Source organism: Callospermophilus lateralis, unplaced genomic scaffold (genome assembly GCF_048772815.1).
Source record: "Callospermophilus lateralis isolate mCalLat2 unplaced genomic scaffold, mCalLat2.hap1 Scaffold_93, whole genome shotgun sequence".
Taxonomy (NCBI): Eukaryota; Metazoa; Chordata; class Mammalia; order Rodentia; family Sciuridae; genus Callospermophilus; species Callospermophilus lateralis.
In genome coordinates this window covers 441,928-580,546 of record NW_027517451.1, presented here as the reverse complement: position 1 = coordinate 580,546, position 138,619 = coordinate 441,928, and the positions used below count along the sequence as shown (strand labels likewise).

Genomic DNA, 138,619 nt, shown 5'->3' with positions numbered 1-138,619 from the left:
CCCTCCCCATAAAATCTTGTTATGTGAGTAGAAAATCTTTTCATATTCTATTTGAATGGGGATGTGTGGCATCATCAGTCTCAATATGCAAACCACATTTTGGGTGAGAGTCTGTACTGTTTCATCAGATATCCAAAACATCACAATTGTGTTAAATTAAACCTTCCCAAAGACTTGTAAAAAAGGCTAATCTAACTAATGATAATATTTTTAAAACTTTAGACTTTGTTAAGGAAAAAATACCCACAAATCTTCAACTGATTGGAATATTAAAATTCTAGTTAAAAAGCTGAAATTTGGGGCTGGGGCTATAGCTCAGTGGCAGAGTAGTTATCTAACCTGAAAGGCACTCGGTTTGATCCTTAGCAACACATAAAAATAAGCAAACAAAGGCGTTCTGTCCATATACAATTATAATTTTTTTTTTAAGCTGAAGTTTTTCTTTTCATATTAGGTATTTGTTTTATAACCCCATGATTTAATTAATTGGTGGTTTTGATATAATAAAGAAATTGACAATATATGAGAAAGGAGAAAAAAAGTTGAAATCGGTTTATTTGTTGTTTATTAAGAAATTCAAAACTGGTTTTAGCCTTGAGTGACTCAGTGAGTCTATGGTTTATTTTTACTTCAGAGTAATATCTAGCACAGTAGTGTAGTTAAATAATGCATCAATAATTGGCAGAAAATAAATATTTTTGGTTTTTGTTCTGCAGTACTAGGCCCTGCACATGCTAGGCAAGTTTTCTACCTCTGAGCTACAAACCAGCCTCTAAAATCAGTACTTTAAAATATCTATAGTGCATATGGCAACTTGGGAGAATATAAAATGTCTGGAAAACATAGTCCTACATTCAGGTAACAACTAGTTGAAATTGTTGTTTTTTAATACTTTTTAGATATAAGTGGACACAATATTTTTATTTCATTTTTTATGTTGTGCTGAGGATCAAACCCAGTTCCTCACACATGCTAGGTGAGTGTTCTGAGCCACAACCCAAGCACTAGGTGGCAGCGTTATGGAATTTTTATCCTCCAGTTTGTGTTTAATATGACAGAAAAAAAAAGTGTCACTGACACTTTGTAATGAAATGCTTATTCTTTTCCTCTCTTTGTCTTTTATAGAAACAGATACTTACTTGATTGTCTTTGAGTCGGGATTCCCTCTTGTGGACTTTACAAGATGATATGTCCTCTTGTCACTCATGTAACTCTCATACTTTCTCCTTGGTCAGGGGTTTCTGATGTATCCATAGCTATCATGTCCACATAATTTTGGAGTGTATAGCCCATTTGTGTCTCTGTGTCCTCTTCTGACAAAAGCGAGCAGTGTGAAATATGGTGTGAAGATTATCTGGTGAGTAATTGGATGCCCTGGAGCTAAAAGAAATCTCTTGGAACACCCTTCACTTAAGTCTATCATTTTTTTTCTTTGACTATTGAAAATACTGCTATGTGATAATGGACATGCAGTCATTTATTTGACTTCCTCATTCTAACTTCTTGAAATTCTACCCAGAATTAATGTAATCATGTTATGTGTTAGCTCTGTTTTAAATAGTTCAAGGAGTCTACATGATTTTCCCAAATGAGTTTTCTAAATTTACATTTTTACCAACAGTGTACAAGGATTTCTTTTTTTCTATATCCATAATTTCTTGACTCATTTTTATTATTAAATTATTGACAAAACTGTTCTCCTTTTTAGTGTAGGCACTGGGGATTGAACTCAGATGCACTAAACCACTGAGCCACATTCCCAGCCCTAATTTGTATTTTATTTAGAGACAGGGTCTCACTGAGTTGCTTAGTGCCTCACTTTTCTTGAGGCTGGCTTTGAATTGCGGGTCCTCCTGCCTCAACTTCCCAAACTGTTTGGATTACAGGCATGTGCAACCATGCCTGGTGGCAAAAGCTACTCTAATAGTGGTGTTCAGTATACAAGTGTCCACTGTTTGACTAGTGCATAAAATTAATGTTAGAAGATTGTAGAGTCCAATCTGTCAAGTGGCCACAGAGAGAGTGTGTAGAAAATCTTTTCTGGGAATTAACAGAAAAGATTTCTGCTTTCTAACCTCTTCTCTGAACTACTGGTTGGGATTTTAGCAGCCCATAGACATGCTTACAAACCAATAGAAGACCTCGGGTTTTGATCTAGTAGATATTTGCATATGATCAGTAAGCTTTACTCCCAGAACTTTGAGGGCTTGAAATGTCTTTCTATTTGTGGTCCCCCTGCCTAAGACTTATACTTTTTTTTTCAGAGTGTTTGGTTATATATGAGGAAAATAGTTTTTTGTCCATTGAGTGGAACATGTTAAAAGATTAGATGGTCAGTGAAGAAAACGTTTTTCTCCTGGGAAAAATTGGCAGTCATGGAATTTTTAGAAAGGCAAGCTGGAGATTGGAGTTCTTTGTGTGTTGAACACACACAAATGCATAAACCAAATCTTTTGTGATTAACTTCTCTCTCCTGATCTCAGGGTTTAAGCACATGGATGCCCTTGCATGGACATCGATAACTATCACTTTTTCTGGGTTCTTAGCACTTATTAATGTCAAGATCCTTCTTCAGCACAAGCAAAATTAAGCTGTAAGCACAAAAATTATTTAGAGGTATTGTGTTATATATATGGTCCCAATCTTTCTCTTTTCAGGGAGATACTGGCTGTTGGTAATTCTGTTCCAATTACATAGTACAATGCCTAAGGCTGAACTGAGGCCCAAGTTTACCCTAGCTTTTTAAAATCATCAAGTGGCAGGTATTTTCCCAGCTATTCAATTTATATAAATCTTTCAACTCATTTTTTTACTTTGCCTAAGAGGAACTTGAAACAATATTTGCATTCAATGTATCCATGGATGGCGAGAGAGTCAGTAGCTCCTATTCTTTTATATTCCCAAGATTGCCCTCACTTAAAATATGCCTTTTATTATTGGGCTGCAATTTGAACCCAGTGCCTTGCATATTGTATACAAAAACTATACCAGTAAATTCTGCCCTGTAGTTGATTTTCCTTTAGGTTTGGCCATGTCATCCTTTCACATGTGGTGAGTTTCTTAAGGTGTTTAGATTTATGTTGGCCTTTCAATTTTTATTAAATAAACATTGAGTTTTACAGACATATACATTCATTTATGGATATTGTTTTGTATTATGATTCTTTGGTTTTTATTATTGAAAAATAAGTTCTTTTAATTCAGAATTTGAGTGCTAATTTTATGTATAACATATAACATTCCAGATAAATTTTAGAATTTTGCTCTGGTCACTTCGTCCATAAAAGTAAAATATGTTAACATTTTAATGAGGTGATGTTTGAGATTTAGGGGGAATTTTACATCTTGGTAATGATGAGTTTTATCATGTACACAATAGTGAGTATAATCAAGTCTTTTATATGTATATATTTATTTTCTCAAACTCTACATATTTTTAAATATGTATGCAAGCAAAATATTACATATATGTTACATCTACATAAAACTATTTGATGATTTACATATTTGTCAAACTGGATATATTATGATAAAATGGGTTCTGGAAATCATTTTCCTCACTTTATTCTTATATCTTTCTCAATGTACATTGCCTTTTCTTCATGTTTTGGGTTTTATCTGTTTGGACCAATACTGTCATATCTTTATATGTTATCATGGTTCAGATGTGCAGTAATTTTTATAAGCATATGCTTCTGTTGGGGAATAAACATGTATTTTCAATAGCCAGTTTCTTTGAAGAAATAACAATTTTTACTTCCTCTTTAGTTAATGAAAATTTGTTTCATGTGTTTACTGATACTATTTAATTTTGTCTCACAGTTATTATTTTATTTGTCTTTTCCTAATTTCTAATGCTATTGAGATATCTTATGATTATTTAACACTTATGTTTCCTTTTGAAAGATGTATATTGAAATATGTTTCTTTTCTTTTTTGGTTCTGGGAATTGAATCCTGAGGCACTTAACCCCTGAAAAATATCCTAGATCTCTTTAAATATTTTCATTTTACTCACAATCTCATTTAATTGCTTAGGTCCTCACTACATTTCTGAGACTGTATTTGAACTCACAATTCTTCTTCCTGAGTATCCCAAGCTGCTAATATTATAGGAATATTCTACTATGTATATATAGCTTTTATGTTCTCTTCCTTGGGGTCTCAGTTTTTGACATTCTTTAAATTATTATTTACTTTTTTGTTACCCAGTTTTAAAATCAGGAATGCGTAACTACTGTGTAACATCCCCTCCTCTTTTTATTTTATTTATTTTTAAATTTTAAGGCAATGTCTCTAATTTGCTTATGGCCTGAATGAATTGCTAAGGCTACCTTTAAACTTGGGATTCTCTTGCCCTAGCTTCCTTTTCTATTTTTCACATGTGAGGCATACATTTTGTCATATGTGAGGCAATTAGTTTTTCCAAATTTGTTACTTCAGTTGGTACCGTTTAATGGTATCATAACTATAAATTACATTTTAATATTTCCCTGTTTTGTTATGGAAACATTATATAACTTGAAAACAAACAACCATATTCATGTATTTATTATTGTTATTATTATGATTATTATTGTTTTATTTTGGATGATTAAAGAAAGGTTTGCCATACTACTCAGGTACAATTGCGTCCTTTCTAAAGTTTATTTTAAGTATCTCACTATAATGCTTAAGCATTTAACAAATATTTTTAGTTGTAGAAAGACACAATAACTTTATTTTATTTATTTATTTTTATGTGGTGCTGAGGATCAAACCCAGTGCCTTACACATGCTAGACAAGTGCTCTACCAACTGAGTTACAGCCCCAGCCCTGAAGATGAACTTTATCTTGCAATTCTTCTTACTTTTCTTACCAAGTAGCTGGTATTACAGTCACCCACCACTATATAAATTGTATAAATCCCTTTCTTGTAAAAGTTTTTGCATATCTTATATTTTTCTTTTATACTAAAAGTATTTTTTTTTTACCAATGAATGATTTATTATGTCTTACCAGGAAATAATACAATGACTTTTTTGTTATGCAGATATTCCATTGTTTTAGCAGCTTTCTTTGAAAAGGATATCATTTCTTCTCCTTTATGGCAGTAAAGTATCTGTCTTTCATCATTGTATAAGTGGTGAGAGCCTTTTTAAGTTTTCTGTCTTTAATTTCAAAGGGCTAATTATTTGTCTCATTATAAGGTCTACAGTGATTGTTATAATGTTAAATCCTAGAGTCATATGTGGCTCTATGGATTTAACATTATAAATCATATTGTTTTTATTAATGATGGACTTCATGTACAGTATAATGGCTAAATTATAATGTAGGTATGTAATGCTCTATACCATCTAGGACTGTGTTAGTACCCATCATATTAACAAAATAACAGAATCATCTTATGGTGCATTTTCCAGAATGTATCCACATCATTAAATGAAGCATCATTATACATACCATACATGTTAAATTATATAATATATAAATAATATAAAATTTTTACATGTAAAATTTACCATAGCCCTTTTAATTTTGTGTTCTCATTGCAACATTTGGTATTATTGATACTTTCTCTGCTATGTTCACTGTTAATATGTTTAAGTATTACTCCTTTGTCAGTATTTTTCTTGAGCCTCTTCCTATAAAAATTACCTTTCCCAAAATACTGATACTGATAAGTAGCTAACAAATTCTTAGTTTTATTTTGAATTTTACTCTTAATAGTGTGAATTCTTTTTTTACCTCAACTTAAACAAATTTTTCAGGTTTATTGATATAGTTACTATTTATCTATCTATCTATCTATATCTATATCTATATCTATCTATATCTATCTATATCTATCTATATATATATATAATGGTGCTGGTGATTGAACCCAGGGACTTGCTTGTGAGGAAAGTACTCTACCAACTGAGCTATATCCTTTGCTCTAATTACAATAAATATTTAAGGTGTATACTTTTATATATAAACTCTTTCTATATATATATATATATATATATATATATATACACACACACACACATATCCATAAGAACAGCTCAATAATCAATTAATTCATCCATTACCCCAAAGTATTTTCTAGTACCATTTTAGTCTCTCCCTTAAGTTCTTCCCCACCACCTTTCATGAAATTAAGTTGATATTATGTAACAATGCAAATAATTGAACAGCATCAAAACTATACAGATCAGTGAATTATTACAAAGAGAATAAACTATGTAACTACTATTTATATTCAGAAATAGAATATTAATGATGGTACATAGAACAGCTTCATGTCTTTTTGCTTTCACTATACCCTCCAGTCACCCTAGTGGTATCTTCCACTTTTTCTTCCAACTAATTGCTTAAAAATATTATTATTTTTTAAAAGAAAACAAAACACAGAATTGGTAACATCTACTCATTTAATTATTTTAAAAGTGTAGATTATGTAGCTAATTGTGTAGGAAACCAAACCTTATGCCAATCATGCTTGATTCTTTGTTGGTGGAGCAAATTGGAGAGTTATCAAGGAGTCAGAATATAGAGGGGTTGGGACATTAAGAATTCAATTATAAAAATTTATCAGAGTATAAGTATTGGTTGGATTGGTTGAAGAAAAAAAAGAGATTGGGTATGAGTTACCAGAGACAATCTGAGGAATCTCAAATGGCACAGATACAGAAGTGGAGCAAAAGCATATTGAAGTTGAATGAGCAGTGCCTGAAGAAGAAGAAATTACAAGTCTTGAGAGAAAAAAGTGTCACATCTCCAGTAGAACTCTAAGATCAAGAAGCCAGGTGTGTGGCATACTTGTTTGATTTCACCATTACACCATTAAGTTTTGGCTTTTAGGAATTTCCATATATGAGGCCACTGGCATACATATTATACTGCCACAATAGATTCTCTCTTCTCCCACTTGTGATCAGCCTTTTTCTTATCTAATACACCCTTAGCCATTTTTTTCTTTCTCCTGAGATCCATTCTCTTGTTCCTTCACCAATTTTTCTTCTTCTTTGTCAAGTTTACCTTTACTTCCATTGTCTTCTCTTTTAGATACTTGATTCTCACCTATGCCACATTCCACATTCCCTATGCTTTTCTCTGACATTTTTGTGGTACTGGGCATAGTTTCATGGGAAACTTGGTTACCAGGGCCCTAACTTAGAGGGACTAGACAGTGGAAGGTAATAGCAGATTCAGTCTCTTTTGGTGGTGAAAGCAAAAGTGGCAGCCACCTGTTGGAACATTAAGAATATTTTGGTGTCAAAGAGTAGAACTGATGACAAATTAAGGTATGCCTATGTAGATAGTACCAAACCAATTTTCCACAAGTCTCTAAAAGTTTACATGGCAAAAAATAAAAGAATTTGACAATTACAAACAATTAACATGTTTGTAATTTTATTCTTCCTAAAAAGAGGGGAGGGGAGGGGGGATAGTAGGGGATAGTAATGGTAGCAGAATACAACAGTCATTAACATGCCATTATGTAAAAATGTGAGTGTGTAACCGATGTGATTCTGCAATTTGTATTTGGGGTATAAATGGGAGTTCATAACCCAATTGAGTCAAATGTATGAAAGATGATATATCATGAGCTCTGTAACGTTTTGAACAATCAATAAAAAAATAGAGATAATTCTGCCAAATTTCCTCATCAAATATGTTTTTATTTTCAAAGATTGGAGGATTTCTTTATTGTTTCTGTCTTCTACTTAATTGAGAACAGGGAATTTGCTGATTCCTGTTTCATTTACTTCTTGTGCTGATGTATGTATTTGTGTCTGTTTTGTAGTCTTTTTTTTTGTTGTTGTTTCTGAGTTGTATGTTTGTGAGATTCCCAATAATGTTTTTAATATGGTGAAAGTAAGGTACATGCAGTTTCTTCCTTGTGTCTCTTGCTTTCTTAATATTTTTCTTTTCCCAAATGAGAAACAACAGAGCTTAAAAAGTATATATTTTCAAGGTCACAAAAAAGAAGTGTGTAAATATAGGAAAAATTTTATGAAATGGAAAGGCCAACAAAGCATTTGCAATTGGCCTTCTGATTAATGTATATAATGTGGTGAATTTCTGACTGTTATCTGAAGTGAGTTCTCATTGTGTAGATAAAAATTTGAGGGTCAAGACTTATGTTTAGTATGTCCACATAAAACTGTTTTTCATATTTAATGTGTCTTAGAGTTGTGACCAGGGGTATTAAATTATCTCTGTGGTCCTTATTGTATAGTGTTTAGTGACTTTGAAACCATTCTTGAATTTACTTTTGTGACTTAAAAAAAACTGAGAGCAAAATAACCTGTAAAACATAAAACAATCAGTATAAAGTATAATATATCCTGTTGTTTAAATGGTATTTCAGGCTATAAATAATGACATTGAAAATTTATACTTAGGACTATGTGGTACATAGGAAAGAAAATTTAACAAAAATCTTCATATCCACTAATATTGTAGCAAATATGTCACTGATAAGATTACATAATTTGCTACTATTATCTATTAAATTCTGTATGAGTTATATTATTGTCAAAGTTTTACCACACTGCTAATTTTATAATATATTAGAAATCTTTTTTTGTACTATTGATTAAACCTAGGTACACTTAAACACTGAGCCACATCCTGAGTTCCTCCACCCTTTTAATATTTCTATTAGAAAGTGTTTTACTGAGTAGCTTAGAGCATTGCTAAGTAATAGAGGAAGTATTTGTCCTTGGGATCATCCTGCTTAATCCTCGAAAGTCACTGGAATTATAGGTGTGTACCACCATGGCTGGCAGATATTAGCAATCTTACGAATAATACTTTTGATCTTTGTTTTATAACAATCTATGATTATTTTGTACAAAAAATTATAGAGTATATTTTGGGATGTATAATAGGTAGAAAATCAGTAGTTGCACAAAGGATACAAGAAAAGGATACAGTCTATAATAAGATTTTTATTTTGTATTTAGTAATATCATACAATACTGATTTTAATTGAAATGATAATATAGAAATTGTAATCCTCATAGTAACCAGTAAAAATAAAATGCAGTGTCATTGAAATACAAATAATTATTTGTTTAAAAATATTGATGAACCCACTACTCCTAATGGTCGAAAATAAGAAATAACTCAGATTTTCTTGAATGTTGAAATAAAAAAAAAATATAGTGCACATATAAAATACAAGAGCAGTCATCAATACAAATGAAGACATTACTTAAGCACACATGCTTGTTGACTCTCACAGGTACTGTACAGATCAGAAGTTGTATTTAAATTATATTGCATGATGTCAGGCAAAATAAAATTATGGTTAAATATCCACTATAGTAACATCCTTCTGGGAACACAAAGTTGCATGAATAAGAAAATATTTTTTTGGAATGATGTAAATATTTTCTGCTTAAAAACAGTGAAAGATTTATCATTCTATTTTTCAAAACTGTATAATTAATATCAATGGATTCAAGACCAGTACATATGACTTCACAACAAAAAAAATATAAGGAGGGGGGGGCTGGTCTATTAAGGAAATAAGTACAAGCATAGAAAAACTTAAAATGGCATGTAATAAGCAGGTATTAATTCTGGGTAACAGATATAATATTCACTTTATTTATATACATTTTACATTTATGTAATAAAACATTTTCATCTAGTTATTAAGAACCTCTTTGCTCTTTAGGATCATAGATGAAGAAAATGATTTAGTCTGTCTTGAGCAAGCCTGATTCAAAATGTGTTTACTTTTGTAAAATATCTGAATCTTCATATACATTTTTGTGTGTTTGTATACGTGCATAATACTTCAATGGAAATTTTTTAAAGTTATGTCTGTGAAATTATTCAGTATATCAGAATACTAGCACAGAATACTAACAACTATTTTTTATTTTATTCAAATTTCAAATTGATTCACTTTAGATTTTTATATTTTATTATTCTCGGGCATTTCTCCATGTTCTAACACTTGAAGTTCTCCATGTTCTAACACGTGAAGTCGTATGTATGTGTGTGTGTGTGTGTGTGTGTGTGTGTGTGTGTGTATTTACTTATTTATTTTGTAGTGAAGTTGTATTCAGCAACAATTTGGAAAATATAATATTTTATTCATTTATTTTTCTTCTGAGTACAGGGGATGGAATTAAATATCACTTTACCATTGAGCTTTATACATATATATATATATATACATATATATATATATATATATATATATATATATATATATATATATATAAAATTTTGATATGGCACCTTACTATGTTGCCAATCCTGTCATTGTACTTGCAATCCAGCTTTATAAGATTCCTTCATTGCAAGAAATACTGGCATGAACCACAACAAATTACTTAACACATTTTCTGTAATAATATTTTCCAATTAAATTTTTTTAAATTGATATGGTTCATGAACAAGGCACTTAGAACTGTGTCCTGTATCTTGTGTATTCTAAATAATTTTTAACTGTATTGAGTGGACAAAAGTGACTATCATAGATCAATGTCTGAAAAGGACATCAATAATACAATGCAGGGGCTCTAGTTTGAATTAACTGCCCTATAAAATTTCATGTACTAAAGGCTTGGTCCCCAGGGTGTTGTATTTAGTGGAAGCTTTACAAGGTAAAGCATAGTGGGAATCATTTAGTTCATTGTAGAGTATGTACTTGAAAGGTATTTTTTTTTTTAGTTTTCTGTTTCCATGTGCTCCTGCCATAATGTACTCACTCACCTCAAACATAAAGCTGTAATACCAAATACACTTATCATTTATCAAGAAGAATCTCCAAAACTTTTACTCAAAATAAAGATTTTTCTTTAATGTGATTATCACAGGTATTTTTCATAGTTAGAAAAACCTGACTGACAAATTGGGTGAGTCTGAAAGGCCAAAGTCATGAGCAAATATCTTATGTGTCTTTGCAACTCATTCAACAAAATATGTTAATTTAAAGCACTAGCTTTTAGTTTTGCTACAAATAATAATTCCTTTCAAATTTTTCAAAAACACTGATGACTGAGTTCATATCCAGGGATATGGATTCCATTGTTTTAATGCAATTTGGTTTTTGAAAATTAAAGAGCACTTTAAGTGACAGTACACTTTAGCCAGAACTAAGAACCATTGTTTCACAATTGAAAATGCATTAGCTCTGTGTGGTTTCCATGTATGCTGTGTTGATTTGTCCACTTCAGCCTTTCATGTGGGGGTTTATAAAAAACAAATTTGTCCATGTTAAAAAAATAAAAGAATGATTTTCTTGTATCCTCAAGTGTTTAGTCAAACTGTTGGTGAAAAAAAATATGTTTTCTCAGTAGACCTGTCTTGTTCTCTTGCTTTCATATCAAGAAATTCTTTCATTAGAACAATGTCTAGGTTTAATCTATGTTAAAACTCATAAGTAAACTAGAAGGAATAAAGAAAAAGAATGAACTCAGTTGCAGACATAGTGTGTGTTATTCACATTTTTACTATTATCTCATGATGAGAAATAAAAATGGATAATTTGACTTTCATTTTCAAAACATAGCCCAAATCTGTTTACCCAAATTATTCCCTATTTAGAAAATAAAACAAAAGAAAACAAAAATAAAGAATGAAATATTTGAGTGTTCTCTTGAAAATGTTTGAATACTAAAAATGTAGTAAGGGATATGAAGCTAAAAAAATTTTTGCTTCTCTAGCAGAGAAGTTCCTGAATTCCTAAAAAAGTTGCAGTGTGTGTGTGTGTGTGTGTGTGTGTGTGTGTGTGTGTTGTGTGGTGTTAGAGACTGAACCCAGGGTCTTGTGAATTCAAGGCAAGCACTCTACCAATTGAACTAAATCAACAGCCTTAGAAAAGTTGCATAGTTACTTTGGCCTAGAAAAATCTTTGAGTAAATGAGGCAGGCAATTGTGATTCTGAGTTCAAAACCTTACGAGCCTCTTAGTACCTGTGGTATTGTACAATTTTATTAATTTAGAATAGGAATACAATTGTGTTCTAAAAGAAAAGGAAAATAAAAAGGTATGAAATGCAAAAACATCTCCAGTTTCATATCCTTTCCTGCATCAAGGCCCTTGACAATATTTTTTATAGCTGTCTTTTTCAACAGGCAGAATCTGTTTGTCAAGATGTAAATAAAATTGGTTATTACATTAGAGCCAGTAGAAGACAGACAATATGGAAGTTTACTGGTATGGTGCCTAGACTTAAGTGTCTTAAATTCTTCCTGTTATTATCTTTTTAAACCTCACCATCTCAAGAAGGAGAAGTTCATATTAGGCTTATGAAGGAGAAGAAGCTATATAAATGAGAGTGAAAAGATCACAGAGGACAGCTATTTCTCTTCAAGGCACAGTGTAACAAAGTCAAATAAGAGATCATGTGCTTGAAAAAATCCTGGTGAATTCAGAATAGCTCAGATTAACACAGCCTAATTGGTCTTACTCACAAAATGTTCATTTGAATCATGAATTAGTTTGCAGGTTGTTTGTAATACTTTATAGCTCATCAACAAAATGCATTCAATACAAACAGGAAACCAGAATTTAAAACATGCTGATTTCAAGTAAACTGAATAGAATTAGGCATGCATGAAGCACTCAATTCATTTTTTTAACTTGATATTTTGCTCTCAGCTTATTAAAAGTTACATGAAAGGGAATGCATGGATGGTTTTAATGCCACTGAACACTATACAGTAAAAAGTGCAGAAAGCCATTAATATCCCTGGTGACAACTCTCAGACAAGTTGAAGATGGAAAACAGTCCTATGTTAACATAGTCAAGTTAAGTCTTGGCTCTCAATTTTTTTTATCTACACATATGAAAACTCATTAAAAATTCAAGAAAAAGTCACCACCTTATTCATACTGATCACAAGCCCAAAATATAAGCTCTATTAATTTATACATTTCTTCTCATTTTTCCAACTTTTGAACATTTCATTTTGGATGACCTTGAAAGTGTCCAGTTTGCAAACTATGGTATTTCTCATTTGAAGAAAGAATAAAACAAAGATAGCAAAAGACACAAGGAAGATACAATATTTTTTACTTGGACAGGAATAAAAATGTTATATTTTTATTATTATAACACGAGATTAATTTCAAAGGGTTAGCAAAGCCACACTCTCTCTAGAGGTTCTAGGAAAAAATTCATTCTAGCTCCTGGTGACTTCTAGAATTTTTTGACTTGTTGTCAAAAATGTTTATGGAACATGATAATATCCCAACAGATATCAAGAAAAGCAAATAACACTAGCATAATTGAGAGTCAAGGATCAGAGAAGAAGAAGGTGGAAGAATAGGCAAACTAAAAAGAGCAGAAAAAAAAATAGTACTGAAGAAGGAGAATCGATCTGAGAAGAAACAAGAAACTACTTAAGATGTATAAGATGCAGGGATAAATAGGTTGCTCTCAGTTGAAAAAAAAAGAAAATATTGTGAAAGCATAATACTTATTCCAGTGGGCTCATATTTAGAAATTCCTCTAAACCAGGAGTTAATGGTCCAATCAAACAAGTGTGCCACATACCTGGCTCCCTGCTCTTACAGCTCTACAAGAAATTCCACAATTTTTTTCCTCTCAAGTTTTTTAAATTTTTTTTCCTCCAGCCACTGCTCATCCAACTTATATCTGCTGTTGCTCCTTGCTCCACTTCCTGACCTATTCCCTCTGATCTCCCCGAGCTTGTCTTTAGTAATGCTTACCCATTCTTGTTTTTCTTCAACCCATCCCACCAAATTGTATTCTCTGGTAACCTCTCATAAAATCACTATTAATGCCCCAACCCCTTTTTATTCTGGTTTCTGTATCACCCTTAGATTTTCTGTAGTAACAAAGCATCAAGAATGATTATCAGATTTGGTTTTCTACACAATGAGCTACCTTTTTTGTATAATTCAATAAATATATGGTCACAATTATTATTTTTTGTTTGTTTTTTGTTTCATTTTCAAAAATAATAGTTCTTTAAAAGAACTAGTTGTACAAAACTAATGTGTTGCCTTAGTGAGACCCGATGGTATAGTGAAAGGAAGAGTACCTGTAGGTATTATCTGTAGCATAATTAATGTTCTATTTATTGATATAAATATTAGTTCCATTGTATTTTACCTTTTAATAATTCATTATAGTTTTTATGCTGGTTCATTATTTGAGTTGGTTAATAATATTGAATTCATTAAATAAAAGGTAAGTGGGGAAGAGCAGAAAAGATTTAGAAAAATACCAGAACATACATTGGGATGTTGGTTATATTAATTATGTTGATTATTGAGCTGGTGTTATGGATGTGTTCAAATGTCAAAAGATAATACATAAACCTTAAATATGTTTGGTAATCATATCAATAACACTGAAAAATGTGTAATGTGTCTAGGTTGAGGTTAAAAATAAATCACACATATAAATAATAAATTTAAAAGAAAACAGAATTCATTCACTAAATATCTGTCTCAATATTTTGATAAAGGAAATGATTATAAAAAGGCAAGTAGAGAAAAAATACACAGAAAATGAGCAACATTTAAAATAATAACAATGAACATACCATTGAAAGTATCAGGAATGACAGGTGTTTCATATAGACAATAAATAAATTGAAAGAGTTCTGGTAAATTTTACAAGTAAACATTGCATACTATTTATATTTTGTGATTCAACATGTATGGTTATATATAATGATGCCTAAATTAATGATGGGGATACATTCTAAAAAATGCATCATAAGTATATTCTTTTATTTAGCAAAAGATACAGGTTATTGACACATTACTTGATGGCATAAACCCCTACATACCTAGATTATATTGTAACCATCAGTGCAATGAATTCTAGTACCGATATAAAATATTATGCCATATATAACTATAAGATTTAACATTATAGCAATCTGTATAGACCTCTAATGAGATAAAAAAATTCTCCTTTGGAAATAAAGAGAGAATACTTAAAAAAACACACAGCCATTTGGACAATGAAATATAAAAACTGCATTGAAATATATTACAATGGCTGGGGATGTGGCTCAAGTGGTAGTGCACTTGCCTGGCATGCGTGCGGCCCAGGTTTGATCCTCAGCACCACATACAAAACAAATATGTTCTGTCCGCCAAAAAATAAAAAATAAATATTAAAATTCTCTCTCTCTCTCTCTCTCTCTCTCTCTCTCTCTCTCTCTCCTCTCTCTCTCTCTCTTTTTTTAAAAAAAGAAATTTATTACAAAAATTGATATATTTTCCACAAAATCTATTGGGACAATACTGTATTTTTGTGACAAATATGTCATTATAAATTTTCCTGATATGAGCTACTTAGAATGAAAAAGCAGAATTGCAAGATCAAGGTAAGTAATGGCATATATGCACAAATATCTGTATATACATACATATATATGTTTATATATAAATATATATATTCTTAGTTATACATATCTATATAATTATATAGATATTTATATATATATATGATGCATATAATAAATGTATATATACATACATATATTTAAAGGCATATATATATGCCTTTAAATATATATATATAAGCTGGGATATTGTTTATTTGGTAGAGTGCTTGCCACAAATGCACTAAGCCTTGGATTCAATCCCCAGCACCAAATAATAATAATAATAATAATAATAATAATAATAATAATAAAGAAGTTTGCTGAAGCAAGAGGCTCTCAGTTTTAAACCCAATCTTAGCAACTTTTCCAGGCCATAAGCAGCTTTGTGAGTCATTGTCTCAAAATTTAAAAAGTAAACAGACCAGAGGATGTTGCACAGTTGGAAGCATCCCAGAGTACATAACCTGATGTCACAGAAGTAAATGAAAAATGAAATTTAAAAAAAAAGAGACTCCAAAAAAGAGAAGTCAAGAGTCAGGGGTGCCAGCATATGCCTATACTTTCAATACTCAAGAAGCTGAGAAAGTAGAATCACAAATTCAAAGGAAGCCAAAATAATTTAGCAAGGCCCTAAGCAAGTTACTGAGACCCTGTCTATATATATATATATATCTCAGTGATGGTTAAGTGCCTCTGGTTTCATCTCCAGTACCAAATACCAAAACAATAACAACATCAACACAAAAGACAAACAAACAAAAAGAGAAAAAAGTACTTAAAAAGTCACTTCATAAATGAAACATAAGTGCTCACTAATTATAAAATAGCTCAATAGTGTTAGAAATTAGAGAAATGGAAAAATAAAATCGCACCTGTGAGACAAAATTAAATAGTATCTAGGAAACATATAGAGCAAATAAATTCTTATGAACTGAAGATGGAGTTAAAATTGTTATTTCTTTGAATAAAATAGCTATTAAAAAAACATGATCATGCAGAACTTAGTGACATATGACTGTAATCCCAACAGCTCTGGAGGCTGAGACAGGGGGATCAGGAATTCAAAGCCAGCCTAAACAATTTAGTCAAATACTAAGCAACTCCTGAGACCTTGTCTCTAAATAAAATACAAAATAGGACAGAGAATGTTGCTCAGTGGTTCAGTGTCCCTGAGTTAAATTTTGTATACCAAAAAAAAAAAAAAAATACTCATTCCCCAGCAAAACCATATGCTTATAAAATCATCACACATGTGTACCATGGTAACATGTGAGGATACGGCAGCTTTTGTACAAACAGATAAAACCTAGAGCATGGATATAAAACAAAGTATATTGGGAAAGACATAAGTAGTAAAGACTGGAGAAAATTATTTCCTAAACCCATTTTCATTACACTGTATCTATTTGGAAAAATATTCTGAAACACCAGAGTTTTAGTATAAATCATTTACATGTGATATTTTACATGCATCTATATTTTTAAAATAAATATTTAGAATTTGAGAAAATAAAAATATACAAAAGAACATAAAAGACTCAATTATGCACATCATATGTATACAATAAAACTGATTATTACCAATCTGTAAAATTCCCATGATATCTATTTTTTTTTCAAAATACCAGCATATTTTAGTTATAACTGAAGAGGGGCCAGAGCAAAAATTCTAAAATTTATCTGAAATGTTACATGTATATATTTGAAATTAGCCTCTAAAAATTTGAATTAAAAAAATAAAATTATTGCAAACAGCCACCCCACCCGCCTGGTTCTTAGCCACGCGGCTGCAGCCACCCGGCTTTACAAGCGGCCCCCGGTGGCCCCGCTTGGCGAGAAGGGTCCCCGCCCGGCCGGCAGACAGCTCCCGCCATTCCCCTCTGGCTCTGCTAAGATAACAATGCAAAGATACAGCGCTACGGATTCTGCAGGCTCCCGCCAGCTGTGCAAATACTGTACTCAGAGCTGAATTCTGGACTTGAGATGGGGAAGGAAGCCATCCAATTCGGTTCTCCACATCGGTCAGACCACAGAGGAAGCCAGCGGCCACCATCTTGGAGAGCTGACGTCATTATCTCTGTTTTTTTTTTTTTTTTGACTGATCACAGCTCTTTCAGCTATAGATCAGCGGGGAAAACTTAAGGGCCCCTCCCAGCTCTCCTGTGAGCACAATAGCCAGACCAAGGGCGGCACGGGAGCCGGCGGCAGCCGCGGCTGCGGCGAGGGAGCCGGCGGTAGCCGGGGCAGCAGAACGGGAGCCGGCCGGAACCGGCGGGAGCCGCAGCAACGGTGCGGGAGCCGGTGGGAGCCGCGGCGGCGCTGGCACAGGAGCCGGCAGGAACCGAGCGGCGCGGGACTCCCAGCTACCGCTCCCACCAGTGCTGACAACTGAGGTCTCTTGCACCGACTCGCCTTGGCGTGGGACTCATGGCTACCGCTCCCACCAGTGCTGACAACTGAGGTCTCTTGCATCAGATACGGGGGCGTGGCTACCAGAAGGTAAGCAAATTTGCTGGGGGTTCTCAGCCCCAAGCTCTACAAACTTAGGGCCTGAGGGAGGCAAACAAGGAGAGTGTGCCCAGGCACTAATGAAACAGCTGCTCCACGCATGTGCAAGGTAGGCGGAACTGTGACCACCGACAAAACAGGCCCAGTGGACTGCCAGACACATCGCTCAGATTGGGGGAGGGGCAGAGCCGCCGGGCGCCTGCAAGTTACACAGACCTGCGAATCACCAGCAGATCAGGCCCAGCAACCGCGGAGCGGCAGAGCCACCCCCCGGCCTGCAAGGTAGTCGCACTTGCCACACACCAGCAGGTCAGGCCCAACAAACTGCGGAGGGGCACAGCTGCCCCACGATCCTGCTAGGTAGGCAGTACCCTGACCACCAACAGAACAGGCTCAGAGGACGACCAGACACATCGCCCGCCCCGGTTGGGGGAGGGGCAGAGCCGCCAGGCGCCTGCAAGGTAGGCAAACCTGCGTTTCACCAGCATATCAGGCCCAGCAACCCGCGGAGCAGCAGAGCCACCCCCGGGCCTGCAAGGCAGGCGCACTTGCCACCCACCGGCAGGTTAGGCCCAGCAACTCTCGGAGGGACACAGCTGCTCCACGCACGTGCAAGGTAGGCGGAACCGTGACCACTGACAAAACAGGCCCAGTGGCCCGCCAGATACATCGCCCCGGTTGGGGGAGGGGCAGAGCCGCCACCAGCGCCTTTTAGGTAGACAGACCTGCAACCGACAGACAGAACAGGCCTAGTGGCCAGCGGAGGGACAAAGCCGCTGCTCACGCCTGCAAGATAGGCGGACATGTGACCACCGAAAGAACAGGCCCATCGAAAGTACAGGCACAGCGGCCTCCCGGCGTGATAGACACATTGCCTCAATTGGAGGAGGGGCAGAACCACCGCCAAAGCCTGCGAGGGAGACTTTGCAGCTATACAAGAGCAATATAAATATATAGGGGGAAAAATCAATAACACAACAGTTTCACCAAGCAGAAAGAAACGTGATCAATATGAAAAGACAAGGAAAGAAAGGACCACAAGCAATGCAGGTCAACTCAACTTTAGAAGAGGTAATATCTGCAGCAGATGGAATGTCAGATAAAGAATTCAGGATATACATGCTTCAGATGATCTGGAGTCTCAAGGAAGACATTAGACAGCAAAATCAGACAATGAAAGACCACTTCGACCACTTTGACAATCAATTACATAAACAAATCCAAGAAGCAAAAGATCAATTATACAGGGAGATAGAGGTTATAAAAAACAAACAAACAGAAATCCTGGAAATGCAGGAAACAATAAACCAACTTAAAAACTCAATTGAGAATACTACCAGCAGAGTAGAATACTTAGAAGATAGAACATCAGACAATGAAGACAAAGTATTTCAACTGGAGAAGAACATAGACAGCTCAGCAAAGCTGTTAAGAAACCATGAGCAGAACATTCAAGAAATATGGGATAACATAAAGAGACCAAACTTAAGAGTCATTGGGATACAGGAAGGTACTGAGGTCCAAACCAAAGGAATGAGCAATCTATTCAAAGAAATAATACGAGAAAACTTCCCAGACTTGAAGAATGAGACAGAATCCCAAATCCTAGAAGCCTACAGGACGCCGAATGTGCAAAATCATAAGAGATCCACACCTAGACACATTATAATGAAGATGCCCAACATACAGAATAAGGAGAGAATTTTAAAAGCTACAAGAGAAAGGAAGCAGATTACATTTAGGGGTAAACCAATCAGGATAACAGCTGATCTTTCAACACAGACTCTCAAAGCTAGAAGATCCTGGAATAACATATTTCAAACACTGAAAGAAAATGGGTTCCAACCAAGAATCGTGTATCCCGTGAAATTAAGCTTCAGGATGGAAGACGAAATTAAAACCTTCCATGATAAACAAAAGTTAAAAGAATTTGCAGCTAGAAAACCATCTCTTCAAAACATCCTCGGCAAAATATTACAGGAAGAGGAAATGGAAAATATCAATGAAAACCAACAGCGGGAGGTAGTACAGTAAAGGGGGGGGAATAATCAAAGAGGAAAACAAACCATGTTTAGTAACATAAATAAACAAATATGGCTGGAAGAACAACCCATATCTCAATAATAACCCTAAATGTTAATGGCTTAAACTCACCAATTAAGAGACACAGGCTAGTAGAATGGATCACAAAACAAGACCCAACAATATGCTGCCTTCAGGAGACGCATTTGTTAGGAAAAGACATACATAGACTGAAGGTGAAAGGTTGGGAAAAATCATATCACTCATATGGACTTCGGAAACAAGCAGGAGTGTCCATACTCATATCAAATAAAATAGATTTCAAGCCAAAGTTAATCAAAAGGGATGAAGAGGGACACTACATACTTCTCAAGGGAACCATACACCAACAAGACATAACAATTATAAATATATATGCCCCAAACAATGGTGCAGCTATGTTCATCAAACAAACTCTTCTCAAGTTCAAGAGTCTAATAGACCACCATACAATAATCATGGGAGACTTCAACACACCTCTCTCACCACTGGACAGATCTTCCAAACAAAAGTTGAATAAGGAAACTATAGAGCTCAATAACACAATTAATAACCTAGACTTAATTGACATATATAGAATATACCACCCAACATCAAGCAGTTACACTTTTTTTCTCAGCAGCACATGGATCCTTCTCAAAAATAGATCATATATTATGTCACAGGGCAACTCTTAGACAATACAAAGGAGTAGAGATAATACCATGTATCTTATCTGACCATAATGGAATGCAATTGAAAATTAACGATAAAAGAAGTAAGGAAAAATCATGCATCACTTGGAGAATGAACAATAGGTTACTGAATGATCAATGGGTTATAGAAGACATCAAGGAGAAAATTAAAAAATTCTTAGAGATAAATGAAAACACAGACACAACATATCGGAATCTATGGGACACATTGAAAGCAGTTCTAAGAGGAAAATTTATTGCTTGGAGTTCATTCCTTAGAAAAAGAAAAAAACAACAAATAAATGATCTAATACTTCAACTCAAAATCCTAGAAAAAGAAGAGCAAAACAACAGCAAAAGAAGTAGAAGACAAGAAATAATTAAAATCAGAGCTGAAATTAATGAAATCGAAACGAAAGAAACAATTGAAAAAATTGACAAAACTAAAAGTTGGTTCTTTGAAAAAATAAATAAAATCGACAGACCCTTAGCCACGCTAATGAAGAGAAGAAGAGAGAGAACTCAAATTACCAGCATACGGGATGAAAAAGGCAATATCACAACAGACACTTCAGAAATACAGAAGATTATCAGAAACTATTTTGAATCCTTATACTCCAATAAAATAGAAGATAGTGAAGGCATCGATAAATTTCTTAAGTCATATGATTTGCCCAGATTGAGTCAGGAGGATATTGACAACCTAAACAGACCAATATCAATTGAGGAAATAGAAGATACCATCAAAACATTACCAACTAAGAAAAGCCCAGGACCGGATGGGTATACAGCAGAGTTTTACAAAACCTTTAAAGAGGAACTAATACCAATACTTTTCAAGCTATTTCAGGAAATAGAAAAAGAGGGAGAACTTCCAAATTCATTCTATGAGGCCAACATCACCCTGATTCCTAAACCAGACAAAGACACTTCAAAGAAAGAAAACTACAGACCAATATCTCTAATGAACCTAGATGCAAAAATCCTCAATAAACTTCTGGCGAACCGGATACAAAAACATATCAAAAAAAATTGTGCACCATGATCAGGTAGGATTTATCCCTGGGATGCAAGGCTGGTTCAATATACGGAAATCAATAAATGTTATTCACCACATCAATAGGCTTAAAAATAAGAACCATATGATCATCTCGATAGATGCGGAAAAAGCATTCGACAAAGTACAGCATCCCTTTATGTTCAAAACTCTAGAAAAAATAGGGATAACAGGAACATACCTCAATATTGTAAAAGCAATCTATGCCAAGCCTCAGGCTAGCATCATTCTGAATGGAGAAAAACTGAAGGCATTCCCTCTAAAATCTGGAACAAGACAGGGATGCCCTCTCTCACCACTTCTGTTCAACATAGTTCTCGAATCACTGGCCAGAGCAATTAGACAGACGAAAGAAATTAAAGGCATAAAAATAGGAAAAGAAGAACTCAAATTATCACTATTTGCAGATGACATGATTCTATACCTAGCAGACCCAAAAGGGTCTACAAAGAAACTGTTAGAGCTAATAAATGAATTCAGCAAAGTGGCAGGCTATAAAATCAACACGCATAAATCAAAGGCATTCCTGTATATCAGCGACAAATCCTCTGAAATGGAAATGAGGACAACCACCCCATTCACAATATCCTCAAAAAAAATAAAATACTTGGGAATCAACCTAACAAAAGAGGTGAAAGACTTATACAATGAAAACTACAGAACCCTAAAGAGAGAAATAGAGGAAGATCTTAGAAGATGGAAAAATATACCCTGTTCATGGATAGGTAGAAGTAACATCATCAAAATGGCGATATTACCAAAAGTTCTCTATAGGTTTAATGCAATGCCAATCAAAATCCCAACAGCATTTCTTGTAGAAATAGAGAAAGCAATCATGAAATTCATATGGAAAAATAAAAGACCCAGAATAGCAAAAACAATGCTAAGCAGGAAGTGTGAATCAGGCGGTATAGCTATACCAGACTTCAAACTATACTACAGAGCAATAGTAACAAAAACAGCATGGTACTGGTACCAAAACAGGAGGGTGGACCAATGGTACAGAATAGAGGACACAGAAACCAATCCACAAAACTACAACTATCTTATATTCGATAAAGGGGCTAAAAGCATGCAATGGAAGAAGGATAGCATCTTCAACAAATGGTGTTGGGAAAACTGGAAATCCATTTGCAACAAAATGAAACTGAATCCCTTTCTCTCGCCATGCACAAAAGTTAACTCAAAGTGGATCAAGGAACTTGATATCAAATCAGAGACATGGCGTCTGATAGAAGAAAAAGTTGGCTATGATCTACATACTGTGGGGTCGGGCTCCAAATTCCTCAATAGGACACCCATAGCACAACAGTTAATAACTAGAATCAACAAATGGGACTTACTCAAACTAAAAAGTTTTTTCTCAGCAAAAGAAACAATAAGAGAGGTAAATAGGGAGCCTACGTCCTGGGAACAAATCTTTACTCCTCACACTTCAGACAGAGCCCTAATATCCAGAATATACAAAGAACTAAAAAAATTAGACAATGAGATAATGAATAACCCAATCAACAAATGGGCCAAGGACCTGAACAGAAATTTCTCAGAGGAGGACATACAATCAATCAACAAGTATATGAAAAAATGCTCACCATCTCTAGCAGTCAGAGAAATGCAAATCAAAACCACCCTAAGATACCATCTCACTCCAGTAAGATTGGCAGCCATTAGGAAGTCAGACAGCAACAAGTGCTGGCGAGGATGTGGGGAAAAGGGTACTCTTGTACATTGCTGGTGGGACTGCAAATTGGTGCGGCCAATTTGGAAAGCAGTATGGAGATTTCTTGGAAAGCTTGGAATGGAACCACCATTTGATCCAGCTATTCCCCTACTCGGTCTATTCCCTAAAGACCTAAAAAGAGCACACTATAGGGACACTGCTACATCCATGTTCATAGCAGCACAATTCACAATAGCAAGACTGTGGAACCAACCTAGATGCCCTTCAATAGACGAATGGATAAAAAAAATGTGGCATTTATACACAATGGAGTATTACTCTGCATTAAGAAATGACAAAATCATAGAATTTGGAGGGAAATGGATGGTATTAGAGCAGATTATGCTAAGTGAAGCTAGCCAATCCCTTAAAAAGAAATGCCAAATGTCTTCTTTGATATAAGGAGAGTAACTAAGAACAGAGTAGGGACAAAGAGCATGAGAAGAAGATTAACATTAAACAGGGATGAGAGGTGGGAGGGAAAGGGAGAGAGAAGGGAAATTGCATGTAAATGGAAGGAGACCCTCAGGGGTATACAAAATTACATACAAGAGGAAGTGAGGGGAAAGGAGGAAAAATATAAGGGGGAGAAATGAATTACAGTAGAGGGGGTAGAGAGAGAAGAGGGGAGGGGAGGGGGGAGGGGGGATAGTAGAGGATAGGAAAGGCAGCAGAATACAACAGACACCAGAATGGCAATATGTAAATCAATGGTTGTGCAACTGATGTGATTCTGCAATCTGTATGTGGGGTAAAAATGGGAGCGCATATCCCACTTGAATCAAAGTGTGAAATATGATATATCAAGAACTATGTAATGTTTTGAATAACCTACAATAAAAATTAATTAAAAAAAATAAAATTATTTTGCAATAATAAAAACCAAGAAATTATAACTCAAAGTACATGTATAGGTGCATTAATATTCATGTAAAAATTTTATGCATTTTCATAGCAATTGAAAGGCCTACATAAATAAGCACATCACAAACAACATTTCGTGTGAATGGATGATAGAGCCAAATCTAAAGGAAAATTGACTTGGAGGCACAATTCACTTGCATAATGTGTTTATAAAATCTGCAAGGCACTGGGTCAAATCTCAGCACAACAATAAAAGGCATATCTTACCTGAGGGTGATATTAGGAATATAGGAAAATAGGAGGCTCTTGACTATCCCTCCAATGTATTGAATATATTGATATATTTTTCTTAGAAAAAGTAAAAAATAATGAGTTGAGAGATATGTATAATACTCAGAACTGGGAAAATGCCTGCCAAAAGATGATTAAGAAACCCTAGGGTAGACTTGGGTCTTATTCCAGCATTAGGCAATGTGCCACATAATTGGGAAAAAATGCCCAATCACCAGTGTCTTCCTGAGAAAAGGAAGATTGAAATATATATATCATCCTAACTCTAAAAATATTTATATAGATTATATCTTAGTCTGTGCTGAAGAAAAATCTACACATTCATAAGTAACAAGTACACACAAAAAAGTGATGGTTGTTTATGTTCATGCAAGTTCATCCATGGCTTCAACCCCTCAGATAGGGAGAGATAAGCTAAAGATCAGCTGGCATGAAATATGCCTAAAAAGATTTGCTAGGGTATTCTTCTAACTAATGTTGGTGACAGTTGAGGTACTCCATAGCCTGCATCAGAGTTACAAATGATAAAAATATATAGGACAAATTATACTCTTTATTGGTGTTTAGCACAGTGAGGTTCAATCTCTAGCCTCCCTCATAAAAATTACACAACTGCCAATTTTCCCTGGAACAAAAATTTTTCTCTACTATGTGTCTCATCGCAAATATGTTTCATTCAGTGGAAGAAAATAATTGACTCACATATAGCAAAATATTTAGAAATATAAAGAAAGAAGGCTTAAGAGGAGGAACCCAAGTTCAAAATTCTTCTAGGCCAAGTGTAGTTGCACCCGCCTGTAATCCCAGTAAATCTGAGGCTCAGAAAGGAGGATCATGAGTTAAAAGATATCCTCAGTAAAAGTGAGGTGCTGAGCAATTCACTGACATTCTGTCTATAAATAATATACAAAATTAGGGGATGGGGCAGTATCTCAGCTGTAGAGTGCTCACTTAGCACATGTCAGGCACTTTGTTAGATCCTCAGCACCACATAAAAATAAATACATAAAATAAAGGTACTGTGTCCAACTACAACTAAAAAAATACAAACTTTTGCTGGATATGTGGTTCAGTAGCCATGTGCCCTTGAGTTCAATACCCAATACCAAAAACAAAACAAAACAAAAAACAGAAAATGTTCTAAACCCTCAAGCTCTGGGAATAAAGTTTATTAAGCATTTGCAAATGTCCTCAGGATCACAATTCAGTGGTTTTCCTTTTGTGTGCAAATGTCTCCATGGGCTGCTACACTCATGAGCAGTAGTTCAAAAAAGGGATTAAAAAGCACATGTCTGATAATTCCCAGAAAATAATTAGAGCACACTCTCTGTGGCTACTTGAGTAACTGAACTCTCCAATTTTTCTATCAGGGATTTAGTGCACAAGTCAAAATGTGGACTCTTGTTTAATGAGCAGAGCTTTTAGAATAGTTTAGTCAATAATCTCAAAGATTACAAAGAGTCAAGAATCTATAGATATGGAAAAAAATGTGTTTACACTGTTGGTGAAAATGTATGTTTAGTAAAGTAATTTTTAAAAATAGTACAAAGAAAGAACAATTAAAAAAAGAATGAACATATAATACAGCAAAATTAATTCCGTTTATAAATTTAAGGAATAAGAATCAGTGTCAAAAAACTACTACATGCCCATTTTCTGTGTAACCATATTGTCAATAGTCAAGGAAAAAGAAATAAATTTTTCTATGTCTGTGGAAAACAAAGAGAGAACAGGAACAAGCACTGTTACAAAGAGTCAATGATTTTTCTCATTTTTTTCTCATATAAAATGTTCCAAACAAGAATAAAAAGTCATAAACAGTGCCATCTCGTGCTGGAGAAACAAAGTTACAAAATACTGTGTGTATTTGAAGTATGAGAAATAAATCATTATGTTTTTGAGAAATAAAGTTGGCATTTTGAATGTGGACAAAGATATGAAAATATAGGAACACATTCTAAGACCTCAGGGGAAAAAATTTTTTAAAAAAGAGTATAGCATTCTGAATTTGAGGTCGTGCTTCTCAAGCATCTAGAAAGCTCAGAGGAAAATTCAATTTAGTCTTGTATATACCAGCACTACTTTTATGCAGAAAATCACTCATGGATTTGGGATTCTCCCCTGATGATCATGCCAAACATCATAACACAATCTGGGAAGATGCCAGCCTGACAGCACAAACCTGTCCACATAGGCTTCTGTCCATGACTGGAGACACCATGAATAGATAGGACAGAATGTCAAGCATTCCAGCTAGTAACAAAATTTATACCAATATAAGCCATCACACTCAAGTTTTCAGTCACAATTTTTGTTTTCAAATCTAAAGCATTCATCCAACTAATTTTTTAAGAACCACATCACAGATGATCAACTCTTACATAAGTAATAAAAGAGTCACCCTCCAATGATTTAATTGAGCATTAAAAACATATAATGTAGTCTCCAACCAGAAGCTGGATGTGCAGCTCAGTGGTACAGTGTGTGCCTAGCATGGACCAGGCCCTTGCACCATAAATAAACAAATAAATAAATAAATAAAAGTCCCAATCACTTTGTTGGCTCTCACTCTTTTTCCTATATTTTTACAAATTCCTCATATTTGTATTTATGATTACATTGAAAATATCCTCATAAAATACAATTTTACCAAATGGTAGGTATGAAGAGAAAAAAACAGAATTAAGACTGCAAAAGACCCAAGAAAATTTAATCACCCTTTTCTTGATAAAGTCCAAAGTTCAAAGATTTTGATGGTAACCTTAGAAGACACACATATCTACAAGCTAGAAAAGTAGAAAATGTTACCCTAATCTTGACCGAGTCACATTCACTCAATGCCACAGATGATAGAAAAAGAAGCCAACAAAAGGTGAAAAAAATCTAAAACAGTAAGCTCTGGGAGTAAAACTTGCTGATCATATGCAAATTTCCCCTAGATCACAAACCACTGGTTTGTGATATCAGCCAATCTCAAAAATTTAAAAAAAGAGTTGTCAGAAAAATTGTCTCAGTAGAAAAGCTATTTTCATACAAATTACTGTTCTTAGTTTCCAATAATAAAAATGTATCCCCATTCAATTCATAAAAAATAGTTTTTTACAGCAGAACTTACCAGAATTAACTCTCAGCAAAGAAAGCATCTCAGTATGCAGCATGAAGGGAATAATACCTAAAAGAACAGCACATAGTTCACATCACAGAGGCTCTGGTATTAATAGAAGAATCACAATTCACTTATATATAATCAGAATTTAAAATCAGCCTGATCAAGTTGTTGCTGACACTCAAAATGTCAGTGAATCGTGACTTTCAGTAGCTTCGTTCAATGCTTTAGTAACTATCATTTAATACTGACCACAAAATCATGATGGGAATTTTATCCAAAACAACTTGCTTTACATTGATAAATTGTATTAAATTTAAGTTGCAATGAAATATAAGTTTCTACTTCTCTACTTGTTGGAATAAAATAATTAGAAATTTTACAATTACAATTATGCATAAACTTAAGTACAAGATTTTCAGTGTCAGTTACTGTGTATGGACTCATATACAAGTGATGGATGGATCATGCTACATTTAAAGGCTCTAAGAAAGAATAATTCTTCATATTTTCTCAAATATGATGGCTTCTGATATTCCTTAGCATGTGGCCACAAATGTTTCTATTCTGTGTTGATGGAGCCATCAAAGCAAAAATGACAGAGAAGTCCCTCTCATATAAAAGCTCATGAGCTGTCTTCAAAAGCAACAGGATCTAGGACCAATATAAAAGGATATTAAGGACCCTACAATAAGCTTGTTTTTCCAAACATTATTTGAAATATTGATAAAAATCATTGCACAGAAGAAGTGAGGTCAGTCTTTGCAGAACAGAACAGACAGTAAAACAGCCACAAAAGTGACTTGGGGACACGATATTAAAGGATATAACAGATAGAATCCTGAAAAAAAATTAGAGAGCACCAAATGCACATAATTATAAAATCTTCATAAACCAAGGATGTAGGTTCATCTGAGAGAATCAAATTCAGATAAAGAACACAGGACTGAGGCACATACAGAGGGATTTAGCTGTGTTTTTTTTTTTTACTAAAATTTGTTAATATTTTATACAACTGCAGAGTGCTGAATCACCCCAATTTCTACTTTTTTATCTTCTAAATATTATCACAACCTTTCATCTACAATGCATGTGGCATACTGAATTTATCCTCACACTTCTGCAATTCAAATTTATCTTTTTTCTATATAAATGTATATTTATGGGCACATACTTTTGCCCACATTCCCAAGATTATACTCTGGAAATTTGTCTGATATCACCTCCCTGAAATGCATTTTTGTAATTTAGATCAATAAATTTAAATATTCCAGTCTGTATATTTGGGAAAAATAGGACATTGCAATCACCTATCGATTTTACTAATTATGCACTACTATTAAAGACAAATCTTAATGCCTCCAGAAAATTAATTCTCATTTACCTGCTCATACATGGTGCTTTAGAGAGTCTCAAAACCTACCCTGGTAATTTGACTCAACCTCACCACTGAAGCTTCTAGATTACATTCCAGGTTGGACACTGGTGCTATACTTTCACTGGAAGTGATTCTTTGGTCATGGCTATTGTCCTTTCACTGCCTCCTACATGCTTGGAAATATGCAAATTGAATGGAATGTTTAGAATCATAATTTTCAACACATTTAGCATAGATCTATGCTATAACAGGTTACACCCACGCTCTTTAAGCAAAGAATAAGACACTTCACCAAGCCCTACACACACACATAATAATAATAATAATAATAATAATAATAATAATAATAATAATAAATAATCCCCAGGAAGGAAAAGAGTAATCATTCATTAAATTGACTTTAAAAAATATTTTAGTTAGTCATACATAACTTTAATAAAAAACAGTGATAAAAATGCAATTTCAATTTCTACACTTGTGTCTGATTACTTTAAAGACAACATAAAATGCTGGCTGCAGGGCTGGGTTTGTGGCTCAGTCATAGATGACCTGCCTAGCACATATGAGGCACTAGGTTGTATCCTTAGCACCACATAAATAAATAAATAAATAAATAGTTTTAAAAAACTTGGGTGCAGTGCAGTATGCCTGTAATCCCAGTGGCTTGAGAGTCAGAGGCAGGAGGATCACAAGTTGAAAGCCATGCTTAGCAACTTAGTGAGGTTCAAAGAAATTCATCCAACCCTAGCTCTAAATAAAATTATTCATAAAGGGCTTGAGATGTGGCAAATCATTACTGGGTTTGATGATGTGTGATACCAAAAATTCAATCAATGAATAAATACAAATCAGAGAGAGATAAAGAAAGAGAGAGCATAAAACAACAGAGAAATTAAACAGCATCACTATTAGTGACACTGTCAATGTCAAGGATGTAAACAATTTAAAAGCAGTAGTGGACAAGTGTATGGAAAACTTATCTAGGTTTATTAACTTATGCTTTGGACAGTTACTCTCCTGCTCTTGAACATATAAATGGAAAACAAAAGTCCTATTTTGAGATATGTATGACACTAAACATGCATTTCTATATAGCTTTTTGTTGACAAGGATGTCCACTTTTTGCAGGAATGAGTTAAGCCCAGATGACAGATTCTTGAGCTGTTTGAAATGATGTGTTTTTATCAAATCTTTATAAACCAAGATTAAACACATAAACTAATGTTATAGAAGTTAACATTCAGTATATATAATACACACACACACACACACACACACACACACACACACACACACACACCACAATAACAGTAAAGCAAAAGTGAATAAAAAAATGGAACAAATAAAAAATAATAAAAAAAAAACAGATGAAAGGGTACAAAGATTTTATGTGACTAGAATTTTCAAATGTTGATTGTGACCACACAAATTTGTAAAACTACTTGGAAATGGTTTTATACTACCTAGTGAAAAATACTCTGTGAATTATCAATTCCACACCAAGGTGGGAAGAAAAAAACACATAACCCATTCACCTTACTCTTTCTCTTGGGAACTGTGCCAGAGTTACCTTCTTCTTTCTCCCCTACCTTATTTCTCCCCCCAAAGAAACTACCCCTTACACTCATGCTACCATTGATCCACCATTAGACTTTTTTTTAATTTTTTTTAGAAATTTATTGGTTGCTCAAAACATTACATTGATCTTGACACATCATACATCATACATTTGTTTTAAATAAGGTATGAATTCTTATTATTCCCCCATGTACAGATTGCAGAATCACCTTGATTATACAGTCACGTTTATACATACTGCCAAACAAATGTCTGTTGTATTCTGCTACCCTTCCTATACCCTTCCTATCCCCCCTCCCTTTCCCTCCCCTCCCCTCCCTCTACCCCAACCACCACAAGAGCCTGTCCAGTGACACCTCAGCAGCATCCTCACATAGAAAATGAGAGCAGAAAGCATGCCTGCCATCCAGTAGGACGAGAGTGCCATGGATCTATGAGAGGCTTCAGGCTGAGTGGCCTGCAGCAGGAGGCCAGAGGCATCTTGGTGCTGGTTACTAAGTCCTTTTCCTACTGGTAAATGGGTCCTGGGAGAGTGTGGCCATGGTCTTGGACTGTGGCCCATGCCATCTGAGACCCACAGTCCATCCTGAGCTGTGTGCCTCCTTATTTCCTTGGGCTTCATGCACAGCACTTAATCCCAAGCAGTTCTTAAGTGTCAGGGGACATTGGAAACAGTGAGTGGGAGAAGGTGCTTGGCAGCTTTGAGGATCTCTGAGTCCTGGTCACAGGCTTCCTTAATAGTCCCTACCCATGGCACCCAGGGACCACTGTACTCACCCACTGGGAAATTTAGAGTTCTTTCCACCTGTGCACATTATTAAAAAACCACCAGGATTCAGAAAAAGGGACAGCAGAGTCAGGGAGAGACTTGTGAGGGTCTCCAGTGGACGTCATCTCTCCTGGCCGAGGTTTCTCAGGAAATGCCAAGAACCATTAGACTTTTTAAATCTGAACTCTTGAGCTGGTCATGCTTTCCCTCTTTCCTTCACAGCACGTTTTTTTCCTACCCCTATCTATTCCACCATTACTTTTTCATGAATACTCACTACTACATACTCAGCATCCACCAATCTCACATCCTGACCCATCCCTGTTCTGCCTTGTCCATGGATCATTTTAAGATCCCGTCCACTCAGATATCAATAGTCCAGAGTAAAGTCAGTTTAGGGTGTAATATATGCAGGTTTTTAGAAGTCATTTACATAACAATAAGCCTATAAAAAGTGGGAAGTATTTAAAGCTGAGGTTAAAATAAAATCTACAGAATGCACTGTTAAACTGAAGTGTCTAAAATTCATTAATCTCAATAATTTGGAAAAGAAATTATATAAAAAGGAGAGTAAAAAAAGAACATAATATATAAAAGTGACAAATTTGAAGACACACAAAGTGTATATATCCAGAGTGTCATATATTGCTGCTTTCAAAAGACAAATTAGTTTGAAACAAATGTGGTTGATGTGAGATATAGTAATCATTTATTAATTATATATAATGGTAATATATATGTATATGTAAAAAATGCATTTCATATAATTATACATTGCAAGAAATGAACTCTACAGTGATTTTTTTTAATTTTGCTGAAAACAGTATAAATACCTACATTTAGGTTTTTTTATTACCAAATGTTCAGGATACATTTTATACTTTATAAAGTTTATCACTGACCAACAGACCTTTTTTTTCAGTTTTTAAAAGGAGTAGTATTTAATTTTTAATTATTTTTAAATTATATATGACAGCAGAATGCATTACAATTCTTATTGCACATATAGAGCATAATTTTTCATCTCTCTGGTTTTATAAAAACTATATTCACATCAGTTCACTTCTTTATACATGTACTTTGGATAATAATGTCCATCATATTCCACCATCATTTCTAACCCCATGAAACCTCCCATCTCCTCCCAACTTCCGACAGGTCATTTTCATACACATTGTTGTATGTTATGAAGTTATAGAAAAGAGTATATACCTTATAATAATATGAACAAATAAATTTTTGCAACTAAGACATAGCTTAATAATAATACTAATAATACTACTACTACTAATAATAATAATAAACAACTTGCCATTTAGACAACAATAAAGTATATATCTGGCACTACTGTGTGGAAATAGAAAAATTATAGCTTTTCCAAAAACAAAACAAAAGCAAAAACAAAAACAAAAAAACCCCACAAAGCGGTATTTGTGGGGGAAAATGGTATTCTATGCTTTCTTAATATCAAGTATAAATTACTTTTAGAAGTAATATATATTTCAATATAAAAATAAAATAGAAGAAGGTGCCATGGCACACACCTCTAATCCCATTGGATTGGGGGGCTAAGGCAAGATAATTTTGAGTTTAAAATCAGCCTCAGAAACTTAGCAAGGCCCTAAGCAACTATGTGTGACCTAGTCTCTGTGTGTCCCTGATTTAAATTTCCAGTAAGAAATTACGACAACAACAAAAACAATACATAGTATTGATGAGGACACAAAACAAATTCTCATGAACTAAAGATGGAGTAGAAATTGCTGTTATTTATTTGTGAAAACTGTTTATACATATATCTAAACATATATTTGTATGTTTTCACAGTATGTACATATATATGTGTATGTACATGTAAATGTATACATGTTTAAACGAATAAGTTTTTTTTTCTTATTCATAGTCATAAGCAGAATAAATACCCATCAAAGATCCTTCTAATCTGCAGAACCTGTAAATAGTTATGTGATAATGCAAGCAGACATATTGTTTGAAATAGAATTAAAGTTGTTCTTAAGCATATTTTTATATTTTGAGGTAGAGATGATGTGGTGATTATCTGAGGGGTGACTATCTGATTTAGTAATATGGAAGAGAGTCACAGAAGAGTAAGTTGCAAAGTGACACAATATGTGAGTCTACTGGCCATTGCAGACTTATCTTTTAGTGATTCAAAAGGAACACAAACCTGTCAACACCTCAAATTTACCCCACTAAGACCCATTTTAAATGTCTCACCTTTAAAGCATCCAAATAATAAATATGCATTTTTACCGAATTTGTGTTATTCTATTTAACATCAATAGACAAATAATGCACAAATAAATTTAATCCTGTTGAAATGTATGCAAATATACACTTGGGTAAAATAAAATTTTGAATATGTAGATTATATAAATATAAATAAATACAAAATACTTGATCACCATTCTGCTAAATGAAACAAAAAAGATGTTTAACATCTTCAAAGGGAATAGGAATACTGCACTAAAGTTTAAATAAGTGAGTTAAATTGGGTAAAATCTATAGAGCTCCTAAATATAAGTTTTTTGATATAAGTTTTTGGATATTTTCTATTATTCTTTTTGGGGAGAATTATATAACTTCCAACTGTGATAAGATGATAACTTGATGTTAAGATAATGCTCAAAAAGAATTAGCACTTACAAGCATGATGATTTTTATCATAAATGAGGGAATGAGAAGAAAAGGGGGGGTAAAAAACAAAGAATTCCAGAAAGACTGAAAGAGACAATGGGTTCTGGAACCATCTGTCAGAATACAAATAGTTGCTTCTATGGCAGCAGCAGTTTAAATCAAGGGAATCAGGCATTTGGATGATTCACTGCTGCATCAGCTCCTGTCATTTGCATTTTACTTTTGCTCATTGCCTTTATTAGGTAAAGACACTGAAAATCATGTAATTTATGCAAAGCAATTATCAAGAGAAAAATACAAAAGCTGCACATAATATTTTAGAGACCAGTAAACGACAAAGACAAAAATATACAAATATAACAACATTTTAATTTTGGCATATTTTGGAATTAAAATTTTAGAAATAATAAAAAGTGAATATGAGATTTGCAACATAGAATTGGATTGCTTTAATAACTGACTTCCTTTAAATTAACATAATATGAAATATGCTTTAAAAATGATCAAACTTTATGTCAATTATCAGCTCATTTTCTTCCATATTCATTTTTCCTCATTATACTTTCATAAGTTGATCTTTATGCTATGGGTCACATAAGCCAGTAAATACTTCTTGTTGAGCATCTTTCTGTGCCTATCTGACAAGCTCATCTCTAGAATCATCATGATTTCAAAGATAGGCTTCTTATAGGAAGAGCTTATTTAAAAATTACTGCACTAATGTGAAAGATTAGTAAGTGTTAAGTAATGATAGGTAGAAAAAAGAAAAAGATGACTAGACAATGAGATGTACAGACACTGAATACAAAAGTAAAAATTGAGTGGCCAAGAGACAGCCAAATAGATGAATACAATATTATATGGTATTCTAAAATTAAAAATATAATCAAATGAATTAGGGAAAAATATGCACCCTACATCAGTATACAACTTCTCTATCTATAAAATGATCCACAGTGTTGTTTTTTAATAGTATGTAGTCGTTATGCATTTGAAAATATATTCTAAATTATCTCATTTAATTTACATATCCATTTAAGTGATATTCTCTATCTTTTAACTTATGTTTCAATATTTGTTTCATACTAACTACTCCGGCACATTTTCTTTCTTGGATCCCAAAACCTAGATTTGTTCCAATACTTTTGATGGCAAAGACTGGTCTGAATTGCAAGTATCTTATCAATATGGGATATAGTACCTATGTGTATATATATATATAGTATATATACTATATCCCATATTTATATATAATAAACATATTACTCATAATATAACTTCAAATATAGAGGATGCCACCTCTGTGACCATCAGGCCTGATCCCCAAAAGTCTAGTAAATCATATATTACCAGACTATGCCAGATATGCACAATTTTAGGAAGAGTAACCAAAGACATCTATGTATGCTTCATTTTTTGTCTATATGGTCTTGATATAAACTTACTTATACTAGAGAACAAGCTGTTTTCCAGACTTAAGACACAAAGAAATATGCATTTGTAAAATTAAAAATGAGTGCTATGTTATATAGGATGAGTGTTTTTAATGAAAAATTCTAAAATCTAAAAGGGATTTAGATCATTTTAGACTTCATATTTTTACATTAGGAATTCTCAACTAGTAAAGTCTGAAAGTATTCCAACTTGTGAAATACTTTGATAACATCATGTCCAATAAAGGATACTCTGTGTATCTTTCAGCAAACTGTTTATGCATCCTTAAATATCCATAGCAATCCAGTCTGTGATGTCCTCTTGCAGTAGCTTCCCAGAAGAGATAACAAGGTGAGTTAATTCATTTACTTTTTTAGAAATAAATGAGCACATGTTAATTAATCTCAGCATTTACAATAAGCTATATTAAGATAAAGAAATGGAAAAGCACATGCATAAGTCTATACATATATAACAGAAAAATGACCATAGTGACCAGAACAAGAACATTAAACTCACAGTAACTATTGATGATTTTATAACTCTCATCACAAAAGATAAAGATCTTTAGATTTTAGTAATCAATAATTTGCATTTTGTTTACAATAGACATAAACTTATGGTGACACAGAAAATTTGAAAATAATTCTTTAAAGGGGACAGGCAAAAGTATACACAATAAAGGCAAAAGAATCATATTGACAATATTAATATCAGACAAGGAAAATTCAAGGGAAAATTAAGTGGAGCAAATGCTTGTTTATTACAATGTTAAAAAAAAAAAACGGTTTGTTGAAAAGGCTAAGACGTGCCTTGGGGCATATCTGGAGGTCAAATGCTGCCATCAAAGTGTAATTATCTGTTGTGCACTCGCTAGAGGAAACTTAAGAAGTTATTTTATGACATTCTAAATACTGAGCAAATGTCAAAACCTCTATGTAGAGGCTGTTAGAAATATAGGGAAGAACTAAAATTTTTATTAGAATCTGTTTCATATTTTCTAGTCAGCTATAAATATATTCAGAAAAAAACAAAATAAAATAATTAATGGGTAAAATAGTTACTTCACTGTATAAACAAATGAGTTACACAAATTTGCCAACATTATTTCCTAATAAGATACAATGGGGGCCTTCTCATTCAAAATATTCTGACAATCTTTTACTGGAGATGTTCTGACCCTAAGGCAATCAAAAATAAGCCCCAAAACTAATATTTTTACTTTCCTTCAAAAATTATTTTAACATTTCCATGTAATCATTAATGTATATACATAGAAGCAAATATGTATACACATGCATATGTATATATGCAAAGGCAGGCATATACAAATATTTATGTATATATGTTATACACATACATATATATTATTTTTGAGTTGTAATTTTATTTATTTATTTTTATTGATTTAAAAAATACATGACAGCAGAATGCATTACAATTCTTATTACACATATACAGCACAAATTTTCATATCTGTGGTTGCATATAAAGTATGTTGACACCAATTTGTGTCTTTATACATGTACTTTTGATAATGATGTCTATCACATTCCACCTACCTTACTAATCCCCTGCCACCTCTCTTTCCTTATACCTCTTCTGCCCTAACTAGAATTGATATATATTAACCATATATTGTATGTACACAAAATAAATACAAATGCCAAAATCTTCAAATTTGTAATTACTACATCCATTCATTCTAAGAGGAAAAGCAATTAGCCTCTCAGGAACATAATATAGATGCTTAAAGGATGCAATTGCCCAATTACTATGACATTCTACTGACATTTTAGATTCTTTTATTTTGCATTTTGGGGATGTTAAATACCATTTCTTTTAGAATGACACAATTATCTCCTACAAGCAAATAGTATGCTATCCCAAGACCTAAATGTAAATCCTTAAATTTGTAAAAATAGAGTCAAGCAAACATATAGTCTTTTAAAATATGAAAAATAACTTGTTGGCCTCATGGAAAAAGATAAAACAAAGTAATTTATTCCATTACAGTAACATTATGATTGATGCATCCTGTGTTTTTCTAAGGCTGCAAAATCTCTTGGACTCCAATATAAGCAATATTCTACCTAGTCATTTGTCTTTTCCAGTTACACCCCTGAGTGAAAGTGAAGTTCTTCAGTCTACCTCACAATATTCATTTCCTTTCCACTGAACTGGGGGTTCAGTAATATTCCTGAAATTTTACTTAAGAGTTCATCAAAATAACAAAATTTCATTTCAGCATAATTTTCTGAGTTAAGCCAAAACCATATTATTATTTAATGAGAGTTCACTGTATCATAAATTCACTAAATCCATTTTCTCAATTATTCCTGCCACAGAATTTTTCAAGTGGCTATATGTTCTAGAGTAAAGATTTTTGTAAAAGATCATTAAAATATTAACTAACTGCTTAAGTTGTTTTTATAAGTCCAAAATTTAGGATTAAAAACCAAATTAGTGTTTTCTGTTTGTTTAAATCAAGCTAGAAATGTTCACCTTTCCTCTTCTTCCTACTTTCAGCAAATTTGAAAAAGTTTTTCTTTTGGAGACCTAAAACATATCAGAAGCAGAAGTGTTATGTCTAGACATTAGTGCTATTTCTTTCCTTTAGGATGATTTTGAAAATCCTTCTCTAAATCACACCAATATGGGGTTGATCAGATACCAAAAGAACCCTGAGCCCCAAACCAGTGGATTAGAATTTCCAAATTATGTCCTGAAAAGTAGATATCTCCTATTATCTAGTATTTTATACATTTCATAAGATGCCTTGAAATCGGTCCACTGGAATAGTGATAACTGTGATATAGGGTTATATTCAGTCATTTTAGACATGGGCCAGAACCATTCTCTGATTTAGAGTCCATAAATCAACTTGGATTAACAGTTCCTAATTCTTGCCCTTATTTTTTCCTTACATTCCAGTGTACAGGGATTCTAACACAATGTATTGTGACAGTATCATTGTTATTATGGGTCCACACCAGTGGCATGCATGATAGTCAGTTTACCTGTTTTTGAGGTTCCCTGCCATATGTCAAGTAGTCCTGTGAAAGAGGGCATATCTGTCACTTCTTATGGTTTATAAGATCTTTGCTTCTCACTACCTATAGACCCTTATGATTAATGTCATATTTTTCTCTGAACCATGGGGAAATATCATGATCTGTAGGTTGGACTTTGGCATGCCAGTTGAGGAAAGAGTATTTCCTGCAGAAATAGGAGTGGTGCATAAATGTCAGAGTTGTGGTCAGTATTGAAAAAGATTACATTCTAGACGGCAGCATTTATTGCCTAAAGAATTGAAGAATGTGTTGTCCTCTACTTTTAAAAATTCCAATTATTAATATAGCATTGCATTAAAAATAAACCATTGTTCACACTTTTCTTCATATTGCAGGCAATATTTGCACTTGCACACTTCACAACTACAGCCAAGTAAGGTCATTTGGGAGTGTCATTGCAAGCCAGGAGTTTTGGTGACTTAATGTATCGTGATGCAGCATGATATTAGTAATGACATATAACTACCCAAAATGTACTTACATAAGTAGGAACATTTTTTTTGCTTCAATACAAACTAGTTTCAAAGAAGTGTTTTTGTGATTAATAATAGCGCTGTGATCATTACTCTAATAAGAGAGATGAAATTAGACAGGAATTATAAAATTGACACATGAATTTGTGATTAACAATAGTGCTGACATTATTTCTTATAATGAGAGATGTGGAATTAGCTAGGAATTGTGAATGCAACTACAACACACAGAAGGAATGGGTTTCTGGGCCCAGGATCAGGAAGAATTGGTATTGTGGCACTTTAACTGATCAGACTAAAACAATTATCTCTTCTGGACCTATTATTCTAAATCTTCATTGAGAAATCATATCCCTCACAGAATTTTATAAATTCTCATATTTTTTTTAAAGAGAGAGAGAGAGAGAGAGAGAGAGAGAATTTTTTTAATATTTATTTTTTAGTTTTCGGCAGACACAACATCTTTGTTTGTATGTGGTGCTGAGGATTGAACCCAGGCCACACGCATGCCAGGCTAGCGTGCTACCGCTTGAGCCACATCCCCAGCCCTAAATTCTCATATTTTATTGAAATTGCTTATATCAGCTGAGGAGACATGAAAAATTCTTTGCCAAAGGTGATGCATGCCTTACTGGAAGCTTTTTCCCAGGGTGTTTATTAGTTCTATAGCCTCCTCTGTCTTGTGGCTCACATATTTGCTCCTCCATGAATACTACTCGTAACTGTAGTTATTTACTCTTTTGTACACAAATCAGTGTTACTTAAGTGACAAAATTGTTGCAAAGTTCATTTATGTTATACTTTAGTCTATGGGTTGAAAACCACTCAGACATATTTTTTATCACTAATATTCTGAAGATGATTTAATGTATAAGCTACCCTTTAAGAATCCTTCCCTTTAAGACCCTGTCAAGGTCTCTGTTTTATGCCTGTTACCTTGTACCTTGGCCAGAAAAACAAACAAACTAACTAACTAACTAACCAACTAACTAAGCAGCACATATATTGTTTTGCAATTGCCTGGGATATATTATAAAATGAAAGTTTCAAGTTTTAAAGTCACACTATTCTCCACCTATGTTCTGAATCAATAAAGAGATAAAATAAGACAGATAAAAATAACCATTTCATAGGCCTTACTGGCATAAATCATTGTTCCTAGTTTAAAAGTTACTAACTTTTACCTCAGAATTAGAAAAAAAAAATATTGATCCAGTCTCTGGTAAATAACTGTGGACAATCATCCAAAATGGCAGAATGTCTTGCATGACATTACACAGCATGTCTGTGCCCTGAAGGCAAGCTGTGTTCCAAGCATAAAAAGCATAAGGATGAATTACACATATTTAGCAACATAATACACTTCATCCCTCAGGCACCTCATGCTTTCCCTTGTTGAGGAAGACCAGTGAGTGTAAGGAGGGGTCGGCAGTAAAACTATGTGATATACCTTTGAGGGATTTCACAATTTCCATTCACAGAATAACAAATATTTTATTAGAAAAACTAATAACTAAGGTCATATATACTCAAAAGTGATAAAAGCATACACATCTTTCTTTTTCCACAGCAAAAGGGTAAAGTACTTCAATAATTATTTGAAGTTTCCTTTTAGGGCAAATTCCATCTGGGATAGCTCCATCATATATGTATGTGAAGTTGTAAAATGAGAGAATATATGTTGAAAAACATTCTAAAACTGATGGACAAATAATTTTATTGTGATAAAAGAAGGTCTCAATCAGAAAATTTTGAGGAATAAAAAAATGTGAAATATTACTTTAAATTTCACACTAAAAATAAAGATGTGTTCATAAAGTATGCAGAAACATATGCCAGGAAAGAAAAAAATAAATGTGATTGAGGAAGGGAGAAGAAGAAGAAGAAGAAGAAGAAAAGTTAAATTATAGGTACTGTCATTCAAAAAATACTTGTATTGACTGATTCATCTACCATAAACCTATAAATATTACATCAAATTTAATGTCTGCATCTTGTAGAGCTATGTGAAAAACTAATTAATAGACTATAGGAAGTCTTAAAACAGAAAACTTACAAATATATCACCAGCCAGTTCTAAACAATTAAATCTCCCAGAAACCCTAAAATGCAGGTAAAGTTTTATCAACTATGATCAAATCTGCAAAGAGGAAAAAAAGGACTTAGTCAAAATAATGCATTTTTCTGAATGCCTGTGTACTTTCTATCAAAACTTGCTAGTGAAAACAATCATCAACATTGTAATTGTGACTCAACAAAGAATAATTACCTATAAAATACATTAAATAGTTTTGTTCTCCTGGAAATTCTTTTCTGTTCCAGGCAAGTTATTTTTTCATCATGGATTGAGAATTTTACTGAATATTTTTGCAAGCTTTGCAATCCTAACAGTACTATTGAAATAAATCATTGTGCATTGGAGTATGATCTGTTGATTCCTTTACAATAATTCCAAGTCTAATATTCTTATGGTTGCATTACAGGATATAATTCTACAAGAATACACAGTGCAATGCTGTCATCAAATGAAACACAAAATGATTGATCATGAATCATTGATATTGGTTAAGAAGTTATAACTCATTTTTTACTTTTCTACATAGAATTTAAAAAATACAATATCATACATCAGAGAAAACACAACAGCTGAGAAGTCCTACACTGGAAAATTACATCATCAAATGAAAATATGTGATATCTGTATGATTATAATATTACCATAATGAAGAGGTTGCCCAGTTGCTTATATTTCTCAGTTCTGGTCACTTAATTGATATTTTGAACATATCCTGAGTGCAGAACATTATGTAATTATTTTAATTAAATATAAATTAACACTGGTTGATATTGCCATAGAAAGACATTGCATGTATAAACTCAAACTGCATTTAAAAAATTCTTCTAGCATATTCATCTAAGTGAGATTTCTTTGAGAGAATAAACATTAAATAAAATATTGTGGCTTGTTAAATACAGACAAATTAGACATAAAATACAATTACAGGTGTTCTTCCTTGCAAAATAAATTTAGAAAATTCTCAGGAGACCTAGCCAATCTTTACTTTTTATATTACTAATTGTAAGAAATATTAATAATTTTAGAACACAAGTAAAACCTATTTTAGACATGCAGTTATACTCTTTTATAAAATTCTTTCAGTACATTGAAAAATATACATTGATGATTTCTCCTAGTTCTTGTTATTTTGTTATTCTTAATCTTAAATAACAATTTCTATTTTATTACACAGAACAATTGATATTTGACTTGTAAAAATAACTGTACCACTACTCCTTCTTTGGGGCATGAAGTTAACTATGTAGATCTGTCCTAACATGAAACTCTTTTGACTTATCTCCTTTCACTTTATGTTTTCAAATGTCTACTCTTACTTCTGAGCAAGATGGGTGGAGGAGGAAAGATCATAAGATAACACACCTACTCTCTAAACCATTCTTATTCTTATAAAAAAGACAATTTTTTAGAACTTTTACAAGTCATCTACATTCCCTTCAAGGTTAATAGGGAAGGCAGATCATAAAAAGGCTGGACCACCTACCTCCAACCCTATCGCTATGACTTATATACTCCTATATCCATCCCTTGCTCTTCTGCCATTTTATAGAAACCACTTTACCAAAACTTCCTGCCAAAAATGCTATATGGGTTTTTATCTTGTTTTTGTTTCTCTCATTGACATACAACATAATATTCAAAGTGTTTTCTTTCTAAGTCTTTACCATTCATAGAATCTTTTTATTTCCTTCCATTGGACTAGTTAAAAAGTTAAAGAAGACTTTATTGAAGACTATTTTAGTAGGGAAGACAGTCTGAACTCAATTCTATTGAACCAAAAGAAGGGAGAGTGTTAAGTGTCAAGGTAACCCAGCACCTAAAGTACTAGAAAGCACTCAGGGTAAGGGAGATTAGTCAATGGAATTAGACCATTTTTACTTGCTAGTTGATGTTTTTCTGAGTTAAGACTCCTCTACCATAGTCACTAGAAAACAATATATATATATATATTTTTTACGCTCTGCACAGGTTCACTTTATTGAGTGGAAGGCTTACAGGTCCACTGGCCCCTCCCTCCCCACGGGGACACTTATTCCTTCCAATGCAAGCAGGCATCTATAAGCAATTCTGAGTCACTGTCCCCGACAGGCACAAAGGGTAGGTGCTTCCAAAGGATCCCTTGTCTGTAGCAGCAGATGGTGTCTTATGCAACAGTGGCAGAAAGCAGGAATCGCAGTTTCTCAGACACTGGGGTCTTCCTTGCTCCTGAAGAGGGGCAGTACTCGTTGTAGATGAGCTTGAAGAGGAAGAGGTGGAAGAGGGTGATGAAGGAGGCCACGCTGAACCAGAAGAGGAAGGGCAGCCCTGGGTCCTGCTGGGCCATGTGCTCATTGAGGGCCAGAATGGCCTTGAGGTGCAGCGTGTGCCGCAGGTCCTGCAGGTGTGTGAGGTCAGTGGAGATGAGGAGCAGCGGCCTGATGGGCTATGTTACCATGACTGAGAAGGTGTGGCTCCCGCAGGCCGAGGTCAGCTCCACTGGGTTGTCCAGGCAGCGCGCCTCATAGGCGAAGATCTTGACGGGCTGGCTGCGGGACTTCACAGACATGTGCAGGTAGGGCTTGCCCTCGGCGTCGGTCAGGTCGATGTGATAGTTCTTGTAGCGGATGCCGTGCTGTTGTGCAGCACGTCCGGGTCGCCCTGGAACTGCAGGTGGTTCTCCATGAACTGCAGCCCCCCCAAAGCTGAGCATCATGCCCTGAAGGACGCCCTGAGCGCCCACCTTCATCAGGCCCTTGCAGCCTGCTTCTGGGGGATCAGCCTCCACAGGTCAGAGTGCTGCAGGATCTGCTGCACCAAGGACAGCTGGGCGGGCCACAGGTTCTTGGTGTGCATGGTGGTGTGGTTGCTGAAGCAGTGGTCTTCATAGTTGAGTTTGGCTTCCAGCTGGTCTCGATTCTGTGGCTCAAGGAGGGACTGAGCAGAGGGGCTGGCGAACAGGAGAGCATGTATTAGAGTCTCAGGTGCAGGGTCAAGCCTGATGGCCTGTGGGCGTCTGGTGATCTTCATTTCCACCACTGGGCAAAACAGCTGCACCCAGAGGCGCTGGTAGTCCGGAAGCAGCTCAACGGCGGGCATCTCGAAGAGCTCCAGCATCTCCTTCGGGGCCAAGTCCTGGAGTGCCTTCAGCTCCTTAGCGGCTTTGCTTTTGAGAATTTAGGGGTTGATGGGGCCTGAGACATACACCACCCAGAGGACCATCTCACCCAATTGCGTCTTGGGAGCCACCTGGAGCTGGTTTACTAGCTTTTTGGCAGCCACCACTACCAGGTGCCCCTGCTGAGAGGGCATTGATGTGGATCTGCCCGAGTAGAGGAGGAACTGATGATCTCCGACCTTCTCCAGGATGCTGGTGAAGGCTTTCAGAACCTTCCTGCAGTGAGCCCCATAGTCTGCAGCGCGGCCACGTGCTGCGTTGGGTTGTTGAGCTGAATGCACTGCAGATAGACGTGGAGTCTGCCCCGTGAGACAGAAAGTCCTCCTGCAGCAACACACAGTCACAGCCAGACCCCTCGGCAAGACAGGAGGCTGAGGCCTACATTTGCCTCTAGTGTTTAAGTGACAGTTGTTTGCATTTTAAAAAGCATATTAATACCTGCAAAATTCATGGGTGGCTAGTGCAAGTACCAAACCAAAGAGAATGACACAGCTTACTGTTGTGTCAGATATACCTGTGGTTGAAAAGAGCAGGATGACCCCATTTTTTGTGAAATGCACATATTTTTTCCATTACGTATGCATAGGGAAATAAGTCATCTGCCAGAAGCAATAGTTACTTCCAAATTGTGGAATTACTGTGGTCAAACATCCTTAGTCTTCTGTTATAGCATGGGTCACAGATGCCCTTTTGGTTTTACAGAATTCTTTTCCCTATCTGGCAGTATGCCTCTTGAAAACAAAGCATCTGCTTGTCAAACAAGTTAGATTTTTCAATTGACCTGTGAACATTTGTCTCACCTGCTCTAAAAGGCAAGCAAGCCTACCTTTGGCTACTTTCTCCTAGTTCCCTGTGCCTTTGGGAATAAATCCTGAGCTGTACTTTGTATTGCCCCCATTTCTTCTCACTTGCACTGAGAAGAAAAGGGTATTTTTTTTATTCTACTTAACTGTACATGGCAATGCATTTTGACAAATCATACATAAATGGAGTATACTTTCCCATTCGTCTGGTTGTACATAATGCAGAGTTCTACAGGCCATGTAAACATATATGCACATAGGGTGGTAATAGCCAATTCATTCTATTATTATTACCCCCATACCCCCTACCCGCTTTTAACTTCCCTCTAATTCAAAGTATCTGTTCTTCCCTACCCACCCTCCTCCTCGAATTGGGAATTAGTATCTGCATGTCAGAGAAAACATTGGCCTTTGGTTTGGGGGAATTGGCTTATTTGACTTAGCATAATATTCTCCAGTTCCATCCATTTACTGGCAAGTGCCATGATTTCATTCTTCTACCAATGTGTATATACCAAAATTTCTTTATCCATTCATCTGTTGAAGGGCACCTAGGTGACATGCTGTGACATGCTGATTTTATTTAATATGCTGATTTTAATATGCTGGGTGTAAAATGAGAAGTGGGATAGCTGAGTCAAATAGTGGTTCCATTCCAAGTTTTTCTGAGCAATCTCCATACTGTTTTCCAGAGTGGTTGTTCCAATTTGCAGTCCCGTCAGCAAAGTTTGAGTGTGCCTTTAAAAGGTGCATTTTCGTCTAGGCACAGTAATAGTAACCCCAATGCTGGTAAAACAACTTTTTTTGGAAGTTTAGAAAACCTTCCTTTCCTTAGATGGCTCTCAGAGTAACAGCACCTCCCATTGGTTGTGTGCTTCTATATATCACCCCCTAGATTACACACAGGTCCAAGTCCAGTTCTGTGGCTTGAATAATAAGACTAGTATTCAACTGGGGACAATCTGTTTCTTTTAGAAATTATATTTCTTGTTACAAATTTGAAAAGTGTTTCTGAACCACTGTCATTTTCTGTCCATGTTGATGTTCATGAGGTATATCCTGTATCCAGCGGAGAAAGCAATAGAATTAATTTAATGCTTTGAGCCAAGCTAATATCTGTCAGTACTTCTAAATACTCTTCTTTGCAAACTCCTCCAAGCCTGGTCTTGCATTTCCTTATCTCCAACAGTACCTCATACTGTGTATCAACCAAAGGAGTGCCTAAAATATGTGTGTTGTTCCTCCTGTTCAACCTACAGTCTTCATTTCCTTCATTTCTTTCTTCCTTCCTCTCCCTCCCTTTCTTTCTTTGTTGCCAGTACTGGGGGTTGAATCCAAGGGTATTCTACAACCTACATTCTCAACCCTCGTAATTTTGAGACAGAGTCTTACACTAAGTTGTCCAGGCTGGCCTCAAACATGTATCCTCCTCCCTCTGCCTCCTGAGTCACTGAGATTACAGGTTTGTGCTGCAATGCCCAGCATTTACAGGCTTTTTATTTTGTCACACCATCCTTTTTTTTTTAATCTCCACTCATCCACATTCAGCCATATTTTTTAATATATTTTATCTGATAAGATATCTTAATGTGGTAAACAAAACCGCTAAACATAGTAAAATAAGGATGATACCTGCCAGGCCAGTATCACATAGCTTTTAAGACTATGAGATCACACAGAGGAAATCTCTTGTCCCTGTGAGCACTGGATAAAGGTAATAGGACAGGTCTACAGTCTCTTATCCAAAACTCCTGTGACCAAAAATTTTATAGAGAAGAATTTTTTTAAAATAACGACAGCAAGATGTCTGAAATAGAACCCTATGGTCAAACACGCTTAGGTCCACACTAAAATATATTTATACAAATTTCAGATCAGACTTTGATGTCAAACATAGGCAACAACCCAAGAAGGCAACTTGGTTTTCAGAGCCCTGTGTATTTTCATAATTGCAAACTTTTAGTAGCTGTTTTAGTCAGCTTTCTATTGCTGTGATCAAAATACCTAATAACGATTTACAGGAGGAAAAGCTTATTTGGGGTTCATGCTTTCAGAGGTGCAATTCATGGTCAGCTGACTCCATTGTTCTGGGCCAGAGAGAGGCAGAAGAGCGAAAGTTGCTCAGTTCATGGCCATCAGAAGCAGAGACAGAGCAAGGAGCCAGGGACAAAATATATTCCCCAAGAGCAATCCCCCAATGACCTACTTCCTCTAGCCATGCCCCATCTGCCTACAGCTACCACCCAGTAGTCCATTCAAATTATCAATCCATTTTATTGACTAAATCCACATATTTACAGCTCTCATAATCTCATCATTACACCTCTGAACATTTACTTGCATTGTCACATGAGCTGTCTGTTTTGGAACAGCTCATACCCAAACCATAAAAGTAGCCTCCAGATTTCTGCTAGCATTCAGTTGGCAATTTCTTGGAACTGTCTTTACTTTCTATGTGAGTGACAAAGATGCAAAGAAACTAGCAGGTGTGCTTTGACATGTACAGCAGCTACAACAGAATCTTGCACTCTCTGACCCTTCTGCAGGGCCAACAGGAATCCTGTAAACAGCCTGTGAAGTCAAGATGTGGCCCTCTGGAGCCCCATAGCAGTCCTTTCATTGTATAGAAGAGAAAAATCTAAGGCCTAAAATGGAAAAAAAAAAACAGCCTTGTCCAAGGTTCAATAACCTTAGACTCAGCTTCTTGGACACTCAAATCCCCCTATCGTTTTCCTTCCCAGCACTTAATAGTTTACATGTATTCATGGCTAGGGACATGTGCTCAGCCCTTGCCTAATAAGTACCTATGGCAAGGGAACGGGGTACCATTAGCAGCTCTGTCACTGTGGCTATGCAATTCAGTCTTCATCCTAAAATGGCAGCTCTCTTGAGTCATTTGGCTAGATGAGCTGTGGAAAGTCATTTCCTCAAAAGGAACATGTTCTAGTTAGAGAAGGATAATTACAGAGATAAAAAATGGCAAAGGTCTACATTATTAAGTGGTCGTTGTTACAAGCACTGCGCTGAACACGTGTATCTAAACCAATCTTCACAACAGTGTTTCCAAATGAGGAAAACTGAGCTATGAGGAGAAGTTGAAAAATTCTTTCCAGTGATCTGAATTTTGTTCACCTATTTTCCTAAGTCTTTGTGTTCACATAAGTGTATTGTAGGATAGAAAACCTGCTGCTTGCAATCAAACCACTCTCCTAGCTCTTTCCCCACAAGTCTGAGTCCTAGAGAAAGGAAATTCCCTGATAGTGAAGATGCATTCAACTGTATGACCAAAATGAATTTAACATAATATTCAATGATGACCAAGCTGAAGAACTTTTAAATGTTTAAAATAGATCATTTGATTTATTTTTAAACATTGTAAATGCTCTGATTTTTTTAAAGATAGAATATTATTTATATTTTTTTCAGGCACATTTGTATGTTTTACTTTGTTTCCAGCCATTACAATAAAATCCATTTAATTAAATGAATAAAGTGAAAAAAATGGGTGCAGGTGAAGAGAAACATAAATCAGTATGCTCTGAGAACAGGAGGGATGTGAACCTCGCTCTATTGAGATATAAGAGGAATGGAGTGTAAGACAGGCTGGACTCCAGGCACTGAACTTCAGTTACAGAAACTACTACTCAGGCCAAAATTAAGGATCTGCAGTGCTGTATGTCTTCAAAGGACACCTCAGGGTCCATTGCTATGGAGTTCAACAGTGACTACGATGGAATGAAGACAACAAAGTCCCTCTTGTATTTTCCAGGGACCAGACTATTTCCCTGGATCTTGTATAACTTCAGGGAAGGACTGAATTTGAACCCCCTGTTAGGTGGCCCACATTGGGGACTCAGATTTAATTTGATTTATAAAAAACAAAATTTAATTTGATTTATAACAAAAATTTATGACTTTTTTTTCATAAACATTACATTTCCCTGCTTGTTTTAAGAAGCTTCATCATCACTTAAAAACAACAACAACAACAAAAACAGACTTCATTGTCACCTGTTTCTACCTCAGAAAATAATTTAAATCCTTTTTGTCTTCTGTGCTTTCACGACTACACTTTAGGACCTCTCACTTGGAAAGCAGCCTTTTCTATCTGGGACACTTAGTTCCAGTCCTGCCCTTCCATGCTCCCCAGCCCCACCCAGCAGCACAGGGCATTCCTGGTGATTCTGTTACAATGCAGATCTGATCTGGAACAGTTCCTCAACTTAGTCACACAGGTAGCCAGAGAGCCAAATCTTCCTGGCAGATTTTTTTTTTGTTGTTGTTGTTTTATTTCAATTCCTTTGAACAGATGTGCAACCATAAATCCTACCACTCACTCACTATTGTATTTATTGACTGCACTCATTTGGATCCACACTTCTGCCTGCCCCTGTGAGGCATTTAACCTTGCCAATCTCTGACTTCAGTGTACAACCCAAATACTGTGTCTGGTTTAATCTTTCTAAAATGCAAGTGAGGATCTGTTTCTTTCTTGCTGTGCTCAAAAAAATGTAGCTTTTAATCAAATACTGTTTAGAATTTTCATTAAGCAAATATTTATAGTGTATCAGCATGCTAAGCACTGTTCTAGGTGTTGGGGGTAACTCAAAGAACAACCAGACTCAAATCTCTGCCTTCATAAAGCTTAAATTTGGTTAGAGACAAGTGCTATGGAGATAATGCAAGGGATGGAGGAGAACAGGGATTGTGGCAAAAGAAGGTTGCCATTTCACTTGGGGTGTGTGTGTGTGTGTGTGTGTGTGTGTGTGTGATGAAACCCAGGCCAAGGGCAACTGTTTTTCTGCCAGTGCTGGGGATGGAACTTGGTCTCATGAATGCTAGGCAAGTGTTCTACACTAAGCTAAACTTACCAGGCTGGTCAGGGAAGACCCGCAGCAAGGAGAGCGTGCACCCTAAAGATACCAAGGGAGGATGCATTCCAGACAGGGAAAAGAAGGTAGTGGAGGCCTCAGAAAATTGGGCTGTCTCCTCCAAAACCTTCTCAAGTTTTAGTTTTGCTTCAGAATTTATCCCAAATGCCATTTCCATAGGAAAGAATGAAATTCTCCCATATGTTCTTAGATATATCTCAGATACATGTTCATGATTTTTGCATCATTTGTAAACACCATCCTCAAAAATATTCACTGAAAAAATAAATAAGGATAAGCTAAAATAAGACATTCTTAAATAAATCCTACTATTGAATTGTTTTAACATAGGAATGTAATCTGGAATGTACTCTAAGGAAAGGGTTTTGGACTCAAAGTCCGGATTTAAATTTCTCGGGTGAAGCTGAACAAATCTCTTAACCTTGTTTAATCCCTCTGTATTTCAGTAAACTAGAGTAAGGACCAAGTACCACAAAAAGCATGTTTCAGGGCTAACCCAGTGAAAGAACATAGTTGGCCCTCCTTCCCTCTAAGCAAACTATTTATGCCCTAAGGACAACTATTGTCACAAGAGGGCGCCATTAAAACATCTGGAAAGGAATGGCTGCCTTCTCCGATTCAACCAATTGCCAGTTTATGCTTAAGCTTTACATCTATGGGGTATGAACACTAAATGAATGGCGTCTGATAAGCATGTAGCAGTGAAGAGCTTGGTACCATTAAGCCTACTAAAGGTGCACTAGAAGAATTAAGAATCTGGCATGATTTGTGAAGAACAAAGATGTATGAAGTCAGTGAAGTCAGACTGATGAGGTTTGAGTTTCACAACCACAAAGACAACTGTACCTCCCTGAACTTTATCTATGAAATGTGGTTGTGACTTAATGGATGGATGGACAAATGGATAAACTTCCCACTCACGCCCTCCCAAACTATGGGTACTTGGCAACTGCCCACCTCTGGTGGGTACATAACATTACCAGCTCTGTTCTGCTCTTCTCAGCAGTGCTTTGTCTAGTGTTCCCCCATAAATTGCTTTACAAGAAACCAGCAAAGGCTAAATGGAAAAAAATGTATCTTTAACAAATTAGAAACAAAAGCCAAACTAGATTTTAAAAGTTGATTGAAATGCATGCCTTTAGAACAATCTCTTCAACAAAAGTGAGTATATCCACATGCAAAAGCATGAAGTATGGCCCCTACTTGACACCACATACAAAACTTAAAATGTGTCCAAGACCTAAACATAAGACCTAAAGTTACAAAAATCTTAGAACAAAACATGAAAAGCTTCATGACACAGGGTTTAACAATGATTTCTTGGTTACGCTACCAAAAGCACAAACAAGTAAAAGTAGATAAAATGGACTACATCAAAATCTGTGCATCAAAGAATATAATCAACAGTGAAAAGGCAACTTATGGAATGGGAGGCGCTTGCAAATAATATACCTGATTAGGGGTTTAATTGTAGAATATTTATAGATCTACTACTCAACAAAGAATCAGTCTGATCAAAAAATAGGAAAAGGCTTTGAATAGACATCTCTTCAAAGAAGATATATAAATATCAACAAACATATCAAAAGATGATCAACATCACTAATCCTCTGGGAAATGCAACCAAAATCATTATGAGATTATCATCTCACACCCATAAGGATCAGTACTGTCTAAAAAGCAGGAAGTAACAAGTGTTAAAATGTGGAGAAGTCAGAACCCTATGCAATTGGTGAGAATGCAAAATGGTTGTTTCTCAAAGAAATAAAAATAAAATTACTACATGATCCAGCAATTCCAGTTCTAGGAACATATCCAAAAGAACTGAAAGCGGGATCTTGAAAAGATTTTTGAAGACCCACGTTCATAGAAATATTATTCACAATAGCCAAAAGGTAACACAACCCAAGTATCCATCAACAGGTAAACAAAATATGGAATATACATACAATGGAATATTATTCAGCTTTAAAAGAGAAGGAAAATTTGACGTGTGCTTTGTGGATAACTACTAAGTACACTATACTAAGGGAAACAAACCAGTCACAAAAAATACTGTTAAATGAGTTCACGTACATATGGTACAGAGTGGTCAAATTCAGAGAAATAGTGTTAGTTATCAAGTCTGGGGGAAGGAGAAAATGGGAAGTTTTTGTTTAATGGATATAGTTTCAGTTTAGCAAGTGAAAAAATTCTGGAGACTAGTTGCACAACAATGTGCATAATACTTAACATTGGTGAATTACAAACTTGAAGTGGTTAAGATAGTTTTTCAATTGCTTTTATGTGCTCCTCCTTCTGACAGGCCTTAATGTACGTCTGCTCTTTTGAGTCCACCTGTGCCAAAATGATTCTCCTTGCAGAGCATTGTAGAGAATCAGATGTGACTGTGTTACTATTACTGTCCTTGATGGAGTCTGCCTGCAAACGGGATATTCTGTCAAGGTATAGATAGGTAACAGCGGACATGCCTGCTCGCAAAGGAGAGGCTCCTTCAAGGTTTAGATAAGGTAACAGCGGACATGCTTGAAAACGAGATGTTTGCTGTCCTTGGGAGGACTTGCCTGCAAACGGGATGTTCTGCCAAGTGGGCTAGGAGGGCGCTGAGAAAATTTTTATTATCTGTTCTTAACAAAGAGCAGAGCTCAACATACTCCAGGCCAAAAGTAGATTAGCCATGAGAAGCGGGTCACTTCTGATTAGAAAGTAAAACTTCTGTATGCTATGTTTAATTAGCTGAAAGACCTGATTTATTGATGTTGGAAGGCTGCCTTCTGTGTTCACAATACTATAAAAAGATTGCTTGTACACAATAAAGGACTTTTTTTCGGCTCCTGCTTTGCTTGCTATGCTTCTTCTTCTTCTTTCTTTTCCCATGCTGACCTGCAAGTGAATTACTGCTACATTTGGCGTAGTCGGCAGGATCCAGCACCGAAAGGGTAAGCACCCCGGGTTAATAAAACGAAAGGGGGACTTTCGGGATTAAAAAATATATTGAAAGGTATCGCCCCAAGTTGAAAGAAACTTTAGGGGGACTTTCAGAACTAACAAATATCGAAAGGTTTCGCCCCAAGTTGAAAGAAACTTTAGGGCGACTCTCAGAACTAACAAATATCGAAAGGTATCGCCCCAGGTTGAAAGAAACTTTAGGGGGACTTTCAGAACTAACAAATATCGAAAGGTATCGCCCCAGGTTGAAAAAAACTTTAGGGGGACTTTCAGAACTAACAAATATCGAAAGGTATCGCCCCAGGTTGAAAGAAACTTTAGGGGGACTTTCAGAACTAACAAATATCGAAAGGTATCGCCCCAAGTTGAAAGAAACTTTAGGGGGACTTTCAGAACTAACAAATATCGAAAGGTATCGCCCCAAGTTGAAAGAAACTTTAGGGGGACTTTCAGAACTAACAAATATCGAAAGGTATCGCCCCAAGTTGAAAAAAACTTTAGGGGGACTTTCAGAACTAACATGGAAAACTCCCAGTCCTTAAAGGAACAATATGTGGAGTTACTACAGGGATTATTATATTCCATAGGTGTGAAAACATCTCATAAGAGACTCAAGGAGTTATTTAAAATTATAAAATGTCATTGTCACTGGTTCCAGTATCAAACTAAGGTCCAGTTAAATTTAGGGGAATGAAAATTGGTTCAGAAAGAGCTCTGTAAACAACATCAGGCTGGAAATGTTATTTCTTTAAAGATTTGGACATTGTGTAACGCTATTACTCAGGCATTACAATTATTAGAGAGCAATAATAAAAAGGGTTCTCTATGTGAAAGTCAAGTTTATACATCAAAATCTGATAATAAGGTTAATAAAACGGAACCCAAGAAAGATATTTGTGATACTATAGATGACTCTCCTAAATCAGATCTGGGTGATAAGGAAGATTTAAAAGGTTCAGATAGTGACTCCAATATGAAAGAAATTATGGAGGTCTTTGTGGATAAAATGAAATTAAAAACAAAGGTCTTTTCTTAAACCTACTACTCCTTCTAATGCTTCTCTCTTTCCAACGACAGAGTATAGAATTGATAAGGGTAGAGAACAACAATGTTTTTCATTTCCTCTTACTATGATACATGATGATGATGATCTTGCAGCTCCTTCTAGTTGTTTTGTTGATCCACCACAACAAAACCTTCAAAATCCCCCAATGATTGATGTTCACTATACTGCAGTGGAATACAAGTTTATATAGGATTTAAAAGCTACAGCCTTTCAATATGGCCCTCAGTCTCCTTTTGTGTTAGTTATGTTAGAATATTTGGGAACTTCTAAATTACTTATTCCTTTGGATTGGGAGACATTAGCCAAAACAGTTTTGGAGGGATCTCAGAGGTTACAATTGAGAAGTTGATGGGAAGATGAGGCACAAAAACAAGCTGGAGAGAATGAAGCTCAAAATCCCCCAGGACCTATGGAGGATAAGTTTATGAGGGAGGGTAATTACCGTGCCTATAGAGAGCAGGCTCAATATACAGATCCAGATCTTCAACAAGTTTGACAGGTTTTCTTAAGAGCTTAGAGATGTGTGATACCCACTGGTCAGGCACAACCTTCCTTTACTAAAACTATACAAGGGGCTACTGAACCTTACACTGATTTTCTTGCAAGACCGTGTACTTTTGTAATGAGGGCAATGAGTCAAGATCAAATAACAAAGGTATTATTGGAAACATTAGCATTTGAAAATGCAAATCCTGAATGTAAGCATATTTTGGGGCCATTAAAAGGGCAAAACACTTCATTGAGTAAATATGTGAAAGCTTGTGCTGGAATGGGAGGAATTGAACATCAAAGTTTCTGCTTTTGCTGCAGCCATGGCTGGAGCCCTTAAACCCAATAAATCAGGAACTTGTTTCAATTGTGGAAAATCAGGTCATTTTAAAAGGGATTGTAAAAAAAAATTATTAATTAATTAATTAAATAAATACATAAATAAATCAATTTTATGATACTTTCTAATTACCGGCCGATTATTTTTTCTAGGACTCTTGCTTTTTCCTAGATTCTGTATTTTTTGAGCTCATAATTTTGATCCTACAGACCTCAGTTAATGTTTTTCTGATCAGTTCTATTTTTGATCAACTGTGGAATATTTAAACAGTACAATGGAAATTTCACCTAAAACAGCTACAAGGCCTTTATTGTGTTATGTGTGCACCTTTGTATTATATGTTGTATGTCTATTTGTGCGTATGTCCATATATCATGTACATGATATAAAGATTGATATATATGTAAAGAGCGCTCATAAAATATTTTTAATTCACTGATTTTAATGGTTCAATTTAAACTGGGTAAACAGATAAAAAATAAGATGTCTTTAACATGTTAATGACTGATGTGCTTTGGTTCTAGGACTTTTCTTCTTCAACAACAACAACAACAAAATGGCTAACACTGTTCATTATACTTGTCTAATGTTTTGATAAAATTAGTAAATTAATTAGATATAAGATTACTTGTTTATGAGTACTTTTGTTAAATATATGATTGATTTACAAGGTTAATATGCTAAATGTTAAATATACCATTAAATGCTTTTAACTCCTTAAATTACATTAAATTACATTATTAATAATTTTTTAAGTTGGTAAATAATATAAATAAATAAATAAATAAATAAGTAAATAAATGGTTCTTTATCATCCCTAATATTTAGACACTATATTTTCATAATATAAACAAATGTGATTAATTGTGTACTACAAATAACAAAATATCTCTTATTAAAATAAAATAATTTACATAATTCAAAAATTTACAAGGATCATTTCAAAGTGTAAATAAAGAAGGGGTTAACAAAAAAAATTTAATAGGTTCTAGGTATGGATTTAATAAAAAAAATGTGTTTCTAAAAGTGAGTAAATAAAAGGATTTAAACAAGTGATAAGGAAGGACTATGTATGTTCGCTATATAGTTTTAAGTAAGTGATAAAAAAGGTCTGTGTACATTGGCTATATATATAAATTTTTGAACAAATAATCTTAAAAAAATTAAAGATTATACAAATATTGTTAAGCAACAACTGTTATTTTGCAATATTCTAATATGTTATTTCTTTCAAAGCTAAACTTAATTAATATAAAAACATCAATAGTAATTATGGTACTATTACTCTTCTTTGTATATAAATGTGTTCATATTTTCCAGGTATATAAGTCATTAAGATAAAAGTTTAAAATAAAAAAAAAATTATATCAAGCTGTTGTTCTCCAAAAGGTTGCATGGTAATTTTAGGCTTAAAAAAATAACATATTGGAGATGTATTTATATCATTTAATGTTCTATAACTGGGCCTATTATCAATAAGATATATAAAGTTTTATGTTACTTTTTACACTGAGATACAATTTAAATGTATTTTTTTAAGTTAATGAGAGCCTTATCTACATAAAGGTTAATATTATACAACACAAAAACATTTTTCTATTTTTCTAAAAAAAGGCTAAAAGCTTTCAGCCTTTCTTTATTTCATGTTTTAGATGTGTTATCATATTGTGTTAGTTTTTACTCAAATAAACTTAAACAATTTTTTATATAAAATTTATAATATAATAATAAAAAAAAAACAAAAATAAACTTTAAAACTACAACACTTTACTTAAAATTTATAAAGAGCCCTACTTACCTAAAATAAGACTCTATGTCCTATCTGAGTACATGTATAAATAACAACAAAAAAGTAGGCCAAATTTCAGTATATTTTACTCATATTAGAACACATTCTAAACTGCCAGGACCATAAAAAATAAATAAATAAATAAAAATATTGATCAACTATTATTCCCCTTACAAAAGGCTCATCTAGAACATGCTTTACATCATACAAACACTAAAGGACTTTATAAAAAATACAAAATAACTGTTCATATGTGCTCCTTTTAATATTCCTTACTGTCCTCCTGGTGTTAATCCAAGGGGACTCCATCCTAATGCCCTTTGACAAATGGATGTTGTTATAATTCAGCCATTTGGAAGACTAAGATATGTACATCATACTATTGATACTCATACTCATTTTCAATGGGCCACAGCATTATCTTCAAAAAAAAGCCAATGCAGTCATTTCTCATTTATTATCTTGTTTTGCTATCATGGGAATTCCTAGAGAAATTAAAACTGACAATGCACCTGCATATACATCACAAAAATTACATTCATTTTTACAAAAGTATGACATTACACATACATTTGACATTCCTTACTATAGTCAGGGTCAAGCTATTATAGAAAGGGCTAATCGTACGTTAAGAATATATTTATTAAAAATAAAAAGGGGGGATATGGCTATGGCTTATTCACCTCAAAATATAATTCATAAAACTTTATTAACTTTAATTTTTTTAAATGTCTAGTCAGCTTCCAAGGTTCCTGCAGCTCAGCAACATTTCTCAACATTTAAATCTCAGCCATTATTTCTAAAATCGGAAATACCTATATGGTACAGGGATGATAATAAAGAATGGATTTCTGGGTTGTTGCACCACATGGGAAGGGGGTTTGCTCTTATTTCTACAGGTAAAACACCTTTCTGGGTACCTTCAAGACTTATCAAATTACAGAATGATCGACCCATTTGTCAGACAATTTCAGGATCTGGCAGAGAACTGAATGCAGAGAACTCCTATGATGGCAACAAAAACAGCAGACCCCCAACATGGGCACTGATAAAAAAGTTGACTCAAGAAGCTGAAAAAACCCTTCAAAAGGCAAATCAGCCTTTAAATCCTGTTAATCTTTTTTTAGCTCTGCTTGCCATTATTAATTGCCAGGTAAGTATAGTTTCTGCTCATTCTTTTGCTTATTGGGCCTATGTTCCTAACCCTCCTTTGGTGCGCAGTGTTTCCTGGGGAGAACCTGAAGTTCGTGTGTGTACTAATAATGCTAATTTTTTCCCCGCTCCTGTATGTGGGGGAATTGAAGATATTCCATTCCATAAAAATTTGTATAATATTTCAAATATAACTGTAGCTGTTGAAGGAGTCCCATTGTGCATAGGGGCTCATTCTTTCTGTTTGCCTCTTATAGCACATAATGACACTCATTCCTATAATACTTGGGGAGTTAATTATCGTAGTTATTCTACTGCTGTTTTTACTGTCATGATATCTTCCCGAGGATTTAATACCTCTGATGTATATGTTAATCAATCATCCCTATCATCTAAAGAATGCTTTGTCAGAGCTCATCTTCCTTTATGTTCAGCTAAATATTTTGAAACCTTCTTAACTCATTTAGAGTGGGAAAAATGCCATGATCATCACCCTAAAACAGTAGTCAAATATCAAAATATCACTATAGTTGATTGGAGTCCTGATCATTCTGAATTTATAGAAAGTTGGTCAAATCGTACTTTAAGATGGCATCGACATAATGGGACAATAAATGCTTGGGGTAATGAGACAATTAAAATGCAACATTATGCTTTGGTCCCTCCAATGTTACAGCATATAAAGTTTTCCAATATTCAAGGAGATATATGGAAATTATGGGCAGTATCTGGGAAACTCACTGTATGGACTGAAAAATTCATGTTAGATGTGTCCCGTTCCTCTCCTTTTGAAGTACATCTACATAATAATCTGACTTATTTTGCTTCTATGTGTGTTAAATTCCCTTATTCTCTTATGATTGGAAACTGGGAATGAAATGTAACTTGGGGAACAATATCATATATAGACTGTTATCTTACTCAATGTGTAAATAAAACTAATTGGGAATTAATAGAAATTAATAATTATTCTTTAGTTATTGTTAAAGCTCGCACAGAATTGTGGCTGCCTGTTAATTTGACTTGTCCTTGGTCTGATTCATTGTCTGTTACCCATTTGTACAATGCTTTTCAAGTTTTGTTACATCGCTCTCGACGATTAATAGAAATAGTTATAGCTTCAATCTTTGCAGTTGCTTCTGTAACTGCCACTGCTGCAGTAGCTGGCATTGCTTTACATCAAGGCATTCAAACTGCGAATTTCGTGAAAACATGGTATCAAGATGCTCATTTATTGTGGCAACAACAAAAGGACTTAGACTCTCAATTGGCTACAGATGTGATCAATTTACAACATAATGTTTCCTGGCTTGGCGATCAAGTGACTATCTTGGCTACCAGAAGTGTACTGAAGTGTGACTGGAATTCTTCTCGTATTTGTGTGACTCCTGTGCCATATAATACCAGTGATTCCTGGAAAACTGTTAAAAGACGGTTAAATGGACATCAAAATTTAACTTTAGAAATTATAAATTTAGAAAAAACTATTATGGACACCTTTAGTAAGACATTACCTGAATTAACAGGATCTGACATTTTACAAAAATTGTCTTCAAGTATTGCTAATTTAAATCCTTTCAGTCATTTTTCTACCTTGTTGTCAGCTTCTTTAGTTAACACTGTAATAATTCTTGTTTTGTGTTTTGTACATAGTCTTCCAACGCTGAAAAAAGCGAAGGCAACTGAAACATGAAACCTCTCTTTTCGCTTCTGATATGGCTCTTTTACAAAACCAAAAGGAGGGAGATGTAGAGAATCAGATGTGACTGTGTTACTATTACTGTCCTTGATGGAGTCTGCCTGCAAACGGGATATTCTGTCAAGGTATAGATAGGTAACAGCGGACATGCCTGCTCGCAAAGGAGACATGCTTGAAAACGAGATGTTTGCTGTCCTTGGGAGGACTTTCCTGCAAACGGGATGTTCTGCCAAGTGGGCTAGGAGGGCGCTGAGAAAATTTTTATTATCTGTTCTTAACAAAGAGCAGAGCTCAACATACTCCAGGCCAAAAGTAGATTAGCCATGAGAAGCGGGTCACTTCTGATTAGAAAGTAAAACTTCTGTATGCTATGTTTAATTAGCTGAAAGACCTGATTTATTGATGTTGGAAGGCTGCCTTCTTTGTTCACAATACTGTAAAAAGATTGCTTGTACACAATAAAGGACTTTTTTTCTGCTGCTGCTTTGCTTGCTATGCTTCTTCTTCTTCTTTCTTTTCCCATGCTGACCTGCAAGTGAATTACTGCTACAGAGCATATTTTATTTGAGTTATTAATTAATAAAGCTGCTCAGAGGCTAAGAAACCTGATTATGTAAATGAAATATCCTGAAAGCAGGTTATCATTTCTTCAAATTCACCACAGTTATGTCAAAGACACTGGATATTTAATAATATGTACTATTTTTCAAAGCATTAGTAGGGGGAAAATTATTTTTCCTGTTTCTAGTCTCAATCAACTAACTGGATGCTATCCTCTTAAATATGAGTAGACTTCTGGCTCTTGATTATCCTCTGTACACATTTAGAAAGAAATCTTAATACATGTTTTCAGGAAAAAGTATTTATTTGACACCATTACAAAAATATTTAGGTACATAATTTTCATGTTTATGTCACCTGATTTACATAACTCAATCCTCAGTACCTTTTAAAAACACTAAGTAAATCAGTCAATAGAATCTATATTGAAAAAATATTATGAAAGGCTAACATTTGTAGACAAAAATCAGTTGATCATCGCATGAGAAAGAAAATATTTGCGAACAAAATAATTTCTAAAAACAGTTTTCTGAAACAATAAATCTAGCCAGTAGATTTCTTTTTAAAAAGTATTTTTAATTATAAACAAAGCTAAAAAACAAAACACACAAACAATAACATCAAAACAAACACCAAAGCATCCTGACACTAAAAACTGGAAGACGGGTTTAGAAAACAGAGGTACGAGCGCCAGAAACACACATATGCCAACAGCTCATGCCTGGGAGCAGAGGCAGCACAGAGTCAGGGGCATTCATTCTGAGAAGGGAAGGAATTCGGTCTGGCCCGTAGAGTTAAGTGACAAACTGAGGAAGTTTTAACTAAATTACCATTATGAAATGTAATGATCTTCCTCTGATATAGAAAATAGGTTTCCTTTTTTGAAATTTACCATCATAATATGAAAGTAACTGCTTCACACAATGGTTACAATTATATCAAGCAGCTATTTAAAAAAAAAGACAGTGAACAGAAATAGGTAACTAAACATTCCAAGGTCAGGAAATACATTGTCTAGGCCTCTTTCATTTAAGGAGCACAAATTAAGAACCTTGTTTTGCCTACAATCCCACCATGAAATAGGGACAGTAGCCACATTTTCTATGTGCCTAATAGGTACTAGACATTGCATTAAGTTATTTCATATTTATTATTTCATTTATTATAAATATTTTTCTTCAGGGAGGGAAAAATCAATTACAGCCTTTTTCATTAGGAGGATAAACAGTACTACATAATTATGGGGAAGCAAGAACATTAGCAGCTGAGGCGGAAGAACCCAGGCTATGCACAGAATTCTCAAAGTTGTGTCTTATCTCAAATTTAGAAGACTGATTTGAGTTACAAAAGACCTCTCAGATTAAAAAGCTGCTTTCCTCTATGGGAAGGGCACCATAGTACAGTGACCTGGTAACTGTGCATGCAGCTCTAGTTCACAAATCATTGACTGCTTTTATCTGTTTCCCCTCTCAATTTGGGTCCAGGCCACCACCTTCAGCTAAAGAATTGTATTCTCCTTGACAGCAAGACCCAAGTCCTATACATCCATTCCCCCACGCTTAGCAAAATGCTTGATATACAACAGCTGTTCATCAAATATTCACCCACTGAACAAGCCCATGATAAAAAAAAAAAAAAGCAAAGGCAGTCCCAAAGCCCTAGGTACTCTTCCAAGCCAATCAAATGTGAAATTCCATTATTTGGGTGAAGAACCTACCTCAGCTTTATTGACTGAAATCTCCCATGGATTTCTGATATGATAGGATTACAGAAAATTTGCCAATGCATTTTTTTTAATCTAAATGCAAGTTGGATGTTACAAACGACTAACTCATAGTTGACAGCCACATGCAGCACTTAAAATTAAGTGACATGGTAGCACTGTGCAGTCTAGACAACCAGGATTATTCTAATCTATGTCAAATTTACTACAAGCAGATTGGCCAGAGGATTTTGCCTTCATTAATTCAAGGAGAGGAGCCATTAGCTCCTTTCAGAATTCTCAAAATAGTTCATCTGTCTTAGTGGGCAACCTAAGGATTTAACTCTATACTGCCTCTTTTCCTTTCAGATGGGAGTTAATAGATCAAAGCATTTTTGCCCATCAACCTTGGAGCAAAATCCAGACATTCTGAGAGACACCAGATTATTGAGCAAATGTCTACACTGTATTATACCAGAAAACCACAAGCTCCAAAAAGTGGCCAGCCACTCTACTCAATCTCAAATTTATCATGTCACTCTCTCTTATCTTGAAATGGTGGCAATAGCTGAAGGAGGCCTCTCAGAATCAGAACACAGAGCAGAAGCTGTAAGATGCTGTACCTGCTCCTGTCAGTCAGAATGTTCAACACAGACAGGGGCTCTGAGGTATAGTGCATTCCGTGAGCTCTACCTATTCATGATTTTCTCAAATTAACCTGGAAGAGAGACAGACTTCTAAGGAAACTTGATCCTCAAGAAGCGGTTCAATCCCTGGATGAGTTCTAGTCTTGACATATCCAAAGGGCTTTCTAATAACAAAGTTACCTCCTTCATGTGGCTGACAGAAGAAAGAGAATTATTCAAATTATCTCTAGCTAAGCTATTGCATCCAAGCAAAACTAGGCAGTTACAGGCAACATTCATAGCCTAAACTACACATTAACTGAGATCAGCCTGGAGGTTGAATACCCTGTCACTCTCCCTAATTTGCAAAGTCCATTTCTTTCTGACACCAAATTCAGTCAAGCACTTGCCTCTTTGAAAGAATTCAACCTAACTCAGTTGGCATCCCTGTTTCCTTAGGGAAAGGCAGTTAATCAAATGGAGCATGGTTCAATAGAAAAAAATGTGGAGTTTGATTTATAAACAAGTCACCTATTTTCTCTGATTCCTGTTTGTCTAATTAGTAAAATAGAGATAAATAAGACACAATATTCTTTTACTAGAATTTTTTTAGGTCAGATGATCCTGGAAAAAAGTGAGCCTATGTTCTGGGTTTAATGAAATTTTACAAATAGAAAAAAATTAAAATTTTCCTAATTTCCTGTTGAGACACCAAAATACTAATAGTTTTAGGTCAACAGAGCCCAGTAGTTTCCAAATTCAAACGGAAACTAGTGTGTACAGTAGGGCAAAGGTACCAGCTTCTGGTACAGACTGCACAACCAGCCTGAAAAACACACTCATCTCCAGTCAATGGATGTCTCTGAGCCAAGCCATGGAACTGTGTTTAACACTTCCCCAAGAGGCAATTCAGGCAATGTCCCTTCACAGGCCCTGCCCCAGGATGCAGCACTGGACTTGAGAGAAGCTGGCAAGCTCATTAAGTGAAGCAGCAGACACAGCATCTAGGTGGGTATGTCCCAAGGAGAGGTACGATCATGCCATTTAAAAAGGAAGGAACGCTGACACTGCCAAAGAAAGGTCCAGCCCTGACAATACAAAAATCCCAACCAGCTTTTCCTCTCAAATCAATCATTCACAAATGTGGGACCTCATCATACTGATCTGAGAAGTAAAAAGAGAAACCAAACCCAGAGGCGGCAGGCATAGGGAAAGAGGTGGTGATCACCTTGCCCATCTGCCATCCTTGTAGACAAGGGGTCAGTTTACAAAATGCAGCTTTTCACCTCAATGTCACTCTGCAGCATTTGGACTCACACTGTGGGGATAGGTAGGGCAGGTGTTTTAACCCCACTTACACATCTGCAGTTTCTGAGAGCTGAAACAAGTTACTCATAGTCCCAAAATCTTCCGAATGATCTAAGAACTAAATTCTCCATCTTACCCTTTAGTCACTATGGCAGGAAGGAGATCTTCCAATTACTTCCCCAAACGGTCTCCAGCACTTAGCACAATGCCTGACACATACACTCAGTACATTGTAGTTGGATGAATGAATGAGTCAAATAGATGAATAAAGAGTACAGTGCCTACTCCCTCCATCCCTTCATTATCTCCGTTCTACATAACAGAGAGGGAACAATATTTTTAAGGAATCACTCTGCTCATCCCATCATTTCTCAGGAAAGTGAACATGGAAAGCAATACATTCCAAAACACCATGTATTTTTTTTAGTACCAAAGTTGCTATCTTTGGCAAATGTGATATTTATGAAGACAATGCAATCAATAAGAAAATTCAAAGAAATTTCAGATTGGCCGCATTTCTGGCAAAAGAAAGATCAAACTACTCCAGACACAGCAATGATTTGAATGATAAGGCTCCAGTAGGAGCACATTATATATGCAGCTCTCAGGGACCCCTGGATATCAAACTATGGAATAAAATATTTTCAAAACACTGATGTTTCACTGTCAGAACAGAAGAAAAATAAATTAAAAATCCCAGTACATTTTCCAGTTTGATATAAATTAATTCAAACAATATATTTAAAATAGAGTCAATTATAAGTTTCTCTCATAAAATTTCAAAAGGCAGCAATCAATCCTTAGATTGTACAAGTGCAAAAGGAATGGCATTTTCTTGTAATCATCTTGGCATCTGCCAGAGTTCTGAGTTGATCAGAAACTTGGGCACATGCAGTTGGAGCAGTCCTCTGGTCACACTGCTCCTTTCCCCTTCATGTCCAGCTTGTTACTGGCCTCTGACTGTTTGCTCAGCTGCTCCTCAGTGAAAGTGATGTACGAGTACACCAGGCTCCCAGCAATACTGCAAAATAGAAAACCACCATGAGGCAAGGAGGAAGGGGAAAAAAGATGAAGGAAAGAATATTTATAACAGCAAAATAAAAAAAAAACGATAAAAAATAAGTGTTCCACAGTGGGAAATTACATAAATTCATATAATTAAACACTATGCTATTAAAATTACCTAAAATAAAAACAGGCAATGACATCTTAAGTGAGAAAGAATTCTATAAAACATCGATCCTATTTTATTTCAATGAGCATGAATATATGCACAATCTGCATCAGAGCAGAAAGTCTGGAAGTAACACATCAAGAATAGTGGTGATGGGGGATCCAACATGGCGGCGGGCGGAGAGGCAATGCTTTCAATACACCCCCAGTGATGGGGTCATAAAGATGCATAGATAACGCTTGGATTCTACCAACGGAGAATCTCCTAGCAAAATTCTACTGAAGAGAGACTGGCCGGGAGCTACTAGGATTTTTTGAAGTTTCAGTGTGACCCAGATGAGCAAAACCCTGCCACGAGATGCGGAGGTCCAGATCCACCAGCTGCAGTCCGCACGCTGCGGGCGCGGCTGCCGGTCCGTCCGCCCGCCCGCAGCCAAAGTGACTGGGTCCCGCTAGCCTCCGAGAGGCAGCTTGGCAGGAAGAAGTCTCTAGCCAAGACTTCATGAAGTAGCGAGCCAGGATCTGAGGCCAACTGGGACGGACCAGTCCCACCCCTCCCTTCGGACACCCCGGCAAGGAGCCTGGGGCCCGCCATAGCAGAGAGGTGACATCATTGAAATTCGGCCGATGGAATTCCTTCCCAGCAGAATCCACTTAAGCAGGTGTGTGACTCCCTCCCCATTCTGATACAAGCAGCCAGGAAACTTCATTGACCTCTTAGGGGTCGTGTCCGCAGGGAAGCAGAGGGGATCCCCGACACCCAGCCCCCCATATCACCAGCGGTGACTCCCAAGGTCTTAGCCGCCAGTTTACCACAGCACTGGGGCTTAAAAGGGACACGCGGTGGGATTGCAAGTGTAACTAGATCTCTGGGGAGTCACTTCTGGGGAACAGGACCTGGCTGGCTGGCTGACAGGAGGAAGGGGGGTAAGGGCCGGAGAAGTGAAACGGCTCTAGACTGACAAGTCTGAGAGACTCCCAGGAGACGCCTTACAGGGATTGCTATCGGCAGGTAGAGAGCAGAAGCTCCGCTCAGAGGGCACAGCTCTGCCTACTGGAAGAGAAGAAAGTGGATCTCTAAGACTTCAATTTTTTTTTCGTTGTTGTTGCTGCTGTTATTTTTTTCTTCTTCTTCTTCTCTCTCTGTTCCTTTCTCCCCTTTTCCTTCTCTCTTTCTTTCCCATTTGAAGTTTTATTGTTCTTTTCATTCTCCTCTAATCTATCTATCTCTCTATCCTTCTTTCTTTTTAAGAGCACCTTCATTCCCCTACCCCCCAACTTTCATCCCAAGCATTACATCTTTCATTTCGTGTAATTGTCTAAATGAACATAGGTGAATGTCTCGAGGCTCTCTATAAGACTCCTAAATACCTAGCTACTACCAACACCCTGATCCAATTGCTGGGTAGTATCCAACTTCAGTGGAGCAATCTTCTAAAGTAACCAAGACATACTAACCATCATACCACCATAGCACCTAACCTAAACATATAGTCCTAAGAACAAATAACAAATCACTATATGCATACAGAACCTAGAAGCCTTTTATGAATTGAATGAATCAGCTTTAAAGTACAACAAAGCCCAACATTTCTAGGCATAATCTCCCACCACAAAGGAGAGACAACAGAGATATACAAAGCCAAAACAAATGTATAGGAGAAAGCAGTTACAAAGCAGTCAAACAGAGCTGGAAAGTAACGTGAACAACATGAGAAAACAAGGAAAAATAGGATTACAAACAATGCAGGACAACTTAAATATACAGGAGGACCTAGAAGAATCAGAATCATGGACAGGGAAAGAAATCAAGGCATACCTAACTCAGATGGAACGGAATATTAGAGAAGACATGAGACAGCAAGTCCAAGCAATGAAAGTATATTTTGAAAAGGAACTAAACACACAAATTCAATCTGCAAAGAACGAGCTTTACCAGGAGATAGAGATTTAAAAAACAAACAAACAGTAGTCCTAGAAATGCAAGAAACCATAAACCAGATTAAAAGTGCTAACGAGAATATTACAAATAGACTAGATCAAGTAGAAGTCAGAACATCAGATAATGAAGACAAAGTTTATCAACTTGAAAAGAATATAGTCAACACAGAAAAGATGCTTAAATCTCACGAGCAATCTATCCAAGAGATATGGGATCTCATCAAAAAACCAAATTTGAGAGTCATTGGGATAGAAGAAGGCACAGAGGTTCAGACCAAAGGAATGGATAACTTATTAAATGAAATAATCCTAGAAAACTTCCCAGAGATGAAAGATGGAATGGATTGCCAAATCCTGGAAGCTTACAGGACCCCAAACATCCAAAACCATAATAGACCAACTCCAAGACACATAATCATGAAGATAGCTAACATACAGGACAAGGAGAGAATATTAAAAGCTACGAGAGAAAGGAGGCAGATTACATTCAGGGGTAAACCAATTAGGTTAACGACTGATTTTTCCTCACAGACTTTGAAAGCGAGAAGATCCTGGAGCAACGTATTTCTAACTCTGAAAAATAATGGATTCCAACCAAGAATACTGTATAGAGCAAAACAAAACTAAGCTTCAGATTTGACAATGAAATTAAAATATTTCACAATAAACAAACCTAAAAGAATTCGCAGCCAGAAAACCAGCACTGCAAAGCATTTTGAGCAAAATACTACAAGAAGAGGAATTGAAAATTAGCGCCCAAAACTAACAGTGGGAGGTATCTCAGTAAAGGGGGAGAAAAATAACCAAAGAGGGAAAACTAGCCAAACTAAAATAAATAAATAAATAAACATGACTGGAAGTACAAACCATATTTCAATTGTAACCTTAAATGTTAATGGCTTAAATTCACCAATCAAGAGACATAGGCTAGTAACCTGAATTAAAAAAAAAATCCAACAATATGCTGCCTTCAGGAGACTTATATGATAGGAAAAGACATACACAGGCTGAAGGTGAAAGGTTGGGAAAAATCATACCACTCACATGGCCCGTGGAAACAAGCAGGAGTGGCCATACTCATATCAAATAAAATCAACTTCAAACCTAAGGTAATCAAAAGGGATAAAGAAGGACACTATATACGGTTAAAAGGAACCATCCACCATCAAGACATAACAATTATCAATTTGTATGCACCAAACAATGGTGCTGCAATGTTCATAAAACAAACTCTCCTCAAGTTCAAGAGTCAAATAGACCACACCACAATAATTATGGGGAACTTCAACACACCGCTCTCGCCATTGGACAGATACTCTAGACAAAAGCCGAACAAAGAAACTATAAAACTCAATAACGCAATCAATAACCTAGACTTAACCGACATATATAGAATATATCAACCATCATCAAGTGGATACACATTCTTCTCAGCAGCACATGGATCCTAATCAAAGCTAGACCATATATTATGCCATAGGGCGACTCTCAGTAAATATAAAGGTGTGGAGATAATACCATGCACCATATCTGACCATAATGGAATGAAACTAGAAATCAATGATAAAAGAAGAAAGGAAAAATCCTGCATCACCTGGAAAATGAACAATATGTTACTGAATGATCAATGGGTTACAGAAGATATAAAGGAGGAAATCAAAAAATTCTTAGAGATAAATGACAATACAGACACAACATACCGGAATCTATGGGACACAATGAAAGCAGTTTTAAGAGGAAAATTCATTTCCTGGAGTTCATTCCTCAAAAAAAGAAAAAAAAAAAACAACAAATAAATGAACTCACACTACATCTTAAAACCCTAGAAAAGGAAGAGCAAAACAACAGCATATGTAGTAGAAGACAAGAAATAATTAAAATCAGAGCGGAAATCAACGAAATTGAAACAAACAAACAAAAAAAAAACATTGAAAAAATTGATAAAACTAAAAGTTGGTTCTTTGAAAAAATAAATAAGATCAACAGACCCTTAGCCATGCTAACGAAGAGAAGAAGAGAGAGAACTCAAATTACTAACATACGGGATGAAAAAGGCAATATCACAACAGACACTACAGAAATACAGAAGATAATTAGAAAGTATTTTGAAACTCTATATTCCAATAAAATAGAAGATAGTGAAGATATCGATAAATTTCTTAAGTCATATGATCTGCCCAGATTGAGTCAGGAAGACACACACAATTTAAACAGACCAATAACAAAGGAAGAAATAGAAGAGGCCATCAAAAGACTACCAACCAAGAAAAGCCCTGGACTGGATGGGTATACAGCAGAGTTTTACAAAACCTTCAAAGAAGAATTAATACCAATACTTTTCAAGCTATTTCAAGAAATAGAAAAAGAAGGAGCTCTTCCAAATTCATTCTATGAGGCCAACATCACCCTGATCCTGAAACCAGACAAAGACATTTCAAAGAAAGAAAACTACAGACCAATATCTCTAATGAACTTAGATGCAAAAATTCTCAATAAAATCCTGGCGAATCGAATACAAAAGCATATCAAAAAAAATTGTGCACCATGATCAAATAGGATTCATCCCTGGGATGCAAGGCTGGTTCAATATACGGAAATCAATAAATGTTATTCACCACATCAATAGACTTAAAGATAAGAACCATATGATCATCTCAATCGATGCAGAAAAAGCATTCAACAAAGTACCGCATCCTTTATGTTCAAAACACTAGAAAAACTAGGGATAACAGGAACTTACCTCAACATTGTAAAAGCTATATATGCTAAGCCTCAGGCTAGCATCATTCTAAATGGAGAAAAACTGAAGGCATTCCCTCTAAAATCTGGAACAAGACAGGGATGCCCTCTCTCACCACTTCTATTCAATTTACTTCTTGAAATACTAGCCAGAGCAATTAGACAGACAAAAGAAATTAAAGGCATAAAAATAGGAATAGAAGAACTTAAATTATCGCTATTTGTGGATGACATTATAATATATTTAACAGACCCAGAAGGTCTACAAAGAAACTGCTAGAGTTAATAAATGAATCCAACAAAGTGGCAGGATATTAAATCAACACGCATAAATCAAAGGCATTCCTGTATATCAGCAACAAATCCTCTGAAATGGAAATGAGGACAACCACTCCATTCACAATATCCTCAAAAAAAATAAAATACTTGGGAATCAACCTAACAAAAGAGGTGAAAGATTTATGCAATGAAAACTACAGAACCCTATGTGAGAGATAGAAGAAGATCTTAGAAGATGGAAAAATGTACCCTGTTCATGGATAGGCAGGACAAACATCATCAAAATGGCGATATTACTCAAAGTTCTCTATAGGTTTAATGCGATGCCAATCAAAATCCCAACAGCATTTCTTGTAGAAATAGATAAAGCAATCATGAAATTCATATGGAATAACAAAAAACCCAGAATAGCAAAAGCAATTCTAAGCAGGAAGTGTGAATCTGGAGGTATAGCGATACCAGAGTTCAAACTGTACTACAAAGCAATAGTAACAGAAACAGCATGGTACTGGTACCAAAACAGGCAGGTGGATCAATGGTACAGAATAGAGGACACAGAAACCAATCCACAAAATTACAACTTTCTTATATTTGATAAAGGGGCTAAAAACATGCAATGGAGGAAGGATAGCATCTTCAACAAATGGTGCTGGGAAAATTGGAAATCCATATGCAACAAAATGAAACTGAATCCCTTTCTCTTGCCATGCACAAAAGTTAACTCAAAATGGATCAAAGAGCTTGACATCAAATCAGAGACCCTGCACCTGATAGAAGAAAAAGTTGGCTCCGATCTACATATTGTGGGGTCGGGCTCCAAATTCCTTAATAGGACGCCAATAGCCCAAGAGTTAATAACAAGAATAAACAAATGGAACTTACTTAAACTAAAAAGTTTTTTCTCAGCAAGAGAAACAATAAGAGAAGTAAATAGGGAGCCTACATCCTGGGAACAAATCTTTACTCCTCACACTTCAGATAGAGCCCTAATTTCCAGAATATATAAAGAACTCAAAAAAATTAAACAACAAGATAACAAATAACCCAATCAACAAATGGGCCAAGGACCTGCACAGACACTTCTCAGAGGAGGACATACAATCAATCAATAAGTACATGAAAAAATGCTCACTGTCTCTAGCAGTCAGAGAAATGCAAATCAAAACCACCCTAAGATACCATCTCACGCCAGTAAGATTGGCAGCCATTATGAAGTCAAACAACAACAAGTGCTGGCGAGGATGTGGGGAAAAGGGTACACTTGTACATTGCTGGTGGGACTGCAAATTTGTGTGGCCAATATGGAAAGCAGTATGGAGATTCCTGGGAAAGCTGAGAATGGAACCACCATTTGCCCCAGCTATCGTCCTCCTTAGACTATTCCCTGAGGACCTTAAAAGAGCATACTATAGGGATACTGCCACATCAATGATCATAGCAGCACAATTAACAATAGCTAGACTGTGGAACCAACCTAGATGCCCTTCAATAGATGAATGGATAAAAAAATGTGGCATCTATACACAATGGAGTATTATGCAGCACTAAAAATGACAAAATCATGGAATTTGCAGGGAAATGGATGGCATTAGAGCAGATTTTGCTAAGTGAAGCTAGCCAATCCTTAAAAAACAAATGCCAAATGTCTTCTTTGATTTAAGGAGAGCAACTAAGAACTGAGCAGGGGGGAAGAGCATGAGGAAAAGATTAAAATTAAACCGAGATGAGTGGTGGGAGGGTAAGGAAAAGAGAAGGGAAATTGCATGGAAACGGAAGGAAACCCTCCTCGGTATACGAAATCACATACAAGAGATTGTGAGGGGAAAGGGGGGGCAGGGAGAGAACTGAACAACAACAGATGAGGTAGAGAGGGAAGATGGGAGGGGAGGGGAGGGGGGATAGTAGGGGATAGGAAAGGCAGCAGAATACAACAGTCACTAATATGGCATTATGTAAACATTGTGAATGTGTAACTGATGTGATTCTGCAATTTGTATTTGGGGTAAAAATGAAAGTTCATAACTCACTTGAATCAAATGTATGAAAGATGAAAAAAAATGAAAAAAAAGAATAGTGGTTACATCTGGATGGTGAAATTAGAGTGATTTTTCTTTTTTTCCTGCTAAAACAATTTCACAGTAGCAAACTTATCACCTTAGCCCTTAGCCTGTGACAGTTCCTGGTACACTGGTCTGTCCATCAGAAGGGTTTATTCTTTGATTCATCTAACCTAGGGCCTTGCATATGCTAGGCAAATACTCTATCACTGAGCTATACCCCCCACTCCAGGTTCACTCTTTGAGGACAGTAATTATTCTATAATTTTTCTGTGAGGACCTCAAATCCACTCAGGATCTATAACCTCCAATACCAATCACTAAGCTAAAAGCTAGCAGAAAGAGCCCAAAGATCAGCATTTCCAGCCTGCCCTGTCCTGCTCTTCAATGTTACCCAGGGCTCTATTGGATCTCCAGCCAGCTGGGTGTCTGGGCTGGGATCTGCTTTCAGATTTTTCTGCCATGGGTTTGGCCCTCATCTTCTGCCTGACCACAAGGCTCATAAACATGCTACTGATTTGAAAATCATTCTCTTTTCCTCTGAGCTTTGACATCCCAGCCCCAGGTCAGCTACTCACAGTGAGAGAGCCTGTCTCCTGCTCCCATAGGAAGGAAATGAGGCACTGGCATTTTACTGCACATGTTTACATAAAACTATCCATTCTCTGAAAAACGTCAACCAGTCATACACAAAGTTTTCTCCAAGCCATCCTTCCCAATCAGTTTCTCACTGTTTCTCATCTGAGCCTAACAGCACACAATAATAAATCAAATTGTTACTAATTATTAAAGTCTATTATGTGTCACACATTTTACATTCATTCCCTGCTGTTTCAATATTCCTCCAAGGTATAATATCCCTGCAAAGTACCTATTATATAGATGAGGAAACTGAATCCTAGAGTCATAAGAAGCTTGCTCAGCATCACAAACCATCTAATGATGGACCAGAATAAAGCCCAGGTCAATCCTTCTCCACTGCAGTCGCTGCCTACTTGATGGCTTCTATCCATTACTATTGCACTTACTTGTTCTTAATTGTCCTCATCATCCTGTAAACTTCTCACGGCCTTATTCCTTAAGCTCTACAGAATTTCTTACACAGGGCCTGGCACTTTGAAGTGACACAGTAAGTAATTGCTGAACTGAATGTCCTTTATCAGTCAAAAACTGGCCTGGTGGGCCCAATCCTGAGAGTGCCAGTGTTCACAGCGCTTCCTCTTTTCCTTCATATGGTAACTTTTTTTTTCCATTTTATTGTTTCCAAATTTGATCTAACTCTTCTGAAAACCATTTGTTTTTCTAGTGTATCAAGTTGACGATTTGCCTGGCAGCTGGGCTGGGACTCAAGGAGATGGCTTACTGAAGTTTTTACCACTAAAGGTAAATATTCTTGGAGGGCCATACTGGTATCCACATGACAGTCAATTCTCCATTGCCTCCAAACAAAGAAGAAGGGCTGCTCCTTTATTCCTTCATTCCTTCCCACAATAACCTAAAAATAATACTCTGTTATTTTTTCCTTTCCAGACAATCTTTGATGTTCATATTGAGCCCAATTCACCTGACTAAAAACACTGGGAAATACAGAGCAGAAGAAGACAAAAGAATGTCCTGAAATTTATTCCAGCCCAGTCCTATTCATGCTCCCACACCCTATTCTAGTAGCATAGTCAGTATAATGAGAAAAAAAAACGTGGACTCTAGGGTTAGGTCTTAGTTCAAATCCTACTAGCTCTGGGACCCTGGAAAAATTAATCTGAGATTCCATTCCTGTATTAATCTAGTAAGAAAATGCTATTATCTATCTAGGCTAGTCTGAGTATTAAATAGGATTAAACCCATAAAAAATCTAAACCTACTTCTGACACAGTAAGCAATCAGGAAATAGCATCTTCTTATCTTCTTTTTCTCCCACCTTCCCTGCCAGCCCTAACACAGACCAGAGAGGAAATGTATTGTTAACAAAAGATAGTTCATCCCAGCGGCTCCCAGTGGCTCGGGAGGCAGAGGTAGGAATATCATGAGTTCCCTAGCCCCAGAAACTTAGCCAGGCACTTAGCAATTAAGTGAGATCCTATCTTTAAATAAAATTTTTAAAAGTGCTGGGGATGTGGCTCAGAGGTTAAGCTTCCCTGGGTTCAATTCTCACTACCAAAAAAAAAAAAGATAGTCCATTCAAGCTCTTATTAAACAAATAAATGGCCGGGGCATGTCGCTCAGTGGTAGAGTGTGTCTGGCACATGCAAGGACCTGATCTCCAGCACGGTGGGAGGTGTGTGTGTATAGTACAGGGAAGCACAACTATAAACTAAACTAGATGGCTTACAAGGAAATTTGCTTAGCATAATTCTAGAGGCTAGAAAAAACCAACATCAAGGCAAATTCTGTATTGGTGAGGAACATCTTCCTGGGTCAGATGGTGCCTTCTTACCTTGTCCTTGAATATAGGAAGTGGAGTGGGTCTTTAAGGAATCTCATTTAAGAGAGCTCCAACTCCATAACCCAATCACCCCAAGGCTTCACTCCTAATACCATCACCTTGAGAGTTACAACTTAAACATGAATTTTGAAGGAACACAAACATTCAGTCCATATCAAGGAGACTTGGCAAGATGCAAAAGGAGAGTCACATTGTGCCATATAGTTATTCAAATAACCAGAGCAAAATCAAAGCACAGAGCCTACTGGTCCTAACTCTGAAGCTCAAAGAACAAAGAACTGTTGTCTATTCAATTTTCACAAATTCCAAGTTGAGGCAACAACAATAGATTTTTTTTTTTTTTTAGTGCCAGGAATTTAACCGAGGGGTGCTTAACCACTGAGCCACATCCCCAGCTCTAATTTTTTTGAGACAGGGTCTCACTTAAATTGCTGAAGCTGGCTTTGAACTTGCAATCCTACTGTCTCTGCCTCCCAAAAGCACTGGGAGTGTGCCACTATGCCCGCAACAAAAGATTTTTTATTTCATCTTTATTCCTGACTTGATTATTACCAAATATTTACATTTACAGAAACATAAATTCATGAATCACTTGAAGAGGACTAAATACTCATCAATAAGTACATTATGTGTCAAGCAGCAATGAATTAATATTTTGCAACGGAATTTTAAACTGCTCTCCAGTAGCACTGGGGAGAAAGAGATGGAAGAAGAGGCAAAAGAAGATAGGGAAAAACCTAGATATTAGGTGGGGTGGGAACCTGTATCTGAATTGCTACCAAAGTCTAAATTACAATCTTCTACTATTACCAATTCATTTTTTATTGGATCCTTAAATATTCACTTCATGTTGAGAACTATCAGTAGAATTTGTATGTTAGACCTTCTTAAATATTCATTAAATTAAAAAACACTCAGAACTGATCAACAAGATTTTTAAAAAATGCATGTTAAAAATAAGGTACAATCACTACAAATCTTTTTTGAAATCCAAGCCATTTTCCACCTGCATAATATTCAAACCACAGACCTACCAAGCTGCTGTGGCAGAAACAGCTGGGAGATGCTTGGAAGAAAAAAGACAAAGCTACAGTTTCCTATAAACAGGGGTCTAGTCAGAACACTGTGAGTTTGACTGCATAGTGCCGAGTTGTCTTTATCTGTTCTGAATCTATTAAATATGATGACTCTACATCATTTATTCTAATCTACTTCTGATCTTTCAAAGCAATGCAAACAGCCTACCTCTTCTAGACTGAGTCATGAAAATACTAGCTTTCAATAGTTAAGATGTCTGTTATACAAATAATGTATAGTAAAAATGTCTTCAATGGACCGACCCCATAGCCAGATAACAAGACTCCTGAAGTCCAAGCTTGTCTTCATCTCATCTTAACCACTAACATGCTTGTTAACGTGTCTAGGCAGATGGCTCTGCCTCCTAGATTAAGCCTTGCCTTCTACATATAAAACATGCCAAGCCACATCAAAACCTAGGAACCAAAAGGTTTGATTCCCGCTATTTTTAAGAAACACAGTTTCTGTCATATAAATGAAACTGGGTGTCTAGAAATCACATTCCTACAGTGACAGGGATCCCATCTCAATGTCCATACAGCACTGTGAGGAGCCCCTTCCTATCTTCCTTCTCATCAGCTAAACAAATCAGAGCTGCTTTGTTGCACTCTTCTATCACCATTCAGAGCTTTCAAAACTGAACAGAAACAGAAGAGACACAAAAGTTGAGTAAAAAGCATCTAACTATGGACTCTGCTTCTATAAAGCTGTAACATTCTGCAAATTATTTAACTCTTCAGAGCCTTACTTCCTTCATCTGTGAAATGAAGATTATAATAACACTCTTGTAGGCCAGGTACAGTGAGCATGCCTGTAATCCCAGCAGCTCAGGAGACTGAAGGCAGGAGAATTCAAAGCCAGCCTCAGCAACTTGGCGAAGCCCTAAGCAACTTAGCGAGAACAAAAATAAGAAATAAAAGGGGCTGGAGATGCAACTCAGTGTTTAAGTGCCTCTGGGGTCAATCCCTAGTACCAAAAAATTAAAAAAAAAAATAAAAATAAAAAACATCTTTGTAGGACTAACATCAAATTGTTAATATAATTATTAATAGAATTAGTATTTTACTTACTATATAATATGCAATTAATCAGTTAATACATAACTAATGCATTAAATTTTACACTTAAATTATATATGGGACAATAAATCATTTCAAAAGGCATACAGTAGCCATCCAACAGGGATAAAAGACAAATGCTAGGCCTGGTGCAGTGGCGCACACCTTTTAATCCCAGCAGCTTGGGAGGCTGAGGCAGGAAGATCGCAAGTTCAAAAACTGCCTCAGCCACAGTGAGGCGCTAAGCAACTCAGTGAGACCCTGTCTCTAAATAAAATACAAAATAGGAGTATGGATGTGGTCAAGTGCCCCTGAGTTCAATACCCGGTTCCCACCCCGCCACACACACAAAAAATGTCAAATGCCAACATATATCAGGGGCCAACACTACCAAAGGTCAAAAAGAAGATAGAAGTTCTGATATCTGCTGCTTCTCTGTACAGCTTGGCACTCACCCACTCACAACATCAGGGAGGAGTCCCAGTATAACAGGGGCTTCCTCTTTTGGGCCATCCTGACAAGGCCTTAACTGTACTACAAACAGCCAAGCCTCAACCATCTATTATCCACAGTTTATTATAAATAACTCTAAGAATGTCTTCCTATATAGGAGCTCATTCTTCCTGTTAGGAGACATTTGTGGTCTCTCATACTTGGGTGCCAATCTACTTTTACAAAAATTACCTTTTGGAAACCAGTCTCAGTCAAGCCACACTGGTATGCCTACTGCCCACCCTACCCCACACCTGCTTTTCCAGCTCCATGCTTTTTTTTGTTCAGCCAGTATTTAAAATGGAATACCCATTCTTCTCTTTCCATATCTCTTAATCCTGCCTTCTCATCAAATATCCTTTCTTCTATGACATTTTCCAAGCAGCTTCGTATGATTTTATTTTCTGAGACCACACAATCTGTATTACTGATGCCAGCTATTTTGTGACATTTAATGTGATGATAGTTATGAAAGTTCTTTGGAGAGATTGTACAAAAAGTGGTTACTGCTGTCAATGGCACATAAGTGCTTAATGTTACCATAAATGCAGTATGATCCCTATATAAATGAAAGTTATTGCCAATTAACATAATTATTCCACATTTCTCCTACTCCTTCAGGGTAATCTCAACATAGTGGCTAAAACTAAGTCAGATCATATCAGTTGTTCAAACTTCTCCAACATCTATCTATCAAAAATCATTTTGTAATGACTAAAAAGGTCTGCCCTAATCTACTAGTCTAACGCATGGTTCTCATGGTCCCATCTCCTTTTACTCATTCCACGCCAGCCACATTAGTCTCCTTGTTTCTAGAATATTCCAGGAACATTCCCACTTCAGGTTCTTTCACTTACTCTTCCATCCAGAATCAGCATGGTTCATTACCTCAACTCCTTTAGATCTTTACATGAAATCTAGTTTTCTCAGTAGGTGCTCCCCACTCCCAAAAATTTCCTTAACCCACTTCCTCCCTTTATTTTTCTTTATTATTATTTATCTCCAACTAACCAAACATATATTTCACTCATTTATCTTTATTTTGTCTCCACCTTTAGAAGGAAAAATTTTAATTTGTTTTTAGTGTAGTGCTATTCTCATTACCTAAAAGAATGTCTGGTTGTGTGGGAGGCATCTACCAAGCATGTGCTGATAAACAGTGGGTTCCTGAGTAGATTACAAACTCCCAAAACAACATTCATCTTTGGTTTTTCCATGCACTAAGCAATCACTTCCTTTAACATATGTACAGAATGGGTTCACAGCTGACTTTTACCCTGCCTGCCAAGGGAGAGAGAAAAGAGCAGTAGTAAGGCAGGAGGTAAGCAAGACTTCAGAAATGTCTGAAATCCAGTTTTGGGTCTTTATAAACCCTCATCTTGTGTCCCCTCTGCTTCTTACTATAGTAGCTCCATGACCTCAGGCAAGTTATTACACCTCTTTGAGCCTCAGTTTCATTCTGATGTGAAGTAGGGGATGAGTTCATGAAATTAAAAGGGGGCTGTCATATACCAGGTGCTCAACAAACAGTAATAACTCCCTGTTGTCTTCCCAGGTGCCTAGTAATATCATTTCTATACTAAAATAACTGTTGATCTTTGCACAAACTTTAAAAATAAAAGTGCTTTAATTACAGAAGTCTGGCTATAATAGGAACCATTCCATCTGCCTAGGAGTTTTTGAAGTTTGCCCAGGAATAAATTTTTTAAAAGCCAAAAAGTTTTGCAAAACCTGTTGTGATGTTTCACAGCCCTTGACAAGGATATTATTTTCTTTATTAACTAGTAAGAGTCAGGTGAATGCTCTCTTTCAGATCAGAACTCTATTAAGGTTCTATGTGTATACACAAATTCGTGGAAGACTGCACTACAGAAAAGTCAAGGAAAGAAATATGTCTGAATACTTGTTTCCTATCAATTCCTTCTGTTTGGGTGTTTTGGAAGAAGTTTTCTTAGACTTTCAGGAACAGTCCTTTTTTTGCTCTTTCGACATCTTGAGACAAAAGTATTTCCATTATTTTCTTCCTTGCTTCTGTGTTCTTCTTTCTTTACTCTCAAAAACCCATAAATATGGGTGAAAGACCCACATCAGAACTACAAGAATACATGCTATGTGTTTTCCACATGTAGACAAACTTCCTTCAAATTCTTGAATCTCTTGCAAAAGAACCTCAGACCTCCTGACCACCTAACACACCTCCCTCAGAATATCCTGGGGACTCACTCAAAGAAGCTGAGTGGCAGAACTAAGAAAGACAAGTCTAGCTCAAGCCCCACATTTTAGAGATGGGAAAACTGACATTATGAAAACTGAATCATAGAGAGGTAGTGGCAGTATGAGCAACAAAGCACAAGATTTTTTTTTTTTGCTACATTTCAGTTCAACTCTATTCTGTTATGAACTTTAACATTAACTAAGGAGTTAGCTTTCCTCCCTATCACCTACTCAAAAGTACAAGGTCTTCCAGTGAGAAGACTGGTTAAGTGTTACATCAGCAGCAACTAACTGATGACACAAAACAAATCCTTTTCTATTTCCAAATGAGCAAGACACTGAGGAAAGAAGAACTTATGAAGAAGCTCTTCAGGAAAAGGCAGAAACCAGAACAAACTATAAGGATGGAATTATTCAAGAAGAGAAGCAACCTAGCACTAAGAAGCCACAGAGACTTCTAAAGAAATAGGCAAAAGAGTCCAAAATGAGAACGCTAAGCTCAGTAGCTAGACCAAAGTCCTGGGAAGCAACTCTACAGCTGTATTCTGAGCTGCACCATGTCCCATCCAGAGACTGTGTAGACAGTAAATTGGTTTTTGTTACTCAAAAGGTACCTGGTTTAAGAGCACATAAACTAATGTGGTTCACATTATGAAGGGATATGAAAATAATATTAATTCATTCATCTATGTACTATTTACTAACAATATTGAGGTTAACAATGAAGACTCAGAAGACTCATGGACAAATCTCTTAACAGCTGGGTAATATAGGGTAAATTTCCTAGTTTCTCTGTGAAATGGAAGTTACAGTACCTATCTCACAGGGCCATTGACAAATTGGGACTTTATCTACATTCTGTAATTTTGTTTGTCAAAAAAGACTGTTAATGAAAAGCCCCAAACTGGGAAAAAAATCTTTGCAAATCATATATTTGATAAAGGATTTGTAACTACAATATACATAGAATTCTAAAAACTTAAGAAGAAAAAATATATACCAAATTTTGGAAATGGGGAAAATATCATTTTACCAAAGAATATATACAAACTGCAAATTAGCACATGAAATGATACTCAGCAACATCAGTCATTAGGGAAATAATTAAAATCATAAAGAGATACCTTTACAGGCCTATTATAATTGTTAAAATTAAAAGACTGAACAACAACAACAAAACCCTTCGGATAATCTCAAAGGTCAAGAGATGGAGCAGCTGGGACTCTAATACATTGCTGGAGGCTGTGCAAAATGGCCCTGCCACTTGGAAAACAGTTTGGGAATTTCTTATAAAGTTAAACATATTTACACTACAACCCTGAAATTTTGCTCCTAAGCATTTATCCCATTAAAATTAAAACTTATATACACACCTTTCTAAGTAAATGTCTATAGCAACTAACATATAATAGCTAAAAACTGCAAACAGCCCAATGTCTTTCAAATGTTGGAAGGATACAGTAGAATTTCCATTCAATAGGACAGTACTCAGCAATAAAAATGATACATGCAAAAACATAGATGGAGGGCTGGAGCAGTAGCCCAGTGGTAAAGTGCTGGGCTCACACATTTGGGACCCTGGGTTCTATCCTCAGCACCACATAAAAATAAATAAATAAAAATAAAGTTATTGTGCCCATCTACAACTTAAAAAAGAAAACTTGTGTGCAGTACACTAGCTAAAAGAGCAATACATGTGAAAGAGTAGCTTAGGAGTTCAAAAGCCAGCATCAGCAAAAGCTAGGCTCTAAGCAATTCAGTGTGACCATGTCTCTAAATAAAAACAAAAAACAGGACTGGGGATGTGGCTCAGTAGCCAAACATCCCTGAGTTCAATCTCTGGTATTTAAAATTAAAAAAAAAAAAAAGCTACAAACATCATTTACATAACATTGTGGAAATCATACAGACAGAAAACACCTTCACTGGGATCTCAGGGGAGTGGGAGGGGCTAAATGAAAAAGGGCAAGAGGAGATATTAGAGGGCAATAGATTGTTTTGTTTCTTGATTGTGGTGGTGGTTATAGGAGTGTATACATTTGTCAAAACCCAGTACAGTACACTTTTGCTATATTTAATCATACATTATAGCTCAGATCAGGAAAAAAAAAACACCACCACAACTACCCATAACAAAAACCCTCCCTAAATCACAGAATCAACATTGGATTAAGCCTGAAAAGATACTAAGCCTCCTATCTCTAGCACCTGAATCATACCAGAGAGGGCTTTTCAAAAACTTTTCTTAAAACAGCAAAAATACTAGGAAGAATGCAGGGGAGCAAGATATGTCCAAGTGTAATCATAGGTTATTTTAAGAATACAGTTCTATTAGTGATTTTCTTCAAAGCACAGTCTGTCAAGTATTAACTGACATCATTTTCAAACAAAGAGAAATCTAATAAGTAGCTCCTGTAAATATGGGATTTGTTTGTTTATGTTGGGCACTGAAGATTGAGCCCTGGGGCACTTAACCACTGAACCACATCCACAGCTCCTTTTTAGGGGGATGAGAGGGATAGGGTCTCACTAAATTACAGAGGCTGGCTTTGAACTTGCAATTCTCCTGTCTCAGCCTCCTGAGTTGTTGAGATTACAAGTGTGCCCCACTATGCCTGGCTGTTAAGTTTGGTTTATATATTATATATTTAAAAAGTATCTACAATCTCTGATTCTGCTTACTGACTAGTGGAAGAAAACTAAAAGAAAGGTAGGCAATGAAGTCATAATTTTCATTTTGAAGAGAAAAAGTGGGGATATATAAGATAATATACTTTCCTTGCCAAAAGCTAATGAACACATTATAATGGAAATATTTAAATAGGAGTCAGGATACCTAAATTAAAATCCCAACTCTGCAAAGAATTTGAGTCCTAATTGGCTGAATAAAGCATATTATATATCTCCCTAGCCTTGTAATAAAATGGGGGGATTAAAGAGAAATATGAAACTTTAAAATTTATTACAAATGAAATGTGAAAGCAATTAGAAATTACTAAAAATGTCAAGAATACCATCGACATCATTGTCATATAGTCTAATAAAATGGTACCACTTAAAAAACTTGAACCAAGACTATATAATTAACCAGAACTACCTGTTGCAATAACTCCACTAGAACAATTTTCAAGATGTTCCTTTTGATACATATTAGAAGATTCATGTTATAATATTTCAACACATTAGATACCTAGGAGGTTTTCTTTAAATAACCTGAAATGTGAAAAAAGATAACCTAACTTTTATTTATTTACTTCTTTATTTTATAGCTTTATTGAGATATGATTAATACATTAAAAAACTATATTATTTATTTATTTAATAGTTTTACAGAGGTGTGAGTGATACGTAAACGCCTACATCTTTCAATTATTTATTTTGTAGCTTTATATATATAAAACTTACATACATTTAATGAATACAAATTTATGGTATACATACACCTCTGATACTATCACCAAAATCAAGGTAGTGAACATCTCCATCAGTTCTAAAAGTGCCCTGTGTCCCTTTGCCTTTTTATTTTCTTTTTGTAGTAAGAATACTGAACATGAGATCTTCTCTCTTAATAAAATTTTAAGTGTCCAACACTACATTAATATAGGTGCTACAATGTCAATACATATCTATGATTTATATATTGTGATAACTTCATACCCACTGAACATCTCCTCCTCATTCTCCCTCCTCCCTTTTCCTGACAACCATCATCCTATTTTCTGTTTCTGTAAAAACAGTCAAACAAGTGGAGTCATGCATTATTTGTCCTTCCATGACTGACTTATTTCACTGAGTATGATGTCTTTCAGGTCCATCCAGGATAATGGAAATGATAGGATTTTCTTGGTTTAAGGCTGAATACTATTTCATTTCACATTTTTAAAATCTATGTATCAGTGAAAATTTGGGTTGTTTCCATATCTTAGCTACTATGAATAATGCTGGAATGAACACGAGTACAGATTTTTCTATGAGATCCTGATATCAATTCTTGTGGATGTATGCCCAGGAGGGGAAGTGCTAGGTCATATGGCATTTCTACTTTTAATGTTTTGAGGATCCTCCATACTGTTTTACATGGCAACTGAACATTTCCACCCATAATCTATGGATTCCAATTTCTCCACACCACTGCTAACACTAGTTTTTGTTTTTTGATAGTAGCCATTCTTAAAGGTATGAGATGGTACTACATGTAGTTTTGATCTGTGTTTCTCTGATATTGGTGATGTTAAGCACTTTTTCCTATACCTGCCAGTCATTTGTATGTCTTCTTTGAAGAATGTCTTTGCCCAAGTTTTAATCAGGTTATGTTTTTGCTATTGAGTTATGTGGATTTCTTAAGTATTTTGGAAATTAACCCTTTATCAGCTACATGGTTTGCTAAGTCTTTTGTCCCATTCTGTGGCTAGCTTTATCCCTCTGCTGTCTCCTTTACTGTGCCAAAGCTTTTTCATTTAATGTAGTCCCAATTATCTATTTTTGCCTGTGCTTTTAATGCCAGATCCATGAACTCAAGACCAAGGTAATGAAGTACTGTCCTCATTCTCTTAGGGATTTTACAGTTCCAGGTCTTATGCTTAAGTCTTTAAACCAATTTGAGTTGATTTCTGTATATAGTGAAAGATAAGAAAGTGATTTCATTATTTTGCATGTGGATATCCATTTTGCCAACACCATTTATTGAAAACATTATCCTCTCCCCACTGTATGCTCTTAGCATCTTTGTCAAAAATCAATTGATCACAAATATGTGGGTTAATTTCTGGGTTCTCTATTTTGTTCGCCCAGAAGGCTTTATGCCAGAACTCTATTTATTAAATTACTTCAGTTTAGTAATAAATTCTGAAATCAGAAAATGTGGTACCTCTATCTTCTTTCTCAAGACAGCTTTGGCTGTTCTTGGGTCTTTTGATACTCTGTATGAATTTTAGGACTTTTTTCTATTCTGTAAGAAATACCATTTGGATTTGATGGGAATATCACTTAAATCTGTGCACTGCTTTGAGTAGTATGGGCATTTTAACAATATTAAGTCTTGAAGAAAGAATATACAATACCTTTCTAATAGCGCATGGGGGGCGGGGGGGGTCTTTTTTTTAATCAATGTATCATAGTTTTCAGTGTGTAATAAATATTTTGCTTTCTTGGTTAACTTTATTTATAAATATTTTATTCTTAATGCTATTGTAAATAAAATTGTTTTCTTAATTTCTTTTTCAGATGGTTTAATATACAGAAATACAATAGTTTTTTGTATATTGATATCTAACTTTTCAATCTTACAGTAGATTTGAGTGGCAGAGATCTGAAACAGAAGTTCTTACTTCATTTTGGCCATTATATCATTTATTTCAAGGAAGACAAAAAGAAAACCAATTCATCCCTGAGTTGGGTCTATATTTGTGTCACATGATCCTTTAATTCAGATTTTTAAAAATGAAATTCAGGGCACACTCAGAACAGATTCTCCATTTTACCCCATCTTGACCCTTCTTCATATATATTCATGAAATATTAAGACTGATATTAAGGAATGAATGGGTACTTTACATTTATCATTGTTTCACTCTAACATCTCTAAAGAAATAGTTATTTTCATTCCCAACACATAAGAAAACAAACTCAGAAGGGATAAACAATTTACTCAAAGTCACAAAGAAGGGAAGCATCAATGCAACTCCAATCAAGGTCTCAAACTCAACCTCTTAAAATATTCATTCTTCAGTTATCTATATACTATACCAATCCTCCTACCAACCCCTGATCCCTCAAATAACAAATGACTTTTCCTCTAAAAGACAGACAACAACAGTGGCAAATACATGTCAGGGAAAGGCCAAAAATGATTTGTTAACCTGTTAGTAATATTAATATTAATTTTCATATTGATTCATCAGGACGATAGAATAGTTATTATCATTGGTTTACATTTTAAGAACTAAAAGATAAGAGAAGTTAAACAATTTGCTGCATGTTAAAAAGATATTACCTATACTACTAGAGATCCTTACAGTTCCCAAAGTGCTTATTTACTAATCCATCTGAATTCAGAAAGCAATTATTCATTAAGCAACTATCAGGACTCATCCTAGAAGCTTGAAAAACATCAGTGAACAATAAAAGCAGAGATTTCTATACTCATGGAACTTACATTCTAGCTGGGGAGACAGAAATAGTAAATACAAGTAAGCAAATTATACATGATATTAGATGGTGATGTCTGGAAAAGATAAGTAGAAGAGGCAGGGTAAAGGATGTTAAAAGAAAGAAAGGAGTGTTAAAAGAAAGAACATTGCACTTTAAAATAAGGTGGTCAGTGTGGATTTGCTTGAGAAGGTAACATTTGGGCAAAAATTTACAGATATAAAGGAATAAGGCACGCAAATGTTCCAGGCAGAAGAAAAATCTAATCCAGCAGCCATAAAGAGAGAGCATGCTCAACATTCTAGAGAACAACAAGAGGTTTAAGTGGATGAAGTGGAGTAAGAGAGAAGGTAAGAGCTCAAGTTAGAGAGGTAAAGGGGTCAGATCTTACAGGATCTAGCAAGGACTTAGAAAGCTAAGGTAGTTATTGGGAGAATTGAAAGAATGATCTAATTACCTTTGATATGCCTACACTGACTATTCTGTTGAGAATTGACTGGGAAGAGGAAAGTTCATTGGTCAAACCATGCATACAAGTATTTAACACTAGGGTAAAAATCAAGACCAGAGATGCTGAGGTTAAATGATGATGAAAATAATGCAGAAGGTGAGAAGTGATCCTTTGCTGGATATTTTCTGAAGATAAAGCCAACAAAATTTGCTAACACACTGGACATTGGATACAAGATAGGAAAGTCAAGGGTAACTCCAAAGTTTTTGAATTGAGCATCTAGAAGGATAGCATCTCCAACAACCAAGATGATAGAGACAGTGGGTGGAGGAGAAGTGGAGGAAATAAAAGGAGCTCAGTTTTGGACAGGTCAGCTAGATATGTCAAGTAGGCTGTTAAACAAATTTAATTTTAGAACAGGAGTCTATCCCAAATATAAACGTGATAATTTTTAGGCATATAACTAACATTTAAAACCATGAAATTCAAATTGCCAAAACTAGAAATGATTTTTCATAAATATCTGAACTGATAAAGATTAAGTAAGATCTAAAGAAAGTTACTGATATATACAAATCAATTGTAACAGGGCTGGTATTCTTTTCTTTTTTTTTTTTTTTTTTTTTTAGTTACAGATAGACACAATATCGTTATTTATTTATATGTGGTGCTGAGGATCCAATCCAGTGCCTCACACATGCAAGGCAAATCTCTACCACTGATCCACAACCCTAGCCCAAGAGGTGGAATTCTTTAGCTCTTAATTTTTGAGAATGCTTCACTGCCAGCTAGTATAATTAAGCAACTGTCCTTTGAAAGCTAAATAAAGGGAGTTTACCTACCAGAAAAGATTTCCTAAATACTGTGCACAGAATATGGAATTATTTTCTCCCTTTTTCTCAAGAAGCATTATGTGGAGACATTAAATATCTAGCACAATGTAAGCATTCCATAAATATTATTTAATAAGTAAATAAATTTGCCATTAAATAATGCAAGCTTACTGTGACATTATTTTGAGTATCTAAACCCTATTTGTCAGACCGGAGCAGGAAGCCGCGACAGCCGCCCAGCCAGACCGGAGCAGGAAGCCGCGCCAGCCGCTCAGCCAGACCGGAGGAGGAAGTCCGGTCCCGCCCCGAGGGCTAGTCTCCAGGAAGCCCATCAACCCTTAAAACCCATCAAAGTGGGTGTGGCTACCAGCACAGTTGCGGCTGATCCAGGTACCCGGTTTCCAACTCCCCCACCCTTAGCTGCGATAACTCAAAATATTTCCCACAAGCTTTTGGGGATTGTAGCTATCAACACAAAACAACAACTGTAGAGGCACCTGGTTTCTACCTCAGAGACTAGAGTAGGGAAGATACAGGTGGAAGCTCATTTCCCTTCACACTGGCTATACCCACCACCCTGAATACAGAGGCTCAAACTAGGAATAGACAACGCCACCTACTGGAAGCAAGGAAAACAGTGTTCTGAGAGACTTTTTTTTCCCTCTCTTTCTCTTTTCTTTTCTCTCTTCCACAACCAAGAACTGAGCATGAACAACAGAATTACCAAAGTAATATAATATAGAGGAATTGCATATACCCCACCTCCCCCCTATTTTTTTTCTGTATTTCTATCTTACTTCCCTTTCCCTTCTCTTATTTCTCTTTTCTTCCTTGTTATTTCTTTTCTTTTCTCTCTCTTTTTTAATTCATATTCTCTCTATACCACTTTCAATCTCCTAACTTTTGCTATCTATACATAGGGTAACTATCTAAATAGGAGGTTGAGTCTATACATTCTTCTATAAATTACCAGTCGAATGGTTAGAGTTCTCCAAAGGTGCTAAGTTAGTTTAACCTCATTCCCTCACTCCTTTCTCTTTAAGTATAACATCCTTCGTCTGAAATTAAGTTTTCTATATGCCACCAGATATGGTACGCCTTTTATGAAACTAAGGAATATATTCTTAAGTAATAATTAAATCCAATATGTATAGTCTTAGAATCTAACTATAAATGTATTAATAATGAAAACTTGTCCTTAGATAATGTACTGTTGATATTGGGATCTGTTAACATTGTCTTTCTCCGAAAAAGAGGGATATTGGAGCTATTCAAGAACAATACAAATATATAAGGGGAAAAACATTAGCTCAACAGTTTCACAAAGCTAAAAAGAATCATGAGCAGTATGAAAAGACAAGGAAAGAAAGGACCACAAACAATACAGGTCAATTCAACATTAGATGAGGTAATATCTGCAGCTGATGGAATGTCAGACAAAGAGTTCAGGATATACTTGCTTCAGATGATCTGGAGTCTCAAGGAAGACATTATTCATCAAATTCAGACAATGAAAAATCACTTTGACAATGAATTACATAAACAAATCCAAGAAGCAAAAGATCAATTCTATAGGGAGATAGAGGATATAAAAAACAAACAAACAGAAATCCTGGAAATGCAGGAAACAATAAACCAAATTAAAAACTCAAATGAGAGTATTACCAGCAGAGTAGAACACTTGGAAGATAGAACTTCAGACAACGAAGACAAAGTTTTTCAACTTGAAAAGAACATAGACAGCTCAGCGAGAATGTTAAGAAATCATGAGCAGAACATCCAAGAATTATGGGATAACATCAAGAAACCAAACCTAAGAGTTATTGGGATACAAGAGGGTACAGAGGTCCAAACCAAGGGAATGAGTAGTCTATTCAATGAACTAATACTAGGAAACTTCCCACACTTAAAGAATGAAAAAGAAATCCAAATACTAGAAGCCTACAGGACACCGAATATACAAAATCATAAGAGATCCACACCAAGACATATAATAATGAAGATGCCCAACATACAGAATAAGGAGAGAATCTTAAAAGCCACAAGAGAGAGGAAGCAGATTACATTTAAGGGTAAACCAATCAGGATAACTGCTGATCTTTCAACACAGACTCTGAAAGCTAGAAGATCCTGGAACAACATATTTCAAACGCTGAAAAAAAAGGGTTCCAACCAAGAATCATGTATCCAGCGAAATTAAGCTTCAGGATTGAAGATGAAATAAAAATCTTCCATGATAAGCAAAAGTTAAAAGAATTTGCAGCTAGAAAACCAGCTCTTCAAAACATCCTTGGCAAAACATTACAGGAAGAGGAAATGAAAAATAACAATGAAAACCAACAACGGGAGATAGTACAATAAAGGAAAAACTAAGCATAGAGGAAAAACTAATCATGTTAAGTATCATACATAACCACATATGGCTGGAAATACAAACCATATCTCAATAGTAACCCTAAATGTTAATGGCTTAAATGCACCAATCAAAAGACATAGGCTAGTAGAATGGATTAAAAATAAAGATCCAACAATATGCTGCCTACAGGAGACTCATCTGATAGGAAAAGACATACACAGACTGAAGGTGAAAGGTTGGGAAAAATCATATCACTCATACGGACCCCGGAAGCAAGCAGGGGTGTCCATACTTGTATCAAATAAAATAGACTTCAAGCCAAAGTTAATCAAAAGGGATAAACAAGGACAATACATACTGCTCAAGGGAACCATACACCAACAAGACTTGACGATCATTAATATATATGCCCCAAACAATGGTGCAGCTACGTTCATCAAACAAACTCTTCTCAAGTTCAAGAGTCTAATAGACCACAACACAATAATCATGGGAGATTTTAATACACCTCTCTCACCAATGGACAGATCTTCCAAACAAAAATTGAATAAAGAAACCATAGAGCTCAATAATACAATAAATAACTTAGACTTAATTGATATATACAGAATATACCACCCAACATCAAGCGGATACACTTTCTTCTCAGCAGCACATGGATCCTTCTCAAAAATAGACCATATATTATGTCACAGGGCAAAGCTTAGCAATTACAAAGGAGTTGAGATACTACCATGCATTTTATCTGATCATAATGGAATGAAATTGGAAATCAATAATAAAATGAGAAAGGAAAAACCCTACATCACATGGAGATTAAACAATATGCTACTGAATGAACAAAGGGTTACAGAAGACATCAAAGAGGAAATTTAAAAATTCTTAGAGGTAAATGAAAACTCAGAAACAACATATCGAAATCTTTGGGACACTATGAAAGCAGTACTAAGAGGAAAATTCATTTCACTGAGTTCATTCCTTAAAAGAAGGAAAAGCCAACAAATAAATGACCTCATACTACACCTCAAAGCCTTAGAAAAAGAAGAACAAATCAGCAGCAAATACAGTAGAAGGCAAGAAATAATTAAAATTAGAGCAGAAATCAATGAAATCGAAACAAAAGAAACAATCGAAAAAATTGACAAAACTAAAAGTTGGTTCTTTGAAAAAATAAATAAGATTGATAGACCACTAGCCACACTAACAAGGAGAAGAAGAGAGAGAACCCAAATCACTAGCTTATGGGATGAAAAAGGCAACATCACAACAGACAATTCAGAAATACAGACGATAATTAGAAATTATTTTGAAACCCTATACTCTAATAAAATAGAAGATAGTGAAGGCATAGATAAATTCCTTGAGACATATTTACTACCCAGATTGAATCAGGAAGATATAAACAACCTAAACAGATCAATATCAAGGGAGGAAATAGAAGAAGGCATCAAAAGACTACCAACCAAGAAAAGCCCAGGACCGGATGGATATACAGCAGAGATTTACAAAACATTTAAAGAGGAACTAATACCAATACTCCATAATCTATTTCAGGAGATAGAAAAAGAGGGAGAACTCCCAAATTCATTCTATGAGGCCAATATCACCCTGATTCCCAAACCAGAGAAGGACACCTCAAAGAAAGAAAACTACAGACCAATATCCCTAATGAATTTAGATGCAAAAATCCTCAAGAAAATTCTGGCAAATCGTATACAAAAACATATCAAAAAGATTGTGCACCATGATCAAGTAGGATTCATCCATGGGATGCAAGGCTGGTTCAATATACGGAAATCAATAAACGTTATTCACCACATCAATAGACTTAAAGATAAGAACCATATGATCATCTCGGTGGATGCAGAAAAAGCATTCGACAAAGTACAGCATCCCTTTATGTTCAAAACATTAGAAAAACTAGGGATAACAGGAACTTACCTCAAAATTATAAAAGCTATATATGCTAAGCCTCAGGCTAGCATCATTCTAAATGGAAAAAAACTGAAGGCATTCCCTCTAAAATCTGGAACAAGACAGGGATGCCCTCTCTCACCACTTCTATTCAATATAGTTCTCGAAACACTGGCCAGAGCAATTAGACAGACGAAAGAAATTAAAGGCATAAAAATAGGAAAAGAAGAACTTAAATTATCACTATTTGCGGATGATATGATCCTATACCTAGAAGACACAAAAGGGTCTACAAAGAAACTACTGGAGCTAATAAATGAATTCAGCAAAGTGGCTGGATATAAAATCAACACGCATAAATCAAAGGCATTCCTGTATATCAGCGACAAATCTTCTGAACTGGAAATGAGGACATCTACCCCATTCACAATATCCTCAAAAAAAATAAAATACTTGGGAATCAACCTAACAAAAGAGGTGAAAGATTTATACAATGAAAACTACAGAATCCTAAAGAGAGAAATAGAAGAAGATCTCAGAAGATGGAAAAATATACCCTGTTCATGGATAGGCAGAACTAACATCATCAAAATGGCAATATTACCAAAAGTTCTCTATAGGTTCAATGCAATGCCAATCAAAATCCCAACGGCATTTCTTGAAGAAATAGATAAAGCAATCATGAAATTCATATGGAAAAATAAAAGACCCAGAATAGCAAAAGCAATTCTAAGCAGGAAGTGTGAATCAGGAGGTGTAGCGATACCAGATTTCAAACTGTACTACAAAGCAATAGTAACAAAAACAGCATGGTACTAGTACCAAAACAGGCGGGTGGACCAATGGTATAGAATAGAGGACACAGAAACCAATCCACAAAATTACAACTATCTTATATTCGATAAAGGGGCTAAAAGCATGCAATGGAGGAAGGATAGCATCTTCAACAAATGGTGCTGGGAAAACTGGAAATCCATATGCAATAAAATGAAACTGAATCCCCACCTCTCGCCATGCACAAAAGTTAACTCAAAATGGATCAAGGACCTTGATATCAAATCAGAGACTATGCGTCTGATAGATGAAAAGGTTGGCTCCCATCTACATATTGTGGGGTCGGGCTCCAAATTCCTTAATAGGACACCCATAGCACAAGAGTTAAAAACAAGAATCAACAAATGGGACTTACTTAAACTAAAAAGTTTTTTTCTCAGCAAGAGAAACAATAAGAGAGGTAAATAGGGAGCCTACATCATGGGAACAAATTTTTACTCCTCACACTTCAGATAGAGCCCTAATATCCAGAGTATACAAAGAACTCAAAAAATTAAACAATAAGAAAACAAATAACCCAATCAACAAATGGGCCAAAGACCTGAACAGACACTTCTCAGAGGAGGACATACAATCAATCAACAAGTACATGAAAAAATGCTCACCATCTCTAGCAGTCAGAGAAATGCAAATCAAAACCACCCTAAGATACCATCTCACTCCAGTAAGATTGGCAGCCATTATGAAGTCGAACAATAACAAGTGCTGGCGAGGATGTGGGGAAAAGGGTACTCTTATACATTGCTGGTGGGACTGCAAAATGGTGAGGCCAATATGGAAAGCAGTATGGAGATTCCTGGGAAAGCTGGGAATGGAACCACCATTTGACCCAGCTATTGCCCTTCTCGGACTATTCCCTGAAGACCTCAAAAGAGCATACTACAGGGATACTGACACATCGATGTTCATAGCAGCACAATTCACAATAGCTAGACTGTGGAACCAACCCCGATGCCCCTCAATAGATGAATGGATAAAAAAAAATGTGGCATTTATACACAATGGAGTACTACGCAGCACTAAGAAATGACAAAATCATGGAATTTGCAGGGAAATGGATGGCACTAGAGCAGATTATGCTAAGTGAAGCTAGCCAATCCCTAAAAAACAAATGCCAAATGTCTTTTTTGATATAATGAGAGCAACCAAGAACAGAGCAGGGAGGAAGAGCAGGAGGAAAAGATTAACATTAAGCAGAGTCATGAAGTGGGAGGGAAAGGGAGAGAAAAGGGAAATTGCTTGGAAATGGAAGGAGACCCTCATTGTTATACAAAATTACATATAAGAGTTTGTGAGGGGAATGGGAAAAAAATAAGGAGAGAAATGAATTACAGTAGATGGGGTAGAGAGAGAAGATGGGAGGGGAGGGGAGGGGGGATAGTAGAGGATAGGAAAGGTAGCAGAATACAACAGTTACTATTATGGTATTATGTAAAAATGTGGATGTGTAACCGATGTGATTCTGAAATCTTTGTAATGTTTTGAATAACCAATAAAAAAATAAAATTAAAAAAAATAATAAATAAACCCTATTTGTCAATGAGGTTATATTTAATTAAACATTTTTACTTACCTGATATTTAAGCCAATGAAATTTGTCCATGTGAAAATATAATCTCCACCAAAGACCATTCCAATGTAAGTTATTAATATATTCTAAAAAGAAAAGAAGTGATATATTGTTACATAGGTTTAACCAAGTTTTTTAAATGTACATATAAACTCATCCATGCTGTGACCTTAAATACCCTTAAAATACAAAAAAAAAAAAACCAGTAACAACATATACCCATTAACCCTAAAGTGAGTGTAGTATGAACAAGGACACCAGTAAGAAGTCAATGACATTAGCCTGTTCCCAAATAATTTCTCCAGAAGTAAATGCTTGTAAATCATTAACAAGATTATCAAACTTTCCCTGTCTTTTGGGATGGCTGACAGATGGCTTTTTACTCTGATTGGGATAACTACTGATTATGAGAGAAAAAATAAAGGATGAAAGAATGCTAACATGCAAACATCTTTCCTCTTCTTTTAAAAAAAGAAAAAGGGGATGATGGGAACTTTGCCAACATGAAGACTATTATTAGAGAAATTTTCCTTGCTATCTTCAATAACACATAGGAAGTCATTTTGAAGTATTATATCTAAAATCACTTCTGACACTCCTATGTATAAACATCCAGCTCTCTTTAGTTATCTTCAGATTAAAAAAGCAGAAAACAACTTTCTAAAGTTTAAACTATAATTCAATTCCTTTCAAATATTCCTTCTTTTTTATTCATAAGTTACTGCTTCCCTCTCTTTTGAAACTACCATAAACTGTCAATGTAGCAACATTCCTGGATCAGACCTAAAGGCCAGGACTTGGTTATAGCTTAGTGGTAGACTGCTTGCCTAGATAAGGCCATTGGTGCAATCTTCAGTAGTGAAAAAAACAAAAACTAAAAACAAAACTTCAAAATAACTCTCATAAGAGTGCTCTTTCAGAGAGCATTCAAAATTACACCAGCTTCTTCTAGGTCTAAGGACAGTGACAGCAAGTTACCTTACATCAGGGTTTTTTTTTTTTCTTCTTGTATTTGTAGATAGACATCAGGACTTTATTTTATTTGTTTATTTTTATGTATGCTAAGAATCAAACCCAGTACATCAGACCAAGCGCTATGCCACTGATCTACAGCCCTAGCCCTAGAGCAGATTTTCTTACTGAAGGATAAAAATATATGTATTTTGTAATAGTAAACAAAGCCAATAGGTATGCTGGAAAAGTAAATAACAGGACCTCTCTTTGAATACAAAGATACAGGGAGAAAGTGAATTAATTTGCATAAACTGTGCAGGAAACTTCAGAAAGGAGGGGGGCCTACTGAGAGCACAACTTGCTTTTCAAAATCAGAAAAATTGTAGGTATATATTAGGGTATCTTAAGCAACATTTGCTATCAGGAGGACACCAACCTCCCCCAGACAGAATGTTACAGGAAGCACAGAAGATTATACTGTGAGCTCAAAACTAAGACTGTAATTCTCCAACTTTAGTGTATCTGAGAATTACCTGGAAACCTTGTTAAAAATGAATATTTCCAGGTTATACTCTACAGATTGTGATTTAGTTTATCTGGAGTATTCCTGGGGATTCCTTTTTTAATCAGAAATACTAATTGATTTTCCTATCACACCTCACCAAAGAGAAATGAGGAATCTGACAGAGGGTTTGTGAAGTTGGGATCCTTAAGAACAGAAAGAAGCTTAAAGCCTCCTAAAAGAACAGCTGAGCAGAAAAGCTAGTAAAAGAAAAGCAGAAAAGTTAATGAAAGAAGTACCACTGTAGCTTTGGTAGATTCTAACTCCCATCTATTAGCTCTCCTTCAACAGTGAGACCATGCAGCAGTGAGGAGCAAAAGCAATTAATCCGGCAATACAGTTTTTCCCTCAAAGGTCTGAAATAAATCTGCTCCCTTGGGACTGAGTAAATCCTTGGTTACTTAATTATATCAACAGAATATATCAAAATTATATCAAAAGTATAACAAAAGAAAAGTATGGACGCACATTAGATATCACTGTGTGTGTATCCCAGGTTCACAACAATAAAGTACACACTGATAAATTTCAAGCAAGTCATTTAATTATTTAAACCAAACATAGGCTTTTCTACCCCATCCTTCTCCTTAGCTAAAACATGGTACCAAATGCCCTATCTCCTATGTTCTAACTGCTCTTATTCTAAAGATACAAGCCGTCCACTTTGCTCTTGAAGCATCAACTATGCAAAACCAAAACACAGCAGAGAGCTACTTTGAGGGGCTAAAACTATCTCAGTCAGCCCAGTCCCTTGTCTTTAGCTTTTTGGGAGAATTCACACAGTTGACTTGTTATAGCTTAATTTAGAATTCTATTCATGTCAAACACTCTAATTTCATGATTTGAAGCTACAGACTTTGGGAAATTATAACCCAATCTGATTTCTAACAGGAGATTGGGCAGGCCTCATTCCACTGGGGGTTCAGAACACCAGGGATGGGCCCCACTCCACTGGGGGCATGTTTTACTTAGTAGTCAGTAAAAATGTTACCTCTACTGATGACTATTGAAGCATCAGAAAGGAAGCCACCAAAGTAACCATCCTCTTCTTCCCAAATGATCATGGACCTACCTCTCTGTCTTGTCTTTTTTAGAAAGTAAACCCACTTGGCTAATTCAAATATGCCATGACCTCCTTGATCTTAGAGAGCTAGAATGACAAAATCAGATGAAAGAGGTCTCAGGCTTCAGTGAACTTTAGCTCAATACTCAAATCAACTTGGCTCTCTTGGCTGAAGACAAATGAGTCTCCCTCAAATAAAACAGTTCAGGAGGAAGCAACATTACTGAAAATGTCAGACACAATTTTTAAAAGTGGGTCATATAAGGTCTGGCTCAGTCATAAGAAAAGCACCCTTGATTAGCTTGTGGCCAGCACCTCTTCACATAGAATACCAGAACTCAGTGAAACAGAGCAGTTCTTGCTTCCATTAATGGGATGGGCCTATCACTACTAAGCTATTCATCTGCCCTGTCACAAATAGGCCTAAATTTTCTTTCTTCCTCTACTCTAAGATAATACATTTTCCTTTTCCTGCACTCCTCAGAGCTAAGTTGCCTGCAAGCAGAGCAGGCCCTTCCTGAATTCTTAAAGACTTTCAGAAATGCAACACAACCCATCAAAACTAATAAGATAGAATAGGAAATGAGGATTATGGGACGTAAAAACATAAAAAGATTATTATTTTAGAGGATCAATAGTCAAAAAAGCACATACCAAAAAGATATTAGTATTTTTTTTCCAACTTACCTTAATACAGCCAACTATTGTAGTTGTAAGAGCAGAATTATACTGAGTGCAGAGCACTGTGGCATATATCAAGATGAACCTAGGGTGAAGAAGGAAAAGGTACATCATAATGAAGACCCAGTGCTTAACTTTAAAATAATCTCTAGCCAAGAGAAACAGCCAGTATTGGCCATGCTAGCTCATTCTAGTCATCGAGCAACTGTGAGCTTTCTTCACCTCACTGTTGTTACATTGAAGCTTCAGATTTTTTAAGACTTCTAAAGAGAAACACACATCCATTTCCTGTCCTGGTGTTTTTCTGATCCCCTCAACAAAACCATGAAACCATTACTTATAATGATGAGTATTCTTTAGCAATCATGCTTCCTACTATCTCACCTAAGCTAGACAGAAAGCTCAGATCTCACAACCCTAGCTCACTTGTATACCTCTCATGAGGACAATGTGACCTCTGGACAGGATGAAGGCAAGAGGGATTCTTAAGGATGGAAGAAAATCAAACTGGAACTACTTTAAGAGGGGATACAGGCTCCCTCAATTACTAAGTAGCAGCATTTGGAAATCCTAGGTTTCCACTGAGGTTTTTGAGCTGACTTAATCCTAGGGAAGCATGTCATTATATTCTAAAGCATCTGCTCACTACGCCAGGTCCAGTCACAGATGAGCTGACTGGCTAAGGGAAGGACACATTTTAGAAACATGAAAGTGAGGAGAGAAGCATGTTTGCAGATATTCTTTGCCTTTTACATCTTCTCTTCTAGACAGAAGACAACATGGTAGAGATAAATCAATTAGCCCCAAAGTCAAATGCAGCCTTGCCATCTACTGCTTGTGTAAACTTTGATAATTAATTTTTGAACCTGCTTTCTCATAGGTTAGAGAACAACAACATGTGTCAAACTGTCAATGTATAGATAAAATAATGCATACTGAAATAAAATGATGCTTATTATAGACAAGGCCAATGGATAAATATCAGCTCTTTTCTTCCTCTAACATGACTTTGGGATCAATTCAGCAGCCTTAAGAGCACACTCCCAGGTGGTACTATGAAACCACTTGAGTCTGGAATTGATTATCCTAAGCTGACAACTCAGGAGCCCAAACATATACTGGGAAATGAGGCAAATGAACTCCTGAACAAATTTCTCTTATCTATGTCTCTAGGAAAACTATCGGCTAACAAGGTGATAAACACTCACCCCATCACACAGGAGAGGGTGAACTGTAGAAGAAAGAGGGTGTCAGCCCAGCCTTCAAACTCCATTGCCTATAATATGCAAGGAAGCATTAGATTTTAGAGCAGGCCCTCAGAAGGAGCTCATTCATTCATTAATGAAAATCCTTTTATGTTTGTTTCTCCAACATGCACACACATGCACGCGCACGCACGCGCGCGCACACACACACACACACACACACACACACACACACACAGGCATGCATTTCCCTGAATCACTCCCAGGATAGAGTGATGTTCAAGTTTCAAATATATCAAACTGAACCAACAAAAATTTTCAAAAGACACCCTACTTTCTAAAATGTAATGTGGGGAGATTTTTTACTTCTCCCTACTAGTGCAAAGAAATATCTATTTCCTTAAGGCACACATCCACATCTGGCTAAACTCAGCTATTCTCCCAGATGGCTGTTAGTGTACTAGTGTTAAAGGTTTTCTCCAACATTAAAACACATTTCTAGCCAGGTGCAGTGGCACACACCTGTAATCCCAGCAGCTAGGGAGGCAAAGGCAGGAGGATTGTGAAGTCAAAGCCAGCCTCAGGAATTTAGTCAAGCACTAAGCAACTCAGTGAGACCTTGTCTCTAATAAAATACAAAACCAGGTTATGGATGTGGCTCAGTGGTCAAGTACCCCTGAATTCAATCCCAGGTACCTCCTCCCCCCCTCAAAAAATTTCCTCCTTGGCAATATGTGAGAATTCAAGTATAGAAGTAATTATACAAATACAACTAAGATCTACTCCAGGAGAATTATTGTTCATATATATATGACATGATATAATATCATATATATTATATATCACTTATATATATCATCTCACACACACACACACACCCCACACACATATATACACACACCACAATTTGTTTAGTCAAGAGTCAATGGACTTTTATTTGGGTTGTTTCTACAATTATGTTATTATAAATAAAGCTGCAATTAACCTTGGAGTAAAAGCCTATTGACACATTATTATTTGCCTTTGGTAAATATCTAGGACATTAGATTGCTAGTTTTTTTTGGTAAATTTATCCTTAATTTTATAAGATAAACCTTTTTCTTGTAAACTGTATACTTTTTTCCAAAGTAGCTACATAATTATATATTCTACCCAGCACTGTATGAGAGCTCTCACCGCTGTACATGTTCATCAATATTTAGAATTCCCAGAGACTATTCTGGTGAGTGGCATGTGGCATTTCAGAATTCTAACTTGTTTCCCTAATGACTAACAAGGGTTGGGTATCTTTTAATGTGCTTATCTGACATCAGTATTTCTTTTTTTTATAGTCTACCCAAATCTTCTGCCAAATTTTAATTAAAAGTCTTCTGATGACTGAGTTTTAAGTTTTTTTTATACATTCTTGATGAATATCTTTAATCATGTACATGTGGTACACACACACATGCATGGATGACTTCAGAGTAAAAAATAATCAGAATTATATAGCAAAAACCTTAAATAAATCTCTCTATACTCTATATACAGGAGTTCCTTCCCTCCTTAATCTCCTATGCTAACGGGGCAGGATTCTGACATGTATTAACTTAGGCCTTGGGGCACTATGCTAAAGAGGATTTAATTAGGTCTGCTCATAATGAAATAGAAAACTACAGCAATAAATAATACTGCCTAATATTTGTGGAGTGCTTCTGAATAGATCATGTCATTTGAGCCCCATGATAACCCTCTAAGATGAAAAAGCCAAGTCATATTATCCCCAGAAGACATCAAATGACTAACTAACTTTAGGTCACATAACTAATATATTAGACTCAAATCTACACATTGCAAGTCCATGGCTCTTTACAATGAACATTAAATTTTATTCAGGAAAAATGCCCCAAATATATACTGCATAGGCCCCCTTTGGGGATACAGTAACTATTCTGTAGAATATTAAAATAAATCTTATGGCCATTATTCTATTTACACAATTCAAAAACAGAAAAATAATTGTCAGAGGATTTATTTTCGCCATTTTCCTAAGTATTTGGCCTATGTCTAAAGAAAGCCAGTCTATGGCACAAGTAGCCTGCTGCATTCCTCTACTTCACCACAAGAATAGATCTTTGACAGCAACAAAATCAGCAGCAGCCATTTGAAAGTACAGCTGAAGGACAAATATGACCCATTCAGTCACCTCAAGAGCCCACCCTCCCTGCTATCTGCCATAAGAACAGCATTAAGAAAGCAATAAAAGCTACCACTTATTACAAGCTTCCTATGTGCCAGACTCAGAAATATTCAGTAACTTTTCCAAAATTATTCAGCTAGTAAGAGCTTGTTCAGTTCCACAGCCTACAGTCCTTTTATCTATACTTCTGGGAAACAACACAAGTTTTTCTACTCGATGGCTGCTCTTATCAGATCAGTGAGTCAAAAGCAGGAGTTCTACTTGTAACTCTGCATTAACTTTCTGTGAGGTCATAATAAAGTCATATAACCTCTATGAGCCCTTGTCTATATTACAAAGGTAGAAAACAATCTGCTCCTTCTGCTTTTTGTTAGAAACAATTTGGAGAATAAAATAAGATATATAAATTATATAAATATATACTGAATTTATAAAGAGAAGAGATTATTTACTTAAGCTTCCACCACTACCATTATTAACTCATGATGGTAGATTTGCAGGGAAGAAAAATTTTGTTTTTAAGGTTCTGGGTATTGAACACAGGGCCATACACATGCTAGGCAAGTGCTCTACCATTAAGCGACACCCACAGCCCCAACAGGCAAACCTTTTTATTTTCCCTATGACAGGAGATACAGAAGGCACAACAGTCATGTACTTTTTTTAATCAGGAAAAATAAAATGTTTAAACAAAACAAAACTTCTGCCTCTAGAGAAAACTCTGATAAAGAGTCACTGTGACGAGAATGACCTGACTGGTCATTCTGTGTGTAACACAGAACTAAATAGGACTCTGCCACAAGCTCCATGATCTGCAGTCTTGGCTAAGTGGTGGCTGTGGTTACAGACTGAACATACAAAGATGCTTTCTTAGGCTTCCTTCTGTTTTGAATGAAGTCTCCACCTCTACAGGTGCTGGTGGTATTCTGTAATTCCATGGGTCAAAATCTCCAGGAGTGAAAACAGTGTCATACAATCAAAGGGCAAAGGTTATATGGACCTACCATGTTCTGTGTAAGATTTTTAGTCAAATAAAAATATTTGAAACAGAAAAGTTTAACTATAAAATTTATTCTTTACTAGCTTAGATAAAGGAAATTAAAAGATTTAGGGAGTATCTGAGTAAGATTAAGCACTAAAATGACATACAATAATAAAACTAAAATCTAGTCCAGGAATACAATCAGATTTTGTCTTTTTTTTTCCTTTGGTACCAGGGATTGATCTGAGGGGGCACTCAACCACTGAGCCACATCCCCAACCCTATTTTGTATTTTATTTAGAGACAGGGTCTTATTAATTTGCTTAGCACCTTGCTTTTGCTGAGGCTAGCTTTGAACTCACCATCCTCCTGTTTCAGTCTCCAGAGACACTGGGATAATAGGCATGAACCACTGTGCCATCAAGATTTTTTCTTTTGTACCAGCTCTGATTGATTAATTCTGGCTGTCTGAAACACTGTAGTGGGAAACATTATGAGGCTATGTCCAGGCTCAAAAAGGAAAGTACTGTGACTATTTGTCCTTGTCCATAAGAGCACAGGATAATATCTGCACTGATTCACCACTCCTGATCTAAAGAGAAACGTGGAATAATTTCATTGTGCATTTCAGTCTCAAGTGCAACCATTTCCACTTCCAGGGAAACTTGCTAAACAAAAAGTAAATAACTTATTTTATATGCAAACTAAAATCTGAAGTATAAATGAGACATTTTCTGTGTTTTGATTCTCCCTGCTTACCTTGAAAAATCTTAACAAACACTTTAGGCTTTCTATACTCTATATAGAACATCATGGTAAAAAGGTTGTAAATGATGTAAATCTATTTTGAAATTTCTTTCTCTTAAAAAAAACTATTGAGAAAAAAATGTGGCCTTTTCTAAAAGTAAACTGCTAGGAAACTTGCTAAGGCAGAACAAAGATAATGTTAGTGGTGCAAATGATCTGCCATAGTTCTCTCCCTGCCTTGGGAAAGTCAGGTGAGTTCCTAGAATCAGTGGTGCTGGGTTACCCACCTTGACATTATTATAACCATTTTCTACCTCTCCTGCTCTGCCCCTTATGCTAGCTTAAATGAGAATATGAGCCCAGATATTTTCACTATCTCGCTGCTCACTACGCTCTGCCACCAATATAAAACCTATGTATGATGGCAAAACTACACTTACTAAACTTACTAACCAAGTTTCTTGCTCCTGTTGAAAAAGTCACATCCTCAAAAATGACTAATAACAAGAGTAGTCACCCTGGACAGTAGCCTAAAACTTTTTCATAATTTAAACAGCAGTGCTTCATAAGAGACACTTCCAGACAGATGATTTGTGTGGCAACTTTTCTTGTCATTCCCCTAAGTCATGTAATATAACCAGTGATATAATGAAGACATTATACAATGTCCCAGTGCCTACAGTACTAGCCTTGTGAGATTCACAGCAAGAGGTCTGTTGTTCCATTCCTACGTGAGAATACCTAGCAGAATGTGCTGCCAGAAAGCAGAGCTCCAACTCCTGTGACTCTGAATCACTGGCTTTATGCTGCATACATTCCCTTTTGGAGGCAGCAACTAATGAATTTAAACACAATCTGTCCTGACACTTTGGAAAGTCATTAGTGAAGTGATGTCCACTCCACCTCTACCTATATTAATTAGATATCTTTTATTAACAGGAAGCTGGTTTTCATATAATATGTACAAACTTTTTAAAATATTTTAGAAGATATGTATTTTAAAAACATTAAGTGCTAAAATATTGGTTCTTTGGTTCAAGGTAAATGCAAGACTTGCAAACCTTGAATAAACTTTTAAAACACAAACATACACACACACATACACACATACAACCAGACTAGTTTCTGAGAATGCTTTCCCAAGGCTTTCCCTTGTACTATGTGCTCACTGAGATGCATTGTTCAATTGGAACTTGCCTTTTAGTCTTTAAGGTAATTTAGTTCTTTCATCCTTAACCTCTAATTCTTTCTTAAAGATTGTATCAATCCTGTCAAATACCTCTCTGGACCTTTCAGAGCCTCTTGTTGGATTCTTGCCCTAGCAGAGGAAAATTTTTCTTCCTTTGCCTACTTAGGTTAATAGTGACACTTTGAGAAAAATAATTCAAATTTTGCTTTAGTTTGCATCCAGGTCAAGAATCTGCAAATCTAAAAATGCAAACAAATAAATTTGTTCTATCTTTCCCAGTTATTTTTGAAGTTAGGATTCATCACAGAATACTCATCATTTATTCCAAAAAAATAATATTTTTCTTATTGTTCACTTTATAAAGTACAGTTTTTAAATACCTTCACATGATTCTACAATAAAAACAATTCAGAAAAATAAAGAGTTTGGAAGTGTCCCTTCATTCTTTTCTATATACCTATTCCCACACACAAATGCAAAATTTGATGGTTACTTTATTAGTTTCATATATAATTTTTCCAGTTCCTTTATTGAAATAAGTGAATAAACTATGTGTGTCTTATTTTTTGTTTCATTTTACTCAAAGAAAGCCTACCCTTTGCACCATGCTTTTACATTTAACCACTCATCACGGAGATCTTTTCATTCAATACAAAGAGAGCTTCCATGCAATAAGTGGCCTAAGCTCAGGAGAGCCAGGAGTTCCACGGATGAAAGCAGTTGGTAAGCATTGATTATCTGGGAGCACTAGATTCAGGCCAGCTGGGAGGACAGCAGCCTAGTAGTGTCCACACCAATATGACTTTTACTGCTCATAAATTCTGTCTCTTCCCAGAAAAGGAACTACTTTGAGAATATTTTATCCCAACCTCCCCATTTTATACATGACAAAGTAGAGTGGGAGAGCAGAAGGACTTATCCAAAATCAGCTAGTGCATGGGGACAGACCTAGAAGATGCTGGTTTTTTGCACGTAGGCCCAAATTTCTCTTCATTGTACCATTTATATCACTAGCTTTTAAGGACTTGTTATTACTTGGAGAGTAAATTTCAAATTCCAATATCTAGCACTGGTTCTAATTTAGAAGGAAACAGGGTGTGGTATAATGAGAAGAGTGACAGAACCAGTCTTACAATCAGGAAATCTGGGAAATCTAGACCTGGGTCCTCTCTGGCGCCTATTTCCTCACTTATGAAATAAAAGGTTTGAACCAGATGCTCTCCAAGGCCTCTCCGAGTCTTACACTTCTATCTTCTAACAACACTTGCATCTATGCCGGTGTTCATACTTAGTTCTGCCTGGAACACACCTTTCATTTCTCCTCCTCCACCTTTCTCAAGGTCCACCTTGGCTTTCCCTGATATGTACCCATTCAGAAAATGCTAAGAGTTCATTTCTCAGGATTCAGAACATTCTTTTTCCTCAACCTAGATCTAGATTACTTCCACTCCAAAAAGCCACACAAATTGGTTTCTCAATCCATTCAGTTCATGTCTGCTTAAATGAATCTTGTAAAGACACCTTTCTTAGCTAACTTACTAAAAACAGTACTTCCCTTCATTCTCCTCATGCTCTACTTCTCTTCATTGCTCTTAGTATATAATTTATGTGTAGTCTATCTCACCCCACTGGAATCCAAGCACAATTAAAGCAAAGACCTTGGTCTTCTTTTTTTTTTTTACTTTTCAATTCTTAGAAGAGCATCTGGCATCTGACACATAATAAGCACTTAATATGGTCTTTGAAAGAACAGTGATTGTTCGTAAATAATTAATGACAAGGACAAGTTGCTGACTACTCCTAGTACTACTCTTTTAACCATCATTGAGTTATTTCTCACATTTGAGGGCTTGTCCTACAAGAAGTCCCTGCATGAAGTCCCAAATGGAGAATGTAAGTCAGGGACAGCAGATAGTTTGGGGAGATACATATACACAGGCAAAAAGCAAGGGTTCTGGAGTCAGACCGGTTCTAGTTTTGAACCTTGCCAACTGGGCTTGAGCATGTTTCTAGCATCTGAAAAACAGATATCAACCTACTACAGAGGTATGTAACAAAGATCAGCGGAAATTATTTATGTTGAAGTATCTTGTCAGGTAGAAGGCATCATACCAAATAGGTAAAGTATTCTAATGGCCAGAAACAGTCTTAAATTGTTTTTTGGCAACAGCCTCATTTAAAAATGTATGCATAAACACTCATGTTTGTCCAAATATACATATGCACATGTAGGAAGAAAAGCACACTGACAATCTGACAATGAATCGGACTCTTAGAAGAAAATCTGACACATAATAAGCACTTAATATGGTCTTTGAAAGAACAGAGAAAACTCTTACCTTACCATATATCCCATTCTTTAATGCAAACCCTTTTAGATAAGGCTTTAGACAAACAAACCACTATCTACTGTGAAAATCAATCTTCCAGTGGAAAAACTAAACCTCAGACCTCTTGTAGAACACTATGAGCCTCCTTGACACCCTGGGTTATGTAGGCTTTCACCTACGACATACAGACTGTTTTAAATAAAAAAAATAATCACTCAACCACCTTTGTAAGTCTTCTCTCTAAAACAAGCCCCAAAACAGGCTAACTGCTTATTGCATTTGGTGGTTAAGAAAACAAGAACTGGGCTGGGATTGTGGCTCAGTGGTAGAGTACCTGCCAGCAGGTACTCATACATACATGGCCAGTTCATACATGGCCAGTTCCATGGTTCTGGGCCGGAGGTGAGGCAGAACTTCATGGCAGAAGAGTGCAGTGGAGGGAAACAGCTCAGGAGTGGTCAAGAGGAAAAGGTCCTACACAAGGACAAAAGAAAAGCCCCCAAGGCAAGACACACCCCCAGTGACCCACCCCCTCCAGTCACACCCTACCTGCCTACAGTTACAGAATCACTGCTATTTCAAAGAATATATATTAAGTGCTTATTATGTCACAGATGCTCTTCTAAGAATTGAAAAGGGAAAAAAAAAGATGAAACCCAGTGTGAGGCACTGGGTTCGATTCTCAGCACCACATAATAAATAAATAAAAAAACAAATAAATAAATAAAGGCATTGTGTCCATCTACAACTAAAAAAAAATAAAAATAAACAAAAAAGAAAACAAGAACTACCTCACTAAACAACAATTGTTGATATGTAACTCACACCACTTTCTTCCTAACCTGAATACTCATAGTACTTACTAATAGGCATGCACTTTGATATTGTCTCATACCTAGGCTTTTGGGGGATACCTTATATCTAAACCATAAGGAGTATGTTGCTCTTAGAATGGCAAGTCTGCTCCCTAATAAGATGGTATGGTCTTTAAAGACGATACCATTTTATTGCAGCTTCTTTTTTTCTTATTTTCTGAGTCTAACACAGTGAGATATACAATAGTCTTTAACTATATGAGAATGTTGAGATGGAGAAGATGTTAAGGAAAGAATGTTTAGAAAAAGAGCATGGGACTGTAAGAAAGCCAATATCCATTTGTACCACAATAAATGTTTTATTAGTAATAAGAATGAGAATAAACATTTATACAAAATCCAAAATAATGATGGAGTTTTACTATAAAACAATGAGTTTAATTTCTAAAATTAGTTTATGATTCTAACTGGAAAATATTTAAATGAACTGACATTCTTCAAAATCATTATTCTTCTAAAATAAACCTTTCTTGACTTTGCCTGATACTTTTATTGGAAAAACAAAAGACTATTATTCAAAATTCTACTCTTCTGCTTAGAGATAGAAGAATTGAATAAGAGGAAATCTAGATCTAACATAGGTGACAAAGCAAATTTTCACACTATGAATAAATATTCTTAACTACACTAAAGCATTTCAAAATGAATGTGAGTTACTGAATTTCAAAATGTGCGAATTATAACTTTTTACATAAATTGTCATCATTCTGGAATGAAGAAATGGCTCCTTTGGTCAATTTTTTCAAGTAGCTACAAGCAATAGGTCAAAGTTTTAATATAATGAAAATTCTGTCTTTGCTAGGTCCTTAAAATACCTAACCATATTAATTCTTCCAACTTTCTCATATACAAATTGGCCTAGAGAATTGTAATCTTGCCATTAGGGGATGGTCATTTTACATCACATTCTTACTCCAAAGAGTAAAGGGTGCTTCAGTCAGGGTCTTGCTAGGAGGAAGCAGACCACTGTGGAAAGACCCTAGTCTTTGCTATAAGGCTTGGGTTTAAATTCTGATCCTATTACCCCCCATCCCCCACCCGATACCCCCTACCCCTTAGTATGGCTTTGGGCAAGTTATTTACTTTCTCTGAACCTCTACTCTCACATTAGTAAACTAGAGATAATGTAAACTTTCTAAGCTATCATGTTATATATAGAAAGCAACTAGCAGATAATACAGATTCAAAAAATGCTAGTTTTTCCTACCATTTTCTTCACAGTCACAGAAATTTACTCATCACAACTGGTCAGAGCAGTTAGCTCTGTTTCCTACTTGAGGGCCATTTCTAGATCTTCTAGTACGCAGGTCACATCATTAGAACTTTACACATCTATTCAAAATGATATGTGCAAATTATTTAAAATACAGAGGTCTTATGTAACTATATTTCATAAATTATCAGTATCCTTTGTTTCAAGAACAAGTTTTCAATAGTCTAACTGCTCTCAAAAACCTTTTATTTCAGCCTTCACTGATCTGTGGGCATCATCACTGTCTTAAGAATGAATAAGTAATAAGTATTTGATGAAGTACTAGCCAGGGGGATTATCAGAAAGAATCTGGGACAGAAATCCTTGGTAGGATTCTGAATTTCAATTTGATTTGCAAAATGTTATAAATTCTAACAATATGGAATTAACTTTTTCCCTAGGAATACAGGTTTATTTTAGAGAAAAATTCTTCTCTAGATTTACTTTAGTACTCTATTTTGGATTTACTTAACTAAACATTTGCAGAAAATTAGTTACCAACATTAGTTTCTATTTATATGGTCATAGCACCACACAGTAATAAGTATCTCCTAAGGAAAAAAAAAAAACAACTTGGAATTTAAGCCAGGATGACAATTATCAGAGAAACAAAATTCTAGTGATGCCTAGAATCTTGCTTAGGGTTTTGAAGTTTTTACTATTTCAAGATTCTTGTGCTTCTCAAGGATAGTTTGCTAAGATTCCTATTTTATAGTTTAATCAAAAATGTAAAAATTCCCTTCCTCTATTCTGGCATATATGAAAAGGACACTAGTTAGCATGTACTATTTTTATGTTGACAAGAGCTATTTTGAGGCACCTTAGTACTCTCCAGCACTTATGCCAAGAAGGAAGTTAGCATGACATTAGTAAACTAAAGAGTAAATTCTCAGTGTGTATTACTTAATAAGCACATTTCTTTTTAACAACCCCACAGTTTATTTTTTTTCGGTCAAAAACAATATAGTAATTTATCAACATAAGCCATTTAACCATAATTAGAAAGTCCTACCTTTTGTGCATCTCCTGTGAAATATGCAATGGCCATGGTGGGCAGAATCATGAACAGTGTGTTGTAATAGAGAAGACCATATTTCCCCAGATCCTAGGATAATAATAATAATAATAATAATAATAATAATAATAATAATAATGTATGATTTCGTGTGACTTTCTTAAGTTAAAAAGGCTTTAATTTCAACAGATGCATTCAAGTCTGAAATGCAGCACTAAGCTTTATGCTGTATGATTCATGTTCACAGGACCAGGATTATAAGTAGTCCTGAAATTATAGACAATAAAATTTATGATTTATTTAAAGTATCTCCGTGTTGGCCATACTAGGATAAACCAAATTATTAATTGTTTATGGTCACAAGTATCACTGAAAAGTGTGCCTCATTTTGCATGGCAGCAAGCAAAAAGCCATAGAGAAACAAAGCAATCTTTAAGAATAGGTGCCCAGTCAGCCAGAGACATGTGCTATCCAGGAATGGAGGATGTATATAGAAGCAAACAAATGATCCACATCATTCACATAACTGATAAATAACAAAAATAGAAATGCCAAAACTGTTTTCTTTTCACATTTTAACTGTTTTGAGTACTTTTTAAAATATTTTTTAGATGTCGATGGACACAATGCTTTTATTTATTTATTTATTTTTATGCAGTGCTGAGGATCAAACCCAGTGTCTCACACGTACTAGCCAAATGCTCTACCACTGAGCCACAACCTCAGCCCTGTTTGAGTCTCTTTCTTCCCAACTCCTGAATTTTTTTAAGTTATTGGGGATTGAATCCAGAGGTGCTTTACCATTGAGCTACACCCTCATAGTTTATTATTATTTTTTTTAATTTTAAGACCAGGTCTCACTAAGTTGCTGAGGCTAGCCTTAAACCTGTGATTCTCCTCCTCAGACTCCTGAGCTGCTGGGATTACAGGCATGTACTACCATGCCTAACTCTCCCAAACTTCTTAAACACAGTACACCAACTAAATTTTACTTAGGGCATCATCATAAACACACATTACTATAGCATGTTCTCATACAGTGCTGCCCTTAATGCTGTTTAATAGCCCCTATGCTATTTTTTTCATCAGCATTTGTGTCTGTTTCAGAGTTTTTCTGTTTCTCTTGTTGCAGATTATCTTTTACACTGCTAGCAAGCCTTTGCCTCTAAACAGAACACCACTTCTAGTTTGCTGATTGTAATCCATGAAATGAAAAGCAGATCAATGAGCTTAAAAGTTCTAATGTAAATAAGTTCTAAGTCATTTCTAAGTGAAGAACTAAATGTCTCTCCTAGGAGTAAAATACTCTGAACTTTTTTTTTCCCCCCTAGGTTCTAGGATGTATTCTAGACTGCACTGTTCAAAAATAGTAGCCACTAGCCACATGTAGCTATTTAAAGTTAATTATAATTACATAAAGCTTCCAATTCAGTTCCTCAATTATATCTGTCACTTTTTAAATGCTCAATATCCACATATGTCTCGTGGCTATTAGTAACAAACAGCAGAGAGAGATAAAGAAGACTTCCAACATCAAAAGAAATTCTTTTGGACAGCATTGCTTCAGACAATTGAAGCTGCTGGATAAATGTTTTAATTAGTATTTATTATCCAAAGCAGTAAATGGATTAAAAGGAAACACACACACACACACACACACACACACACACACACACACACACACCAGAGTAAGACCAAACTTCTATCTGCTCACTTTACTTAAAAAAGGCAAAAATGTTTACTAGCATCTTCCTTTGAAATGCAATCATCATACAGTCATCAGGCAAATAAATGAAGGATGAGACATAAAAGGCATACTTAGAGAAAATGTATAGGAAAAAAAATCTATACTGTCCCTAGTTCTTCAAGGATACATTTTTAAAAAATTCTCTGAGAAAATGAATAGGGTAATCACACAATCTGTAATACTCTGGAGGAGAAGGCAAAGCCCTGGCCAAAAGGATTCCAATTCAATACTATTATAATTATTGAACAGGATATTTATATTTATTTATCATCTGAATTTCAAAAAAAAAGACCTAAAGTAATTTCAGAAATATTGTAAGTATAATATAGCAGAGTAAGAACTAAGCAGAACAGGGGATTGTGGCTCAGCAGTAGAACACTCGCCTAGCATGTGCAAGGCCCTGGGTTCAATCCTCAGCACCACATAAAAATAAATAAATAAAATAAAGATATTGTATCCAACTACAACTAAAAAAATAAATATTAAAAAAAAAGAACTAAGCAGAAAAGTTCATCTGACTGAAGATAAAACACGGGTAGAAAGTAAGATAAAACCATCATCAGTTATAAGACTAAATTATGAGATAAAAACATACCAGCTGCTCAGGAAAAACTATGGTGACATCTAAGATAAATATCTCATTTGGGTACTCACGTAGGGTACATTATGAAATCAAGAACAACTCCTTCAAAAACAACCCTATGATGCAGCAAGCTGAGTTCTATATACCTGTTTTTTACTGTAATACAACCTCACAAAGTATCAAAAGAATTGTGGGTCAAATACTCAGCTTTCTGATGGTCTGGCTTGATCTGAAAATAAATTTAATGTCTGCATACTCAAAGTATATAGCAAACAAACCAAAAATATTCTGAAATGCCTTCATGTCCACGCCACCAATAGAAGGCAAAGAGCTGGATGTACAAAGGTCACGTATGAGATCCAAGCCAGGAAACTCGGCAGTACCCTTGAGGGAGCGAAACTAATGCTTCCTCAAGATTCCTACCATTTGTCGGGCAAGTACACAAAGGTCATCCTGTTCTGCAAGCGCCTTCCAACACTCACTTCCCTTCAAGATTGCCCAAAGGCTTCAGGATATTTCTCTTGTTCCAGATCCCTCACTAAGTATCTTCAGAACAGAGCCATGAGCATTTATGACATTTTTCTCTATGAACTTTGTAACCTTCCTACCCCACTCTAAGTCAATATTCCCATAATCCCTTCCCAAAAGCCATCAATAAAACCTAATTGCTAATTAAAGAACTTTCTTATGTGAACACCAGAATATAGGCATTTACCCTCAGAGAACCTCCATGTCTCTCCCATCTCTTCTAAGTACTTTTCTTTATTCCATACTTTTTACCCTGATGAATTGCTATTACCATTCCCAACATCAGTAAATATCTAATAAAGAAGTTTTAGATAGCTACCTACTTTTGAATCTAATTTTTGTTTTATGTATGCACCATTTGCTGCTGTCAGTATATCGTTTATCAGAATAAAAACATATCCTTCCAGATCAAATGCCAAGTCAGAGCTGCAAAACATAAGCAAAAGTTTAAGAATAAGTTAGATTTAAAGAACATTCATTTAATTTTTAATAGGTCTGAACTACAATATTTGCAAGAACATTTCTTTTCCAGCTAAATGAACATTAGGTTATTATATCAGCTACTAGTGTTTCTTGAGTCCTGGTCACAGTTGGCAATTCCATACTCAATAGGGATTATTTTAGAAACAAAAACACTAATGCTTAAACACATCATAAGGAATAAACAATCATGCCAGTTAATAGTAAACTGTTCTGAATTCAAAGTCAGACCAAATCAGGCAGAAGGCATCAATTTCACAAATAAGGAAATCAAAAGTTCTTAACATATCATTTTTCAAAAAGTTCACGAAAAAGATGGGACTAACTTCCACAGGCAGTTGGGCAGAATTTCTGAAGTATGGATCACAGTAAGCTGTGAGAGGGCACATAGTAGGAACTCAAATACTTACTCAATGAGGTAAAACTAGTGAGACTGGGGAAATTGAAAATCTCTGCTACTTAATAGGGTAGTAAGCACAAGATAAGAAATCAGTAAATTTAATGGAATAAATGAATAATCTGAGCAAAGTAAGCCTTCAGTGTACTTTAACACCTCAGCCAAAATGGTGTCCTCACATTCTATGACTTTGCAGAGACACTACAATGCTTGTAGCTGAACCTCTAAATGGAACCAAAACCTGAGGAGCTGCATACTGCTGCAGTTTCAGACAGGATTAGCCTAATGCACACCCCCTAATCCAAGCATATGGCAACACTCTAACTTCAGGTTCTCTTCTTCTCCATCTTTTTCACAAGCCAAAGGTTCTAATTAAGCAGGGCTAGTTAGAAACACTCCTCAAAGCTTTCTGCAGGCCAAAGTGAGTCCTGAATAAACCTGTTGTACAATTTTGGATCTCACTGGCTTCAAGAAAGTGCTTCAAAATGTTCAGAGGTTAACAGGACACCTTTTAAAAGAAAGGCAGATACCTGGTGTAGAATTTTTCTCCAAGGAGACAAATACAACATTTGGCTATAAAACCAAATTCTGGTAACAAATTTTGCCACCCTCTCTTTTTTAGAATGAAATTTCACTTGGAGATCTAAGATAAAATAGAATTTAAATTATACTTCCCCCCAGTTACACCACAAGGATATGATGAAAGTAAATGAGCCATCCATTGGAATACCCAGATGTAAATGTATGTCAGGTAGAATCTGTGACATCAGTAAATCCATCTATGCATGACCAGGGCTGAGTAAAATGTATCAGGCTTCTAGTGATCATTTTCATTTTCTGTCTTTGGGTATACATTTTCCCCATGTAATTTTTTTTCTTTATTTATTTTTAAACTGCATCAAAATAATCATGTATATTTTGGGTGTATAGTGTGATAATTCTATACATACACAATGTATAATGATCAAATCAGAACAATTAGCATAGTCATCTCCTTTTATCATTGCTTTGTATTTTCCTCATACACTTTAAAACTAGAACTTTTATAAAAAGGGGAAATGTTCCAGTAATCTAATAAGACTAAGTAATGACATCTGTAATGTATCTTAAGTGAGGCCAAATAAAGCAATGATATTATTCATTATTCCATAAGTCAAGGTATTCATTGTCATTTGCCTCACCTCACAAAAGAGCAGACACCATTTTCTTTAAAAATTTGCAAAGTAAAAGAATGCCACATGGTTTATGAAATTGCATAGACTCTGAATTCAGGCACGCATTCAAATTCCAGCATTTATTAGCAGTGCAACCTTGAGAAAGTATAGAACTTTAAATTTCCTTTAACTATAAAGTAGGAAAATTATACCCATACCATTCAGCACTATGAAGAATACATAAATAATGTGCTCAATGCTGAAAATATTTTGTGGCACACAGTATGTGCTCAGTAAGTAAAGGAGAGTAACAAATCCTAAATTACATGAATTTAAGAATCCCAAAAATTTTAATTTTGCCAGCCTTGACCTTAACACAGCCAAAGATTTAACTTCTGAAGAAGACACGACTTTTACTTAGGCTACAAAAAATTATTCTGATTGGTAACTGATCATTTATTATCAAAATGTATTGACAATTTTTCATGTGCTATCTGTAGGCCCTCATCTTACCTGGCAGCTACAAAGGCTCCAATAATCATTGCAAATACAGTCATCTGAATACCCCAAGAAAAAGTCTTCCTACAAAATAAGATAATTAAAAAATACATATATGTGACTTTATTATTTGTACAGACACATTTCATAACAGGCAAAAAAACACAAACAATTGTATTTTAAATATTTCCAAGGAACTGGATATTTAAAAGAATCTCATTGATGAAGCAAAAACTCAATTTGCTATGTAAATAATTGCAGTCATTTTTCTTATTCTTACCATTTGTTATTGAGTTGGCATTTTTGTAAGTCAGGATTTTTTTAAGTAGGAAACACACATTTTCAGTGAAAGATATAAATGCTATTTAAAACCTAGAACTGTGATTCTGACCCAGCTTCACTCAGTGGCAGCAGCAGACACAGAAACTGTAGAAAATTAAAACTCAAGTTCAGATAGGTTTCCAACTTGTTTAACCTTCCCAACTACTGCTCCCACAAACTATCAATTTGATGGCAAGGAAAGAATTTAAACTTTTCAAAAGCTGAAGTAGAACCAAGACAAATAATTTGAATATCTCACATATGCTGGGCACCTATTCAAGGTGCTTTAAGTTGTTTAAAGAAAAGATGTATTAGAAATTTTGCTCACTTGAGCAAAAAACTCCTTCAGCAAACATTGTAAACAGGATGGAGAACCTTCTTAAAACTGTAAACATTAGTAAGCTGCAAAAACAAAGATAATTAGGTAAAATAAAGTTCAATTTATTTTTTAAACCAAGATTTTTCAAATTGGTAATTTAAAATAATGCTAATCATTTCCTTTCCTATGGAAATTCCATGCTGATTAACTTCTTATTAAATTAAATCCTTACTTGTCTCTTTAAAAAGAGACAAGTAAGGATTTAATTTAAAAAGCTAAAAAAGTTGCTTTTAAAAAAACTACTAAAAGTGAGAAACATTAACTATACAATGGTAAAAATCATACATCATAAATAATACATATATTTTTAAATTTTACTTTGCTAATTATGCAAACATCCTGACATACAGATGTTAGTCTTTAATGTAAAAGGGCCTATATCACCTTTCTTCACTAGACCACCCCAAAACACCTAGGAAAATCTTACCCCATAAAGCATTCCTTGCTTGTCCTTTTGTGAAAGTCCTCCATTAAATTCCTAGAGCATTTTGCTTGCACTAATAAACATATAGTTATTTCTGAATATGTCTTATCTCACTATAAAGTGCCTTATATTTAGCTGGCAAACAAAGGTAGGGGATGAATGGATGGATGGATGGATGGCAGGCAATGGATGAAAAAAAAAGCAAACTATAAGCAGCATTTCACAGCAGACCTTCATTTCTTTCCAAGTGGGTAATGAGATGGAAAAGAATGCCCCACCCATGATAATAAATCTGTCTCACTTGGAACTCTCCCCAGAGATACCCCTGGCCATCCTGTCAGGTTACTTGCTTTAAAAAAAGGAAATGAAAAATGATATGCCACTGATTCTCAAGACATCTCACTATTCATGATTATCCAAAATGCCAGAGCTTCAGCTCATGTAGAAGTAGTGGAGCCATGGGTTTCTGTCAAACTATTTTCCTATGGGTGTCTTTGGAACATCACAAACCACAAAGGGGAGAAGCCAGGAACTGGAAGGTTAGAGGATAACAGTCAATGTAGTCAGAGAGAGCTACTGCTTCTTTCTAAAAGTAAAGATGCTGCCTCTATAATTACATGGCAGTGGGTAAGATATTAATCATATTTGTTATCAGGGTTCCATCTCATTTTAACTATTTCATGTGAGAAGAAAAACTGAAAGTTCTCATTTCCATCCTTTTTTGCTGTGTGGAATGTGCCTAAAATATAGTACTAATTAACTATATTAATGAATAGAAATCCCCGAAGCCTTTTATCTCTCACTACTGCATATCTGGGAAAATAATGAAAATCCCCTATCATAGCATTTTATAACATTTTAAATGCCTCTAACATCAAAATGAAACAGGATAAAGCAACTATTCTTTCTCTTCAAAAGAAATGGGCTTACACTAAAGCCTTTAGTGCAACCTTCATTATTTAGTAACAAAAACTTTCTAGTCCTTCCGTTTTTTTCTAGAATCAGTAACAATGCATTAAATATTTGACATTTATGTACAACTTTAAGAACACATTATATTAACCTCACTAGTAAAATAAAATTATCCATACTTCAGTTTCTTTGTGCTGAACAGTCCCGTGATTTGGTTCCCAAAATATAGTAGAGGTAGTGGAAACGTCTAGAAAATTTAAAAAGGGATAACAAAACTCAATAATAAAGATAGCTAAAACAAGGTCCTTTCAAACAGAAACAGTTTTGCTTTTATGATCAAATTATTTCCACTTGAAACTTAAGATTAGTTCTCATAAACAATTCTGAGCCCAAGGAAACACCCAAACAATATTAACTATTCTCTGAGACACAACACTAAACTAGCAGAAAGCGAGGGAGGAAGACAGGGAAGAAAAGAAATATGAATATGATCGACCAATGTAGGATAGAAACACTATTTGCTTTAAAATATGATAATGTATTAGCACATGGCTCTAATATCAGCAGAAAAAGGCAGGCATTTTATCTTGATGTGGAGTCAAGCAGAGGCAGACAGAAGAACATAAAAATAAACCCAAGAATAATGAATGCAGGATACACTGGCTAGATTAGACGGATATAGAAACTGCAGAACTGTTGCTCTCCCAACAAGTGAGCATTAATTAAAACAAAAAAGATTCCTGGGGTTTTTTCCTTCCTTAATTTTACAGAGACTGTGAACTTCTCTAACACACATTACTGCATTTATTCTTTAACTTCATAACATGTGCTCTATCTAGATGTGGATTTTGTTAGAGCTACAATTTTTAAATATGCAAGGCTCTGATAAAAAAAATACAGTGACTCCTTCACATAAAACAAAGTACTACTTTTTTTTAATCTTTTACCTTTCGAGGTACATTTCTGTCAAATTCAGGAAACTTGACTACTCTGAATGCCTTTCCCACCCAGAGAACTGCCACTGTGGCCACCATCTGTAAACAGAGAACACCAATGCACTGTTCTACATATAAAGACACACAGAGAAGTTCTGACAACATAAAACCATGTAACGCTGAAGATTCCAACTAACCTGGCCAAGTCCAACACATAGCGATGAGGGAAATCTATAAAAAGGGCAAAGAAAGAAAGAAAAGAAAAAAGTCAGAAAACCCAAACATAGCTCTGTGAATTCAACTTTTGCACCGACAATCTTAAAATGTCTTTTGATACAAATCCACACCAACTGTCTGTCCTTTATTCAAATTAAAATCTTGTGGGGAAAAAAAAATCCTGCCGGTTATGAGGCCAAATCACTGATTTTATAGCCTCGGGTGGCCACTTGTCTCATCTTGTCCGATTCCACAAACTTTATTTCAGAACTCCTGCAAATGCCACACATGCGGCCTTCTCCTGGGACACACCACACACCAACTGGAAATCCCTCCTCCGGCACTTCCCAGGAATCCCCACCAGAACTCAAAAGTAGCAGGTGGAGGTGGACAGCAGGGGTCTAATATACAATTGAATACACAGCTTAACATAACCATCATCATCTCGATGGCTTGCAGGAGTTCTGAAATAAAGTTTGTTCCTGCTTGAGTGGCTCATGATTTTGCCCAGCCAGACTGCAGCACATCTTTATCAGAATTGTTATCTCTCCTTCATGCCCCTCCTGTTCCATCTTTGTATACCCCATTTATATATTGCCTCACTCTGTCCATGCTGCTATAACAAAAGGCCTGCAACAGGGTAATTTATAAAGAACAAAACTGTTTCTCACAATTCTAGAAGCAAGTCCAAGACACTGGCAGGTTGGGTGTGTCTGGTGAGAGCTGACCTCTTCTTCTGAGATGGTGCATCCTCAGCAGCTGAAGAACACCATGCCCTCAGATGGCAGGGAGGTCAAGGTCAAAAATTAAGTTAAATGTTGTGTGAAGACTCTTCTAATGCATCATCACATTGAGGGCAAAGCCCTCATGACTCAATCCCCTCCTAAAAGTTTCTTAAGACTATCACATAGGCAGTTAAGGCTTGACTGTATAAATTCTGGAACAGATGTTCAGAATGTAACATAGAGGCTTTGGATTGCATGTTTATGTGTCATTCTCTTCCACTAGACAGAGAACTACTTGAGAACAGCAGCTGGCCAGGGCACCTACCATGGTTCAGATGTTTTAGTTGGATGAATCAATGGATGGTAGCTTTATAACTAGGAATAAGGAAAAAGAACAAATCTCTTCCTTGAATTCTAGCAGCAGCAGAAAAATGACTAGAATGTTATATTTTGAATCTATATATTTTGTAAAAAGGATAAGTAACTGCTCATAATAAGAGTAAATATGTCTACATATATGTATATATGTTTACACACATATTCTTGTACATTTGTTAATGTAGAACTAAGGCAGAACACTGATTCTCAAGCCAGGCTTTGCTTCTGATACTAGTTTTGTGACCTTGGGAAAGTTATTAGACATCACTGTGCTTCAGTTTCCTCCTCCATAAAGTGATGATAACAATAATATCCACTGTTAGGATTATGGTGAGAATTAAATGAGTTAATAAATGTAAAGTGTCTAAAACACACTAAAATACTTTACAAGTGTTTATTATAATAACAATGATTACTGTTATTATTATCATCATTGCTATCATGCATACCTTTCTCTTGTCACTTATGATTCCTTGAGGAACAGGCAAACATGACTCTCTACATTATTCTCTTCTAAAAACTTCAAAGTATCCCATTACCTAGATGATCATAATTTATATAACCTTTCTTGTGGATATTTAAGTTATTGCCAATTTCTCAGTTTATAAACCATCCTTGTCCATTCAACTTTGTGCAGTAGAAGTTTCTAGATGTAGAATTGCTTAATCAAAGTCTACCTTTTTAAAAAATTAATAAAATCAAGAAATCAATCTCCAAAGAAGTTGTACTAATTCTATAGTACCAGTAACACTACATAAAAATAAAACTTGTTTTTAAAGTCATATGGCAACAACAGTGGGGAAAAAATATGAAAGAGGCCAGATAATAGTTCTTCAAGTTCTACCCTATGGAGATAAAAAATCACATAACAAATTTGTGCAATAAATCAATTGCGATTATACAAAATAAAAAAATCTCCTAAGAGCACTGATCCAGGTAACACCTATTGTTTTTCTCATGTGACTACATTATTTATTGACAAATATTTGTTAAGACCTACCACAGGCAAAGAACTACATTTGATTTTCTCAACGCCAATAATGACTGGGTTGCAGTGAGCCCTCTGTAAAATACTGTGTCATCTAACAGAGTCAAACATTCTTGGTAGGTGCCCAGGAAGATAAGGTGGGTTGCCATATTCTAACAGGATTTTGTCCCTTTTGCACATTATAGGTACTTACACTATTGGGTAATTTTTGGTATTTTAAGCACTCAGACCTGTTTACTAACCTGAGTAACTATAAATGGAGATCCACACATTATTTAGAAACTGCCTTAGATGTTCTCACTGAGCTAAATCTTCTCTATTTGGAAAGGCCAACTTTATGGATTGATCAATTTTAGATCTAGCTAGATAGAATTACTTGCAGAAAATCTTTGTAATTCAATCATGTATTTTTTTAAAAAATAAAAATCCATCATGTTTCTTCATCAGGGAAAATTGATTCTCTACACTGTTTTTTTAAACATAACTCATATTATTTCTTTTTCTCTGCCCCTCTTCCTTTTAGTTATAAACATGGAGTTTGAAATGTCCTTGTATTTCGTGCCTGTCTTGGTGCCTGGTATGGCATTTGTGATGAGTCATCATTGACTGTGGCTTCAACAGATTGGGCCACTTGCTCTTGTCCTGGCATTCTCATAGGCCATTTAAGGTTCACTTTCATTCACCAGCTTTATATTTCGCTGCCAGCCTAGATCAATGACCTGCTGTGCTGTACTACTGGTGACTTTATAGTCAGAAAGCAAAGGTCATATAGGTTCTCTATTTAAATTATGCTGTTAAAATTCTGAGACCCAAAGAACGTGGGAAAAGTGTGAAGCTTCTCTGCACTGCCTCATACTTCTCTAGTTGGGCTGGGAGAAATGAACCTGTTGATCACTTATGGTTGGCCTGGCGATGTATGACTCTTATAATTCATTTTCACATCTTGTCCTTACTGTCACAATGGGCAAAGTTGTGACTTATGAAGTTCTGGGGAGAAATAAAAAATATCCACATGCTTCTTCCCTTTTCAATGCTTTATTCACTCAAATCACTCAATACGATCTCACTCCATAGATTCTTAATCAAGAAAATGGCAATTCTTAATGCTAGGCACCACAATAAACATAGTCAGTTCACAGCAAACAATTCTAGATTAATTTTAAGCACTGCAAACACTTAGTCATGACAGGCTCATGACAGACATTCCCTCTGCATGCTAAGCTCAAGTGTCAGATCAAAAGTCTCAAATCTTAGGCTCTAAGTCCAGCAGATGCACTCACTCAGACCGTGGTGATCAGATAAGGAACCAAGGCAGGCTTCTCCTGGGGTGAAGCTGACAGCTGGCTGAGGAAGCAGGCATAGGGAGAAGTCTTTTACTCACCAGAGTCAAGAGGCTGCTGTAGAGTTTGAGAGCAGTGAGAACAATGCAGAAGATCAGGAAGATGAGAAGAGTTGGAATATCAGTCTAGACCCTCATCAGACTCTCAGCCTTATGTGCATTAGTGTTAGCTGAATGTCTGTTCATTTGCTCCATCATTTATACTAAATTTGGGGGCTTCTGACCATCCCTTCAATCCCTATAAGCTGCTACCAGATTTTTCATTGACAACATTCATCCTGAGGTTAAAGCATCTAGTCTGGTGGTCCCCACACTGATTTTTCTTGCTTCTCGCTCTTATCAGGGATAGGGCAACAAGCCAGAGACTTCACTCTGAGTTTATGGGGGGGAGGGGAAGAAGTGAATTATTTGTGCCTGAGGGCCATATTGGAAGGCTCCATAGGTGTGCCTGGTGAGACTGCAGGTTTCAAACTGAAGTTTTAAAATGGAGTTGCTTAGGCTCAGGCCTAAGGCCATCCTTATATTTACCCCTCTAGGAAGTAGGCATGATAAAAAATGTATAAACATGAAAATAAGGACTGAGAAGCATATACTAGATCTCTCAGCTCTAAGTGACTGGGTACAGATTTGGCCTGAGGTCTATTCAGCACATGATCTGTACTCTTTTCCTAAACAATCCTGCATCATTTGGGGCAGGTGGAAAGAGCTGCTTTTTAATGTTTTGGCAATGTCGATACTTCCTTTGATTGTGGTTAGTGGTTTTCAACACTATGAAGAAAAATAACTAGGATAAAAGAATAGCAGTCTATGGAAGACATGGTCTGTAATGACTCATTCACAAATATACCAGATACTAAGTTAGGCATTGGCAATATGAAGATACGTCAAACTCAGTATGTTTATATCTGACCTTTAAACAAATCTCTTCCCAGTCAGCTGCTTTTTCTATCTCCAGTCTTGGTAAACTGACCTCACTGTCTACCTATGTGCCAGGGCAAGCTATTAAACATCACTGGGCTTCAGTTTCCTATAACTACTTCACAATAAGTCTTCAATCCCCACCAAACTAGTTTTGCCCTTCCCACTGCACTGAAGCTGCTCACCTCTAAGTCAACCAGGACTATTGTGGAGCTAAAAACACAGTGGTCACTCTTGGTCTCTTGCTTGACTCCTCTATGACACTACAAACCCTTCCCTTAACTTCTGGGCCACTCTGCTGCCAGGAAGACCTCCTGGTTCTTGGGCTGCTCCTTTTCATTCTGCTTTAGTGTCCCCTCCTTTTTGACCAGATCTTTTAAGTTTCACATTCCTCAAACTCGAGTATTTTCATTCTATTGTATTTCATTCCATGGTTTCAATTATGATTTGTTGTTTTGCCAGTGCTTCCCAGATCCACGTCATTTGTGTTCTTTTGAACTCCAAATTAATAAATCCACCTGTCTCCTGAATATCTTCAACATGTCTAAAACTAAGCTCATCATTATCCCTTTAAACCCAGCACCCTGCTTCTCCTCTATTGATCTGTATTATGCTCAGATAATATCAGCTGAAATCCTGGCTAGCTTAGCCAACCAAAATACTTCCCTTTTATCAGATCTAAACAAAATTTAATCCAAGTGTTAAATCAGTTGATTCCCATTTATATGGGAACATTAATATGATCAAGATCTCTATGACCTGTATTATGGTAGAGAGAGGAGACTTGGTATAATCTTAAATAAGACTATGATAATATCCTGCTGGCCCTCATATATAAGAGGTAAACTGCTTTTAGTTGGTCATACAAATCAATATATAGAGAAAGCATTTTCCATGTTAAAGTGTCTGAGTATTTCTATGACTAAGTATCAGGAAATGTAATTTTGATTTGCCCCAGTAAAAATACAAGTTGATAGTCACTTATCAAAAATGTGTGGGACCAGCAGTGTTTCATATTTCAGATTTTTTTCCAGATTAGGGATCCTCAACCTATAGTACATTTGAAACCTCAACTACAATTGGAGTTACCTTCTGGTTAAGTTTAGAATCGTGCTCAACTATTTGCTCAGGTTTGCCTTCAGCATTGGACAGACAAGGTTACTTAAATGGGAATGTGAAAGCCATTACCACTCATGCATCTTTCAATGCTTTCATGATGGCATTAATCCACAGTTGCTCTATACACATGATAATTCTTTCTGTTTACTTTCCTGGTAAGGAAGAAGTTTCAGAGGCTTCCTCTTTCTATGATCATGATCTTTATTTCATGAGTGAAAGAGTCGATGTCAGGATTTTGTCACTTGTCAAGTGTACCTATTACGTCAAATTTATCAACATATCTCTCTTCTAATTATACATTTAAAAATGGGAGCTGGGTGTGGTGGCACACACTTGTAATCCCAGCTACTTGGGGGGCTGAGGCAGAAGGATCACAAACTCAAGCCCAGCCTGGAAAATGTGGCCAGATCCTGTCAAAAAAAAAAAGAAGAAGAAGAAGAAGAAGAAAAAAGTGCAGGAAGGGGGCATGGAGAAATAATCACATGGACCCGCTGAACACATCATTTCAAATTAATCTAAGATTCTAATTATCACCTAACCCATCTAACCCATTTCTATAGTCTGAATGTTTATGTCTCCCACTCCAAAATTCCTATGTTGAAATCCAGTCTCCAAAGTGATAATATTAGGAGGTACTTCTAAGAGCATCCTTTGCAAGTGATTAGATCATGGGAGCAAGACCCCCATGAATGAGATTAGTGCCATTATAAAAGAGGTCAGAGAGACATCCTCACCCCTTCTATCATCTGATGATACAGCCAGAAGGCACCAACTATTAACCAGACACCACATCTCCTGTGTGTTGATTTTGAACTCATTACTCCAGAGCTGTAAGAAATAAGTTTTTGTTGTTTATAAGCTACCCAGTTAATTGTATTTTGTTATAACGGCCAGAACAGACTAAGATATCCAAGTAAACCCCCAATTAGACCCCAGGACTCTAGTTGTCCAGTAAATAGTATCAGTTGGCCAGTGTTTGAAAATCCCCAATAAGCCATTTCCTTTTCCTCAGTACTATACACAGTTACTCTGGTAAATGACTACAAATTCCTTTGGGAAGGGCTTGGAGGAAGATATACAGTATACATTTGTGGCTATTATCCTCACAGATAGTTGAACTCCCCTTAAATCCATGGGATTCTGTTCTGTAAGTAGGCTGAGTTCTGAAAATTGAGGAAAAGACCATGACTCTCAATTTCAGAGATTCAGGTCAGGTATTTTTGCTATCAGGCCTGTTTTTTTTTTCCTATTATGTAGATTAAGCACCATTTTAGTAGGCTGCCTGTCTTTTTCATTCTAAGAGAAATTATAATTGATTAACTACTGCCAAGAGTTCTGTGGGCCAAAACACTATGTTACTGCTTTCCTTTTATGGTAAATATGCCCTACAGTACCTTTAATGGTTAAAGTACTGCTACTTGCACCAGAACTTCTTTATTAAATTTGAGAGCCCATCTCAATGTTGAAATTTCCCATCACAATTGACAGCTACAATAGAACTTCTAAATGATTTACATGTTCCATTCAGAAACATGCTTCTTGATATGGTAGAAATGGGAGGATCCTCTGGATTCTTTTAAGGATGTGGTTGAAGAATGCATATGGAGATGACTCATGACAGATATATTCCAACATCCTGTCTCTTTAAATCTTGAGATTTCTTCCTCTACATTAAAATAGGAAATTCTCTTATCTGAGCCTCATTAAACACAGGCCACTGTGGCCCAAATCTCAGTCAACCAAAAATTAAATTGTTAGAATATTTCCATCTGGAAGAACTAACACATTAAATTTCAATCCTCTGATAAGTACAGTCTTGTCAATATATTTGACCCAATTCAGTGACATATTTCATCTTCCTTAAATTCCTATACATATTCCCCAAGTTTACACTGATGTAAATTAGGAAAATTATATAATTTTTTGTCTCATGAACTACTTTCCCTGGATTAGACTTTGTACTTATTCCCTGGTATATGCTGACATCTGATTCTAGTTATGGGTATAGTGGATACAGTTTTGAAGTAAAAGAAGGTTAATTTTCTCAGACACAGGAAGATAAGTTGCTGCACTGTCAGAAGCTCAAAGTAACTTGAGAATTCAAAATTCTCAACTCTTTCAAAGTCTAAACACATGTGCTCCTACTCCAAGTTTTAAGATCCTTTTTCTTCCAATTTTCCTAACTTCTACAAGAGAGATCTGGCAAAGTTGTCAATCAGCTGATGTTATGAATTCTGTAAACTAGACAATTAAAGTATTGTTCATTTCTTTACAATTCTAACCCTGTGGCTATAAGAAGAGGGAGATTCTTTAGGGCTACCATAAAGTCTCTCTGGTTCTCTGATGAGATTTTACAGACAGTGTAAGGGCCTGAACTTGTTACTTTCTTTCTGTATATATTTTATTGCACTCAAAATTCTATCCCACTTCACAGTCCCATAGTAATTATAATTGCTAATGGCCAGATGCAGTAGGCACATGTTCCTGAGGCATTTAATTCAGTGGGCACTTCAACACAGTCAATTGCAGGTGATAATTTAATTAATCATGATACTTCTACATAACATGGATTACCAGCATTCATTTCCCTTTAGCAAGGAGCTCAGCATGACACTCAAGTTCAAGGACAAAAACAAAGTAATTCTAAGTCCGATTTCTAAGGTATGTTTCCCTGGACAAATATGTATATGAATCAGGGTCCAGTTGAGATACAAAATCCACACAGGTTTTTGCATTGCAGAGAGTTTAACAGAGAAGTTAACAGGTGTTAACTAGGTAAATGAAAGGTTGAAAAGAAACTCTCCAAAATAGAAAACCCTAATACATCATAGAGGGAGCAACTGCCAGAAGAGAAGAGAGAGCAAAAGGAAGAGGCTGGAATTTTTAAATCTTAGAAACTTAAAGGAGGAAGCCCAATATCTAAAACTCAGACCTCAGAGGAAGTCATGCAATTCAACTGATACTGGAGTCTTTGAGTTAAGGTCTGGGTGACAGACCTTTGAAGAGAGCATCATATGACTGGTCCTGTTGTTCAGGTGGGGGAAGAGTGTGATGAGGCTGTTTGGAAAATGCAAAAGAAAAAAAAACGGCTGCAAACTGCATTCAGCTACAGCTATAGGAAGGACTTTGCTCAGCTTAAGTGAAGAATCATAGCTGTCAGGAAGCAGATAAGAGCCTTTCCTTCTTTCTCCTCCAGCTTTGCAGCCTCTTTCTACTGTCACCTATGACAGAATGTAACATAGATCCAGCCAGCCAAGCAGGCATATGATTTTCAAAAAGGCAAACAGCAGCTTCACAAAACAGGATATATAAGATGAGGTTTGTAACTGAGAGACAATAACTTAATATCTGTTTTAATAATAATTACCTCCATCTGCCAATCTGCTTACCTTAGAAACCTAGTAGTCATTTTCAGGGCCTCTCTCTTCTCACCTATCTATATAAGCTCCTAAATATCTCTCAAGTCTGAATGCAGTGACCTCACCATCACCCTTCATCGAGACTACCACAATGGCATTCCAACTAGCCTCCAGTCTAGATGACTGTTTTCCCTCCAAATTTTCCTTTATATAGCAGCCACACTGACAGTGAGTGATTCTGCAAAAATGCAGATCTGATTAGGATAAAATCTATCTCCTGATTTATTTCACTACACTCTCATTTTGGCTCCCCCTTCTCTGCTTATCCTTGACATTCTTTAGTTTTTCAAACACATCCTCTCATTTCTGTAGGTTTGCCCCTGCTTAATACTTGACTTATTGATTAAACTCCCATTCCTACAAACTCTATCTCCCACCTCTGGCTAACCATTTCTGGGCCTCAATAAGATAAATAATACTCAGTAAGCATTGTCACTAATCCTAGACACTATTTCTACATGCCCTTACGAGGCATAACAACTTGAGTCACTAACATGTTCTTTTTCTCCCTTTTGCTTTCCCCCCATTCACATTCAGACCACAATGCACAGGTAACTGTTATCCCAGATGGTTGCTATTAGAATGTATTTATGCTATTCACAGTATTTATGCTGCACTTAAAGTCCAATTGTCAACCACCATTCTACTTTATGCTCTTCTGAGTTTGATTACTTTAGATATCTCATGTAAGTAGAATCATACAATATTTGTCCTTCTGTGACTGACTTATTCCATTTACTATAATGTTCTCAGGATTCATCTATGTTGTAGCTTAGGACAAGATTTCCTTCTTTTTTAAGGCCAGATAATATTCCATTCCATTTATAGTAAGCACATACCACATTTTTTTGCCATTCACTGACATATAGTCAGTAACTGATTACTCCTCTTGACTGTTGTAAATAATGATGCCAGGGAATATTGGAGTGCATATATCTCATTAAGAGCCTATGTGAGGGGAAAAAAAAGAAAAAAAAGAAATGTGTCACATTAGGTTGGGTAGAGAGAAGTGATGGGAGGGGAGGGGAGGGGAATGGGGGATAGGAAGGGCAGCAGAATAAAATAGATACTAGTATTGCTCTATGTATATACATGTCTGTGTAACCAATATGATTTTGCAACCTGTACACTCAGAAAGATGAGAAATTATACCCCATTTGATTCAAATGTATGATATGTCAAGATCATTGTATTGTCATGCACAACTAATAAAAAAATCCTTTCTTCTAGCTATTTTGAGATTGTATTGAGATTTCTTTCATTGCTTCTAAAATTAGAAAATTATACTTCATAATAAATGAAATAAATATGTACTTCTATTTTACTATAAAAAAGAGCCTATGTTCAATTCTTTTGGGATTTCTGGATGATATGTTGGTTCTAATTTTAGTTCTTTGAGGAAATGCTATACTTTTCTACAGTAGCTGCACCATTTTAATCCTCACCAATGATAGAGCACAACGGTTCCAATTTTCTATATTCTTTTAAAAAATGTATATTTTAGTTGTCGATGAACACAATACCTTGATTTTATTTATTTATTTATGTATGTGGTGCTGAGGATCAAAACCAGGGCCTCACATGTGCTAGGCAAGTGTACTACCACTGAGCCACAACCCCAGTCCCCAATTTTTCATATTCTTGTCAACAATTGCTATTTTCTGCTTCATTGATAGTAGTTATCCTAACAAATGTGAGATTACATTTTTTTATTGTGGTTTCAGCTTATATTTCCCTGATGATTGGTGATGTTGAGTATGTTTGCATATACCTGTGGACCATTTGTATGTCTTCTTTGGAGAAATGTCTATTCAATCCTTTTGTCCATATTTTAAATTGGGTTGTTGGTGTTATTGTTATTATTTTGCTATTAAATTATGAGAGTTCCAAATATCTTTTGGATATTAACCCCTTATCAAATTTATTTAGCTTGTAAAAATTTTCTCCCTTTCCATAGTTTGCCTTTCACTGAGCTACTTGTCTTCTTTGCTACGTAAAAGCCTTTTTTTAAAATCTATTTTTGTTTTTAAACCTGTTTTTGGCATCAGAACCAAGAAATTTTTATCAAGAGCACTCGTGGGAGAGGCTGGGTTGTGGCTCAGTGGTAGAGCACTTGCCTCTCATGCATGAGACCTGGGTTCGATCCTCAGCACCACATAAAAATAAATAAATAAAAATAAATATTTAAAAACAACAACAACAAAAAAGAGCACTCGTGGGGATTTTTCTTTATGTTTTCTTTTTAGGATTTTTATGGTTTGGGGACTTAACTAATCCATTTTGAGTTGATTTTTGTGCATGGTCTAAGATAAGGGTTTAGTTTCATTTTTTTCCACATATATATCCAGTTTTCCTAGCATCATCTGTTGAAGAAACTATCCAAGTTTTGGACCCTTATCAAAGACCATTTGATCATACACATGGATTTATTTCTGTTGTCTCTATTGTGTTCTCTTGGTCTCTGTCTTTATGCCAGTATCACACTGTTTTGATTATCATAAGTTTGTAATGTGCTTTGAAATCAAGATGCATGGGGCCTCTCCAGCTTTGCTCTTCTCTCTCATGACTCTTTTGGGTTTTTCAGGATCCTTTGTAGCTCCATATGAATTTTATGATTGTCCTTTCCATTTCTAAAAAAAATAAAAAATAAAAATGTCAGTGAGATTTTCATAAGAATGGCACTGAATCTGTGGATTGTTTTAGGTAGTATGGACATCGTAACAACATTAAGTCTTCCAATCCATGAATGTTAGATGTCTCTCCATTTATTTATGTCTTCTTCCAGTTTTCTCAGTGACATTTGTAGTTTTCAGTGCTAAGTCTTTTGCCTTCTTGCCTAAGTTTATTCCTATCTTTTTCATTCTTTCTTGGTGGGGAGAGGCATGATGGAAATTTAACCCAGGGCCTCATGCAACCTAAGGATGAATACTACCATGGAGCAAAACACACTAGCCCCCCTTTTTTGGTGCTAATATAAGTGAATTTGGAAGTTCTCCCTTTTTTTCTATCTCCTGAAATAGATTGTGGAGTGTTGGTATTAGTTCTTCTTTAAAGTTCTTGTAAAACTCCGCTGTATATACATCCGGTCCTGGGCTTTTCTTGGTTGGTAGTCTTTTTGACGGCTTCTTCTATTTCCTCACTTGATATTGATCTGTTTAGGTTGTTTATATCTTCCTGACTCAATCTGGGTAGTTCATATGTCTCAAGGAATTTATTGATGCCTTCACTATCTTCTATTTTATTAGAGTATAAGGTTTCAAAATAATTTCTAATTATCTTCTGTATTTCTGAATTGTCTGTTGTGATGTTGCCTTTTTCATCCCATAAGCTAGTAATTTGGGTTCTCTCTCTTCTTCTCTTTGTTAGTGTGGCTAGTGGTCTATCAATCTTATTTATTTTTTCAAAGAACCAACTTTTAGTTTTGTCAATTTTTTCGATTGTTTCTTTTGTTTCAATTTCATTGATTTCAGCTCTAATTTTAATTATTTCTTGCCTTCTACTGTATTTGCTGCTGATTTGTTCTTCTTTTTCTAAGGCTTTGAGGTGTAGTATGAGGTCATTTATTTGTTGGCTTTTACTTCTTTTAAGGAATGAACTCCAGGAAATGAATTTTCCTCTTAGTACTGCTTTCATGGTGTCCCAAAGATTTCGATATGTTGTGTCTGAGTTTTCGTTTACCTCTAAGAATTTTTTAATTTCCTCTTTGATGTCTTCTGTAACCCTTTGTTCATTCAGTAGCATATTGTTTAATCTCCATGTGATGTAGGGTTTTTCCTTTCTCATTTTATTATTGATTTCCAATTCCATTCCATTATGATCAGATAAAATGCATGGTAGTATCTCAACTCCTTTGTAATTGCTAAGATTTGCCCTGTGACATAATATATGGTCTATTTTTGAGAAGGATCCATGTGCTGCTGAGAAGAAAGTGTATCCACTTGATGTTGGGTGGTATATTCTGTATATATCAATTAAGTCTAAGTTATTAATTGTATTATTGAGCTCTATGGTTTCTTTATTCAACTTTTGTTTGGAAGATCTGTCCATGGTGAAAGAGGTGTGTTAAAATCTCCCATGATTATTGTGTTGTGGTCTATTAGACTCTTGAACTTGAGAAGAGTTTGTTTGATGAACGTAGCTGCACCATTGTTTGGGGCATATACATTAATGATCGTCAAGTCTTGTTGGTGTATGGTTCCCTTGAGCAGTATGTAATGTCCTTGTTTATCCCTTTTGATTAACTTTGGCTTGAAGTCTATTTTATTTGATACAAGTATGGACACCCCTGCTTGCTTCTGGGGTCCGTATGAGTGATATGATTTTTCCCAACCTTTCACCTTCAGTCTGTGTATGTCTTTTCCTATCAGATGAGTCTCCTGTAGGCAGCATATTGTTGGATCTTTTTTTTAATCCATTCTACTAGCCTATGTCTTTTGATTGGTGCATTTAAGCCATTAACATTTAGGGTTACTATTGAGATATGGTTTGTATTTCCAGCCATATTTGGTTTTGTACGATACTTAACATGATTTGATTTTCCTCTATGCTTAGATTTTCCTTTACTGTACTACCTCCCGTTGTTGGTTTTCATTGTTATTTTCCGTTTCCTCTTCCTGTAATGTTTTGCCAAGGATGTTTTGAAGAGTTGGTTTTCTAGCTGCAAATTCTTTTAATTTTTGTTTATCTTGGAAGATATTTATTTCATCTTTAATCCTGAAGCTTAATTTCACTGGATACATGATTCTTGGTTGGAACCCTTTTTCTTTCAGCGTTTGAAATATGTTGTTCCAGGATCTTCTAGCTTTCAGAGTCTGTGTTGAAAGATCAGCAGTTATCCTGATTGGTTTACCCCTAAATGTAATCTGCTTCCTCTCTCTTGTGGCTTTTAAGATTCTCTCCTTATTCTGTATGTTGGGCATCTTCATTATTATGTGTCTTGGTATGGATCTCTTATGATTTTTTACATTCGGTGTCCTGTAGGCTTCTAGTATTTGGATTTCTTTTTCATTCTTTAAGTCTGGGAGGTTTCCTAGTATTAGTTCATTGAATAGATTACTCATTCCCTTGGTTTGGACCTCTGTACCCTCTTGTATCCCAATAACTCTTAGGTTTGGTTTCTTGATGTTATCCCATAATTCTTGGATGTTCTGCTCATGATTTCTTAACATTCTCGCTGAGCTGTCTATGGTCTTTTCAAGTTGAAAAACTTTGTCTTCGTTGTCTGAAGTTCTATCTTCCAAGTGTTCTACTCTGCTGGTAATACTCTCATTTGAGTTTTTAATTTGGTTTATTGTTTTCTGCATTTCCAGGATTTCTGTTTGTTTGTTTTTTATATCCTCTATTTCCCTATAGAGTTGATCTTTTGCTTCTTGGATTTGTTTATGTAATTCATTGTCAAAGTGATTTTTCATTGTCTGAATTTGATGAATAATGTCTTCCTTGAGACTCCAGATCATCTGAAGCATGTATATCCTGAACTCTTTGTCTGACATTCCATCAGCTGCAGATATTACCTCATCTAATGTTAAATTGACCTGTATTGTTTGTGGTCCTTTCTTTCCTTGTCTTTTCATACTGCTCATGATTCTTTCTAGCTTTGTGAAACTGTTGTGCAAATGTTTTTCCCCTTATATATTTGTATTGTTCTTGTATAGCTCCAAAATCCCTCTTTTGCGGAGAAATACAATGCTAACAGATCCCAATATCAACAGTACATTATCTAAGCACAAGTTTTCATTATTAATACATTTATAGTTAGATTCTAAGACTATAGATATTGGTTTTAATTATTACTTAAGAATATATTTGTTAGTTTCATAAAAGGCGTACCATATCTGTTGGCATATAGAAAACTTAATTTCAGACGAAGGATGTTATACTTAGAGGGAAAGGAGTGAGGGTATGAGGTTAAACTAACTTAGAACCTTTGGAGAACTCTAACCATTAGACTGGTAATTTATGGAAGAATGTGTAGACTCAACCTCCTATTTAGATAGTTACCCTATGTATAGATAGCAAAAGTTAGGAGATTGAAAGTGGGATAGAGAGAATACGAATTAAAAAAAAGGAAAAAAAATAACAATGAAGAAAAGAGAAATAATAGAAGGGAAAGGGAAGTAAGATAGAAATAAAGAAAAAAAATGGGGGGGAGGTGGGGTATATGCAGTTCCTCTATATTATATTACTTTGGTAATTCAGTTGTTCATGCACAGTTCTTGGTTTCACATATGCTGAAGTTGTGGAAGACAGAGAAGAAAAGAGAAAGAGAGAGGAAAAAAAAGACTCTCAGAACACTGTTTTCCTTGCTTCCAATAGGTGGCGTTGTCTATTCCTAGCTTGAGCCTCTGTATTCAGGGTGGTGGGTATAGCCAGTGAGAAAGTAAATGAGCTTCCACCTGTATCTTCCCTACTCTAGTCTCTGAGGTAGAAACCAGGTGCCTGTACAGTTGTTGTTTTGCCTTGATAGCTACAACCCCCAAAACTTGTGGGAAATATTTTGAGTTATCGTGGCTAAGGGTGGGGGAGTTGGAAACCAGGTACCTGGATCAGCCGTGGAACCATGCTGGTATCCACACCCCCTTTGATGGATTTTAAGGGTTGATGGGCTTCCTCCAGATTAGCACTAGGGGCGGGGCCGGACCTCTGTGCCTGGCGTCTTCCTCCTCCCGTGTGGCTGGGCGGCTGGCGTCTTCCTGCTCCGGTGTGGCTGGGCGGCTGGCATCTTCCTGCTCTGGTGTGGCAGGGCGGCTGGCGCGTCTTCCTGCTCAGATTTGATTTTCTTATGCCAAGGACCAATTACTTATTTTAACTGGAAGAAAAATTTTCAGCTGTGCATATAATTTGACAAAGACGGTAAAATGTCATATCACATTGAACTATGTGATGTTCTCATAGAAAGCGTTCTTTGTGAGTAGATAACACATACTAAATGTCCATTATTCATGCAGGAACAAGTAGGGATTTAGACTGAACCAAGCTGGAGCAGGCATGGAAATGGGTGAAGATGGGCCAGGGCACTAGAATCCGAGTTCCATGAGAGTGTGGCTCAGAACGCAAGGCAAGATTGATGACTTGCAAACAGTTTGAGTTGCTGTAGCAGTTTCCCCTGCCACCCTATACACATTCATTCTGGGCCTGTACCTGTGCCAGGTGCAAAGAATACAAAGGTTCTAAAATATAAATCTGCCCTATGAGTCTTTCCCAGTCCTGGCAGCATTGATTTATTTTTTAAATCTTAAATGCTATGTGTAGAATCAGAGAAAGTAAATTGAACGAAATATATTGGGATTTGTTATGACTAATTTTGGTTGTCAGCTTGACTAAATTTGAGGAATACCTAGAAAAGTAGTAAAGCATTTGTCAGTGTGTATCTGTGAGGGTATTTGCAGAGAAGACTGGCATGTGGGTCAGCAAACTGAGTGGGGAAAACTGGCCCTATATGCAGGTGGCATTGTCCAGTAGGTTGGAGGTCCAGACAGAATGAAAATGTGGAAGAAGAAAGCTCAATTATGCAACCGAGGTTGAACTTTCTTGAGTGGGTGCATTTTTTTTCCTGCTGCTATCATCCATGGACATCAAAGTTAGATTCTTTAGCCTTTGAATACAGATTTGCTCAGTGGCAGATTTGCTCCAATATCTCTTCAAAGGGCTTTCCAGACCATCATTCTGACTGGGGCTGCCTTATTGGCCCATTTGTGCTGAGGCTCCCAGCTTCTTGGACTAAGCTGCTAGTGGGTTTCCCTGGCTCTCCAGCCTGCAGAGGGCTATTGGGGGACTACTCAGCCTCTGATCATGTAAGTGAATCCAACAAATCCACCCTTATAACTACATATATTCTATCAGTTCTGTTCTTCTGAAGAACCCTAACAGAGAGTCTGAGGAGACTTAAGAAAATAATGCCTGTCTTCCCTGCTCAAATTTGAAGGCAACTGAGAGATAGATGTAGCAGGTAGGTTGATGGCAATCATAACAGAGTTTAAGCTGTTTGACAGCATGGCTTAGGTTTGAGAGAAAAATGGACTCAAGTAGGACTGTTCTGCTTCTCAATCACCAATCGCGAGATGGCTCATCCGACGTACATGTGAGTCTCCAGAATGCACACGTTTACCAAGGATTGCTACTTCTTTTGAATTAGAGCAAAAAGAGAAAAGAATCAATTCCCAACTCTTATATTCTTTTAATGGATGAGTCTTATCCAATCAAGAAACTCAGGCAGACTGCTACCACCTCTAATCAGGTTTTACACTCCTCAATGAGGAGAAGTAATGGGTGAGGTAGGAAATCATTGGGGCTATTATAAGGAAGGCTCTACACAGGAAAACTAGAGAGGTAGGGAATAAGTGATCTTTATTCATTTTTCCTTACTTACTATGCATAATTATTAATCTTATGGTAAATCAGATGAGTTCCTATCATTTTCTTAAATATTAGGAAAGTTATGCTCCCACTTTCATGAGACTGTTGCAGTACCTTAGTGACCATAGACCTGTGCATGGTAGAAGATAGTCGTCTTGCCTACTGTGGGCTGGGGCTATAGAAATGTTAAAGGAAAAACTTTAGACATTATAGATTTAGCACAGTTTGAGAAAGAATGATTGATGAATCAGGCAGCACTTTAGAATCAGACGTTCAGAGAACTCTGCCCAGCAGTGTGAGCAATGAGCTTTTATAGGCTGAATATAGAAGCAAAGTAGAGAAATCACATGAGTAGTTACATCTAGCCATCTATTTGGGCTTGGTGTGATGAGGCATTTGCCTTATTGGGTATGGGGTGATGCATTGGCTGCCTGTGTTGCTGAAACCCTCTCCTGTGATTGGCTGAAACTCAGCTATTTGTCATATTCCTAAATTGGGTTCCAGTTTATTTATATACTGAGTTAGGCTGCCATTAGTTACTGCCATTAGTTAGGCTGCCATTACTCAAAGCATGGAAACAACCTCAGGCTAATGGCCTCTGCTTATTTAACAGAAATAAGCAGACCACAGTCCCCTAGTGAGGCATCTGGGAGAAAACTCATGGATCCCTGACAGCTTTTCATGGGTTTAGTGGTTTCTTTTTGGCCTCCAGAACACTTACACAGAATCCAAGGCAACCTTCCAGTGGGGTGATCCACAGATCCAAACTGGCCAGCCAAGCAATGTACAATACCATCTGCATCACTGCCTGTGACTCAGACTGGCCTTTGAGGATCTGTTCAGATGTCATTGTAGAAGAGAATCCAAGTCTGATTTTGACCCCATTGCTTGATAGCCCCAGCAGCTACGGAAGAGAAGTTAGATTCAAGCTGAAGGTAGAAGAGAAAGGTGCCGAAGTTAGGTTGCCACCTTCTCAGAATCCCCTGCTCCCAGTTATGAAGTTGCTTTAATGAAGAATCTTCAGCCAAATGTAATTTTAAGTTACTGCAATACTTTCTTAAAGGATGAAGCTCAGAAGCACCTGCCGAAACATCCAGAACAGTTTAACTAATACTGTGGGCTAAAGTCTGAATACTATAGATACGTGTAACATTTAATTTAGAAAAAAATTGGACACTTCTGAGACACTTCTGAGAATATCTTTTAAGAAGTTATACTTACATTAAGAGCAGCCTAAGGGGGAAAGGCGGGAAAAGGAAGGGAATTTTTATTGAATGCTGCAATGCTCAAAATACTATGTATTATTTAATCCTGAAAATACTCAAATTGTAATAAAGTACTGTTGTCCCCATCTTAAGATGGAGATAAAATAAATTGAGACTGATGATCATTTTATTTCGTTTGTCCAAATTCACTCCTGTCTGCCCTATCCCAAGGCTCACTCACACTTCTCTCTGTTGCTGTCTCGGAAAAACTGCCATCATCCCTTGTACCATTAACTCTGTGTTCTCCTCCCTGTTGTTTTTATGGTTACTTACGAAGAGTTTGTGACCCGGCAAGGGACTTGGGAAACTGTTCTGCTTTGTCCTGACTCCAAAGAAGGGAAGTCAGGGGGAGAATGGATGACAATTAGAACAGAACAGAGGGAAAAAAGAAAAGTGACTCATGACTGAGCTGCAGCCACTCTCCAACCTCCGCAGCCAGAAACAGGAAGAAAGGAAGTAGCGATAGCTCCGCCCCACCTCCTCCTACTCCCGCGACCTCCTCCCCCGGGAAATTCTCAAAGGCTCCCAAAACCTTCCCCTAAATGCTTCTAACCCAACCAGCTTCTCTCCTCAAGTACTAAAAGTGAAGATTTTTTTTAAAGTCTTTTCTTACTCAGTTTTCTCTTTTTAATTATTGGAATTATAGGATTATTGCTTTTTACCATTTTTACTTAAACTCTCTGGGATAAAATGATAAATTAAGAAGTCTTTTGTGGGGTGATCTTGGAATTTATCACTTACAAGATTTTGGGTCTTTTTCCATGTTGGGGATTGAACCCACGTCTTTGCACATGCTAGGCAAGTGCTCTACTGCCCGGCCCCCCAAGATTATTTTTATGTAAAATATATTCTGAATTCCAAAGAAATGGATTACAAATGAACTTTTGAAATGCAAGTTGTTTCTAAGATGAATTCTGCCTTTATATTGTTTGATATAAAGAGAAGTTAATGAGAAACAAATAAAATGTAATGTCAAAATATATTTTATAGGCTTTGCTATCAAGATTATTTAACTTCAACTAAGAATAAGTTGTTCTTTTAAAGTATTTAACAATTCATTTTTAAAAAATCAAATTTACACTTGGAAAAAGCACTTTATATAGTGAAGTTCCAATATCTCTAACAAAAAAAGTTACTCAGAATTTTACAAAAACTTTTTTAATTGTATACATTGTTAATGTGATACTATTTATCCATGGTTCCCTAAAATGCTGATAATGATTAATTCCACAGTGATAAATTAAAGGTATGTTTGTCTCATTTGATATTCAACAATGGAACAAGCTTATTAGCTTCCAACGGCAAATACCTGGTTAGTGCATACCATTCTTGGTCTTGAATCAGAGTTTACTGTAGGAATGCTAATGACTGATCAATCTAATTGAGATAGTAAAAAGTCATGGACTAGTCCCTCTAATTGATAATTATTTCCCAGTTCCTATTATTTACTAAAAAAATGTTGATTTTTCTCCATTGGACCACTGTCGATTTGTAACTCCAGTTTCTATGCCTTGCTTTCTTAAGTCATTCATTAGAATATTACAATTTGGATTTCTTTTATCATCTTGAAACTTGGTTATTTGCTTCTTGTTACCAAAATACTACTGTACAAATGACATCTTTGGAGGCCTTTAATCATCTTTTGACAACTTTAACAAATCATCCAACGGTGTTACGTCACTTATTTTATGAACTTCCAGTATTTTTTTTGAAGGTTTTGAGTAGTCTTTAATAGGTGAGGCAGTGAATTTGTGTGTGTGCACCAGCTTCACTGTAGAAAGCATTCTTTCAAATTTGTGAGTTTTATCACTCTTTTTTCTAATAACAGGTTTATCAAGATAGCCCACACATTTTTTTTTTTTTTGTGAAATGGGAAAAAGTCTGTGAGATAGTATAACTTCTACTCCAAACTCTGTCTTTTGATGGCTGATCACAAGTATTCTTCACTGTTTTTTGGTCCACTCTCAAAGGTGTGGCTTGTTTATCTTTTTCAAATGTTATATGTGTAGTTCTTTGGGGTTCAGAAAAGGTAATCACTTCATTGCCAATAAAAGATTTGAGCATTGCACAGTTTCTTTCCAAAACAAAATTTGTTCTTTTATGAGGGTAAAGTTTTTCATTTTGCCAAAGATGGGCAGAAAGACCATTTTTTGAGAAAAGTAACATTTGAATATATTTTTTATCATGGAAAATTATGGGATTTGTGTCCTTTTGTTCCTGAGAATTAAAGGAAAGAATACTTAGTCATAAGTCTATGGAGGTAAAAAGCTACAAATATTTTAAATATGAAAATAAAATTTTTATATAGGATAGAACATTGGGATGGTATTTTTTAAGTTTCTATCTTCTGTAATTTAAAAGGCATACCAAAAAATGATTATGTAAAAAAAAATCATAAGAGACATAACTAATTGTAAACCAAAATTACAAACACCGGGTTATTCTAGTACAAATTCAAAAAATTTAAAATTATCTGATAATGGTTATATCTATTGTAAACCAATACTTAGCATAATACTTAGCATACAAAAATATGTAACATATATTTGTGGAATAAAATAGCCAAAATAATAGGTTGACTTAAAGACAGACTTTTTACCACAATAATGGTGAAATCTGTTTGTATGATGTGCAATTTTAAATTTTCCCCTCATTTCCTTTTTTAGTTTTCATATTCTCTTGTCCTAAGTAAAAAGTTTTAACTCCAAAGAAATTGGTCAAATACATATATTATCAGTATTTATTTGGCAAATGTAAGTCAATGATTGTTACTTTTTCTTTAAGGCTGTAATTAGTGAAATAAGAAATTAAATTCAAGACTGTCTCAAGAGACTAAGACAGGAAGATCATGAGTTCAGAGCCAGCCTCAGCAAAAGCAAGGTACTAAGCAACTCAGTGAGACCCTGTCTCTAAATAAGATATAAAAAAAGGGCTGGGAATATGGCTCAATAGTTAAGTGTCCCTGAGTTCAATTCCTGGTCTACCCCGCCCAAAAAAAGTGAAATTAAATTCATCTTTTATGAGTGCTTTTAGTATGAAAGATACATTGATGTCTATGATTACTAGAAAAACTATTTAGTTTTGTGATCACAAGATTTCCTATTTAGCCACAGTAGTGAAAGTCTCTTATATTTTTGGTCTGCCCAACACCTTAGGAAATTTCCTACCTTTCAGGTCTATGTGTCCTTAGGTGAGGCAGAAACTATCTTAGGCAGCCTTTCTGGGGCTTAAGCGCAGGCATTTGATATAGGCTCTGCCAATCAGATATACCTAGGAGAGTCTTCAGTTCAGAAAAAGGAGGCAGTATGAAAAACTGCAGACTGTGGAAACTACTCTAGTGAGGGTGGTAGAGACCATATCTAGC

The 138,619-nt window shown here is 35.9% G+C and overlaps 2 pseudogenes; both read right to left on the bottom strand.

Annotated features, from left to right (window-relative positions):
- Nucleotides 1–43,213: 43,213 nt before the first annotated feature.
- Nucleotides 43,214–58,837, bottom strand: LOC143388305 (uncharacterized protein KIAA2013 pseudogene; annotated as a pseudogene).
- A 5,429-nt stretch (nucleotides 58,838–64,266) lies between these two features.
- On the bottom strand, nucleotides 64,267–125,713 carry LOC143388306 (nucleotide sugar transporter SLC35D1-like; annotated as a pseudogene).
- Between the last annotated feature and the right edge of the window lie 12,906 nt (nucleotides 125,714–138,619).